The sequence below is a fragment of the Acipenser ruthenus genome, chromosome 4 (genome assembly GCF_902713425.1).
Source record: "Acipenser ruthenus chromosome 4, fAciRut3.2 maternal haplotype, whole genome shotgun sequence".
Lineage (NCBI taxonomy): Eukaryota > Metazoa > Chordata > Actinopteri > Acipenseriformes > Acipenseridae > Acipenser > Acipenser ruthenus.
Window position 1 is genome coordinate 35,839,782 of NC_081192.1, and position 144,179 is coordinate 35,983,960.

General features: G+C 39.4%; 1 protein-coding gene across 1 annotated transcript; it reads right to left on the minus strand.

Annotated features, from left to right (window-relative positions):
• Window positions 1-6,787: 6,787 nt before the first annotated feature.
• On the minus strand, window positions 6,788-63,467 carry LOC131736999 (uncharacterized; the record flags this gene model as incomplete). The annotated part of the gene is made up of 2 exons (XM_059023412.1): window positions 62,959-63,467; window positions 6,788-7,907 (listed from the first exon to the last, which is right to left on the minus strand). Coding segments are annotated over exons 1-2 (1,629 nt in total), but the record flags the coding sequence as incomplete, so codon positions are not given.
• Window positions 63,468-144,179: the final 80,712 nt, after the last annotated feature.

Genomic DNA, 144,179 nt, shown 5'->3' on the forward strand with positions numbered 1-144,179 from the left:
CATAAAGGAACCTCTTCAGCCAAGTAAATGCAGTCACTATGGGAAGTTGTTGAGTACAACAACAATGCTGTAGACTGTTTATTAAATTCTTCTAAACCTTATGATTCTGTACACCCTAATTAATTAGAAAGAAGACCCTCCCAACCATAATTTCGGGAAGGTATGTTTCTTCCAACCCAGTATCAATAGCACCTCAATAAACACCTTTTTAATGCTAGCTGCTACCACTGAAGAACACAGGTTATGTCAGGTACAAAAGAGCATAAGAAATGCATGAATTAGAAGAGGCCATTCGGTCCATCAGTGCTTGTCTGGTTCCTAGTAGCTGGGTAATCTCAAAACTGAGTCAGGCTTTACAGGATCCCAGTGATTTAGTATTAACATTATTATTATTATTATTATTTATTTCTTAGCAGACGCCCTTATCCAGGGCGACTTACACTTGTTACAAGATAGCACATTATACATGATATCACATTATACAGATATCACATTATTTTACATACAATTCCCCATTTATACAGTTGGGCTTTTACTGGAGCAATCTAGGTAAAGTCCCTTGCTCAAGGGTACAACAGCAGTGTCCCCCACTGGGGATTGAACCCACAACCCTCCGGTCAAGAGTCCAGAGCCCTAACCACTACACCACTGGCTACATGGCTACAGTAGATCACCAATTCCTTACCCTCAGTCCTTTTTGTGTAAAGAACTGTCTCCTACACTCTATCTAAAGTTTCCACTTAATTTCCAACTATGTCCTCTGGTTGTGTTTTTTGTGCTCCACTGTTTAGGGTTAATTGCTAACATTTGTACATTTTTGAATGACAAACACTTGTGCTTTCCAGTTGTAGCCACCACTTTGACAATGAGCTGTCTCTCAATGGGATTATTCGACTTGACAAATACGATTAAATGCAATAAGATACATACATACATACATTTTTTTATGATGTCCAACTTCAGTTTTGTTCAGCCAAATCTCACTGCACATTCTAAACTAATAAATGTGGCAAGAATTCATTAAGATTTGCAAATACTTTCTTACTTTAGTAAAATTACATCAGAATCAACCAGGGTTGAGCCTGCTTTGATTATACTCGGTGTAGGCCTGAATTCATTTGAAAAGAAATCTGAGGGTAAATTAATACCATCATTGACATTTATAGCTAAATGACTCGTTTGGAGGCATTGGAAGGAGAAAACAATTCCTATAGTTGGAGAACGGTTACAAATGACAATGACTACTGCCAAATGTGAAAAAGTCTAGCAAATGCAAAAGGCTCTTTTTAAGTTTTTTTTTAAATACCTGGGGCCTCTTTGAAAAAATTATACTAGGAAGTTAGCAACTTATAATACTGAACCCATTTCTCAAACATCTACCTTTTTATGCATACATGTGCATGTATAATAATATTTCTATATGTATGTGTGTGTGCCCATTTAATTACTCTGTAATCTATATTTCTCTGTTTTTAATTAGTATTTATTTTCACTTAGGATGCAGTTTTTTTTCTTTTTTTTGTAAAAAATGTGAATCATAATGCCTTTTTTTAAATGTATTTTTTATATGTGGACTGCTGTAATGACCAAGCTGTTTTTGTTGTTGTTAAATAAAAAAAATAATTTTGTTTTTGCTTTTAAAATAGAGCAATATATAAATGACACAATATATAACACAATTTTTACAAACAAAATGGCTGTACCAGCTTCTGACTGATATTGTTAGCATTCTGTGCTATATTAAGAGTTGGATTATGATTGATGTTATGGATTTTTTTGTATAAATGAAGCAGACTTACTTTACTCAGTTGACTTCATTCTTGCACCACTGACAATCAGCTTTTACCTGCATACCAAGTGATGCAGCCGACTATGAAGTGCATAGACCAGCATTTTAGCTAGAATGACAAATTCCACAACCACCCCTCCACAATGTGCAATGGAGTAATATAAATACACGGGTGAAATTCTGCGGGTACCGAGACTTATTGTCTCTGCTTTTCATCCAACGCACATGCATTCCATCTAATCTTACAGTTGTTTATGTTACACAGTCCACTAGTGTTGTGTTAGAAACTAAACAATCATTAAAGTATTCTTGAAATGAACCAATGGCAATGGATGATCTAATTACCTTAGTTCATCAATGATTGGCAGCCAATAATTATTAAACCAATCGATCAGTCTCATCCGCCTATGGATTTATATGATTGGACAATAACGTTGTCGGTAGCCTACCCTGATCGACTACTGATTCTTTTAGAAATGGAAAGTAAACTGTGGTTGTTCATTGAATGAATGGCATCTGAAGTAAGTTTGCTGTTATGAAATGTTACATTTAGTCTCCTGATTATTTTTTTTTTTAAAAAAACCTTCAAAACAATGAATATGACGGAATTTGTAAAATATTTTCTGAGGAATGTGAAATTAAAATCCATTTAAAATTAAAATATGAATTCTGAGAAACGCTCTACAGAGAAATAATACATAAGTATTTTCTTAATGTACACGATGAAAATAGTATGTTACTGAGTTTTTAAATTAAAGTCATGCTTGTGTTAAATTAAACTCTTCATAAATCTAGTTGGATTCAGAAGTTGATTGACCATTCTGCAAGAGAAAAAATGGCACTTATAGTAATTAATCATACGATGAAAGTCTAGCTGGAACTTTCCCACCTCAGCCACTGACTCATTGTGTGACCCTGAGCAAGTCACTTAACCTCCTTGTGCTCCGTCTTACGGGTGAGACGTAATTGTAAGTGACTCTGCAGCTGATGCATAGTTCACACACCCTAGTCTCTGTAAGTCGCCTTGGATAAAGGCGTCTGCTAAATAAACAAATAATAATAATAATAATAATAATAATAATAATGTGAATTCTTTTTTAATTTCGAGCAGCTGTTAATCAACAGCAGTAATCACTATTGTTGATCTTAATGTACTTTTTTGTATATTTTCGTTTGAGTATCTAAAAGCATTCGATTACAGTAAATCTTTATTTCACTTCTCCAATGCTGATGAAGGCTGTAGCAGCTAAACACACCCACTGCTCTCCCTTTCTTTTCTTAATAAACTATGATGCATTTTTAAACAGGTTTATGCTGATTCATAACGTAGAGCAGTAGATTGTTAATGCAAGTATTTGTCCTGCTGGCTAGCAAATCTGTTTAAAAAAAAATATTCTGAAAGTATGCAGCGATGATGATCACACCAAAATGAAAAATCAATTGAAGGAAATGTACGTATGTATAAAACTGACATAATTCCATCAGATTTTGTTGATGGTAATTAATATAGACAAAAACGCAGCAAAGAAGCACACATAATATATCATTGTAGAATTAGTAATAAGTAATACAAATAAAAAATAAAACAGATATATGTTCTAATCCAAGCCTATCAATGTAGCATGGCCGGGTCCTGTTGGTGAGTACACAGGGTCTGAAGAGTATGGGGATGATTTCAGAGAATACTATGGAGATTAAAATGGCCAAGTCAAGTACATCATTTGGAATTATATAGCAACAACATTTATAAATACTTTACAATTTAACCAAATTACCTTTACTGTAAGGTCTTTGGACTTTGCAGCCTGGCTAGCACATCTGCTAAAGTGAAATGAGGGTCTCTAAACCCTAAGAAAACTTTGCTTAAGGCACCATTTGGGTGTGTGTGTGTTTGTTTTTAACATCTGCATCTCAAAGTGAAATCAAAGTTTAATGACTTTGTATCATAACAGGCTGATGGTAAAAATGATGGTAAAAATAATAATTGCACAGTCCTCCTTCGCAAATTCTGTTTTTCACACTAGCACAAGGCTTTCACTGTAACTAAACACATTTTAAAGTGTTGCATTGAGTGTAATCTTTTCCAGGTGGCCTCGATCTCAACATTTTCAACACAATCTTTTCTTTGACTTAGAAAGTAATTATTTTCTGCCACGACGTGTAAAAAAAAAAAAAAAAAAAAAAAAAGATTTATTTATCTGAGATGGATAATAATAACAAAATGTACATGTACAAGAATCTAATATAATAGAGGCATTTCTTTAAAATAACAACAGATGGCGTTCAATAGCAACCTGAGTATTGTTCCCTTTCAAGTACGGAATAACTGTATGGGTGTAAGATATATCAAAGCTGCTCTGCGAGCCTGTGACGCAGTCGTGGCCACATTTAGCCAGTAGACCTCTTTTCTTGTCTCTACACCTTTCCTGACATGACTTTATTCTAGTTTTTAGTAACTTTTTCTTTACAAACAGCTGTCTATCAGTAAAGGGAAAGCAGTGTGGAGTAGTGGTTAGGGATCTGGACTCTTGACCGGAGGGTCGTGGGTTCAATCCCCAGTGAGGGACACTGCTGCTGTACCCTTGAGCAAGGTACTTTACCTAGATTGCTCCAGTAAAAACCCAACTGTATAAATGGGTAATTGTATGTAAAAATAATGTGATATCTTGTAACAATTGTAAGTCACCCTGGATAAGGGCGTCTGCTAAGAAATAAATAATAATAATTTCAAACAGGTATGCTGTTGAGTACCCCACTTTTTGAGGACATGAGCTGTCTTCCAGACTAGCCAGGGAATGATATGTCAGTGGCAGTGAGCTGTCTGGTGATGGCAGAGAGTCCTTCTGAGGAGTCAATAGTGGCCCCATCTTTTGTGTGGAGTCCCTAGGTGTCAGCAGGGAGGGTTCCAGGGTCACTTTGTTAGGCTGCCCCTGGTTCACCAGTAGATGACACCCTGGTTCTTCGGGCAGGTGCAGGGAACTTTCATGACTATCTGAGGACCCTTGAGGACCCTTCAGGATGTCCTCCAGGCTCAGCAAGGCAAGTCTGGCAACACTGGCAAGTCAACCCTAAACCCTTTCTGGTTTCGGACCCATGATCCCTTAACAGGGTATTCGTACTGTGCAACAACCCTGGGAAATCTCATCCAAGCTTGACTGGATGTGGCAGATTAGTTACTGCTAGTCTTTTGTCAATTTACAGTTACCCCCATCAGATAGGCATTACTACAAATGGTTCCCCCGGAGACACTTATGACACCACCATGATAATTTCCCATATTGCATTGCATTGGTTCGTCAGTCTGTGTACAGTCATGTGCTATGTGTCCTTGCTTATGGCACTGGTAACACTTAAGTTTGTCTAGAAAGGCTTAGTTAATGGGGTTCCTTCACTGGGTTTCCCATTTTCGTCAGCTTTGTTTTGCTGATTACCACTGCATTGTTTTCTTATGGGATTTTGCCAACGGTGTTTCTGGAACTGAATGGGTAGTTCCTTGGCTAGCTCAATTGCGGCCAACCGTCTCTCCACGAGGGCCATGAACTCATCCAGAGTTTGTGGATTACCTTGCCCCACCCATTTTCTCAGTTGGGAAGGAAGTGAGCATAGGAACCGATCCATAACTAGAATTTCTAAAATCTTTATTGAACTGTTGATCTCTGGTTGTAGCCATCTCTTGGCCAATTGCAGCAAATCAAACACCTGGGCACCCTATCCTTTCAGTAAATCCAGGCATGAAACTTTTGCACCTCTGCAGCGGCTGTAACTCAGGCTCTAGCAAGGATTTCGGCTTTTAACTGATCAAAGTTATTTGTAGCCGTGATGTCCAGGTCAAAATAAGCATTTTTGGGTGTCTCCGCTCAAGAAAGGAGTGAGCAGGCCTGCCCACTGGTCTCAGGGCCAGGCTTCTCTTAAAGCTATCCTTTCAAAGGACACAAGGAAAGCCTCTACTTCATCTTTGTGTGTCTGTTTTTGAAGCAGATGAGTTGGTCGGATGACGTGGGTGGGTGGTCGCACCTATTCTCTTAACACTAGAACCGCCACGGCAGTCATTTTGATGGTTTTCACTTTTAAAATTTGAATTACTCTGCATGTGTGAAAGCTACACTTTGTCCTTTCTTTTACTTTTCCTAAATACATGTATTAAATACCCTGATGGTGTTTGAAAGGCAGGATCGCAAAAAGAAAAACAACTTATAATCCCCTCTACCTAGAACCGCCAAAGCTGTCATTTTGACTGCCTTTTACAATACATGTTTCTATTTTGAATATAACCTACAATATTCTATTTTATTTTTATGTACAAGCATGTTGTTATCTCTACTGGACATGGCAGCCATCAATTCCTTCATTTTGTACAAGAAATGCACCGTGGAAAACATCAGTAGGAGAGATTTCATCTTGAAGCTAGCCACAGTGCTTCGGCAGAAACATTTCGATCAGAAAACGATAGGTTGCGGATGCAACCCCGGTTCCCTGAAAGAGAAAATAACCATCAAGGTATGGGATATTGCCGTCAGGCAGTAGCGATTGGCTGAGCTTTTATAGCAAAGCTGCCGATAGGCCTCTGCGCGAGCTGCCACGTAAGCCCGCCCCCTTGGGAGCTTACTATACGCAGCGCGCAGAGACTCACTTCCTCTTTTGCTCTTCAGGCCGTGAAGGCTTCTGAAGCGACCACGCGGCTTGATGGTTATTTTCTCTTTCAGGGAACCGGGGTTGCATCCGCAACCTATCGTTCCCTTTCAAGTCGAAAATAACCATCAAGGTATGGGAACAGTGTACCCAAGCCGTCGCGAGGGAGGATTCTCGGCAGTAGGACAGACTTACGTCATAACGCAACTGCGTAGGCAGAACATCTAGGCATATGCGGAGCTGCGCCTCAGCGTCTATGCTCGTAATGACACCTGTCTTAAAGGTGGAACAGTCAACACCATGCTATCAACCACTCTATACGTCCGCATCCTGAGGCGTCGTAGAGTGTAAAACAGATGCTCCAAACAGTGGAGCAGAGGAATCCAGTACATTTAACCTGTAAAACCTCATGAAAGTATGCGGCGTAGCCCAACTGGCTGCCGCGCAAATATCAGACACCGGCACCCCTCGAAAGAGGGCCCAGGATGTCGCCATACCCCTGGTAGAATGCGCCTTCAACTGCCCTGGTGGTGGAAGGCCTGCAGATTCATACGCTAATTTAATAGCATCCACTATCCAGTGGGAAAGGCGCTGTTTAGACAGCGGCTGACCCAAAGATCTAGAACCATGGCATATGAACAACTGTTCTGTCTGCCTCACAGTCTTTGTACGGTCCATATAACACCTCAATGCCCTCACGGGGCAGAGCATGTGTAACCGCTCTTCCTCTGGGGAAGAAAAAGGAGGAGGATGGAACGCCATCAACTCGACTGACTGGTTCATGTGGAACGGGGATATAACCTTTGGTAAAAAGGCCGGATTAGGGCGCATGGAGACCTTAGAACCGTCTCCTGCAAAACGAGTACAAGAAGGATGCACTGAAAGTGCATGTAACTCGCTCACGCGTTTTGCTGATACCACAGCCAGCAAAAAAGCTGTCTTAATAGATATGAGCTTCATATCCACGCTGTGGAGAGGCTCAAACGGTGCCTTGGTAAGGGCTTCTAGCACCACATCAAGGCTCCACGACGGTAAACTGGTCGTTCTTGGAGGCCGCAAGCGTCTTGCACCTTTCAGAAACTGAGATGCCAAAAAATGGCAACCAGGTGATAACCCGTCAATGCGTACATGACAAACCGAAATGGCGGCTAAATACACTTTAAGTGTAGAAGGAGATTTCCCTTCATCCAGCAGTTTCTGTAGAAACTGCAATATTACTGCCATAGGACAGGAGACTGGGTCGTGGCTCTCAGCCAGACACCAACTCTGAAACAGCTGCCACTTATACGCATACTGCGACCTAGTAGAGGGCGCTCTCGCACTCTGGATGGTCGATATAACTGCAGTCGAAAGCCCTAAGGCTGACAGGCGCTCCCGCTCAGGGGCCAAGCCCACAACTGCATGAGTTTGGGATTCGGATGCCAAAGCTGTCCTTGAGCTTGGGACAACAAGTCCGCTCGCAAAGGGAGTTCCCTCGGGCGACCGTGCAGTAACTGCACTAGACTCGGGAACCATATTCTCCGAGGCCACCGAGGAGCGATCAGAATCACTGTCGCTCGCTCTACCCTGACCTTCTCCAAGAAGGCGGGGAGCATCGGAATCGGTGGAAAGGCATACAGGAGCCCTGGCGGCCATTCGTGAGCCAGTGCATCCACCCCCAGGGGGCTGTCGAGGTCCTTCACCGAGAACCATAGAGGACAGTGCGTGGTCTCTCGCGAAGCGAAGAGATCGACCTGCGCTGTGCCGAACCATTCCCAGATGCGCTCCACCACTTGAGGGTGGAGACGCCATTCGCCCGCAAGAGGACCTCCTCTGGACAGGAGATCCGCTGCGTAATTGACTCTGCCCGGCAGATGAACTGCACGCAGAGAGGCTAAACGCGGTTGAGCCCAGAGCAACAGCCGCGTTACCATCTGGTGAAGACTGGGGGACCGCAATCCGCCCTGGCGATTGATATACGCCACTACTGTGGTGTTGTCTGACCGCACTAACACGTGCTTGTCTAGAAGCACTGGCAAGAAGTGCCGGAGGGCGAGGTCCACCGCTCTGAGCTCCAGAGCGTTGATGTGGGCTGACCTCCAGGGTCCTGACCACACTCCACGGGTCCCTGTCCCGTTCCAGACTGCTCCCCAACCGTGGTTGGAAGCGTCGGTCGTGATGACCTGCCTTCTGAAAATGGGACCCAAGCGTACGCCTTGGCGGAGGTTTGACGGAACTCTCCACCAGCGTAGCGCTTCCCAGCAGGCTCGGGATACCCTTAGCCTGCGGTGTTTGTCTCTCCGCGGATGCAACGCGAAGGCATTGAACCAGGCCTGCAGAGGTCTCTGGTGTAGTAAGCCCAAAGGAAGGGCTTGTGAGGCGGCAGCCATCAACCCCAGCATGCGCTGACACAGCTCCATGCTGACTGTTTGTCTCAACCTGAATAGGGAAAGACACCGCTCTATTGAGGCAACTCTTTGTGTCGACAGGGTCGCTTCCATGGACACTGAGTCCAGATGCAGACCCAAGAACTCGGTCTGTTGGCTCGGCACTAGGCGGCTCTTTTCTGAATTGATCTTCAGACCTAGCCGCCGAAGATGGTCTGTAACCATCACTGTGTGCTGTGCCACCTGCTCCTTTGACTGCGCGCAGACGAGCCAGTCGTCCAGATAATTCAGCAGTCGGACACCTTGAGCCCGCAAGGGAGCTAGAATGGCATCCATACATTTCGAAAAGGTTCGAGGAGCTAGTGACAGGCCGAACGGAAGGACACAAAACTCGTATACCCTGCTCTGGAATGCGAAACGCAGATACTTCCTGTGACCCGGGCAGATGGGAACGTGAAAGTACGCATCTGTCAGGTCCACGGTGGTGAACCAGTCGCCGTGTCGGACTGACTGGATGATGTGCCTGTGCGTAAGCATCCTGAACGATAACACCCGCAGGTATTTGTTCAGTACTCGCAGATCTAAAATAGGACGGAGCCCGCCGTCCTTCTTGGGCACCAGGAAGTATTTGGAATAGAACCCCTGGTCGATCAGAGCAGGGTCTACTTGTTGAATGGCACGCTTGCTGAGCAATGCTTGTATTTCCACATTCAGAGCTGAGGACTGAACCAAGTCCTTCACTGCAGTTACGACCACCCCCCGAAAGGGGGGAGGTTTTAACTGGAACTGAAGGGTGTACCCGGTGGATATAGTTTTGTGCACCCAGATGTCGTTGGTGCATTGTTGCCAGAACTGGAGCTGGGAGACAGTGTAGGGGAGGGTTAACAGCTGCCTGGTGTTCTCAGGGCTGTTTGGGCTGGGCTCGTTCGCGAGGGGCCTGGCCAGAGCCCCGAGGGCGTGGCTTGGCACCACCTCTAGGGCGCCACCCTCCGCGCTGCGGTCTTGAAAAAGGAGGTTGACCGCGCGCTGCTGTGCTTGAGGGAGAGGTCTTAGTCCCCCCTGGCCGTGGCTGGTGCTGTGGTGGTGCCCTGCGCCACTGATGTTCCTGAGGCCGCTTCGGCTGGAACGACGGTTTTGGCCACATTTTCGCCATCTGCTGTGACGCCTCCCGCGCCTTGGCGGAGCGTTGCAGCATCTCCTCCACCGCTGGACCAAATGTGTGTCCCGGTGTAATTGGGGCATCCAGCAACGGGGCCTTATCAGGTTCCTGCACTCTCGCCTGCGAGAGCCAGAGCTGCCTTCTGGCCACCACCAGAGACGCGATGCTCCTGCCCTGAGCCCGCGCGTTGAGCTGGGCCAGCTTCACCAGCAGTTGACTGACGGTCCCCAACTCGCTTCTGAGGGCCGCCGAAGGGCACTCAGGCAGGTCTTTAATTAATGCCGCTTGGTAGACCGTCAGCAAGCTGGCCACATTAGAGAGCTTGACCGCCTCTGTGGCCGCAGCGTACCCCTTCTTGAGGTGTACCTCAGTGGTCCTGCACTGCTTATTGGGGCATGCAGGATCTTTCGTCAGCCCCGATAGTGTTGGCGTCTTCACCAACGCGGCGAACGCAGCGTCCACAGGTGGGAAGGACGCCAACCCAGCCTCACTTGCCCCTTGCATGTTAAAGGCCGAGGCCTTGCGAGAAGTCGCCGGGGCAGAGGCCGGAGCCCCCCAGGTGGACTGTACCTCCTTAATAAAGTCCGGGAATGCCGGAAGCATCCTGGACTGACTGGACTGGGCTGAAGGCGACTCAAACAAGGAGCGCCGAGGCGGCTCCGCCATCGGCCACTCGACGCCCAAGTGGCGGGTTGCTCTGTCCACCACAGACCACGTAGGGTCATTGGTGTCCAGCACGTGGAGCTCGTCCTCAGAGTGCTGGGAGGCTACCTCAGCCTCTGTACTGTCCCCCTCTAGGATGTCAGATGCGTCTCTAGACAGCGCATCGATATCCCACTCCCCTTGAGACTGCACTGGAGGAGCGACGACCGGTGCAGGTTGTGGAGGGGCCACTGGCTGACTAGCAATGGGCCCAGTCGGTTGTCCTGGGACTGGAGGCACCACATTTGCTAAGGACATGAGGATGGACTGCTGCCCCATCATAACCTCCATGAATTGGGACATTTTGGAGGTTAGCTCTGCCACCCCCGACCTGTCTCTGTATCGCCTGTCCCGACGAGGGGAACGAGAGCGTGCTCTCCGTCGAGGCGATCTGGAGTGCGACCTAGACTCCCGACGGGGGCGTACCCTACGAGGGGAGGGGCTGCGCTCCCGAGCGCGTCTGGTGGGGGACCTCTGACCAGCCGTTAGCTGGGAGGACGGGCTCCTGGAGAGCTGCAGCCGCCCTGGCGGCGTCGCCGTAGATGACGGCGGGGCAGAAATGGTGTGGGACGATCCAGTGGAAGGAGAGCGCCCACCCACTGCTTTCTTCGCCCTTTGGCGGAGGGTGCGTGTCTGGAAACCAGCACAAAGATGGCAAAAAGCCCTATCCGCCAACGCGGATGCGGCGTGCTCTGGCCCCAGACACGCCACACAGTCCTCATGGGGATCGCTCGCTGGCAATTTTGCCTGGCAGGTGACGCAACGGTGGAACCCGGACATGGTTGCCGAAGCGTGGACGTGCCCTGGTCGTAAAGGCCATCGATGCGCCAAGCGTCGAGCGCCGAAGCGTCGAGCGTTGAGGTGCGTGCACCGAGCGTCAAGGCGTCGAAGCGCCGAGCGTCGAGGTGCGTGCACCGAGCGAGCGCCGAAGTGCGTGCACCGAGCGTCGAAGTGCGTGCACCGAGCGTCAAGGCGTCGAAGCGTCGAGGTGCGTGCACCGAGCGTCGAGCGTCGAGGTGCGTGCACCGAGCGTCGAGCGTCGAGGTGCGTGCACCGAGCGTCAAGGCGTCGATGCGCCGAAGCGTCGAGCGTCGAGGTGCGTGCACCGAGCGTCGAGCGTCGAGGTGCGTGCACCGAGCGTCGAGCGTCGAGGTGCGTGCACCGAGCGTCGAGGTGCGTGCACCGAGCGTCGAGGTGCGTGCACCGAGCGTCGAGGCGCCGACGCGCCGAGCGTCGAGGCGCCGACGCGGCGAGCGTCGAGCGCCGAAGCGTCGAGCGTCGAGGTGCGTGCACCGAGCGTCGAGCGCCGAAGCGTCGAGCGTCGAGGTGCGTGCACCGAGCGTCGAGGCGTCGACGCGCCGAGCGTCGAAGCGTCGAGCGTCGAGGTGCGTGCACCGAGCGTCGAGGCGTCGACGCGCCGAGCGTCGAGCGCCGAAGCGTCGAGCGTCGAGGTGCGTGCACCGAGCGTCGAGCGCCGAAGCGTCGAGCGTCGAGGTGCGTGCACCGAGCGTCGATGCGCCGAAGTCCCCAAGCGCAGACGCGCTAGCACCAAGCGCTGATGCGCTGCACAAAGCGCCGAAGCGCTGCACCAAGTGGCAAAGTGCCGACACCAAGCGCCTAAGCGCAGCACGCCGGAGCGTGAGTACCGAGCGTAGAACGCTAGCACAGACGCCTAAGCGTCAGCTGACCCGCAGAGCGGAGACGCTATGTGCTGGTACAGTGTCTTATGCTGTGCACTACTTACCTGCTGGTGCTGGGGATAGAGGCTTAGTGGTCGTCTTCCTCTGTGTAGTGAATGGGATTTTTTTTTTTTTTTTTTTTCGCTGCAGCAGTACTGCTGGTGGTGATTATGTGACTGGGACACAGTATATGTGGGCACAGTACAACTACCACGCGGTTTTTTTTTTTTTTTTTTACCGCAGGCAGTACGTGGGAGACAGCAGAGCAGGCTCCACACACACGCGGTCTAGCCAAGGCAAGACCGGGGCTGCAGACACGCGCGCGGCCAAGGCCAACGCAACGTGCGTCACAAATATATACAATACACACAGAAAAATATATATTTTAATACAACCCAAAACACAACACAATAATCAAAATTAATTAATAAAGGAAAGACGGGAGACCACGAGAAACGCGATGCAAGCAAAGCGTGAAGGAAATATATAAAATATATAAAAATATACACAATATATAAAATCCTTAAATAATAATAATAACGACTCCGAAGAGTGTAACTGAAATAAACTCGGAGAAGGGGCAAAAACCAGCTTCTCAAGCTTTAAGCTTTTTGAGTACAGTCAGCTACAGGCTCTAATACCTACCGCTACCAATGCTGAAGACAAAAGAGGAAGTGAGTCTCTGCGCGCTGCGTATAGTAAGCTCCCAAGGGGGCGGGCTTACGTGGCAGCTCGCGCAGAGGCCTATCGGCAGCTTTGCTATAAAAGCTCAGCCAATCGCTACTGCCTGACGGCAATATCCCATACCTTGATGGTTATTTTCGACTTGAAAGGGAACTGCAAAGCAGCAGGCAGCAGCAACTCAACCTGGATTCTGTGCAGCACTAACACACACGCAACAGAAAACATATGTTACTTTCGTTTTAAATTAAAAACAACTTTTTACAGTTTGAGATGTACATATACCTGTTTACATACTAGTTTCTTTTGAAATGTTTATTTTATTATAGTTTTTCATTTTTTGAAGTAGTGCTTTATATGTGGGAAGTTAGCGTTCTGGCTGTGCAGATGTTTGATATGATGTGCTTGAATAAAATTTCTGAGTTGATAATTTGTCTTTCATTTTAATACTGAAGTTGTTTAAAATGTAACCGTCATAATGACTGCCGGCGGTCGTTTTAGGTATGAGTATAACCGTGACGGTTCTAGTGTTAATCTCTTTACTTCCTCTAAGATCTATTGGATAACTTATCTTTGTTGTATACTGTCTTCTCTTTGTTGTATACTGTATTCCCTTTGTTGTATAGTGACTTTCCTGGGAGACAGTTGGTTTCCTGCTGAATAGCGGTGGCTGTTCCTTGATTCCAGTCCACTCCAGCTTGACTCATTCGCTGGAGTCCTTGTTTGCTTTCTTGCAGTCTGCTATTTTGGTTTCCCTTTTTGGTTTTATTAGTTAGCTCGACACACTCGCTAACTGCAAATGTGAAATATAAACAACTCGACAAACTTGTTCTTTTATCTTTGTTCTTGTGCAGTTACTATACAACCTTGTGCACAACAGGGTTCTGGGCAGCACCATGCCAGTTGAGTATGAGGATGCTGGCATTGCATGGTGCTGACACAAGCCAGGGCACGGTATGGATTTTTACAAAAATCATGAAAACAATGTGGCACGCTTTCATAACAGTGACAGAACAATGCAGCACGATGCTGCAGACGTCGAAGAAACGAGGTAATTGCCAGTTTGTTTAGTAAAAAATATTAATAGCCTAATAAATATATAAACATATAGATATGTTTACATATTTATTAGAAACTACAAAACACCAAGAAACTACAAAATTATATCGCAAAAGTCTACCATAAGCCATAATAGTAGTACAGTATCTCATGTTAGATTTAAAAATGTCACATTTGACTATTTGTTATAGTTTTTTCGTTAAGTATATGGAAAACTACAAAGTGGTATGTAATGCAATATGTTAACGTAACTTTATTCATCAGGTTTCATTTGACTTTAGGAAGCAAAACTGGTTAATTCTGTAGGGTGCTGCAAAACCTTTTCCATAGCTAGAACTGCCCTCCACCACTGCACCATCAGATTTAAACCCCACACATTTCTGTACTGGATAATTATTTTGTTCAACTGAATATGACTGCACTGTATTACAACATCCAGATACTTCTGTTAGTTTAGCGAACCTGCTTCAACATTTACAAAACGATGGTAAATAATAAGTTGACTCATGTCACTTTGGTCTGTGCTTTCATCTAATGTCACTCTGTGATTTGTAAAGAACTTATTGCCGGATAACCTTGATAAGTTGTCAAAAATAGTTTCACTAGTGGTAAACGTGGTAAACATTGGCAACTCTATTGGCAGGATTACAACACTACCCCATCCTGGCTCCCATCTGACCACCAGCTTGGCATTGAAATTTGGAGTATATTTAATTGATCCAAATGGCAACACATCTTAAAACTGCCACTGTTGAAATAATTAATATAAAGGGTCCAAGGTTATGAAAATCAAACACCTATCAGTTCACGTTAGTCACTTAAATTTATTTCTATATGAAAAAGATCAGGAAGATTAATACATTAATAATTGAAATGACAGTCGTATTTAGATCCAATGCTTTTTAGATCAGTTGAATAGACCCCAGGACCTCTTTTAGTCATATAACTAAACTATGTATATTCCCCACAGCCACCAATTGAGCATGTAATACATAGCAGAATGTGTGTGCCAGTTGTTGCAAACCAAGTTCCCCAGTCTTAGTTACTATCACTAGGGCACACGAAAAAACACAATAAAAAAATAGTGTGCTTTACAGTATATGTTCCAGGGAACCACGGTTTATGGGTAGGCTGGGATGCTGGTTCAATATGTTTAATGAAACAATTTAAAACATAATTGGAGAATACACCTGAACTGGAAGGAACAACTTCTGTCAGTAGCTGGGCAAGCCAGTTTAGTCAAATGTTCAATGTGAAAAAAAATAAGACTAAAATCACACACAGTACACACACAGATTCAAATCCAGGATCTGCCAGCTATCAGGACTTAACTTTAGCCACAAAATCACAATTCACATCACGACAGCAAAAATCGAACGCATGCAGGATACACCGTGACAGCAAAATTAGGAATACACCAAATTTTAGTATAATTTCACATATTGTTCATGAGTTCTATGTTTGTTTTGGTTCTGCACATAAAGATCAAAGGGACAGAATAATACTTATCTACCATCTATTAATACATATTACTAATGTATAAGAATGCAAGTAGCAGAGGGAGGTTCTAGGAAGTTCTCCATCAAATGATTTAGTGACTTTATTGAAAGCCATTGCTTTCCGATGCTTTGCAATGTACTGTTATTGCATTGCAAAGGTGGATATTTCTAAAGGAGGTCAATGGTACTTGTAATGAAGCTCGAGTTCATTTAGACAATAGATTTTTCCCCCTGATGATACTTTGGTCCATATACAAGTCAAATCTGTTTTTATTTCCAGGGGCAATGATTTATTTCCCTCCTAAACTAGCCAGATCAGTTAGTTGTTTTTTTTTTTTTTTTATTAAGTTGCTCTATTCTTAAATGAAACTATTGATTTAAAGTCAGATTAGTGAGGATTTCATTTGTTTTCAGGGAATTAAAGGAGGTAACATGTTATAATTTTACAATAAAGTGGAATAGGGACATCCTTTCAAATTATTCTCACCTCTTTTCGTTCAGGCTGCTAAGACATTAACACATTTAGAGCAGCACACTGGAAATATGTACATAAATCAGCTTGATTAGTTCGCCCCTGTGTGTGTGTGTGTGTGTGTGTGTGTGTGTGTGTATTGAAGGATTTTGCCAAGGTACTACTTTGACCTTGTAGTTGATGGCTGTTTTACCAGAATCCATGTGTTTCACTTGGTCAAACGGACAGGTCCTATATAAGGTCATTTCACCTCTGAACATCTTGATATTATCATAGGTTGTACATTAAGCTGTTCATTAACTTCATTCATTTTTTATGGTAATTTCTTTAACAGTGCTATCATTACAGATGCTTCAAAGGGGTGAGGATGGTGGGACTTTACTCCCAGTATGGCATTTCATTATATATTTAGTAATAATAGCATTAGGTTACTTACCGTAACCCTGGTTCCCTGAAAAATAAGATGACCACCAACCAATACTTTTGAGATATGCCTGCCGTGAGTAGGTATTCACTGAGCATTTTATGTCAGAGCTGCCGATAGGCCCCTCCATGGAGTGACATGCTCAGTCCTGCCTGCCGAGGGAATAAGTAGTCGCTCCATGGAGCTCACTTCCTCTTTTGCATCGAACCTGTGAACGCGAGGGATGCGATCTTGCAAGGTTTGGTGGTCGTCTTCTCTTTCAGGGAAGCAGGGTTACGGTAAGTAACCTAACGTCCCCTTTCATTTCAAAGATGACCACCAACCAATACTTTTGGGAAAAGTATACCAAAGCTGTTGCGAAGGAGCATGGGCGGACAGCATACGATGGACACCTCGCTACCGCCAACTAGTGTTGGTGGTGTGCACATACAACCTCAAGGACCCTTGTGCCTAATGAAGGCATAGAGGGATCTACCACATTAAGTCGGTAAAACCTAGTGAATGTATGCAGAGTAGCCCAGGTAGCCCAGTCAATGAGGCACCTCTGAAGAGGGCCCATGACGTAGCCACACCTCTGGTAGAGTGCGCGGCCACTCTCCCAGGTGGAGGTAGGCCGGCATTATTATACACAGTCAATACTGTGTCCACAGACCAGTGGGACAGTCACTGCTTCAAGAGGGCTTGACCCAGGTCCTTTCACCATGACAGACGAACAGCTGGTCAGACTGACGCAGCACTCTCGTCCTATCCAGATAACCTCTCAATGCCCTCACTGGGCAGAGGGAATTCAGTTTCCTATCCTCCTCTGAATCAACGGGAGGGGGATGGAAGGCCTCTAGTGCCACTGATTGGTTCCAGTGGAAAGCCATAATCACCTTAGGTAGGAATGCAAGGTTTGTGCGCAACAATAGCCTGTTTCCATTATCCCAAACACACATACAGGAACTGTACACAGACAGAGCCTGTAGCTCACTAACCTGCTTAGCGGAGGTGATGGCCAATAAAAAGGCTGTCTTCATAGAGAGATATATCAGCTCTATGGAATGTATAGGCTCAAACAGTGCCCTAGTGAGAGCCTCCAATACCACATCTAGACTCCACTCGGGGACACATCCTTTAGAAAACGGGTCACCAGAATATGGGTGCCTGGGGATACTGAGTCTATAGGGACATGGCATGCAGATGTAAGAACATAAGAACATAAGAAAGTTTACAAATGAGAGGAGGCCATTCAGCCCATCTTGCTCCTTTGGTTGTTAGTAGCTTATTGATCCCAGAATCTCATCAAGCAGCTTCTTGAAGGATCCCAGGGTGTCAGCTTCAATAACATTACTGGTTAGTTGGTTCCAGACCCTCACAATTCTCTGTGTAAAAAAGTGCCTCCTATTTTCTGTTCTGAATGCCGGTTTATCTAATCCCCATTTGTGACCCCTGGTCCTTGTTTCTTTTTTCAGGTCAAAAAAGTCCCCAGGGTCGACATTGTCAATACCTTTTAGAATTTTGAATGCTTGAATCAGATCGCCGCATAGTCTTCTTTGTTCAATTCTTTTAGCCTGTCTGCATACGACATGCCTTTTAAACCCGGGATAATTCTGGTTGCTCTTCTTTGCACTCTTTCTAGAGCAGCAATATCCTTTTTGTAACGAGGTGACCAGAACTGAACACAATATTCTAGGTGAGGTCTTACTAATGCATTGTAAAGTTTTAACATTACTTCCCTTGATTTAAATTCAACACTTCTCACAATATATCCGAGCATCTTGTTGGCCTTTTTGTATAGCTTCCCCACATTGTCTAGATGAAGACATTTCTGAGTCAACATAAACTCCTAGGTCTTTTTCATAGTTTCCCTCTTCAATTTCAGTATCTCCCATATGATATTTATAATGCACATTTGTATTGCCTGCATGCAATACTTTACACTTTTCTCTATTAAATTTCATTTGCCATGTGTCTGCCCAGTTACAATTGTAAATGAATCCCATTCTGTTCAAATGTTTATTTATTCATGTAATTTAAATTATAGTATGTCTGTATATAAACACATAGCGTCAGTTCTGTATATGTGCGTTGTTATGGAGGCAATATAAACCCATTTATTTTAAAAAAACTGATACTTATTTACATCGTTTCAGTTGTACAGTTTTGTATGTATAGGATATACCTGTATATAAACAAATTTATTTTCAAATATTTGATTTTTTTTACCATTGTTTGAGGATTCGTGTTATGTAATATGTCTATATATAAGCACATTTTTGTTCAAATGTCTGTTTATTTACAATGTTTCGGTTGTGCAGATGCTTTATATGACGTTTCTGAATAAAACTATGACTTACATTCAATTGTTTGTCCTTTCATTATAATATTTATGTTGTTTTTAATACGCCGGTCAAATTGACCGGTCATGGTTGTTCTAGGTATTCCTATAAACGCGGCCATTCTAGTGTTAAAAGCTATTTTCAAAACAGTATAAAACATTGAACCGTTATATTGTGTACACAATAATCTGTGACTCTTATGAATATAGATCTGTTGAACGGAGCAATAAAGGTAGAAAAAAATGTAATACAGTAAATCCTTATCTTTAATTGAAAAAAAAGAAACAAAAAAGGATCAGCCCCTGAAATAGATGGAAAGGTACTAAAGTAGAGATGAGCAGGTGGTTACAGCAGGCGTCAGATTCTGAATGCATGCCACATTCCAAAGGGAGCCCCACTGGGCCCCGTTTTGGGACAGAATTATTTTTTCATTGTACATAATGGCATTGGTAATGGTTTAAACCTGCCAAATGACATTTGTGTGCCGATGATTTCATAATGTATTACCATTATAATTCTACTGACAGGATTTTAATGTTAAATGTACCGGAGAGGCTTATGAACAAAAACAAAAACTCAGAAGAGAAGACAAACCAGATAATGCTGTTGTTATCGCAAAAAAAGGAAAAGCGGGTGATCAGATGAAAAACTAATTTTCAGGCTTCTTACATCCATTTCCACAGATACAGACTTAAATATTACAATACCATTTGCATTGAAAGCTCAATTAACCAGTCACTAATGGGCTGAACATTAGTGGATGCTTACTCAAGGTACATAAGGTACCTCTCTGCTTCACTTGCACTGAAAAAAGAAAAACTGTTTGGTGGTTTACAGGACAGTTTAGTTTAATGACTTTAAATTCAAGTTTAACTGTAATATTTTAAAAGCTTAACCGAACAGCTGTGCCAAAAAAACTATTTAAGCAATAGAACCTTGATTAAAGGGTGTTACCATCTGGTAGTGACCGTATGGGGAAGGTAAGCGCTACTGTACAGACAAGATCAACTACAAAAGATAATGCAAGATAATCAAGGTTATATTGTGATTAGAAACTGGCAAACAGTTCTTTTATCGGTGTTGTAAACATTTAAAATCTTTAATTTACAGACTTATTTTACTGTTTCAATGTTTTGTTTTTCTTCTGTTTTTTTTTTAAGCAAGATATTCTGAAAGTAGTGCGGTCATCTACCAAGCAATGGAGCTTCTATATTGGTTGATAAAAGTTTTTTTAAGTCTTCTAAATATAGCCTTTTCTTTGTGTATTATTTGTACCAAAAATGGTATCTATTTATAACAGATCCTGGTATGATCTGAGTACTCAGTACTCACATAAATTAAAAATAAAAAAGAATAATAAATCTTTTGCACAATACAAAGACCACCAGTGATAATGATGCTAATGCTAACATAAAACAGAAAATATATTTTAAAGCCTTGGTTATCTCTCCATCCTCATACATGCAAGTAGTGAGACCCAGGACAATTGCAACTTAAGTACAGTATAATATGGATTTATATGTTTCAATAAATGAGAAATAAAATATATATATTTCCGTATGGAAGTTTAATCATTCCAAATGTTGTTTAGAGTTTCAGTTTTCACTGCTTCCCATAAGGAAATTCCTAAATCTATATGTCTTTGCCAGCATTAAAATAAATTGTCAAAGAGAAAATATCGTAGCAGGGAATTCTGCAGATTGAGGAATTGATTGTGTTTAGCCCAAGAGAGCACTTTATTTATAGCCCCATTGACGGCCTTCTGTAATGCTGAGTAGAAAATCTGGAATAGCTGCCAGACTTGTGAAAGATTATCAAAAGTTTTACTTTGGCATCGTATAAACCATCATTTGGAATTAAGTGTTGGGGACACTTTTGATGAAGTGACAGGAATTAATCACTTTCAGATATTTTTGACAAGTTATATTCACTCTATCATTCTTCTGTAAAAAAGAAATGTGAGTTAGCATTATGTTGTGAAGCTTTATCAATCCATCTCCAGTAAAAGTTGTATTCAATCAATCAATCTTTATTTTTATACAGAACCTTTCACGGTAGATCGCTGCAAAGCGCTTTTCAAAGATAAAAACATTAATAAATATTACAAATAGTAACAAGAAGCAGTAAAAATGAACAGAATAAAAACTACATGATAAAACAGTAAAACAATAAAACAAGCAAGAAAGGGTAAGAAAACATTTTAAACAAGAACAAAACTGTGCTCTGCTGAAAAGAAATGGAAGAGAACCAAACTCCCTGCTGCCCTAGACCTCTACCGCTCCCTCCTCACCTCCTCCTCTACTCTCTCCTCTGCTAAATGCTCCTATTTCCAATTTATTATCCAATCCTCCACTAACAACCCCCGGAAACTATTCTCTACTTTCTCCTCTCTCCTCAACTCTCCCCCTCCACCTCCCTCCTCTATCTCTTCTGATGACTTTGCCTCTTTCTTCTCCTCTAAAATCTCTGATATCCACAAACTAACACCTCTCCTTCCCCCAACCCCCTCCCACTCCAACCCCAACACCCTCTGTCTCCCCTACTAACTCACGCAAGGGAGAGGCTGGCGAGCGGTGGAGTCACCACCCGTTGGTTTAACAAAGACCTAACAATTCAATCAATCTAAATGGAAGGACATCTATCATTACAATAAGCTCTACCTGCAATTTAATTGTTGGAATTATCTTTATTAACAAATCACATTAAAAGGGAAACATTTTACAATGACACCTCCCTTAACCAATTACAGTCAGTGACTCGTGCGTTTCAGTGCTCTTTCATGTGACCTCTTGAAGTAGAATGCAGGGACATGTTAGGAGTGTGGCATTTAAATGCCTGGAAGGAGTGATATATGAATTTAGTTCATTAGTAAAAACAACAATGTGCAAGCTACAAAATTAAAAATTAAATAAAGGTCAAATATATTAGGTAAAATATACTGGAATTATTTTTGTTACATCTGTACTTTAAATGTGTTCCAGAATTGGATCCATCTGATTGTTCAGGAGATATTTATGAATTTCCTTAGCATGTCTATTTGCTTCTTATCTATCTGCACACCATTAATCCTGATGCCAATTTAAGGTTAGGATGGCATCTTTGAATAAGTAGCTGTGTTTATTGTTTTCATAACTTTTTTTAATGAAAGTACTGGCATCATATTTTATAGAGGAAGTTCTTTCATCACAATAGCAATACACAGCACTCTTGTTTTTATTGTTTACTTGGAAAGAGATCAATGAACTGATTAAACATGACAGGTTTGTATTTTTTCAAGTTTAGGGGTATAGCATGAAGCAAACTGTTAAAAAGGTCATAATATATTATCGACATCTGATTTGGAAGCACTCAGCATTGTTTACATCCATTCAGACATTCTGTGGCAATGCTTTTTCATGATCTTTTCAAAGAACCAAATCGGCTCAAAACAAATGTTCCTCTAAAGAAGTTAGTGATTTATTGCAGTTATTTTCTCACTGGTCATAAAATGCACATTGCTATGTCAAAGGTTTGAACATAACTGTACTACAGAACAGTTTGGGCCTGATTTATTAAAGTTTACACCAAAATGAAACTTGGATAATTTCTGGTGATAGTAAAAACAAAGAAGTTACAGTAATTTAAGGACTCAAAAGTATGTTTCTAGCATTATTGTTGCATTAACAGTTTCCTTCCACAAAAAAATAAAATGAATAAATAAATATAAATATATACTGTAACAAGCACAGCTGACTGCTGGAGACTGTGTGAGGTGACGTCTCAGGACTGGCAGTGGTATGGAAATTAGTTGCACAAAGGACGCTGGGATTGGGGTACTTTTTTGGGGAAAATGTTATTTCTGTAAATATCTGATCATTAGTAATTGTTGTTTTATTGCCCTTTTATTGTGGTCATGTTCCATTTTAATTGAGAAGGTTGTTTTGCTTAATTGTTGTTATTACCTTGGCTTGTGAGAATGACTGCATCTGTGGAGTAGTGAGTTGTAAGCATGTATGAGTGAGTGGGAGTGGTTTTGTACCATTTGTGGCGGGCAATTTTTGCATCATTACAAAGCCTTTAAAAGAGTAAAAGAGCTTCTGTGTCTGCTTCTATCCCTTCGGGTAAAGAACCTATAATGGTGCTTAAAAGCGCCAGCACTGTTACAATATATATATATATATATATATATATATATATATATATATATATATGAACAATGAAAACTGCTGTGTACCAAAATGAGCATAATCAAAAAGAAAAAGGCAATAATTGATTAAAAAAATAAGTTATATCAGGACATTTTGGACTACAAGTCCTTCTTCAGCTGGGTGGGAAAAGCAGCGCTGTAAACAAATTGCATTTGGTGTAAAGATCTTGATAAATATTGCCTTTCATACATTACACAACATGACAATACAATTGTCCTATTTACATCCCCCCTAAAACTTTGCAGGACTCCCCTAACAACAATCCAATGACCCTACAACAACAACGCTTCAGACTAAAGGCTTCTGAAATGTTGTTTTCCTTGGGTATAACAATAGGCTGTCATTGTGATGAATATTTGTGTCTGTCTGAGTGCTAACTTTTCTTTAATAGGTTCAAACTCGTATCCCAGAAGAGAACAACATGGATTCACACCATTGTCCAATTCACACTGCCTGAGAAAGGGAGACTTAAAATAGAAAGAGCTAGAAGGGAAGAAATTACTCCCCAATTTTGTAGCATAAAACAAAGTGAATTAGAACAAACTGGAGAATAAAAGGCTCTGAGTGCTGAGTGCCTAATTGTGAGCTATTCCGCTCCTTATGGTGACTGCCAGATGCTGCTGGTATTACTGCCTGTCTGTTTTCACTGAAAGCGGTGATGGATAGACATATGTAGGCACACAAAAGAACCTATTTGGACTGGTGTGTCAGCTCATCTTTATCAAATGTTGCACAGGTATATTCTGTTTCCATGCTTCATTACCCTGCAATGGCGTGCCAGAAATGTTTGACTGTTCTGTCGTCTCTACTCCTCTTTTAGTTGTTGTGTGCTCTGCCAGGGAACTTTGCTATATGAGCTATGAAGACAATCGACCAACTGCTATTACATTCAGCAGCAGAGTGAAGCAACACCTTGGGGGTGAATGATAGATATTATTATGGTGCTTTAGCTGAAGGCAGGTGAGCTGTGCTAATGAGGAACCACCTAGTGCTGCCTGACAGATGACTGTCATTGCACTGATATTGGCAGCCAATTGATGGATGCACACGTTAACCCATCCTGAGAGCGCTGTCTCTTCTCCTTTTGCCTTAGCTGACCTCTGGATGACACTGCAATACAGATTTAGGTAGCTGCTGTCACTTTCTGAAACATGGCTGAAACCAGGTAAACTATCTGATTTAACCCATGCCAAGAAAACAAGGTGTAAACATGATTAAATATAATTGTTTTTGTTTTTAAATTAGACCCCAGAGCAGCCGCCGAACACAGCTGTCATCAGACGTCTTTGGTAAATGCCAAGCTAGTTTATAAAATATTGGAACCGCCACGATACTTTAAAATGGTCAACTCTGCGAATATTTTAACTGACCCTGACTGAGTGCTGCTACTGGTTGCTAGGGCGACCGCCTCTTCCCAGCTTCTACTAACATTCTATTGGTTGGCCTTTTGTTGTGTATAACTGTCCCTTCACCTTGTGCCAAATGTGCATTTAGCATTTCCACTTACTTAGGGAGCCCGTGCACAGATAGCAAGACTATTTAGTTAAAACTCAGATTTTAAAGTTGTAATTTGTTTATGTTATTTTCGTTATACCATGTAGCTACGATGTTTCTTAAAATATAGTGGCAATATAGCTTCATGTTTAGTGCGGTTTCCAAAATTATAGTTTTAGAAAATCCTGATCAGACTTTTATTTGTGTATGTGGATAATGATGTACATATGATATTTTTTTGTGGCTGAAGATCTATACATAATAAACAATACAGCTTGATATGTTGCTTGTCATTTTCAGATTAATTTTAAAACATTTAATAACCAATTTAGACAGTACATATAATTTAAGTTTCCACATTGCTCTAAAAGTTTCTCTCCAAGAAGTCAAAGCCCCCAAATACCATGACTACATTATAGCATATAAATTAAAAATAAATTTAAAAATGTGTTTTTGTACTGCCAATACAATAATAGAGAAAATAACTGTAAAACGCATATGGGATAATGTTACAACCATCTTCAACATGAAAAAAACAATGTATGGGGAACTATATTTCAAAAGGACAGGCCAATCCCTGCTATATAGCTGTCTGCACATTGGACTTTCAGCATCACTGATAATGTAACCTTTCTCTTCAGCTCTCTTAATACTACAAATTGCCAGACGGGAACACTTTTATTGATTAGCAGCATATATAAGTAAAAGGAATTTGCTCTGACAATATAGCAAGAGTTTTTTTTTTTTTTTTTTTGGCACAATGCTATTCCAAAATAATGAAAATAAACAGGTGAAAAATGTTTTGATTAGCTATGTCACTACCACAAAACTTAGTATAGAGAAATGCAATATTTGCAAAGGTAAGCAGAAGGTTATTTACAATGTGTACAAAGCTAATCGTGGCTTAAAAGAAGGAGGGGTTTGGCCACTAAAATGAACTAGAATCAGCGCGGTCTCTTTGTGATCAGTTGTGCAACTGATGGAGTATAGAACAGCTGTACTTACCAGCCACTGACTCAAGCAACTTCATTGTGCTCTGTTCATTATTGACTGACTAAGCATGTGTGGTTACTTGATAACTGATTGCACACTATTTTACGTAGTCAGACACAGCTAACCAAAGATCTGGGTTCCCGAACCCAGTCTAACATCAAAATGTTTCTTCTATAATGCATGAAAACTAAAACTGAACAGTTTCCATACAGATATGTATACATTCGTTTTTCCTACCCTCAATTAAATCAATTTTATCAAAACATTTTTGACAATTGTTAGATTAAACAATTCATTTAGTCTGAATGCAGCCACATTTCAACACAAAACTCCACCGTGATCTTAAAACACTTTTTCTTGAATTGTTTTTCATACCCTCCAACATTTGAGAGTTGAAAATATGTGCACTTGTGTGGCATTAAGAGAGCAAGTGGCTCATAGTGTGGTAGTGAGTGACCTGCTTCCACGGCGGTCTGGCGACATGCCCCTCTCAGAGAATTTTTTTAATGTTAACTTTAAAATATGCAATTTCCTGCAACCTAGAATGTACATTTTTACATTTAGATACAGCAAAAATCTGTATATGTTTCATTATGTCTCACAAAATCTCACTAACAAATCCCATCATGCTGAAGAGCCATCCCTGTCTTCTTAACCCTGTGCTCAGTTGCCCTGTCCTGGTCCACACTTGATTTGTTTTTAAAGCAGGTGGTATTTGACTTACTCCAAAAGTATCCTTTTTTTAATTTTAAGAACTTATATCTCTTACCCAAGTCCACAAATGCTACAGAAGGAATATACATTTCTGTGCCTGCATGATATACTGTATAAACATTTGTATATTCTTATCAAAATACATATTGAACAGAGAGAAGAAATTACAGATACCATTAGTATTTTTGTTGTTGGGATACATAGTATGAGAAGCAAATTGTGGTAGGACTACAGCAGTACTGAAAATTGGTAGCCTACTGAGTAGGTTACCAATTTGTACTATAGCTTCTTAATCTGTAGCGTTGGCATATGATTTGAATTTCACTTAGTATAACCAGAGAATAGGTACACGATTTTAAATGTTGGTTTATTGCATTCCTTTTTATTAGCAATAGTGATTTGCCAGCTGTCATTACATTTTCCAATAAGCATAATACAGTAGCAGGTGGCAAATAAGTATTCTTTTCTGGTGTTCACCTTTTTTTTTTCTTCGAGGGAAAAGTCAGGTGGACAAACTTTGCAGAACTTATAAAGGGTTACAAAAACACATTAATATACCTTTGCTGTATCCTGTGTTGTCTGCATCACTGCAATATCAGCTGGGGAATAAAACCAATACGATTCTCTGCTTGAAATGAATGACTATAGTGGGAGCAGAATTGTTGACGGAGAGAGTATGAACAGGATACACTATGACACTCATAAGACAAATTATATTTCTCATGGTGAATGCCAGAAAGTTTAGAAATGTTCTTGGTATTATGCTGAAAAAAATATATTGCCATGATATGGATAATGCGGGACAAAGCAATGTAACATTACTGTGATTTTTGCAAACAGTGCATTGTTCTGTATTCCTTTAACACTGATGTATGAGCCAAAAGTGTGAGCCAAAATATAATTTAAAAGATCACAGGAAGAAACAGACATGGATGAAAGCATTTGCCTAAAACCTTCTTATTATTTAACTTCAGTGCTGAGGATTGAATGTTTGAAGTTAAGGATGAGATCCCTTCTATTGTCTCACACTTTCTCAAAGGGCACAAGGTTAAAAACTGCAGCTGCATTGTAGTGCAACTTTGAATTCTGGCTCCTATGCTAATGCAGGGAGAACTGCAACTCACGTGCTTGCGACCTCAGCCACTTAGCATTTAAAGGTTAGCAGAGAGTTAGGCGCAGTTGGCAAATGGCTCTCTTGTTATTGAGCGGCTGTCGTGTTTTGTGTCCGTCCTAGCTGCTGCTGACCAAAGTTCTATAGATTCCTTTTTCTGGGAGGTAAATCACAATGATGATTCGTCATTCTGCACATTTAGTCTCCTAAAGAGGCAGATAATTTCATCGAGTCCAATCACTCAAACCTAAAGGACAGTTTCAAATGCTTTACAGATGTGAGGTGGTCTCTGAAAATGTCAATGCAGTGGCAGTTTGGGTGGAGATAAATCCCAGAAACTTTTCTGAGGCTACACTTCCATTGCACGCATTCCAAGTTTGAAGTAGGACATGCATTATCCATTGTAATCAGCGAAATGTATCCTAATTCTGAAAAAGAAAACATAGATTATGGTCTATAGATGTCACAGAAAAGCAGCATAAACAAAAATTCCAGAAAGAAATTGCATTTAAACTAAATGTCATATTATGATACAGATGTCTGGGAAACATCATGTCCTTCTCAATTATACAAAATAGTCCACATCTTCTTCTTTTTGTATTGAAATATTATCAAAACAATTTTTTGATTAATAGAGCAGGGGTGTCAAACACAATTTTACCCATTTGATATTTGATTTGTTGATTCGTAAAAAAAACCCAAAAAAACAATAATGTCTTCCTGACTTTTTTGGGGGCGGGTTGAGGTAAAGTTCAGCTTTAAACTGCAGCTTGCTGGTAAAAGAAACAAACATACAATAGACAACATGTACTATAATAAACTGATTTCCAACTGCTTCACAGTGATGATGTTCTTTTAATTAAAATGATCAGGAGAGTGCAAGTGGGTACTGTTAATTTGTCTGGAAACTGCTTGTTCCCCCTATCTGAAAATGCTAAAACCACCACCACTCAATGGCTAATTGTGACAGTCTGGCTGAGTGGTGGCGTCAGACCCAGGAAAGGAAACACACAGTACTGCAAGGTGATGTGGTGAATTGAATGCGCTGCTGCATTCACCTTTGCAGTAGGATCAAAATGATCCTGATATTTTGGAAAAAAGTAACCCTGATCTCCTCATTAAATTTTGAAAAACATTTAAAAGTGTGATCGGATTATCAAAGAGAAATCTGGATCACCATCACCATCTCTAGATCTCAATCCAATGGAGCATGTTTGTTCATGTAATTTCATACTACCAACTTGACACTCACACATTTCCTTTTCGGTACTTATTTTCTGGCAGGCATACAATAAGTAAGAACTTGCTGGAGGCTGTTGAGGTGTTATAATTAAGCAATAGTGCCCGTCAATAAAGGCTCTACTGTGCGGTAGTTGACTGTGACTGGAGTTATGCGTCCAGAGCCAAAGGCTAAGCGGCTAAAGAAAGTCAAGGTGAACTTCCACATGGTAGAGCTTTCATTGAGAGGGCACTACTGCTTTTATAAAATCATTTTCTTATTATTGTTTTAAAACAACCTTAAAATCTAGATTTAGCTTGAGCTTGTAAGGATTTATCGGGTACCCTCCCGTTGAAAAAGGTTTTAGGAACATAGTCTTAAAAATGTTCATAAAGGATCACATACATAATGACAGAGAAAAAAAAAAAAATTATTAAACTAATAATGTTTAACTTTTCAGTTGCTTGAAGTTTATCTGGACAGTGCCAGATATCTGAATGGAGCAATAGTACTGAATTGTCTGTGTCTTGATTTGGTGTTGTACATTTGGACCAACTCCGTCTTTGTTTAGTATTTGCTGTCCAATAGGTGTGAACTAAGCTTTCAATACAGCGGCCCTGAGAATTGAAAGTGTATTTCAACAGTCGTGAACGACTCCGACTGTTTTATCCCGACCCTTTTTCCACCAGAGAATCAAAGACCATTCTGCTGTTTTCCGACAGGTGGAAAGGGTGAAATTAACATAAAAGTGGTGGAGAAACTAACCTGTATGTAAATGGAAACCCATATGGTAATGATGCAAATGACAGTTTTTACACCATTCCAGGATGTCAAACAATGCACAGGTGGGAATGAAAGGTAGAATAGGCGGAGTAAACTGAACAGACGTGGTGGGTAAGGAGAAAGATAGATAGAAGAGCAGTGTGCATAATGGAAGAAATAAATGAAGCCGGTGCATCAGAACAACAAAGACAGTTAAATACACTGTCACTTTCGGAACACTTTATTTTTCAGATGTTATATGTGAATGATAACAATGTGTATATGTATGCAATAAGGCCCGGCTGGGCATCCGTATACGTCGAAGTCCGTAACATATACAGACGCCCTAAAGGGCATTATTGCATTTATAATCCAGGTAAAACAGTGGATTTGAAGATAAAAAGCATAAATCATGTTTAAGGCAAAAAATGATTAGTGTTTTTTATTAAATATTCTTACGCCAAACAAAGTAGTCCCATGTATAACTTTGAAATGCAAACTAAGTTACGATTAGTAAATTAATTCAATTAAAACATGTAAAAGAAAGTAAATCATTTTTTTTTTATAGTGTGCACATTGCCATTGAAAAAAGACACCAGGGGGCAGAGTTGAGATGTCACAGAGTTTCAGTAATTTGTTCAAGATCTGTGTCACAGAGGGGTGGATACCGTGCATAAGTGTCTTTTTGTGTTTTTCTTTAGCGTTTATAAAAAACGCTAAAAATACATTATTTGAAGTGACAAAGTCGGGGTGAGTGAGCATAAAAACAGTAATTTTTTATGTATTTTTGGTCACTTGCTTTCATGGTTAGAGCTGTACATCTCTAAGTGAGTGTAAGCAAGATGGCTACCGATACTTAGTTTAAATTCTGTGAGACAGTGCAGTGACTTAGAATATGTGACAAGTTAAAAAAGCTAGCACTTGCGCAGATTCATTTTGAGTTTGATTCACAAGTGATGCTGTGACATAGCAGCAGGCATCTACTGTCTGATAGAAGCCCACTAGAGCTGAAAGCTGATTATACTGTTAATCATTTTCTAATAAAAAAGAGCACATATATGATAATGTTTTGCCATTGGTTACCATTGTGATGTCAAATTAAAACAATTGCCTTTGTTGTCTGTGCTGTTTATTCTTTGTAATATTTATGTTTCTTTGTCAGATGTTGTATGAAAAAAATACTGCTGGTTAATGCTTCAGTATGTGATAATAACTTTAACCATAAGTATAAGGACAATCTGTGTCTCCCTTGCTTGTTTGTTAACATAAGAAAAAGGTATCAATATATTAAGTCAGTGTCCTTTATCAATTGTGGTTGGCTTGCACAGCACTTTCCAGTAAGCACAGTACCACATGCAAGTAGTTTATGTAGGCTTGGCTGACAAGACATGTTTCAAGGTGCAAAGAGCTCCTTAGGTAAGAAAATACTGTAGAACTTTTGATTCTTCTAGGGGGCTTTTTGCTGATGTTATGTTTTTAAAAAACACTGTAGCTTTAAATATAGAATGGTTTTGTTTAATTAGGTTAGACTAATGTTGGAATTGGATGCACAACTGGGACCTGCAGCACAGACTCTAAATGGTTTAATTAGGATTGAACTTCCCAGATACTCACACAATACAGGGAGTCTATAATATTGTTTATGATGAGGAAAAACATGCTGCACTATGCAGGCCTCTGTTAGAGGGAGTTTTGCAGTAGGCATTTAAAAATAAATGGGTTCCTATAAAAACTGTGTTAGTCCTATGTAAAAAGTTTGAAATTGGTCTTTAGAAAAACACCACTCTCCAGAAGAGAAAAGAAAGAAATATATATCAGATTGTAATCTCTAGGGCTCAGTGTAGTTCCTTCTCGTCTCATGGACAGGAGGCCGGCATGATTTATCAATGCAAACCTAATAGCATCAATATGAATCTAACTAAAAATCAATATTTAATTACCAAATTGTTAGTGAGAATGAAGAAAAATTGCAGGAGTCAGAGCATTCTCCAGGGTAGGAGCATCTGGAGTTCAATGTGACAAGATGAGTGATGTGTGACTAGAAGCCAGGGGAAGGACACAGGGAGGACAGGTCACAGTGTGGGCTGAGCCGTCGCAAGAACTCTCCCTTATTGCGAATAAAGTTTCTAGCTGTCGCATATTAGTAGTAAGGAGGAGACACTCTTTTAAGGCGTGTCAGCATTCATAACTAGGTTATCTTTGAGGTAGGTAAATGCAGCATTTCAAACCTCCACTGCAGTGGTGTCTATTATTAAGCAAACCAGTGAAAAAAAAAGGAAAGCTTTTCTGAGACATCTGCTTGGTTTGCCTCAGATGTGATCTAGCTGTGACCTTGAGGTATAATGTCCCTTTTTTCTGGTACCATAAAGGACTATGTTACTGAAGCACAGGTTATGCCTTTAATTAATAATGCTATACTCTACAAGCTTTTGCACAGAAAATGTAGATGGTGACTAGAGGGACTACATACAAGAATGAATGTTTTCCTCTTTCTCTCTCTTTTTTGTGTTTTGGATCCACTCCATTTGGCCTCTCGAAGCTATGTATAATCTCACAGTAGATATGATTTAGCTTGTGATGGAACACAAAGGTAGACTTTATTTGTCTATACTTTCTTTGTCAGAGAAGAAGACACACACATATACTTACAGGAAGTTTAAAAGTTTTTTTTTTTTTATTGTCCAGCCAAACAGGCTTTTTGTTATGCTAGCATTTTGCATAATTTACCAATGAGGAATATTGTATTATTTTGAAGACTTTAAAGAATCGCATATTAAGGAACAACTGGATAGATAATTTTACACTTTTTGCCAATTAAGTTGATCTGTGGTGCACCCACTGTAGTAAACTTTATTTTAGGGATTTGCACTCCACTATCAGTCAATGAATGAACATCTTGAAATTATATTTCCTAACCCAGTTAAATAGGATGCAATCTCTTTCTAAATTATATTTTAAAAAATCTGCTGATATGAATAAATACCAACATTGTCTGGTCATTAAAATGGAGTAAAATGTCATATTAAGGTGGCAAATACTGTGCCATTTGTGAACAGACCTGCATTGTCCTAAAGTTCCAAAAATAGGTAGCTGTACAAAATACAGTGTTTAGCTTGCTAGTCAAGCTTAACTTTCCACTGAGAGACAGTTCAGTAACACAAATGAATAGGGGTAATGGTCTTCAGATTAATGATGTGCAGAGTGTTGGGTTACTCAAGCAGATTAAACAAAACTTAAGTAAAAGCAAGATAACAAATTTACATCCCAATTTTTCTGGAATAAAAGTGAGCAGAAATTCATCCTTGCCTGGGTTTTCTTTTTTTTTTTTGCTCACTGGAGAGCACTTTATTTTTCAATAAGGCCTTATTTTTCAGTGGTTGTGGGGCTGTCAGAGATATAAACATGTATTTGGCATTTTAACAGTTGTTTCTCTGTGTAACTGGTAAACAGCAAAACCAGTAATTTTGATATGGATGGTATTAAACTACTTAACCTTTTCTGTACTGCATATTTAATACATTAATATGGTAGATATGTTACTGTGATTTACCCTGCACACTTTGGGTGGGAATGGGGACTGCAAAGCAGCAACTGAGCTTATGGTATTACAATGTATACTAATGTTTCAAGTGTTACTTGATTTGTAAAATTCCCTTATAGTATAATGTTCGAAATCTCCCTTAGAAAAGTTTACCAAGGTTTTTTTTTTGTATTGTATTTTAGCAGTTTTACCATGCTTCTCCCATGGTTATACTATGCATTATGGTGAAGCATAGGTAAGCATATTGGAATTTATCGCAATAAACATGACTGACGAGATTTATGTCAATGTTGACCTTTTGGGAAACCCTGGTTTGCCATGTTTATTATTATGCTTTGCCATACCTTGCTATTTTTTTTTTTTTTACAATGCTTCACTATGCTTAATTACACTTTGCTATGCCTTTACTATGGTCAACTTTTATAAGGGTGTGGCAAAGTGCCCCACCCCTGTGCGTATTTTTGTGTTATGTTGCATGTGGTGTGTTAATGTTGGTGTATAGGTATTGGTGCACGGGATGTACATGGGTCTGTGCAGCACAAATTAGTTCACGTGCTGGGGTTCACGTGAATAATTACTTAGTAATTGAATCCCAGCACAATTGTATAAGTAGTTGCACAATTCACATTCGGTGTTGTGTGTTCAGGGAGAAAGAACAGGAGTGAGAAGGAGTGGTGTCAGTTTTGTGTTCAACCTTTTATTTTGCTCTGTGAGCATTGTTTTGTCTCAAACCTTTTTATTTCATTTGCAATAAACTGGGACAAGCAAACGCCTTCACCATTTCACCTCGCAGTACTGCGTGTTTCTTCCGGGTCTGACGTCACCGCTACAAGCCATCTGTGACAAAGGGCTATAATGTTAATTCCAAATATATATAATGTTACTATTCTAGAGAACTTGTATGGCCTAACAAATAAATCATCACCTCACCTTTTAGTCCTCTCAACCCTTTTACAGTGTTTACAGTAATTACTTGTGTGTTATCTATGGTGCACAAAAGATGACAAAAAGTTAATAACATAGATATGTTTTTGCCCTTGAATACACCCGTGAAGTTCCAAACACAAAGGAAACTTCCCACAAAGGAAACAACCATAACACCAGTGTATTAACCTGAAGTTACCTGAAGTTACCCTCACAGAACCACTAGAAAACCACAGCATTACCAACCAACATTTGAAACAAATATTCCCCTGTATTTAATAACATTGTGATACTATAGATGTTTTATTCCAAGCACAACAGTGCCTAAAATATGAAGCCAATACTGTTGTAGCTGCCCTTGTGCTACCATTGTTCCTTAGACATAATCAGGGAGGCAATTACCATTCAAGAGGATTTACATAGGAAAAATAAACAAAAGCTTCTTATTGGCACAGACAGGATAATCATGCCCCATTCTCAGTAACTGCCCACAGCACACAATAGGCATTATTTTTACTGTCCTCAAAAGGGGGGGTGAAATTTTGGTTATGGTAGTTGAACATGAACATTTTAATGCCATGACTCATTGGCATTAAAACAACCTTACTGCTCAAATACTCAGGGCAAAAAGAGGAATGTGCTGGGACTGTAATACTGGGAAAAGAGGGTTAAGTATTATTGTTGAAATACATTAGACACTTGTGCATTTAGGAGTTCCTTTACTCACGAAAGGTTGTGGTGATTTAACAGTAAAAGTATATTACTTATTATTTTCTCCTTTTCTGTACAAAGGATGTTTCAAAACACCAGCATGAGAGACTCATATTTTGTTCTAATAAGTAAATGACATGGGCAATGCATTATATATTTTAGATTCCGTGTGGGTCGGGGTGATTTGTAACATTTGAAATACTCCTGATTGGTCAAAATAGGTCACATGGGGGTGCTGATATTACAGCATATCACCATGGTTTGGCACTTCTTTTCAAAAAGGGGCAAATCACTGGTGGATATCCGTACAGCACTAGAATTTTGAAAAAAAAAAAAAAAACGGCAGACATATTGGAATTTATCACAATAAACATGAATGACGAGATTTATGTAAATTTCAGAAACCAAAGTGTACATGACATATAGAATGAGTCTTAATTGAATTAATTCAAGTAGTGAAAAAAAGCAAAAGTATTCAAATCAGTTTCAAAACTCAACATTCTGATCGCTCTCTGCTCCTTCTCCATGAACTACAATGTTTCCCTATCTCATTCTGAAAATAAACAGTTTAAAAAAAAAAACTTAAACTTTCAGCTTTTTAAAAAAGATTTGGGTCACTCTTAAAAGAGACTTTGGTGGTTAAATGGATGTTTTGTTGCCGCCGTTCTTCTTCTCTGGTTGGTCTGCCTGCCTTGCCACTGGCCCCACCTCCTGCGCATCTATCTGTGTGATCTGACGCAGAATATTTATAAATGCATCTCGACAATTCCTGCCATACCTTCCTCTCCACATACATTCATCCAGGTATGATGGTATAATCTCTTCTGCTGTGCCCTGCATTGTTTTAAATCGTTTCTTAACATGAGCCCAGTAATTCTCCGCATTGACCAGCCATAAACTGCAAAGTCAGTTTGATAAGTAACCAGGTATTCCATAATGCAAATAATGTCTTTGTCACCACTGTGAAGTGGTAGCACAAATCTGGTATGGATACAACTCACTACCCTGGCTAACAGGAAGGGTCTGCGTGGTTTAAAGGCAGACTCATTTGTGTCATGATGAAAATGGGCAGTACTATTTCACTTTATAATGTAATGAACAAACCAAGAATTAAAAGAATTATAACGAATCAAATAAAGAAAAAAAACTGCACTTTCAATGGCACTTTTTTAATGAATGCATTTTTTTTAAAGTTATATGGAAGGATATTTAATAAAAAATACTTTTATGTTAATTAAAAAATGTTTTTTTTTTTTTTTTCAATTTAGTTAACTTATTTTATAAGAGCAGTAAGACACTTCAGGGCGTGTGATATACTCTAATATCACAACGCCCGGGCAGCTGAAGCAACACGGCTTCACCTCGTGACTTGCAACGCACCCAGGGTATTAGAGTATATCACACACCCTGCCGTGCCTTATTGTTTACATATACATGCCCTGCATCATTTAGTTTTTCTCCTAACAGTAGAACCTACTGTACAGAACAGTACTGTATTTGGAATGGTACCAGATGATAAAAGCACAACTCTTTCTTTTTGCCTGACATAGTTTTAACACTGTAATCTATGGAGTTTGAAAGACAATAAGCATATTCATTGTTGGGTCTATGTTAATGTTTGCCATTTAGTTTTTGCTTAAATGTTACCTTTATTAGTTAGATGTGTCAGCACCTTTAAATAAAACAGGATTAAAATCATCTAATTGATCTGGGGTTTACCAGTGAAAGCCAGTGTTGTATGTCTTCAGATAAAAAATTAATAGAAACATACCACAACTGTGAACTTTTACAGTATTGTACTTTAATACTGTGTCTGTAAATACTATATGTTACGAGAATATTGTTTTCTTTCAAATGCGTTCATTATAATTATCTAGCTTTCTGATAACATGTTTTCCATATCATATTGAAATGCTTTGTGGATTAAGAAAACTAACTAAGGCGATGACTATATTGCTTAAAAGCTACGGTGTTGTACAACCATGTTCAATTTTATAATACAGTATCATTTATTTGTATCCGGTTATCTTCTGTGCATGGTAATTTATAAGAAAGCAGACTGTTTGCACTCTAAACAACTGGACCCCAAAGGTACTTTGCTGTAGGGACATAAGATAATCTCTTAGATGGCACCATGTGAGCTAAACAGAAATGCTGCTGCTACTAACTGCAGTTTATAAATGACAATAAACTTTCCCTCTAGTATTTTTATTATACTGATAACATTTTTTTTTGTAGGAAACACTTGCTGTTTTGAAAAGGTGTTTATAAAGTAACAACCTCCTCCTCCTTTTTTTTATGTATAGGAATTTTTGGTAACAATTTTAGGTTATGCTTCCTAAACAGTATCAAGTATCATTTATATCCATCATGGATGATGATACTCTCCCAAAGCAGTAAAAGGTAAAAGTGCTGTCGTTCCTCACTGAGTTCATTTTAGTTATTTATGTTGGATACATTGACAAATGTATCATGAACACCAATAGCTCAGGCACAAATAACAAAGGGAGGCACAACTTGATTGCGATTTGGACGTGAATCTGTTACTGTTGCACAGTTTGATTCAGATCGAAAGTGGAACAATTAATTGATTTTTTAGGGTGATTACAGGTTCCAATAAAGCTTACGGTAGGAAAGCAATTAATTCTGGGAAGAAATTCATCCTAGTGTTTCAATTACTGTATAAACATATAGACCCACAGAGATAAAGGGAGGTGTTGAAGATAAGCAGTAGATGGACAAAATGTGCAATTACTGTGATAGAAGTTTAAAATGGATTTAAGTGGTCATTCCTACCCAGGCTCTCAGGTTTTGTTGTCATGGTTACATTTTAAAGACATTATTAGGTTATCTTCATACAACTATTCTTAGAAGTTGAAGTCAACCTGTTTTCTACTTTATCTGTTTAGTGCCATCTTCCATTGGGGTTGGGCATTCACAGTGTACCAGAAGCAATGAGCATGCTACACGGTACAGTATGACATGCACACTGTTAATTGTGTGTCACTGGTATTTACTAAGTCAACCCTTCAACATTTGTATCTAGCTGACACACCGAGTACAGTGTGCTGATTCTACCCCAGTAGAAAAAGGTTTTATTCAAGGGTTTATTTTGTTAAGAGAAAGAAAGAGAAGTGGTCTGTCTACTTTTTATTGTTTATTTCTTAGCAGACGCCCTTATCCAGGGTGACTTAGAATTGTTACAAGATATCACATTATTTTTAAATACAATTACATTATTTTTTACACATTATTTTTACATACAATTACCCATTTATACAGTTGGGTTTTTTACTGGAGCAATCTAGGTAAAGTACCTTGCTCAAAGGTACAGCAACAGTGTCCCCCCACCAGGGATTGAACCCACGACCCTCCAGTCGAGAGTCCAGAGCCCTAACCACTACTCCACACTGCTGTCTTTGATGTGAATGAGAACAAAATACATTTACTACTTTTAATTAAATGTAATAGCAAATCTAAATTTTAATTCTTTGTAAGCCAGCCTCTACTCACAGCAATATATACTGGATGCCATGGGTGGAATACAAACTGACTAATTCCCCAGTGTTGAATACACCCTTTATTTTGCACAAAAAAAGCCTCAGATCTATTTGTCTACAAACTACATACTACAAAGCTTTTTACTCTCTAAGCCGTTATTATGACAATTTGTTGGCTGAGGTCATGAACGCCCTAACTAACTAAAAATCATAGTTTTGAGGTATGAGCACATAAGGTTTTAAAAACACATAGTGTTATTTAAAAACGAATCAGAAACAACTTTATGCAGGAACAATATTGTTGCAAGAATAAGTATACTGTACAGGAGTTCTGGAGTCGTTTTTCGGGAAAGCTTTATACAGTATATGCATTACATTTGGTTACATCCTATTCCCAAAACCTTTTAACTGTATTTATATGATTATATTTTTTAAAAAGTGTATTTTTTATGAATAGGCATTTTATCACATTTCCTTGTACAACATCATCAGCTTTACCGTTTATGTATCCTCATTTATACAATGTTGATACTGACTGCATCGTTTTTTTTTATATACATTCTGTAGTACAAGAATTCCCAGTGGTGGGATTGTTGTTGTGATCTGTTAGTGCTTAGTTTCTTTAGGGGTTATCGCTGGGTAACCTCAGTTTCACACTGACCTTATCTTAATACTCTGCTTTTGATTATGTCTGCTCTAATCTTAAAAATCCATTTAACTTCAAGAGCTAATGAAGCACAGGGCCTGTTTGGCTACTTACTTTGCAAAATTGTTGGAGCCTTTTTAACAACAGTTTCCACTGATCTACCCTGATTTACAAAACAGTAACGAGATTCTCCACTCGGCTACAATATACTGTATCAATGGAGTTTCTTTTTTTGTAGTTGCGAAACACAGATTCTCAGTGGCTTGTCAATGTTGGATAGCCAATATTTGCTTTATTAAAATTCTCTTGGTTATTCCCTTTTGAGATATAACTGATCCTGTTATTGACGAGACCCTTGGGACAGCAGGTCATTCATTTATTCAGTAATTTATACACAGCTTCATTAACATCAATAAATAATCACATTATATAATTACATATTTTTCATATACTACTAAATCTAGATGTATTAATAATGTAAATATGTTTATTAAAAGAAACCTTACCAGTAAACTAATCTTTTTGTATGCCCATATAATGAGCAGTGGCCACAGTGTACTTGTACTTGGGCACACACCTAACATAAATGTATTATTATTATTATTTATTTCTTAGCAGACGCCCTTATCCAGGGCGACTTACAACTGTTACAAGATATCACATTATTATTACATACAATTACCATTTTTAGAGTTGGGTTTTTATTGGAGCAATCTAGGTAAAGTACCTTGCTCAAGGGTACAGCAGCAGTGTCTCCCACCTGGGATTGAACCCACGACCCTCAGGTCAAGAGTCCAGAGCCCTAACCACTACTCCACACTGCTGCCCTGATTGTAATACCCTCTATCCTGTTTCTATAAGACTTCAAGCAGAATGTTAGGTGTGTGCCCAAGTACAAGTACAAACGAGTGTTAGTAATGAGTATGGCCATTTTTTTTCAGACTACGAGTATTAGACAAGTAATTTTGTTATTGTTTTTTGGAGAAAATATATGTAAAAAAATCAACCACTGGCTCCAATAGGGTAGTGGTGAATGTCAATCTCACCACTAGAGGGCCAATCCAGGGAGAAAGGAGGCGCGGCCAGTGTGACAGTGACTGTGACAGTGACAGTCTCTAACACCGTGGACTAAGAATCCATGGAATATAGTTGATACATTATGATTTGAAATTTGAGTTAAAGAAAAACTCGTCAGATTAAAAAAATCTGTCTCAGAGCAGATCTCTTTAGCAGAGAAAGGGTGTCCCAAACAATGAGAGGTTGTGGAAGGTATTAGAGTCCATGACATTATAGGAAACACTCTGGGTCAGCTGAACCATCAGTGCCACCAACATCTGTTTACTGTACCAGTATCTGAAACTGCGATACTAAACGTACCGCGGGCATCAGTATCCTCTGTTAGCACTGTTGGAGCTGCATACATCTTTGAGGGAATGTGTCCTGACTCATGTATTTATTTTTTATACACATTTAGTAATGAAAAATATATTTTTGTATATTTAACAACAGTATCTATTTGTGTTTTTTTTCAGACCTCACACCGCTCTAAACTACAAATTTATAATTTTTTTTGTTTAAACATTTTTCATTACATTCCAGCACAGTATTTTCTCTTTCTTATTTCTTGTTGCTGTTGTTCAGTCAACATTTGCAAATGACCTTGCAAAACTCGCATCTCTTTTGAATATCTGGTACAAAGACTTAAACATTTTAAGGAATAATAGAAAGGAATTATATATTCTCTAGCTAGCAGCAAAGCCATTGGTCCGTAGTTTAGTCTATTCCCATAGCAATTTATTTTGTAGACATGTATACAGACACATATGCAGACTTCAGACAGAAGGAAACTTTGTAAAATTAGGTGATTAAGTTGAACTGGGTCACTTGTCAAATCTTCTATGCTCCCTGAGAAAATGAAGACTGCATGTAAACCTGGTTTCCTGTCAACAGTCTGTTATGACCTTGAAAAAGTTTGTAACAATGTATGTTTGTCACAGAAATGGGTAAGTTTGGTTATGTTGTTTGTTCTCCACCAGTAATTATCCTTTAAAGTTCCTCATTCTGAAATATCATTATGTGCGGTAGCTTAATAATGAGCAATTAAAATAGTACCAACACTCTTTAACAAAAAAATAAGGAAGAAAGATAAAAAAGAAAACATAACTTAAGAACTAAAATAAAGTGAAACAACCCTTTTGACATTTACTGCAGTCGAATGAATCATTGAGTTCTAACTGATTAGCTATTGAAGCACTGCCATAGGCGCTTGGACTATCTTCCTGAACCACCTCTTGCGTCTAAGTGGCACCCTTTATGAAATAGATAAACTGGGTGCTGGTCCTATCCAGTTAGTGTAGTAAAATGAAGGGAATAGGTATTTCACTGTAGAAAGTTTCTTGTGACTACTGTACCCCATGCTGATGTGTATAATTATTAGCAGCAATCTGGCACAGCTTGAACATTATTAGTGAACATTAAAGAGCATTTGAGTTCTAATTATCAGAGGGAAAGCAGGTGTTTCAAAAGTGCCTTAACAAAGGAGGTACATAAAGGCGTGCAAGTGACAAAAATCAGTAAGGAAAAAAAAATCTTCATTAAAAATCTGCACATTTGTAAGACTTTCTTTCCAATTTGCAGATTTTACTGACACTTTAGATTACCATCCCAACTTTTGCTTTTAATTAAAAAAAAATATGCAGATCTGTGAAAAAAAAAAAAACAGAAAAGAAAATTACAGAGGAAGGTCCCTTGTGTTTTGTGGCAGCAGCAGATGTTTGTTAACGGGCTGACTGTGGAGTGCAGTTTAAACCCCTAGAGGATCGCGGGGAGTGTTGAAAAAGGATACTTTCTCGGCATTAAAACTGCTGAAATAGAAGTGAGTAATCAGAAGGTCTTAATGGTCTTATAATACAGAGAGCCCAGTCTTTTGTGCATTCATTTGTCTCCCTCATTCCAGAAGTTGCCACTACTTGCTTTAGCACATCCGAAGAAGGTTTGTTTCAATGGGGGAGGATTAAAGAAGTCAAAGGAGTCTGTGAACTTCTCCAATGCAAAGACGTGTTGCAAGGCATTTTATTAGAAACAGCAGGTGCAGTACCATGCACTGGCACCATAAGAATGCCCTCAGAACACTGAAGGGGGGTTAAGTTGAGAGAGCCATGCAAGGTTTCCAAATGTCAATTACTTTGGCACCTTCACCTCTGTCAATTCTGAGTGAAGGTGTATGCAAAATCTGTTAGGCCATAAAATTTATTACATATATGCCCTTATTCACCTACTGTTGGCGGCTCAATTGGCAGTACACTCACCCCTGGGCTAAAAGGTTGCAAGTTTACATTCCTATTACGGGATAACCCCGACATGCTCGTATGTCCCTCACCGCACCTGGCTTTATGTGTACATCTGTTGAAGAGCTCTGCTAGCAATGGGGGGTATCACACATTTCTTTTGATAAGGTGTAAAACAATTGTCCTTTCTTCTTTGTTGATTTTGAAGATCATAAAGGCAACTACCATGGAAAAGCATTATGGACTGACCCCCAATGTTGGCTGAATTTCCCTCTCTAAAATCTTCCGTCTGCTAATAATGAAATTGTCATTTTTTTTTACAATGCAGCTGGCTTAGAGGACTTTAGGGACAAATGAGCAGGTTATGCCACCCTGCCCAATGAATATGCAGTCGTGGGCTGCAATGAATAGTTACACCACTGCCACAAATAGGCTGCAATCGAGCCTGAAAAATGAAACACAATAGTAACAAGATGGTTGGGTTAATTTGAAGATATTTTCTCCCCATTGTTTTTTTTAAAGCATGATCTTCCATGTTTAAAGTACTGTATGTCCTTTTCCCATTTACATAAGTAGCTAGTGGGTCTAAAAAATATGAACTAGGCTAGTTAAATTGCAATATATATCTTCAAAAGACTGTCCTGAGATCTTAATGTCCACAAAGTTTACAAGACCTCAAGAATTACCTTGGCAATGCTTGAGTCGGAGCAATTGTGTTTTTTCCATTGTTAAAGGTTTATGTGTTTGACCACTGTCTGTTCATAATACGTTGCACACAACTGTGGGCTCAATCTGTCATGACCCACTTGCAAATGTAATTGTGCCTTCCAGCAAAACCCTGGGGACTATTTTGATGGACATGTCAGTTCAACTAAGTTAAGGGATGAGCCAATTACATGGGCACTCACTATAATGCCCATTTTGAAGTCACCAAGATCCATCTGCTCTCTCTCCTTTGATTGTTGCTGAATAGTTGCACACAGCTTATATATTGTAGGCAGTGGCGGCTCGTGTATAAAGGACGAGCATTATTTACACAGTACCAATTTCTGCACTACTTCCTTACATAAACTTCGACTTAGACCCCATTCACTTGAGTAATTTGTTTTTATGAATTATCTTATACTACACAGAAAATAAACTCCAACTGTATCCAAATTAATATTTTTATAACAGGCAGCACAATAGCATCTCACTATATTTTACCCCGCCACCAGGGACAGTGTTGGCATGACTTTCTACATAGCTTTTTTATTTGCTTTTATTTGTTAAAGTGACCTTAATTATCCCTGGTTAGCCTGAGCAAGAATTTATTTATTTATTTATTTATTTATTTATTTATTTATTTAGCAATATTTGACATGGATTTATAGTGACCTGTAGAAACTAATAGCTCTCTAATAGGACTGGGGATTCAACAATTCAGTACAGTGAAAAACTGGCATACTGTTGTGTCAGTCAAACACAATAAGTAAAATAAAAATAATGACATCAGGCAGGGATACATTTTTCTGATTTTCTGTGGAACAACATACCACTTTAGAAAAGCAGATACATATTTGATCATATCATCTAGGAAGGCATTTTGTAGTGCATAGTATACTGCAGATTTAGGCAGCTTTGGTCCTTGCAGTTGTATAAGGGCTGCTACGCATTAGTGTTACTGAACAGGCTGTGGAGTTTTTAAACACAACGCATTGCTTTCACCAATTTCCTGCTATGTTGTACATTTTCTTGCAATATCTTTTTCAACATAATCGTGATTGTTTTGATATTTGTATTAACATATCGCTGGTCATAGATCAGTCTTGACTAGCTATTTTCATTTCACATTGGTTGGTAAAATCCAACCTGTTCAATCAGAAACATTTAATTGGTTCTTGACTCCTCTCCCAAAATTCAGCCTTTTGACTGGTTTATCTGTCCTATCTGCACACAGGTTCAGAGGGATGGGAACAGGTTTATGAATATGCATGACAAGCCCTGTATAGTCACAGAATCCACTTTATAGACCCCGCCAGGTTAGAGTGAAGATGCAACTATATGAATATTTGTTGTTTGTACTCAAAATGTAAGTAAGATGTTGTCACACAGAACACTTTATAACCTAGGCAGTGAAATCTGCTGTCCATCTAAACGCTGTTGTGTTGCTTAAAACATTAAGCGAGAACATGTTTTACTAGTTCTTATTCCACCAAAATTATTCATGTATTTATTTATTGCCATTATATGAGGCTTGTTGTGTATATTTATAAACCTGTTCCCATTCCTCTGAACCTGTGCCAGTGCGAACAGGTAGGACAGATGAACCAATCAAAATGCTGATTGGTTCCTTTGGGAGAAGAGTCAGAAACCAATGAATGCTTCTGATTAAACAGGTTGGATTTTAACAGTCGATGTTTTGAATTCAGAAGACATTTTGACAGGAAGACGCAAAGCATAACCGGTGTGAAATAAAAATAGCTAGTCAAAAGTGATTTATGACCAGAGATATGTTCATAAAAATATTGAAACTACGGAAAGTAATGTGTTGCATTTTAAACCCTACAGCCTGTTCAGTAACACTTTAAGGTCTTTAATCCCAAATTCAGATTTTGGAAATATTTCAAACTTGTGCAATTTATCTACGTTTTAATAAACAAACTGCAACAACATTGTGAATACGTTCTTTTTTCCTATCAAGGCATTTATTAATATGTAGACATATTCAGTTCTAAAATTAGAGCTAAATAACATTCAGTTATTGAACAACCGTTTGGCAATGTAAAAAGCTACCAGAGACATGCTGATCGGTAATATCTCAAACACGACATCTCTGCTATCACAAAAAATGGACTAATGATCAAGTTAATGGCAGTCACACTATGATACTTGGTAAACTGCTGTTTTTTTTTTCTTTCTGAATATTTCGTCCACAGAACTGTGTTATGGATTAATGTCCTGCTGATGAATGATCCCATGTCAAACAGATGTAAAAAAAGATGCTCTGATACGGTTTGAATCTAAAATTTGTAAAAGACGATTACTTTGCTTGTCACATTATCCCAATGCAGTGAATGCACTGTGGTAGCAGGCAAACATTCTGCTAATGTGTTTTTATTATTATTATTATTATTTATTTCTTAGCAGACGCCCTTATCCAGGGCGATTTACAATCGCAAGCAAATACAAATACATTCAAGTGTTACAATATAAGTCATACAATAAGAACAAGAAATACAATAATTCTCAAGTGTGACAAACCACAATTCAATAATACAGCAGATAATAGTGAAAGTTACATCAGGATATGATTAAATAGTGATAGTTACATCAGGATATGATTAAGTACAAAATACTACAGATTAAACACTTGGCAGATTACAATATTCTTAGGTACAGGATTAAATGCAGTAAAATAGGGGGCAGATAAGAGCAAAATAAAGCATATTTAAATGAAGGGTGATAGTGTCCCAGGATACAACAGGGGAGTTCTACAGGTGCTGTTTGAAGAGGTGAGTCTTAAGGAGGCGCCGGAATGTGGTCAGGGACTGGGCAGTCCTGACATCTGTAGGAAGGTCGTTCCACCACTGCGGAGCAAGGGTGGAGAAGGAGCGGGCTCGGGAGGCAGGGGAGCGTAGCGGAGGTAGAGCCAGTCTTCTAGTGCAGGCGGAGCGGAGAGGTCGAGTGGGGGTGTAGGGAGAGATGAGGGTCTGGAGGTAGCTGGGTGCAGTCTGATCAAGGCATCTGTAGGCTAGTACAAGAGTCTTGAACTGGATGCGAGCGGTGATCGGGAGCCAGTGGAGCGAGCGGAGTAGTGGAGTAGCGTGGGCGAAGCGAGGTAGAGAGAACACCAGGCGAGCAGCAGAGTTCTGGATGAGCTGGAGCGGACGGGTGGCAGACGCAGGGAGGCCAGCCAGGAGGGAGTTGCAGTAGTCTAGGCGGGAGAGTACCAGGGCCTGGACCAGGAGCTGGGTAGCATAGTTGGTGAGGAAGGGTCGGATTCTTCGGATGTTGCTCAGGAAGAATCTGCAAGTGCGTGCCAGAGTGGAGATGTGCTGGGAATAAGAGAGGCAGGGGTCCAGGGTGACTCCAAGGTTCTTAGCTGAGGAAGAGGGAGAGAGTGTGGTAGATTCCAGAGGAACAGAGATAGAGAGATCAGAGGAGGGGGAGGAGGAGGGAAAGAAAAGGAGGTCAGATTTAGAGAGGTTGAGTTTGAGGTGATGCGAGTGCATCCAGGAGGAAATAGCAGACAGACAGGTAGAGATACGGGAGGAGATGGTGGAGTCAGAGGTGGGGAAGGAGAGGAAAATCTGAGCATCATCAGCATAGAAATGGTATGAGAAACCATAGGATGCGATGAGGGGGCCCAGGGAGCGGGTGTAGAGAGAGAACAGGAGAGGACCCAAGACTGACCCTTGGGGGACTCCAGTTAAGAGAGGGTGAGGTGTGGAGGTTGCTCCACGCCAGGTTACCTGGTAAGTGCGGTTGGAGAGGTAGGAGGAGAACCAGGCCAGAGCAGTGCCAGAGATCCCCAGGTCAGCAAGAGATGATAGTAGAATAGAGTGATCAACAGTGTCAAAGGCAGCAGAGAGGTCGAGGAGAATTAGGACAGAGGAGAGAGAGGCAGCTCGGGCAGACTTATGTGAGTTGGTGACAGACAGAAGGGCGGTTTCAGTGGAGTGAGCAGAGCGGAAGCCAGATTGGAGAGGGTCAAGCAGAGAGTGGTTGGACAGGAAAGCAGAGAGCTGGCGGTGTACAGTCCGCTCGAGGGTTTTGGAGAGGAAGGGTAGGAGGGAGACAGGACGGTAGCTCTGGAGGGAGGTGGGGTCGAGGGTAGGTTTTTTGAGGAGGGGAGTGATAGAGGCTTTTTTGAAGGCAGAGGGGAAGATGCCAGAAAGTAGAGAGGTGTTGAGGAGGAAGGAGATGAAGGGGAGTAGAGCAGGAGCAGCAGCTTGAAAGAGGTGAGTGGGGAGGTTTTACAGGTTATATGTATATATCTACTGTATATGCATATATACAAACAGTACATACACTACAAAGCTGCCTATATATATTGTAGCGTGCATGGGGGAAGGCAGTAGTAGGGCTGGTAGGTGACGTAATCACACACAGAAGACATAAGCCCGATATACGCTCCTTGCAAAGGAGCCGGCTGTTTTGTACATCGGTATCGGCGCTATGCTTTAGTGCGAGAGGTCCCAGCTTCGCGCCCGCCCTCTGCCTGTGTGTGGATTGCCTGTGTGATGCGCCTGCCGGCAGGAAACAAGATTGCTACAATATATATAGTAGACGCTGTTTATTAACAACCTCTAGGTTCCCAACAAAAAGTTGTCATTAACCGAAAATTGTCAATACGCGAGAAGCCCCCGTTTTCAAGTGTATTTATATGGAACAACGATATATACTGTAGTTGTACAAATATGGCACTGAAATACATGTGTTTTAAATGTTACAGTGTTAAAGAATTAACATGAGAAACACAAAATACCCAAACATAGAACTGTTTACTTCACGCATGTGTAAAACCAAAAAAAAACGGAGTAGGCTTAAATAGTACTACACAACAATGTACTACAATTGTCCTTACAATGAGTAATGCAAACATAAAAAATATGTGTTGTACTTACAATCAATTCTAAAGAAACTGTCCAACGTTTTCTGCTTTTTACAATGTACCACCTTCCGCTGTAAATCCATCTAAATTTTGCATGCAGCTTTGTATCCAGTTTTAAAACCATTGTTCTGCCTCAGTCCGCCAGAAATACGCAGTTGTGAAGTCAGTGTGTTATAAAAGCTGCATGAAGTACGCACATAAATCATGCAAGTGCGCTCTGTAGCACTGGCAACTAGTAATAAAGTTGTCAATAAGCGGTGTGCAGTTGGTAATATCAGAATTCCACTAACATTAAAGTCTATGGGACATGACTGGGTCCTGGGAAAATGCTGTTAATAACAGAAAGTTGTCTTTATCAGGGTTGTTAATAACCGGCATCTACTCTCTATATATATATATGTATGCAATAAGGCCCGGCAGGGTGTTCATATATGTCAAATATAGGCACCTCAGGGCATTGTCTGATTAGTCTGTATATTCAACATATACGGACACCCTGAAGGGCTTTACTGCATTTATAATCCAGGTAAAACTGTGGATTTGCATAAATCATGTTTAGGGCAAAAAATGATTTGTTTTTTTTTATTAAATATCTTTACGCCAATAAAGGATTTGAGTAATTTGTTATTAAGAAATTGCACTGCAAAGGAACTACAGAGTGAGTAAACAGAATTATATATAATTCTGAGTGATCGGTACGGTTTATCCGATATTGAGAGAGGGCGTTATAGAAAGTTCAGTTAGTACTGTTGTTATATTTATGTTTTTATAAATAATAAACATACAGGTACTGCCCTGTTTATACCTGATATATTGTTGTGTGGAGTGCTATTTTCTACCAAGAAAACTGTGAAGAATATCCTGTAAAAGGACAAATCATTACCTATGTGTCACAAAACTTTGAAATTTGAATTTGTCATGTTTGAACTATGCATTTCCATTGTTTTTTCATCATGCTGTAGCATACTGGATATTATTGTTTTATACTGGATGCCTGTATAAAAAAAATGTTCTATGTTCTATGATGTTAAATACCCACTTTCTCACAGATGTTTTCTCACTAACAAACCACTTTTTACACTGAAAGAAACACAATACAAGAGTAGATTAATTTACAAGGGGAAATTAAGGTGGCTAAAATGTTTTGAATTGGTCTGAATTTTTACAAAATGCCAGATGGGGACAGTCACCTTCCAAATTCCATATTTATATATAGTCTTTCAATAAAGACATAAATGGTTTGAAACGTGTGTGTGTGTGTGGTAAACATACATTTTTCATCTCACCTCGTCTCATCATGTCTACAAGTGGGGAAAGCCGTATTTAACATCACAGCCCACAAAGCAATTACTTGCCTACGTGTTCACACTGCAATTACAACTGGGGACAAATAATTAGTCTCACTAATGACTGTGAGGAGTATAGCCGATGTTGTTGTGATGTATAATTGGGAGCAGGAACAGGAGATGTTTCTTTGTAATTAGCACATAATGCTGTAACTTTAAACCAGTGGCGTCTGGGTACTGGCACTCTTTCATGTCCCTCTGTGTCCTGAGGCTTTACTGAGTGGAGTGTGTGATTTTCATTGGCTCCAATCCTCTAGGGTAAAAGATATGCTGCCATGCAGACATGTTATACTATTGATGTTCAATGGGGTAGCAGTTTCAGTCTGTGACCATAGCATGACATTAGATTGTAATACAGTGCCATTTTCCAAGAACTTCAACTCATGACATATTTAAAAAAATGCAATTTTTTAACAGCAAGGAGATGATTTGTGAAAACCAAATTTTTCAATTACCAGATTCTTCTGAGTCAATACCCCGGTTTGAATGACCACCCCCCCCCCCCCCCTCCTTATATAAAGCCATTTATTTTAGTGGAGCGAAAATTTCACGTGTTTATATATTTTTTAAATGTAGCTACTTTTATTGTAGCATTTTTCATGATGTGCTTTTGCACTGCACACTGTGGCTTTAAAGTTTAATGTTTTTTTTGTGAAAATATTTGAAATGACAAAACAGAGGACATATTGCAGCAGCTTTGAATTGTATTTCAACATTCATTAAATATGTTAACTGCACTTCTTGATTCTTTGGCGTGACCGTGCACTGTGCTCTACCTTTTAATTTAAAGCACACTTTTGCCGGCACACTCATTTTGGATCCAGAGATGGTGGAATCTCTTAAGTCTAAGTGGTAACGGTGCTCCACAGTATTTAACAAATTACATGTTGCAGAGGTAAGTTACATATTTTCTATACTGTACAATGCATGTTTTTAGAAAAAATAAAAAAATTAACAGGCATAGCTTTTTCAAACAGTCTTTCTGCTACAGCAAGAAATGGTTTCATCAATTGTGAATACTTTAAATAGGACATTAGTACACCATGTGGTTTTCGTAGATTGTAATGCTGGTTTTAAATAATAATAATGATAATGATGATAATATGAGGCTGTGGTCCAGTGGTTAAAGAAATGGGCTTGTAACCAGGAGGTCCCTGGCTCAAATCCTGGCTCACTCATTGTGTGACCCTGAGCAAGTCACTTAACCTCCTTGTGCTCCGTCTTTCGGGTGAGACGTAATTGTAAGTGCTCTGCAGCTGATGCATAGTTCACACACCCTAGTCTCTGTAAATCGCTTTGGATAAATAAACTAATAATAATAATAATAATAATAATAATAATAATAATAATAATAATAATAATAATAATAATAATAATAATAATTTGAACAAAAGGCAAATAAGTGTTTTCTCAATCTACCTATATCTATACCTTGGGCCATATTCACAAAGCTGACTTAAGTCTAAGACCAAAAAAAGGGCTTAAGTCAGTTTTGCAGACTATGTTATGACCAAGTCTTAACTCCGATTCACAAAGCGATTTTCTGGGGGTCTTAACTTAGACCATGTTTCTGTCCTCACATGACGTAACTTCACTATCTCCCACTCATGAGAAAGCTACTTTCTACCTGAGGGAAAATGGTCAGTTTGGCTCCATCACACAGGGATTATAAGATAAGAAATATAATTGTATCGGAAAATGTACTGTAAATATATACAATAATGTCAAACAAATATATAGTAAAATAGGATATTTTCTATTATTAACACATCATTATAATTATATTTTAAGATTATAAATAGTGATATGCTGCATAGAAGTGCATTTATGTACAGTTGTACTGTGTGTCCTTTCATTTACGGTACTGTTTATTTTTATTGAATGTTTTCGTGCTGTGCTAGCTTGCGGCATAAAACAATTTGGTAGCTTTTCTTTTTAATTGTACAGTATTGTACTGCGAACATTTTCATTTATTTAAATAAGTTTGAGTGATTTTGAAGATAGTAATGTACCATTTTCTTTCACCTGCGACAAAGGTGGAATTGCATTGTTTCTGTTGATTGAGGGAGAGGCCTGTATTTAAAATATTTATTAACGTTACAATTGACTGTCTCCCATAACGTGATCAACTTCTCAGTTCAGTCTCGGTAAAAACTTCTAAAGGGTTTTCCCTGTCTACAAAAACATGCATAGCAAAATTTTCCATATCTGGGTGATCTTCAAATACATCGCACAGTATTATCTGTCGAGCCATGTTAGTTAAAAATAGCGGTGGTAAATAGCAAATTAGGACTTAAGCCTCATCCAGGGTAGTCTTAAAGTTAAGACCATACTTAAGACCAAAATTCCACTTAGACTCATTCGTGAATAAGACTTGTCAAAATCAACGACTTATGACCAGTCTTAGACTTAAGTTAGCTTTGTGAAGCCTGTGACCTTTTTGGGTCTACTTAGAAGATGTAATTCATAATCCACTGTAAACAAAGTTCAATGTGTGTGCTCACAAGGGTGTGGCTCTAGGATATATAATACCAAGGCAGGATAATGTATTCATCTCAGCCTCAGGTGGCACTCATCATTTCAATGAAAGAGAGAAGGCTTGCATTGTTCTGTCACAATTGAGTTAGCTGAAAAGTGACAGTGCTCTGCTGGTTTCACCACATGGAACCCAAGAGTAACATTACTGTGGCTCAGCCTGAAAGGAAAGGGGAGACAGGAGCTTGTTGTAACACTTTCAAATTCTCTTCACTATTTCTTCACCTAGCAAAGCTATATTGTGTTTGACATGAATAGCGATGTATGTAATGGTAACCTGTTGTCACATTTTTACATGCTGCTTTAAAAAGTAACAAGAACAAGAATATAATGATAGAAAAAGAAACACAAGCTTGAAAAGATGCTAGTTAGCCTAGGGTTGGACATATCCCAGAGTTTACTCCCTGTCTAGTCTGTGACACAGTTCTTGCAGATGTAAAATGTGTTCACAATGCAGTCTACACATTGGAGCCACTATGCCCCATGTTAACACTGATGAACAGCTTAAAAGAAATAAGAACATAAAAGGCCATTCGGCCCACCTATGCTCGCTCGCTTAATGCAATCGTGGTCTGTTAACACTCAGGAGAGGAAAAACAAAAAAACCCTAACCATTTAGTTAGTAGGGGAAATGAAACCTTTGGTCCTAAAGGTCTTATTATCATGTGAACGTGTGGATTGCAGTGATGCAGGTGCTTTAACAATGACAAACACAAAGTTCACGGCTCAAAACAGTTATTTTATTTCTCCTTTTTGTCTGCTTAGACTGTTAAATAATAAACGCTGGCTCTACACACCAATGTGTATTGCTAGCTTTAAACCACGGGGTTCAGTTCAGACCGTGCAGGTGCTGGTGAAAGGTATTCACTGACAAGTGGTGTAAGTGCAGTCCGGGCTTGATGCTGGCCTGTAGCGACAGCTTCCCAGCTCGATTTCACAAACAAACAAAACACTTAACACGCATGATACATTTACACAGTCCAATTCCTGTATCGGTCAGTTTCGTAATTATACCCTTAGTCACGCCCCCTGCGATAGCTAGTTCAGTCACATCTCCTCCAATCCATGACTGACACATCGCATACTGCTTTAGGGCGAGGACTTTGGGCATTGTGACTCCACCCTCTTCCTGGCTGGCTCCCGACTGACTCTGGAATGAACTGCTAGACCAACCGGTACGAGGCACTCTGTTCCTGTTAAACAGCGCCCTCACAGATCAGGAGGGAGATTGCTGACTAGGATTTATTTGCTCTCTGTCACATATGGTCACAGAGAGGGTTATACAGTATTGTTCATGACAGCATCCAGTTTATTCTTGAAGAATCCGATAGTCTCTGCTTCAAGAACTCTGTCCGGCAGCCTGTTTCAATGGTTCACCACCCTTTCTGTGAAAAAACTCCATCTCCCCTCGGTTCTGAATATGCCCTTCTTCAGTTTCCACCTGTGGCTCCTACAATATTCTAGGTGTGGTCGTACTAGTGCTTTGTATCAATTTAATATAACTTATCTTGATTTGAATTCAACTGTCTTGGCTATATAACCTAACATTCTATTTTCCTTTTTTATAGCTTCTCTGCACTGTCTAGTTGGCTTAAGAGATTTATCCACTACTACCCCCAAGTCCTTTTCATACATATTCTCCTCTATTTCATTACTATACATGCTGTACTTACCTCTAATGTTTTTGCACCCTTTGTGCAAGACTTTGCATTTATTCACATTAAATGTAATCTGCCACGAGTCAGCCCAAGCTTGAATCTTGTCTAAATCTCTTTGTATTATTATTGGGGGTTGGCTGCCCCTCCCAGTTTTGTGTCGTCTGCAAATAATAATAAAAAATAATACTAATAAAATCTATTCCTCATCATCAGATATTTCATCTTCCAGAGAAGGCTTTTTTTCTTTTCTTCAGACTTTGTAATATTTTATGGTATTCTGTGGTATGAGGTAGATTATAACACAGTTACAAAATAGACTTATTTAACCTTATTTAGCTTTTGTGTGTACAATTTAGAAAACCAGAGTCTAAAAAATGGGTTTAGTGCAACCAATTATGAAGCTAAAATAACTATCATAAAAACGTGCATCCAGAGAACTAAAATCACACAAGCACAGTCATCAGCATTGACTATAAGAAGTCAATTTCTTATAATTTTAACTTAGAATTCTGACTGAGTGTTTTGAAGTTATTAATAAGTCAACATGGGCTGTAAACACCTGTGCACATTTTGATTTGTCACAACTTCCCCTTGTCACAACTATCAGTGTACCCTACTTCCATTTCTAGCAAAACAAACTATTTGTTCATGTTTACTGTTTCCCATTAAGAGTTTCTGGATATGTATGGAATGTATAATGAATGGATGCTTATTCATATGAATCCAAAAGGAAATGTCATGTAATTGCACTTGACATACCAACACCTTTAACTTGTTACCAAAAGTACTGGCTAGTAAGATGTACTTAATTAATTTATGAGCATTTAGTCCTTGAAGTATAAAAAAGGAAGGACCCCCAATGTAAAGGCAAATATACAACAAAGGACAATGTAAAAACATACTTGAAAAATATGAAAGACAGGGTCTGATAAGCAACAAAATATGTATCAACATTTACAGAGTGTTTTGACCTTGCCTCAAAAACGGCATGTCAACTTTCATATTTATGTATGCATCAACGAGCTGCTGGAAATATGGGCTGTTGTCTAACTTACGTTTTTTAAATCTAAGTTCAGAGCAGCAAATGATGCCAGTGGAAGTCAGTTATTAACGTTCTGGAATTGTTTTGGTTAATACGATATTATTGCGATCTTTTTCCATCACAATCTATGTTTTTTACTTTCCTGTGCCAGTGCAGACCTAAAGAAAAGAATGGGGAAAAAAATCAATTATCTAGTTCTGTACTGTCACCTCTTCCATTAAGCTGGGTGCTTTCAGTAAGAAATACAGCAGTTAATGGATCAATACCAAATGGTAAAATGCTAATATTGCAATGGCACCATGAGGTATAGATTAAGTATAGAATTATCTACACCATCAGAAATTGCATGTGAGAAATAAATACTAAACATAATATTGGGCCTATCATTAAAGTTTTTCGTTTTGTTTTTTGTGTGATTTTATGCAGCACTAGCTTTTGTTACTAATGAATCCAAATGTTTTCCTCAAATTCCACGAGTAATGCAGTTGCTCAGAATTCCATGTGTGGTCTGGTAGCCTTCAGGCTTCAGTATCCCAGCGGTGGACAATGTCGCTTCGTGGGTATTTCCAATAGCCTAAATAATAACTCAGTACTAAAAATAATCTACTACTTTCATGGAGCTGTTCTTCAGTCCAGGTACCTTGTACACAAAAGAAAACATGGTTTGTGAACTGTTTGTTTTTATCTAATAAAAGTAGCGGTCACTTTTTATTTTTTAATTAGGATTTGAGTGCATGTTCATGTATTTCTATTTATGAACAGGTATGGGAGACAACAAATCAGTCATATTACACTGGCCATCCGCAGTGGAATGGAAAAATTATTTAAAATGTTCAATACAATCAACGCTTGCCATCAGCTATTAACTGTCCACAGCTGGACCTCTTCACAAATCTTGTCCATCGTATTCCTGCAAATTCCCTATCTCATCTCTCCACCTGCCTCTATTTCTCTGTCCAGCTTGTGGTTGCCATTCCGTGATTAGATCTAAAGTGTTATAGCCAACAGACATGACTGAAAGCAAACTAAAATAAGCCAGTAACATCTTTATTTATTAATCTTTAAAACAGGGTGGACAAACAGCAGGACTATAACTGGGAGATTGACCACAAAATCGATGACCTACCGGAAATTTGCAGGTGAGTCGGAAGTGCTTTGGCTAAGGCAGTGGTGATGTAAATGGACACGTTAATGAGAAACAAGTGCACCATTGTTTCAGCATTGGTCATAAGCACCAGACTTTGCAGACAGCCAACGTAAAAAACCCTGAAAGCAAGGCTTTTGAAAAACCTCTCTCATAATTTCACTTTAAGTATTCAGCATTCTCCGAGTCCAACACAATTCTAACCTAGCAAAACACTGAATGCTTGTTATACAGTAAACTGCTGATTATTTTTCTGTGTCTTATACATAAAATAAAGTGTTTTAGCAACTAGCTATTTTTAGTGATTAAGAATATAACAATTTTAAAAACATGATGTTGGTCTCTAAAATGCACGCTACCAATAATGCTTGACAATTGTGTTTGAATACAGGCATGTATCAGAAATCAGTGTAGATAGTGTATAAACTATTCAGGTTTGCCTCATTAGCTTGAAATTATTGCTGTTACTGTTGGTATTACCTTAATATGACTGAAACACTGTATGTAAGTAGAAAATGAAGTAGTACATAGTAGTGCCCAGTAGTATTACTGTACATTGATATTATTGAATAGCCCTGAATCAATAATTTGCCCCTTCTCTCTAGAACTCTGCCCAGCTGCATCCAAGACTCCACATCAGTGTTGAATTTTAAATCCACTCTTAAGACACATTTGTTCTCGGCAGCTTTTTTACAGTGATCCTGTGGACTTGTTCTTAAAACTTTTAATGTTTTTGTAATTATTGTTTTTATGATCTTAGGAATTGGTTTTTATGTCCAGCAGTGTGGAGTGGTGGTTAGGGCTCTGGACTCTTGACCGGAGGGTTGTGGGTTCAATCCCCAGTGGGGGACACTGCTGTTGTACCCTTGAGCAAGGTACTTTACCTAGATTGCTCCAGTAAAAACCCAACTGTTTAAATGGATAATTGTATGTAAAAATAATGTGATATGTGATATCTTGTAACAATTGTAAGTCGCCCTGGATAAGGGTGTCTGCTAAGAAATAAATAATAATAATATGTATATTTTACCTGTTTTGAATGTATTTTTGAATTGCCTGTTTATTGTTTGTTTTGTTTTATTATTATTGTTATTACTATGTTCCTGATTTTGTTTTTTCACATTGTGCAGCACCCTGAGACACCTTGGTGTGAAGGGTGCTATGTCAAATTAAAGTTATTATTATTATTATTATTATTATTATAATATCTCAAATCTATGTCATATTTCATTTCTGACAAATGAAAAATGTTGTATCAACCGGGTCAAAGTGAACTAGTATTCATATACAGTAAAACATCACAAATCTGAACATCAATGCTCCCCGTGATTTCACAGCACAGTACTGGGCGCTGCAGAAAACTAACTTTGTTGCTGGTATTCAATAAATTGTTCCTGTTTTCAAAAACGCTGCTCCCCTAGGCGTTTGTATTGCGATGTTTTACCGTGTTCTATGTTTAATATGTATCTTTGTAAATAGCCCCAACTTTTAATCTTAACCTTGTTGGGTAAGCCATTACAAAGAAACATTTTCAAGAATGTCTACATATAGGCGTGTTAGTGATATGAGCATGTTTCTGAAAATTTGCTCACAGTGATTTAATTTCTTGCAAAGGGTGAAAGTGCTATTGTAATGATATTTCTGTGTCAGTAGTTGGACGTGTACAAAAGTAGCTGACAGCAGTTACATGGATGTTAAAATGATGATATAATAATTGGATTGTTAGGGAACTTGCAAATAAATTACCTACCTGCTTGAAAAATCATATTGTTAGTTGGATGGGAAAATGTTTATTTGCATGTAAATTATTGTATTATGTGAAGATTGAAATTAAGTTTTAGGTTACCAATAATCAGTATAATAATTAGAATTAACAGTAGAAGGTGCTGAACTGGAAAATGCTGCCAATCTCTCTGTTGATTAAATTTTCCTTTAAAGAAAAGGAGACTCTCACTCTCAAGACTAGGATGGCTATCCTTGCAATATTCGGTGCAATACTGGATTTTCAAAAATGTTAATGCCAGATGTACCCACATGAAACCATTTGGAAAACAATCTGACTACTCACTCCTAATTGGTTGGTAAGCATTTCAAATGAAAAAAACGGCTATTTTAAATACACTAAATGTTTGGTGTAATGTTTACAAATGTTTAGGATTAGACAATGATTATTTAAAGTTGGAGGATATTCCATCCACAAAATAGAAAAATCACCATGAAATGTCAGGGCGCAAATAAAAACGAAAGCATAAAAAAATGGACAATATTAGCCTTGTTCCCTTTTTACATACGATATAGTATCCCAAAGTTCTTTTAATTAAAAGATATAAAGACCATACAGACATTTATTGGTGAGAAATAAAATAGGCTGCTATTGAAGATAAATAACAATGAAGATGGAGTGTGAAAAATGGTGTTTCACCCTCGAGTCTAACACTGGTTACAATTTTGTTTTCTGGTATGGGTTCGCATTTTATAAACAATAGTGCAAAACAACTACTTGGTGATACTCTGCAGCCGTGCTGCCCAGACCCCAACATTTTATATGAACTGAAGATCTTGTTTGATACACGGCTTCAGGATAATCACATGAGCGAAAACATGGCCGCGCACAGTGGTCAGTTTTTCAGATTGATAGCGAAAAGTTTAACCCGTTATCAGCAAAAAATAGTTTGGGTCGAACCACACCTATTTTTTTATTTGGCTTTATATCCTTTTTTTATTTTAAATGTTTAGTAGAATAATGTTTATTTGCAAGCATTAAATGCATGCTTAGTTTGTCCAGAAAATCACATGCTTTTTTTGGTATTCTTTTTCTTTATAAATAAACAGAACCTTTGTTTGCAAATGTAATTCTGGGGTTTCTTAAAAAATGTCATGTTGCTCCGACTTGCTTATCTTAAAAGGGTAAATACTGTATTTTTTTTCTTTCTTTTTACATGCAACCAGTATTTTAAAGACAAGAGATTTCTCTTTTATATTACTTTGCTTAATGTAACTGATACAAGTTTACACCTCAGGGGAACTGGGCAATAAAGTCAATGAGAGCTGTGATACTGCGACCACTGTGGCACCAGTTTAACAGCCTCTCACATGCTATTGTTATTGACTGTGTAAATTAGACTTGTTTACAAGACAGCCTTCTTTACCCAGAAGAATCTATCTGTACAGAATGAGGTCATGCCTGGATTATAAACGTACAAGCAAAGATTTGTTAGATTACATTATTTTAAGCAGTTTGTGGAGCTACCATTTTGACAAAAAATATCCCCAAGCCAGAAACTGATGGCCACTCTCTAGCTGCTCCTGACATTATAAAAACAACGTGTTGATTTAGATTTCATGTTCAGCTGCTCTTATTGTCTATATTGTATATGTAAATAAACATGTCATTCTGGGGTTAAGCTCATTTCAGCTGGGAAATGCACATGGTATAAAAAAGATTTTTTAAAAAAAAAAAGATTGATCTCATATATATATATAGATATATATATCTATATATATATATATATATATATATATATATATATATATATATATGTATATATATATATGAGAGAGAGAGAGAGAAAGATTTGATTTTTGAAGGAGAATTTCTCTTTCTAAAAGAAAACTTCAACCAAAGTGCCCGAAAGGTACTACCAAAATAGTGTAATAAAAAGGTACCACTTTTTTTTTTGCATGTAAACCAAGCCATAGTTAACTGACTATCAATGTGATATGCACATACTGTATGGGCTTCAACAGTGCCCACTGTACCGGTACCTAAAGTCAGCTTTCTACATACGGCTAGATAAACCAGAGCAGGTGTAGCAATTCCTTGAGCCAAGACATTGTTTTGATTGTTTTGATTGATTGTTAAACTTGCTCAGTTTTGAAAGAGTTAATGTGTGTTTTTCAGGCAGACAGCTGACACCCACAGAAACTTTGTCTCGTGCTAACATTACATCCACTTTCTATAAACCAGTACTACCTACTCTTTAAAAGCACTGTAACTGTTAATCTAGGCAATATGTGGTAGTGCGGTAGATACTGTACACGAGACTTTGGAGAGTGATTACATTTTATTTTGGCAGGAGGTGTTATGTTTCTCATTTTGGCTATTTCTCTGTTGCCTTGGTATTGAAGAACACATTCCTGCTTTACCTGCCACACACTGTCAACAATGTGGGCAGCTACCTGTACAGGGGTGTCTCATTTTGTTTAGAAGTGAGGGGGAGGGGAGGAGGGGAGTGGAGGGACGGGAGGGGGGGGGGCACAGGTAAAGAAGAACCTCATTTTTACTGTTCAATCTTTTTCAAGTTACTGTTTTTGTAATAGTAAACCCACAAAATTAGACAGGTGTTTCAGCATAAAATACAGAATATTTACAAACTGAGCATTTCTTAAGTACAAACACAACGGCATAACCAGTTCCAGTGGCATATCTGCACCATGCTGTACAGTACCTATAATTCTAACTTATTAAAGGGAAGTGCTAAAAAACATACAGAATATCATGAACAAAATGTTATAATATGGCTTGTTTATTGATAGATATATTTACATATGTATGTTAACAATTAAAATATTCCTTGCTTGGCTTTGTTTTAAATGTAGTGCTGGATGCTAGAGAATGTTTTTCACGTTTTGTCATCAGACATTGTTGAGCTTAGTTAACACAGTGAAACCAGCTGCTTCGAGACTTTCGGAATGTAAATGATCTCTATAGCAGGTCAATACTTGGTGCTGATACGTTGAAACAATAAGCACACACTCTCACATGGCCATTCTCATTGGTTGAAACAGCTGATTCATGCTCATATGTTAACAAGAGAACAGTTGAAAGTTTGGCCGCACCGACAGAACTCCCACTTCCCGCATCCTTAAGCACCAACATAAATAAATTAATTAATTAATTAATTTAAAAAAATTGACACGCTAAGTGTGTGAAATGCACCTGTCCCAGACCAATGAAGTTGATCATATACTGAAATCTAAGAGATTTCAGTATATGATGATGAGCTGCATTGGTAAATATTGTGCCGCCCTTTTTATCAATCAGCATTTATTTCTACATTTTTTACAGTCATTCAGGGACATAATATACCTAAATGTTTATTATTAAACAAATGTGAGTTTAAATTATTAGTAAGTACACACATTTTGATATGAAAGCTGAACATTAATATCAGAAAAGAACAATTAAGTTCCAAGTTTTTTACGAAAAAAATAATTGTAGCCAACTTTTTCACTAAATTAAAATCAGTGAAAACCACCTGCCGAGATCACATTCACTTAACAACATTTTTTCTTACTGTTAGCTAACGTTAGCCACACTAGCCATGGGGCACACCTTGGGTCAAACTAATATGTTCGTGTAGGGAAAATTTATTGTGATTGTTTATAAATGTGGCCCATCCTATGAATACTTTATTTTAAACCTTTTAAAGACAAATCAATGCCAAACACAACAAGGTATAATACATACATATATTTATATGTTAGTGGAGGGGCAAAATATATCATTTGACCCCCTCATATTCAAAGCCCCTTCTGCCCCATAGCTTAGGCGCCTATGTACCTGTACATACTGTATTACTTTGCAGTCAGGCTTTCACAGAGTCACATTACAATATAAGGATGAGGAAACAATCATGTCTGTATTAACATATTGTCTTTTCCATTCTGTTCAACTCATGCCTCTAACACTGTTAAAGAACATGAGATGCAGTTTCTCACAGATTGATTTATTGACACATTACATTTTGATAACTCTTAAACAATGTTTGTAGGTACCTGTGTCTTGTAAAGCAGATGTTGTAATGGTGGACAATCATTAAAAACATGTATGTTAACAGTTAAATTATACAGCTCCAGGAAAAAATTGCAATATGTTTATTGGAAGCTAAAAATCTTTAAAAGAATATTATATTACAGTATGGCTATGAAAAAAATAGGTTTGTGCTGGAATCAGAAAACTAATACTGGTGTCGCCAGTAGCTATGGCCTATATTGTGAATGCGTGAATTAAAGGGACGGTTTGTTAAAAATGCAATGAAAATTACAGGACTGAAACTCCAATAGTTATTTTTCAGATAGAAAAACTAAGTTTTTTGTTTGTTTGTTAAAAAATATGACTCAAATATGTATGATCTTATCTATCTAGGTGTAAAGTTTAGATTAATTTTATCTTCAGGAGGTCGATCGCACCGTTCAATTTTTTTTTTTCATTCTTTAACAAATGGCTGTATTTGAATATTTATAAAATGTGTTTTATAAATAGTAAATAGTATATATATATATATATATATATATATATATATATATATATATTACTAAAATTACTATATATAATTTAAAAAACTACATTTTTGGTTATAATATTGATGCAAATTGCAGGCTGCTTGGACAACAACATATTCTGACATAATCCAAAGCATCGCTGGAAAAACGCATATTTTCTGTAAACTATGCAGGACTGATTTTAACGGTTGGACCAAGAATGGTGTTTGTGGTAAGCACGAGAGATCACAAAACCACCAAAAAGCCAGTGACCTCAGAAAACCAGTGCTTCAATTAATAACATCTTTCGTTGCCAAAGGAACAACGGAGATCAAGAAAGTTACATATGCAGAGAGCTTTAGATGTTGAGACTAGTTCAGCAAATCTGTAGTAGACATGTTCCCAGACTCACACATTGCAAAATATTCTGCAGGAAAGTCTAAAAGTCACACAAATGGTGAAAGACATTTCTATTACATATTCAGCATCAACATTGCTTTAGAAATTCAGATTGATTGACAATATGCGTTTATATACAGTACTAGTGTGTTCATTTAAAATACAGTTGACTGACAGTGGTTTTATTGATCTGCCACATATGTGCTGCGTAATGAATAACGTTGCAATACCACGTTGTTGTGTATTTTTTTTAATGATGTTACCACGTTGTTACCACGTTGTTGTGTACTTTTTTTAATGATGACAATGAATTTAGAGGTTTCATAATGTAGGTGCCGTAACTTGTCTTTTAGGTTTGCTGTGTGATGAAAGTAACAATGCCAACTGTGGATGTATGCTTTGCTGTCGTGCAAAATCAACTACAGTGGACCCGTTTATAAAGTATTGTAGCTGTTGCCAAATCAGCCACCTACAACCACAGTACAATAAGAACCACAGGGGCCAAGAGAGAATTTGATTGTGAAGCATGTCATGGTTGTTTTTCTGTTTTGAATTTTTTTTCTTTTTAAAAGCAATTAGAAGGAGACCATATCACAGTCTGTCATTCTACCAAGTAATAAAGTGGAATAGTATACCTTTGTCTTATATGGGTATTCACTTCAATTCAGGCCATTAAGAGTTTAGTTTACAAAAGCTCCCTTATTTTGAAAACTCAGTGTTCATAGGTATGGTACTGTGAACAGGATGTGAGTGGTGTAAATACAAGTGAAGGTCCAGACCAGAGTTCTCTCCCAAAAGTCCTTGTTTATTTTGCAAAAAACCACAAATAATAATAATTAACCACCCCTCTACCAGCAATGGTATCGGGGGGGGGGGGGACGGGGACACGGCAGGTTTACAGTCCTGACAAAAATAATAACACTCCTGTAACCACAATCCTCCATGCACGAAACTGTGCTCTTTCTCCGGGGTCGTGGTGAGTGCTGGTGCTGTGCTGTATTGTGCTGTGAGGGACGTGCTTCGGGTCTTAGTGCTGGCTCCGCGGCTGCAGCTCCCAACTCTCACTCCTCCTCTGCTGAAGACAAAACACAAACAAATAGCAAACACAAGCTCCGGCTGGATACCGAGCTTGTTTTTGACCGCCCTCCGATGCCGCAGCTCTCCATCCTGGACCGGAGTACGCCCCAACACTTTTAGGTATGGATCGATGCTGCTCACTGGTTCGCCCGGGATTGTCTGCTGGCTGCTGGCATCCGGCAGAAGAGAAATTATGAGGTTCGGGAGAATGGTCAACATTTCCAAATGGGGGAGCTTGTCTGGGTTTACGAACCCAAATGGAAGAAGGGCTGCTGCCCCAAATTGGACAGCCGCTGGGTGGGGCCCTGCCTGATCCTGGATCATCTGGACGAGGTGGTGTACCGGCTTCAAATGCCCCTCAGGGGACAACACCTGGTCCTGCACCGGGACAGCCTCGCCCCCTATCGGTGAGACCAAGTACCCAGCGCACCCCAGGAAGCCGCTCCACCTGGGTTTGCTCCTTGGCGTGCTCCACTGAGGGCCCACAGAGGGAGGCTCTGTCGTACCACACCAGAGCCCCCAGCAACAGTGGGCCATTTTATTTTAAAACGCTTTGTTTTATTTAGGTATTTTCAAGTTATGAAAAAAAAAGTGTAATACCCTTTTAACTCTATAGGGTCCGCATAATGTTAAATATCCCACCGGCGACCTGACCCTTTAAATCTTTTTACTCAGGCACTGTGAGAGACAGCCCTGCTTGCGACACACCATTGGAAGCTTTAAAATGAGGTCCTACTTGTATTTCCAGTATTGGATCTTGTCAGTAAATAGCCTTGAATGCAATGTTTGTGCTGCGGTGTAGTGAATCAGACGAGACAAGAGCTGTTAGAGTTATGTTGCCCTGGTCGCCACCTTGCAGGCCATTCAAGCCACAGTGAGTAGCTCCAACTTGCGCACATGATCAGGGTCCCTGGGACGAATAATTTGAATGCATTTTTTTTTTTCTATTGCACATTTTTTAATTATTCAGTTTTTTTTGGTTGCTTTTGGTCCCTTTTGTATATATGGCCATAATTCCTTTATTTATTATCCAGTTTGTTCACATTTGTTTCAATGTTCCCTACATGTTGGAGTTTCATTGTACACTGTGAGATTTGAGCTGGCCATGGTAAAATAAATTTTACAAACAATAAAAAATGTTTTTTCTTCTAAAAAGCATCTGTCTTTTTTCTGTGGTTTTTGTTATCTGTATTGAACAAGGTGAGTTTGAGACTATTTAACTTTTTTTTTATGGAAGCCTAGACATGTACCTGTAACCTATAGAGTTATACCAATAAAATCTAACAGTAAAAAACAGGCAAAAATAGCTCAGACCCTAAATTAAAGGAAACTGGTAAGAAAATATACAGTTTAAATTGAAATGCAGTAAGGTGAGTAATAAACTGATTCCATTGTGATTAAGCAGTTGGTTCAACCAATTTAACAGCAAATGCTGGAGTTTTTCTATACAATTCATATACAATACAATAAATATAAAACCATAAAGAGGGGTCAACAGAATGAATCCAGAAATAAGAAAACAGGGTTTTTATGATGCATTGTTTTTTGGATGATGTTAATAATAATAGTAATAATAATATCAGTAATAAAACAAATTTGAATGAGATGGATGCAGTAATTTTATCAATGAAATATGTGATTAAAACCAAGATTAACTGAGATAAAAATGTTAATCATGAGATTAATCGATTATATATATATATATATATATACAGTACTGTGCAAAAGTTTTAGGCAGGTGTGAAAAAATGCTGTAAAGTAAGAATGCTTTCAAAAATAGACATGTTAATAGTTTATATTTATCAATTAACAAAATGCAAAGTGAGTGAACAGAAGAAAAATCTACATCAAATCAATATTTGGTGTGACCACCCTTTGCCTTCAAAACAGCATCAATTCTTCTAGGTACACTTGCACACAGTTTTTGAAGGAACTCGGCAGGTAGGTTGGCCCAAACATCTTGGAGAACTAACCACAGTTCTTCTGTGGATTTAGGCAGCCTCAGTTGCTTCTCTCTCTTCATGTAATCCCAGACAGACTCGATGATGTTGAGATCAGGGCTCTGTGGGGGCCATACCATCACTTCCAGGACTCCTTGTTCTTCTACGCTGAAGATAGTTCTTAATGACTTTCGCTGTATGTTTGGGGTCGTTGTCATGCTGCAGAATAAATTTGGGGCCAATCAGATGCCTCCCTGATGGTATTGCATGATGGATAAGTATCTGCCTGTACTTCTCAGCATTGAGGAGACCATTAATTCTGACCAAATCCCCAACTCCATTTGCAGAAATGCAGCCCCAATCTTGCAAGGAACCTCCTTGCTTCACTGTTGCCTGCAGACACTCATTCGTGTACCGCTCTCCAGCCCTTCGGCGAACAAACTGCCTTCTGCTACAGCCAAATATTTCAAATTTTGACTCATCAGTCCAGAGCACCTGCTGCCATTTTTCTGCACCCCAGTTCCTGTGTTTTCGTGCATAGTTGAGTCGCTTGGCCTTGTTTCCATGTCGGAGGTATGGCTTTTTGGCCGCAAGTCTTCCATGAAGGCCACTTCTGACCAGACTTCTCCGGACAGTAGATGGGTGTACCAGGGTCCCACTGTTTTCTGCCAATTCTGAGCTGATGGCACTGCTGGACATCTTCCGATTGCGAAGGGAAGTAAGCATGATGTGTCTTTCATCTGCTGCAGTAAGTTTCCTTGGCCGACCACTGCGTCTACGGTCCTCAACGTTGCCCGTTTCTTTGTGCTTCTTCAAAAGAGCTTGGACAGCACATCTGGAAACCCCTGTCTGCCTTGAAATTTCTGACTGGGAGAGACCTTGCTGATGCAGTATAAATACCTTGTGTCTTGTTGCTGTGCTCAGTCTTGCCATGGTGTATGACTTTTGACAGTAAACTGTCTTCAGCAACCTCACCTTGTTAGCTGAGTTTGGCTGTTCCTCACCCAGTTTTATTCCTCCTACACAGCTGTTTCTGTTTCAGTTAATGATTGTGTTTCAACCTACATATTGAATTGATGATCATTAGCACCTGTTTGGTATAATTGTTTAATCATACACCTGACTATATGCCTACAAAATCCCTGCCTTTGTGCAAGTGTACCTAGAAGAATTGATGCTGTTTTGAAGGCAAAGGGTGGTCACACCAAATATGGATTTGATTTAGAGTCTGTTCACTCACTTTGCATTTAGTTAAGTGATAAATATAATCTATTAACATGTCTATTTTTGAAAGCATTCTTACTTTACAGCATTTTTTCACACCTGCCTAAAACTTTTGCACAGTATTGTGTATATATATATATATATATAAAAGGATCAAGCTGGAAAAGGATTTTAAATCACGGTGGTTCAATCGAATCAGCTACCTTAACCTATGTACTAGGCCATCGTTGGATGTTCTGCGGTGAAGATTTCAGGAAAAACATTAACGATCAAACTGGACACCCCAATTTCTTACTTACAGAGAAATTATTGTAGTAATCTGTTTTTTCACGACAATAGAGAGAGAGAATGTAGGGTGTCTAAATTGCATGTAAACCAAGCCTATGAGTAGCTGTTGGGACTTAGATTCATTTAGCATAATAGTCAAGTGATACGAGCTTCAATATCACTGTGTTCCCCATGGCTTGTTATGTGTCAAAAATCAAGTGTGCCAACCATATGAGATGAAGAGAACAACATACACATAGACAAAATTTAGCCAATCCAATATTACCATTAAATATTAATATTAAGATATAATATTGTCTTTTTTGATTATTATGACCTTTGCATGACAATCTTTTTTTTTTTTTTTTTTTCCGGACAACCAGTGACCTGCACTTGTCCAGGGACAATCAGAAAAATATCCTTTAAAATCTAACCCTGATCCACTTTAGGTTTCCTATTTCTGTTTTCTAAGATCAACTTTCTACAGTTTTGTCTCATGAATTTCTATAGAAAGAATGGGAATTTTCTTGACACACTTCTGTGCTGTCTTCCGAAGAACAGAAAAAAAAAACATATATCAGCATAAAACACATTTTGTAGATAGCAAAACTGACCAGATCTAACATTTGATCTTAACAGATAAAAAAGAAAACTGTTGTGCCTCGTAATTTTAAACCTCCCCCTCAAATAGCATACCCTATGTCATTGTATTTACCTAAAACAATTTTAAAGAAGTAGTAGCGAGCAATAACTTTGATGATGATGATGATAAGAAGACGAAACACCATAGTCAATATTTTTGTTTCCATTAGAGGTTGCATGGATTGGAATAAGGCAGCAACAAAAGAGAAACATTGGATCTTGGAAAATGCACACATATAAAGCAGTTAAAAACATTTAAAAATAGAATCCTTTAACTAGCATAACAATTACCTGTTACGATTACAATAGGTCCCCTGTTGAGTCCCTATTCTGTTGGCCTAAGTGGTAAGTTCTTGAAAAAAACAAACACTAATGCTGGTCTGAAGCCCTTCTACATACAATATACCGGTAATAAGGCAGGTATACCTTGTCTGTGTGGGTGTATGTGTGTGTCTCTGTGTGTCTAATTGTGGGGACAGTTCCCATGGGTTGACTCACAGTGCTTGTAACAGCTAATTGGGCCTGTTAGGGTCAGCAATTAGCTGAGAGCTATTGAAAACTGTTGACAGATCTGCCTTTCAGTACAAAGCAGCTCTTCCAAGAAAAACAAAGCAGGAGACAATCAAAACACGGAAACAATGAGGACAGGGAATGTACAATGAAGTCTCCCTGAGTGTGCAGTGAGATAGTTGGGGGAAGGTGCTGCACTCAGAGGAAAAGCTCTGACAAACTTTGCATTGGTATACTTAACAATTGAACTGGAATTTGTTTTAAAATATAGTTTAGCAATTATTATAGTTATTGTAATTCTTAGGCTTATGCTGTATGGAATCTCTTTAACTGGCTCTCTTACTTACATTTTTATCAGCTTTTCAAAACTGACAGTTTGAAGTACCTGACAGTGAACAACTGTCAGGTGACACAGCTTAGCAGTGTGGCACATGCTTCAGCTTTCTGTCACAACTGCATGTAAAACTGACATTGATGGAGGTCTAATTAACATAGTTGCAGGTCGTCAGGAAATGTATAATATTAACTGCAGCTGTTTTTGCTGGACTCTTCCTGCTGTTTGGGATTTGTCAAGTTTGGATCCAAGTCTTTGTTTTACAAAGCTGACATATACAAAATGCTTTGCATCATAATACAGTACAAATTGTAATACATAAAGTATTGTATACTAATTCATATTTTTTTTGCTAGAACATTATGCTTTCCAGCGCAGCAGTAGTTTTCAAGCCTGTATTTTTTATTACAGTATGTCACAGAAACATGCATTGGCTCAAAATCTCCCAAAGCTCTTTAGAAGGAGTCGTGAAATGATTAATACAAAACCTTTATTTACAGATTTTTTCATCGAACCAGCCTCTGAATAAAGATTTTGTAAATAGGCCCAACAAAGCCCAAATAGAAAGGTTGAAGTAGCTGTCACATACTGTAGTACTTCTGATGGTGTAATAATGAAAGCCACAGCATTGCACAGCTACAGTGGTATAATTCTAGATTAGAGGCATGAATACTAGAACATAATACAGAGCAAGATTATGCACCATATATTTATCTTCAGGAACACAATAACTGATGATTCTCAACCCCGCCTAATATCCTGATGAATGTGATGCTTTGAGGTTCACATTTCAAAGGAAGATGTAAAAGCTAACACGCCATAATCCTTTAAACCACTGCTTCTTACCTCCATTCATAAAACATCTCTCTTGAATCTGAGATCCCACGATAGCCACCAATACTGACAGAATGAGACAAATGGTTTACATACTGTATACTCTCTATGCTTTATTGTCATTCAGTTTTCCTGTGACACACTGATATAGTGTATCCCACTCGGCTCACAAATGCACTCAGCTATCTGAAGATATCTTCATAGAAATAATGAATCCAATTTATACCTGACTACACATTGCCATAGTCCTCCCTCCAATGCCTTTCCCAATAGTGTGGCAATGAGAACCACTGTCAAAGAATATTCTTGCTGATTCTTTGTCCCAAAAATGTGTATCACCTCTCTCTCGCTCTCTCTGTCTCTCTCAAGGATTTTCTCTTTTTATCTGAGTCCATGCCTTCACAATTTGGACTTTTAGAGGCTATTTGTGAGCAGTTGCTTTCTGCTTGGTCATTTCACCTGGAGGACGAAGTCGTCCCCACCCCTTCAATGGCTTTTTTCCTGTTGTACCCAACCAGCTGCTTCCCCTATTGACTAACACACTTTCAACCAGTAACATGCTCTGACCCAGAAGACACTGCTATGGTAAAATGACCCAGGATATCCTGAGAATGAGACAATGATACTAAGAACATGATACTAAGAATGTTCTAGCCTAAATTAGTAACAGATATGTATATATATATATATATATATATTTTAATGAAAATATAACACGTGTTTCTTTGAAAACTGAACATATGAGGTCTATGTAGCTAATATAAGTTCAAAACAGGTAACATGTATGAAATACTCGGTTGTTGATATGGCCCAAACAGGGTATTTGGGGAAATTGCAGCAGCACATAAACCTACATTTTTAATTGACATTTTTAATTGGAATTCTGTTGTGTAACTTTGGTAACTTTGTTGTGTGGCTGTGAAAGTAAAAGCAATCAGTAACACTTTCTGAGAGCTACTGCAATAGCTGCAGTTGTGCATCCTTCTCAAGATAACTTATTTTACAGTTTAAGTAAGTGCCTGATTTGGGCACTGTATTTGATCCCTGCCATGCTAATCTGTCAAGCAGATTGCAAATAGCAACACAATTACATGGCCAGAAAACCATGGTGATCCATGGTTGTGATGGGACTGACTAGTTGATGTAGTTCCAAGCTGTTTGTGAACAGAGGTTGTTTAGATTTTTTTTTTAAGAATATTTGGCTAGAGAATGAAAAGTCCATCAGAATGAATGACAGAAATGTTTATAATTTATTAGAAATGGGAAAACACTAATCTTTTGGTTCTTGACATGTAAAACAGAAGCATGATGTCAGGGCAGTTCAATTATTAATTTTCATACTTTTCGATGGGAGATACAGTTATGAAAACCCAATATGGTACCAGTGTGGTATTTTCAGTAAATACTTGAGGTTTTATTATCCAGTACTGCTATTATTTTTATACTACATTTTTATATATGTATTATTAGTAGTTGTAGTCGTATAAGTAATAGTATTAGTAATAGTCGTAGTAGTATTATTACATTCCATATAAATAATGTTGTTTTTGGTACAATGCAACAGAAAATAGACCCATTTTGTGTCTTCTCAGATTCCTTAAAAAGAGAATTTCACTTTTTGTGTAAACTATCGAGTTTGATACAATAATTCTCAGCCTCTTATCTAATGAGGTCTTTTAACGAATTACGTTTAACCTTTTTTCCTTTAATTGATGACTTTTGACTTCAACAGGAAGCAACACAATTATGTGACTTCTGTCAACCAAATGAGTCAACCTGCAATCATGATGTCTCATGGCCCCACAAAGAAGCCCACAAGCACAGCATCTTGTAACTGTAAATAGCTGTTATTTCTTATTCAGAGACTCTTTTTGATTCATAACTTTAAGGGGGAAGTTCTGTGGTGAGGCAGTTGCCAGGCCACTGCTGTTTTCTTAGGAAGGGCTGTATAAAATCATTGGTGGGTACTTTCCATCACTAATATCTGTGTTATAAGCTGTTTCTGGTTAATAATAATAATGGTTGCCTTCTAGCTCATTCTGCCCCTGCTGAGAAATGTGATTAAAGAATCAGCTCTTTAAGGGTTAATTTAAACTCTGTAAATGTTATTCAGATTTCTTTGCTTACCCGTTGTCATCTTGTGAAGGGGTAAAACCTGGACAGATCTTGATCTTATGAAAATTAGAAGCATTTTTTCCCCTCAGATTTGATCCCATTTTTCATTTACTAAATTTGAAGAAAAAATAAAAATGCTCAAACTGAAAACCTGTAATTACCGTCTTATGCACATGCTGATGAAAGTGAATAAAAAAAATCAACACAAGCTGAGCGCACTCTGCTGTCCAGGGTTCTATAATGTACTTCCAGTTTCATACCAGAGGGCCCTAACAATGCTGCCGTTGCATCATATCCAACCAACAGAATTAAATGTGTGCCAAGAAAATAATAGGTGAATTAGATGTGACCTTGTTGTTATTATTATGGTGCCTCCTTCAAGGTAGTTTCCATTAAATGTCTTTTGTGAGCCAGTGCAAATTACACACATGCTGTAATTGAGTTGTTTCACATTATCAAAATAGCAGTGGAGGGATGTAATTGTTGAATAATGGGAAAGTCCACGTGTCTCCTGAGACTATTAGTGTCACTGCAAGGGCTACACATTTCATGAAATTTGTCTTCAGCACAATAAAACTGAACAGACCTACCCAATTTTTGCTAATGTTTTCCACATTTGTCTCGCTCCAGAAAGTTGGTGGTAAAGATTGCAATTGTATGAGGTTACTTCCGTAGAACGTTATTTTTATTGAAGTAATGACACTAGTCGTTTTATAAGAGAGTGAAGTAATAATTAGCAGGTTTCCAATCAAAAGATCAAAAGATTAATCCTTGTTTGAAAAGTCTACAAAATAAATAACAAAAATAATTATTTATATATCCTCTACTGTTGGTTTTGTATTAGGGACCAATTACAGTCTGTCTTGTGTGCATATGTATTGACTGAATGTGATATGTTGAGTACTCACTAAAATGTTTGCCTTCCTAGTGTGAGGAAGAAGCTTTGTGAACCACCCTGCCATGGATTAACAAAATCACTATATTACATTTTCAGCATCTTGTATATTGTAGACATTGCCTTTGTTTTTTTTCTGTTTGTCCTCCATGTTTCCTTTCCACCTCGCCTCTATACCGAAGACTTTGTTTACACAGCCAGTGGATCAGCTGTGTGCAGCAAGCGCATCCGAATTTTCAGCAGCTATAATATTTATTACATTTGGATCTTCCCCATCTGGTATCCTAGTTTAAACATAAATGGAGATTTCAGAAATGATTCAATTAATCAGTATACACCTCCATCATATTAAAAGTGTTTATGGGAGCTGAACGTTTTCTAATTTATAAAGTACTATAGTTGATTTGAATACCATAGTTTACAATCCTTGGAGTCTGAGGTTTATTCAGCTTTAAATCGGAGGCAGTGGTAAGACCAAGAGCCACACAATGGTATTGGCAACCAGGTGTAGTAGCGTCATATCAGAGAAGTAATGTTACAACAGTGAATCCTTTCATGAGATTTGAGAGTATTGGTCATCTTCACACTGTTGCCATGGCAACCGGGAATTGTCTGATTACTGTATTTTGCAAAAAAAAAAAAAAATCTTCAGGTTTAAACTTCAAGCCTAGATAGATGGAGATTTGAGGAATTAGGAAAAATATGATTGGCAACCAGATACTACAAAATGGCCAGATTACAAATTAACATCTGTTATTAAAATATGCTTAGACAGCAAAACTGTAACATATATCGCATAAATATCGCACTAAATGACCAATAATTAACATTAAAATATGAGAGAATGATCTGTTTCACAATAACATGATCCTGTAGGGGAGAGGAGCCCTATAAGATCTGCCTGTTGATCATGACGATGACACAGAGAGGTTGGGTGAGGGTGTGTTCTCTCCCTCTCTCTGAGTGGTCGGGAGGCGGGCCTTGGGGGGGGGGTGCTTGACCTATAAAAACGGTGCTTTGTCATTCGTCAACCCCGCCCATCTAGGAAGAACAACTGTGACTGCCCTGGTCGTGACGGACTGGAGAAACAAAGAGGGACAGGCAAACAAGGCTGAGGAAGACAGCCGAAACGAAGAAAAGGAACTGTAATTACGTACCCGAATCGGGACGTGTGTAGTTAGCGAGGAAACCCGAGGCAACCCCACAGAGTATAGTAGGGGAATAGCAAAGCGCAGGCTGAAGACCCGAGTCGTGCAGGTAGCGACGGTGGGGGAGCGCTGCAAGAGCAGTAACTTTTATTTGTAGTTTTGTTATTGTGTTTTATTTTCCTTTTTACTTTTGCCCTTTTGTTTGTAGTATTATTTGACGCACCTGTGTGTGCAAGAAGTCTACTGCTCCTCCTTTACCATCGATGGTATTGGAGGAAATCAGCAGCACACTACAATCTTGTGGCGGAAATAATAAAGTGCACCCCAGCGGGGGGTCTTCAACTACACTTTTTGTCCTGTGTCCAGTGAATCCCCACACCCTCCCACACTTTGATTTCCAATACCACTTCTTACCAATAACAGCTGCTAAACCCCTATTTAAACCCCAAGCTATGCGCTTGCTTTCCTTCCCTTTGTCTAAGTCAATCTCCACTTAATTTCCAACTCCTCTGATCCTGGTTTCTGAACTGCTCTTAAGGGTTAACTATGTCAACTCCTTTTACTTAAATCATTTTTCAGCCTATCTTCATAGTTGATTCATTTAAACCTGAATGTAACACTTTACATTTGTTGACATTAAATTGAATTTGCCACATTTCTGCCTAGTTTTGTATGTGATCTTTGTGTCGTCTGCAAATTTGACAAGCTTGCTGGTTATCCCCCAATCTAAGTAGATATAAATAAGAAACAAGCACGGAGGACTGTGGCATCCCACTGCCCCAGCTACAGGACTCCCTCTCTTCTTCCTATGTTTAACCAGCTATGTATCCACTTGCATGTACTTCATCGTATTTCCAATGGATTGCAACTTTAAGATTAGTCATTCCAGCGGCACTTTATCAAAGGCCTTTTGAAATTCCAAGTACATGATGTTATAGGTTCTTAAGAAGGCCTTGGGAAGGTCTTCTGTACCATGTTGCATTTCAAAGTTCAGAGCATTGCTTGGGTGATTTACAATTCAAGAGGCTTTAATCTCAATGTGATTTCCTAGTAAAATAAAGGTTTAATTAATAATTAAAAATACTTGTTGTCCCAGCCCAAATAAAAAGTTAATGGAATTGTAGCTTACCCTTTCCAGTTTTGTTGCTAAACTACAATGACTGCTATTTAAGTAAATACTGCAGGCCTGTGCTCTTTAGTACATTTCATTTATGGAGTGCACAACACAAAATCACCACAAAATAAATGTGTTGGACATATAGTGAAAAGTGTTGATTTAAATCAAGGGAAGTATTGTTAAAACTTTACAATGCATTAGTAAGACCTCATCTAGAATATTGTGTTCAGTTCTGGTCACGTCGCTATAAGAGAAAGAGTGCCAGAATTATTCCGGGTTTAAAAGGCATGTCATATGCAGATAGGCTAAAAGAATTTAATCTATTCAGTCTCGAACAAAGAAGACTACGCGGCGATCTGACTCAAGCATTCAAAATTCTAAAAGGTATTGACAATGTTGACCCAGGAGAATTTTTCGACTTAAAAAAAGAAACAGGGACCAGTGGTCACAAATGGAGATTAGATGCATTCAGAACAGAAAATAGGAGGCGCTTTTTTTACACAGAGAATTGTGGGTCTGGAACCAATTCCCCAGTAATGTTGTTGAAGCTGACACCTTGGGATCCTTCAAGAAGCTACTTGATGAGATTCTGGGATCAATAAGCTACGAACAACCAAACCAGCAAGATGGGCTAAATGGCCTCCTCTCATTTGTAACCCTTCTTATGTTCTTAAAATGTGCCATCATTTGGAAGGTGTGGTGTTCAGGTCTAAATTTTTGTGCATATGTGAAGTGTTGTTGGAAAGCTTCTCCATGCCTGGCTGTTGACATAATTTAAATGAAATCCTGTTTTGAAATTCGGCCGCAGGCAGTCCCCAATGTGAATAGTAATGCTAATGGAAAAGGCACAATTACTTTCCCTCCTCCCTGCCACGAATCCTGACTTGTGCTGGCAGTAAACCCGAGTGAACCGTGGATCAAAGGAGCGTGTGCACGAGACACATGATAAGCCAGAAGCAGGAAGTAGACACAGGTGCTGCAGTATTCTTTTTATGAAAAAGGTACCAGTATAGTTCATAATAATTATATAAATAATAAAAGCTAAATCATAGTTTTCGAGGAAGATAGAATGGAAGGGAGCACAGGCTTGGAAAAGAGGGTAACATTCAAGCAAAAACAAATAAATAAATATGAATATAAAGGGAGACATCTCATTAACTGGTGGGCATTCGCCCCAGCACCCAGCAGATGAGAGGCCTGAGAAAATACCTGTTTGTTGTTTTTTATCTGTAACTGGGGAAAGCAGCTGTAACTATTAAGACTTAAGCCTTAACTATTATCGTCTGGATAATCTCCATATTCCAATCCACTGTTTCATTATTTTGTTTACAGAATTGTACATTTCATTCTTGATATCTTAGAGAAAAATCACACATTCCCATTTGAACTGTAATGTAATTTATGCATCTAAATATGAAGTTACTGCAATGACTAATTGAATATGTTTGAATATATTCCATACTGGAACACGTTGGCTGTTATTACAGATTTTAATATTTTACCGTATTTATTTAATTGCACAGCTTTGTTTTTGATTATTTCAGCAGTTTAGTAGTAATTCAGATTTGTGTTGGTACAACACCCCATTGGCATTGTTAAAAAAAAAAAAAGCTTACTGTGTTCTAACAAATGTGCAAATTTGAAAGGTTCAATCAATCAATCAGTCAAGCTTTATTTTATATAGCGCCTTTCATAGTGGACCACCATCACAAAGTGCTTTACAAGATGCAGTAACAAGAAAATCCATAATACTTTAAATACAGAAACATGCATAATACAAGATATACAGTAAAAAAAAAAAAAAAAAAGCATAATACATTAATTACAGTGGGAGTGCATAATACATGATAGTAACATAATACATGAAATAGTACATTAAATACAGTGGAAAGTGTATAATATATGATAGCAGCAACACAGCAGCTAATAGATATCAGGCTTAAAGAGCATGGAAAGTAAGAGAGAACAAGTGGGTCTTGAGAGCTGATTTAAAGCGAGCGACGGTGGGAACATCACGCACCAAACCTGGGAGAGAGTTCCAAAGAGTTGGAGCCATGAAGCTAAACCCACTTTTGCTTGGGGATAACAAGCAGGCCAGAGTCGGAGGACCTCAGCTTGCGGGCAGGGACTTAGTGGGTCAGCAGGTTGAGGAGATACTCGGGACCTGTGTGATGAAGGGCATTGTAGGTGAGCAGGAGAGTTTTGAAAATAATCCTGAATTTACAGGTAGCCAGTGTAGCTGAGCAAGACGGGGGGTGATGTGATCACGTTTTTTGCATCTGGTAAGGATCCTGGCAGCGGCATTCTGAACTTCATTCTGAAAGGTTGCATTTACCATGTTTAAAAAAAAACTGTAATTAACTTTTGCTAATGTGACAATAATTCTAGGTTTTGTAAAGTTGTTTAGAAATTCTGTATTTTTGGGCATAGCCTCACATTACAGGCTACTGTTTGCATGCAAGGTTGTCTTGTTTCTTTGACAAATGTTAGCAGGCTCAGCTGCAAAGTGAGTTGAAACACACCCATTATGGGGAAATACTATAGAATGTGGTAAAATCATCAGATACTAGATTTAACAACAAGTGTCCAGTTGGTTCATCACTTCAGCTGTATATACCCTTCCTCTTTTCCACTTTCACCAAGTTGCTGACTACTTTTAACATCCAATGTTGCTCTGTGCTTTTGTTATCTTTGTTTTATTTGACTTAATAAATAATCAATTAAACATATAAAAGAAACTTTACTTTTTTTGTTTGTCTGGTTATTAATTTTATTACATTGTAAATTGATTAGTTATGTATACTAGTTGAATCCAAGTCTGCTATGAGTGTAACTTTATCAAATTATGAGTGTAGTTCTTAGGAATTCACTTTCAGGCTCCTAATAAGTCAAATTTGATTTTTTGCACACTTCAAATCTCTGTAGCTTTAACCCTCACCACCCCAACCAGGGTCCCCATACCTCCAGGCCCTGACCATATACTATTTTGCCTTACACTTCAGCCCTGCCAAATGTAAAAGTAAAACTATGCCTATGGTCCATTAGCATATTTCTTGGGTATGTTCTTTACAGTGTTAGTATTTGAGACACCTATGGAAATCATTAAAACTGAACTTTGATTTGACAACATCTGTATGTGTATAAAAATATTTATTCAAAATACATCATTAACTCGCTACACTACACTACGACACACCAGAATGTTAGTCAAACCCCCATTTAGATTTGTAGACTTTAGTCATTTAATAAAGTTCTTGAAGGATGAGATTTAACCAGATCTATAAAGTTTTACCACTTGACCAAGATCAGTGAAAGATGTTTTTGTTTAGCTAAATAAATCATTTTTTTAAGAACAGTTTTACAAACGAGAGGAGGCCATTTGGCCCATCTTGCTCATTTGGTTGTTAGTAGCTTAATGATCCCAGAATCTCATCAAGCAGCTTCTTGAAGGATCCCAGAGTGTCAGCTTTAACAACATTACTGGGGAGTTGGTTCCAGACACTCTCAATTCTCTGTGTAAAAAAGTCTCTCCTATTTTCTGTTCTGAATGCCCCTTTATCTAATCTCTATTTGTGACCCCTGGTCCTTGTTTCTTTTTTCAGGTCGAAAAAGTCTCTTGGGTGGACATTGTCAATACCTTGGGTGGACATTTGTCAAAAGCGTTCTGGAAATCTAAATAAATCATGTCATTTGCTTTGCAATTATCCATTGTCGATGTTGCATCCTCAAAAAAATCAAGCAGGTTAGTTAGATACGATCTCCCTTTCCATGCTGACTGTCTCCCAGGATACTGTTACCATATAGGTAATTTTCCATTTTGGATTTTATTATAGTTTCCATAAGTTTACATATAATAGAAGTTATTGGTCTGTAATTACCTGGTTCAGTTTTGTCTCCCTTTTTGTAGATCGGTATTACGTTTGCAATTCTCCAGTCTGTCGGTACAACCCCTGTGTCAAGAGACTGTTGCATGATCTTGGTTAGCGGTTTGTAAATAACTTCTTTAATTTCTTTGAGTACTATTGGGAGGATCTCATCCGGCCCAGGGGATTTGTTTATTTTAAGAGCTCCTAGTCCCTTTAACACTTCTGCCTCTGTTATGCTAAAGTTATTTAAAATTGGATAGGAACAGGTCGACATGTCGGGCATGTTGTCCGTGTCCTCCTTTGTAAAAACCTGTGAAAAGTAATCATTTCATATATTTGCTTTTTTTTTTCTTCGTCTCTGATTTTGCCATTTGTATCTCTTAAACATCTGACCTCCTTGAATGTTCTCTTGCTGTTATAATGGAAAACCTTTTGGAATTGGTTTTAGCCCCCCTTAGCAATGCTCATTTCTATCTCTCTCTTGGCCTTTCTAACTTCCTTTTTGACTTGCGTTTGCAGTTCTAAGTACTCTTTCTGTGTACTTGGTTCTTAGTCCCTTTTAAACACTGTAATATTTTAGTTTATACCTGGAAGAACAAAAATATGCACTAAAAGGTGTTCATATAAGTTTAAAAGTTTATATTGTAGTGTGTTGGTTGTGAAACAGCACTCTAAGAGGCGTAAGTCCCTGTAACAGCGCAAGGCAAGCCTAACTGCTCAATCGGTTGCCCAGCAATGCATCTCCTGTTCCCCGTCCCAGCTGCCACATTTGTGCAGGAACAGGGCTCTCCCTGTCACAGTCCCATATAAAGTATTTACTGTGCTGTATTCTCAATATCTGTCACTTTTAAAAAAATCATACCTAAGGCACCTTTTGGAACTCCATTTAACTGCAATTCAATCCAGTGACATCACAATCATCTGCCACGTATCTGTATTCTCTTCATCATCCTGGCTCCCGATCACCGCTCGCATCCTGTTCAAGACTCTTGTACTAGCCTACAGATGCCTTGACCAGACTGCACCCAGCTACCTCCAGACCCTCATCTCTCCCTACACCCCCACTCGACCTCTCCGCTCCGCCTGCACTAGAAGACTGGCTCTACCTCCTCTACGCTCCCCTGCCTCCAGAGCCCGCTCCTTCTCCACCCTCGCTCCGCAGTGGTGGAATGACCTTCCTACAGATGTCAGGACTGCCCAATCCCTGACAACATTCCGGCGCCTCCTTAAGACTCACCTCTTCAAACAGTACCTGTAAACTCCTGTTTTTCCCCTGGGACACTTATCACCCTTCCTTAAATGCGCTTTACTTGCTCTTATCTGCCCCCTATTTTACTGCATTTAATCCTGTACTTCAGAGTACTGTAATCTGCCAAGTGTTTAATCTGTAGTATTTTGTATTTAATCATATCCTGATGTATCACTGACACTGTTATCTGCTGTATTATTGAATTGTATTTTGTCACACTTGTACTTGCGTGAACCAAAGTCATTGTATTTATCTTGCTCTTAATTGTATTATTACTTGTACTGTGATACTTGAAATGTATTTGCTTACGATTGTAAATCGCCCTGGATAAGGGCGTCTGCTAAGAAATAAATAATAATAATAATCCTTTCTCTTCCTTTCATTGACAGGCCCGATGTTAGGTGTAAACAACAAAGGTGGCTGCCTAGGACAGCAAAAAATGGGGATTACATTCAATTTATTTTAAGTTTAAAGCTATTCACTGGTAACTAATGGAGTTTAACCATAAAATACAGAATACGGTAATTATTTTTAACTCGAAGGGGGTGCCATCTCAAATGCTAATCGAGCACTGGCCCAGTTCAATGAAAATAACAATGGACTAAATAACGGCAGTACATGACTGCAAGTGTCTGTGCATGGTTTATATCGGTCCTCACAGCACATAAACAGATCTCAGCTTTCAACCTTTTGGCCTGTTCACTTCTACTTGTGCCAGTATATTTGGACCTCCAGATCTAGTATCCATTTCTTTGGAATGAGAAAACACGTTTCTCCATTTTATAATACATAGGTGTTCCTGGATTTGGATTTGAAACTGGGATTATACTTGGACAACTGCTTTTCTGTGCCAACAGTGAAGGGTGCAGTAGATTTTGTGATGAATGACCCTTATGTTTCTGCTGGTAATGACTTTGACTAATCATCAGTATACATGAATGCTGCAGTGTTGTATTTATTCATGACACATGTGCTCTACTGGTGCTGGCCCAGGCCTTTTCAAACAGGATGAACACCCTATATATACCATACAGCACATACTGTCATTGAGTGGTTTTGCCTCTGAACCTGGTTAGATTTGTGAGGCATAATCCCATTTAATGGTAGACCCAGGCCATATCGACTGGCATAAATATCGACATTCTGTACATGTATGTGTCCAAATAATTTCTTAATTTAAGTTAAAATGGGTAGCAGTATTAAATGCCTGATCAACTCCATGTATTGCTGGTGTCCCTGGCATAGACAATAAAAGACATGCTCTTGTTCAGCTAATTTGCATTTGTTTTGTAGCAAATTAATTTAAATTCATAAAATGTTGCTACAGGGTCCTGAAAATGAAAGGGTTTTGATAGTAGGCTGATTTTTTTCCGTTGAACTAAAGACCACTTTATGTACAGGAAGCAGAATGGCCTGCACTGTATAATTAACTGCCTTCTCAATTTTGTTTACATAATCTAAATAGTTATAAATAATTATTTTGTAGACACAGGCTATACCTCTGAGATTTGATGCTGACTACTTTAGTGTCATGAGAGCCAAAGCATATTTATGACTGTAGCCATTACCTTTAAAACAACACGTCTATTGTCAATTAAAGTATTTATTTTCCAAGGCTAGTGGAGGCCAATAATACAATTTTTCTGAACAATCATCCAATGGTAACGTCTTCTCTTTTAAAGAAAACAAAATCAATGAACGTAGCTGTTAAATGTCTGACTGAATACACATAATGCAGTTTGTTTACAGTATAGTATATATATATATATATATATATATATATATATATATATATATATATATATATATATATATTTTTACATTGTATAAAAAATAGCAGATCATGCTTGACAGTGAAAAAAAAAATCCTAAAATGCTGTACATAGAAGGACATCCAATTGAGCAAGAACATAATATTTGTATTATTTGTCAGTACATAATGCCCCATAATGTATTTCTTAAACTGAACTGGCCCCTACACAGGTAACAATGAGTACATAAATACTGTTATGGATTGGACATTGGGCCAAACGGGGCTTTGAATATGAATCCCCAAAAAACATCCCTTTACCCCACACCAAACTGTAGCAAAGTACTATGGTATTTCCAGGAACTTGTATCTGAAATGTAGCAGACAGGTAATTTGCTTCTGTTTATTGACACCTGAAAACATTATATATATTTCAATGAATTGTAGCTGCTTGACACTTAATTAATCTTGATACGTCCACAGTTACACATATGGTACACCTATGGGATGCCTGCCATTGAAAACAGTTGGGTAGAACATAAGACATGTTTCACTGACAAACTCCATCATGACTGGCATTTCTACTTGAGGCTGCTTTCGTCAAAACAATTGTAACATGATCTTTGTACAGTGGTCATGCACATGTTCTGTAAACCCACAGTTACATGCATATTATTTTGATAAATGTATTTGTTTAGCAAAATAAGTTTTGATTGAAAGTGGATAATAAACATTTATTCCAGCAATTTGGGCCTTGCTGATACCACTAGAAGGCAATGTGCTCAATCACATGGCTGAACTTTACAGGGTAGTAACAACTGTGGTGTCATGATACTGTGACATCACTGATGTAATAATAGGAGTAACAAAAAAGAAAGGCATGTGCTAATCAATTAATTAGAGGTCACATGTATTTCAATTAAAGATTCAAAAACATAACAGAAACACCTAAGGAAGAAATCCAATAATTTGAAATTGGTCTAGGTGGTATCACATACTACTACTTCCCAGATGTATATCAGTAACTTGAACCAGCAGTGCTGCCTTAAAAAATTAACAGGCATTGCACCTTGTGCGCAAGTTTTTATTTGATTTATTCTTAAATGGGAGTAGGTCAAGGCACTTGAAAATAGTGAATAGGACATAGATGTAAACAAGAACAATAAATATGAAAAATTAAACTACTGGAACAGACTAGTACCTTAAAATGTGGTCTACAAGTTGACTGTAGGGTCCTGGAAAATGGGAGAGGGTCCTACAAAACCTCAACACCTATATAATGGGCATTCATAAGTGGACAAAGTAACAAACAGTCACGCCTGCGTGAAGGTTTCACTTCCGCAAGGAACGTTTTTCTTTATTCTGTTTAGCCATATTTATGTTGATTGAGACACATCATGAGCCAGATTGCAGCAGGGATGAAGAAACATTTGGGCTGATGATTCAATCCAGAGAAGCTTGGATGCTAGCGTCTGTAAGAAGCTGCTTCCGGGGCATTGAATACGCACATGATACCAGGTCTGACCTGGGTACAGCATGCCAGTGTGAAAGGGCATTTATAGTGATGCAGCGTAAAGTTCAAGGCATGATGCAGTAATTGGCAACAAGTGTAGGGGAAACATTGCAAACAAATTTAAGATTTGTGGTTTCTAGGTAAAGTACTTGAATCCAAAGTTATATGGGTACTGTGGTAGCCCACTACTCAAGTGCCTTCAATGTATGCATTACCTAGGTAGTCTATACAGACAGGGAATTAAAATATTAAAACACATAGGCGTTGCTTTTTGGCAAAGCCTGAACTTAAATAAGAAGGAGAAAATAAGCTCTTCAAATTGCCAGTAAGTAGATAGATTATCAAAATCTATCAGTATGGTTCTGGTAAGTGGAATGTGTTAATATTGGTGGAAGAAGGAGTCTAAGACTTAAAGAAATTAAGCTGCACAGCCTCTCCCCACACAATCCCTGATACCACTGAATGATCACGCACTAACTACACATCACGGTGACAAAGATGCACATCTTCCCTGCCTGTCTGTATTGATCTCCCATCTTCTCTAAATGACCCTGTTATCCATGGCCCTCAGGCACTTTACTGCACTGAAGCCCACTTAGCAATAAAACTACAGCCTCCCTTTTAAAAGCTGCCGTGTTCTGGGGGTATCAAATAATTCACATCCACCGAGAATGATTTGATCATTAGGGCTGATGACGTGTTATCTAAACAATGTGCATCATCCAAAAATCTATTTTGATGTGATTTTAACTCTTTATTTATTTATTTATTTATTTACTTATTTTGAGGCCGATCCGATAGCTGAAGAGGGTCAGGTCATACTAAATCCCCTGAGCACTACTGTCATACGCATTATTAGCACCCCATAATGCACTGCAATGATTATGTCTGTGGCGTCCTTTAGCTAGAGCCCTTAAATGTTCAGAACCACCTGGGATACAAGGAAGACAGTGAGCAATGATATGAACAGACATGCTTTCTACAATGTATTTTTCTATGAATGCATTTTAGTTTCAAGAAAGACATGAGAAGGAAGTTGTCTTAACCCCTCGAGCTCTTTGAAATCACATTTGTTATTGCTAAGGTAACAACCTGCTTTGACCACTGTTGATAGTCTATGAATCATCCTGCAATTAACACTGCGTCATGTGCTCTACAATCCATTGCAAGAGCATTATGGCATTTTGATCAGATGTGGACTGCTGTTTACAAGCTTATATTGGAATTGTTGTTTAAGTGATTATTCAGTAAAGGAAACTTTCCAAAGTGTGAGATCATGAGGATTTCTTCTGTTAAGACACTGTCTTTCACTCTTTCAAAAAGTTGTTTGCAATGAAAGTAATGTACAGCACTATATATCAATGGACTTTTCTCACTGCATATAAATGTCTCTGTATTAGCTATGCACCGGCTTTGAACCACCTCCAGAGTCGGGCATGAAATATGGCATAGGCCAGAGGTTCCCAAACTTTCTCGGGTCAAGGACCCCCATGACATTAGGCATCCTGTCTGAGGACCTCCATGAACATTGGCTGGTCTTGCCTAGGTTACATATACTGTATCTATGGCAGGCAGCTAGAATTAAACAGCAGCACAGAATCTGAGTAATTGCAATCATAACCAAGCACAATTATTGCAAACTCCATACAAAGGTAACATTTCTTAGTTTTTCCAGAATTTTTTTTCCATCAGTGTTTGAAGTTATGGGTTTTATAATTTTTATCAAGGTAAAGTGAATGTGATGTTAGCCACTTGTGTTTTTGACAATGCTGATTTTTGTTTTTACTATGTCCCCACTTGCAAACCTGGATGTGATTTTAAATTAAAACATGCAAAAAATGGTATATCTTCTAGAAACATCCAGGAAAGTTCTTTCTTTCATTCATTTTTTAATTGGCAGTCATTTTCATTATTCTTACACAGTGGAGCATCCTTGATTTTATGTGGTTATGTGTCCCTTTTCCTTAAAATAGGGTGTGAAAAAGGCAATTAATAAATATTTAGCCAACAGAAAAAAGAAACACTGTTATCCCTTACATGGTAATATTTAAATACATGTGAATGTAACATATGTGCCAGCATTTCAGTCATTTAAAAACTGTTTATATATATATATAACACAGATGGTACTGTAATGAGCTGTCAAAATACAATCACAAATACGTGTCCACTAACAGAATAGTATATTAAGAGGTACAAAAGTTAGAAAAAAATAAATATAAACCTAATGGTGCTTGTAATTATAAGCATTTGCAAAAAAAAAAAACGTGTTATAACCACTTACTTATTTGGCTGTAATGACAGCAATCAGATTTCCTAAACGTTAAAAACTAATATAGCATTACCAATGCACAGTCCCTCTCTTTCTAATAACATTTCTTATTTTTAATGACTTTGTAACAGCTCCCAAATTAAATTCTTTCCATTCAATTCATAAATCTGCCCCTCAACAATAATTAAGGATTGTAATCTTTATGATGTACAGCAACTTTTATTAACAATTTACTACACAGCAGTGTAAATGCAAAGCAATAACCTGAAACTCAACTGCAGTTTGTGGGGAAGGGAGTTCTTTTTAGAAAAAGTAGTCATACTTAAGTTAATTATATTTCTTATTCTTTTGTGACTGCAGCCAATACAGCCATCCCTAAATATTACAGGCCGCAGAGCCTCGGTGCTTCATTGCCCTCTGTGCCCCAGAGCCTCGGTGCTTCGGCAGCCTCGGTGCTTGGACGCTCCGTACTTTGGTGCCTCAGAGCTTTGGTGCCCATGGTGCTTAGATGCTCTGTGCCTCGGTGCTTTGCCCCAGCACGTCAATAATATGTCCAAATTTCACCCTTGCATGTCCTGCAGAGGGATGCTCCCCCCACGGGCCAAGCACCTCCTGTGCCTTAGGGGACAAGACATTCTGCACAATCTGTGCAGCGTCACAGCCACAGACCCTGCACAGGAGGCTCACGGAGTTCACAGGTGCAGCTTCCTCAGCCATCTCACCTGAGCCCTGAGGTTCTACTTGAGGTATTTTCTAGTGCCAAAAAAGGATGGTGGCCTTCTCCTCATCCTAGACCTGAGACACCTCAATGGGTTCCTGAGGGAGAGGAGGTTCCAGATGGTCACACACCGTCACATTCGGCAGTCTGTCCGGCCGGGCGACTGGTTTACCACTGTGTACTTAAAGGACGCGTATTTTCACGTCCCTATTTGTCCCGCACACAGGAAATGTCTCAGCTTCACCTTTCAGGGAAGCGTCTTCGAGTTTTCCGTGCTGCCATTCGGCCCCTCCTTAACCCCCTGCACGTTCTCAAAGTGCATGGATGCCATCCTAGCTCCCTTGCAGCTGCAGGGGATCAAGGTGTTGAACTACCTGGATGTGGTTGATCTGTTCCCAGTCGCAGAAAGGAGCAGTGGCCCACATGGCGAACATGACGGAGCAACTGTCGAGGCTGGGTCTCACCCTCAACGATGCCAAAAGCAATTAATACTGGTTCAAAGTACTGTTTACTTGGGTCTCCGGCTGGACTCCCTTACAATGTGAGCCTACCTGTCAGACGACAGAGTGGCCGCCATTCACAGCTGTCTAGCCCTGTTTCAACAGGGATCGACAGTACAACTGGTGTTGTGTTAGAAGTTACTGGGTCTGATGGCTGCAGCTTCATCAGCCCTCCAGCTGGCGTTACTCCATATAATTTTTTATTAAAACGCTATTAAATAAATGAATCATGGCAAAAGCAGCAGTTTTTAAGTATTCTGTAAATATTTAATCTAATGATAGTTAAAAAGTACAATGCTTATGGGTCTGTTTTCAAAAGATCGGCACGGACAGTTTATACAAATTTTAATTTATTTATTTATTTTAATAGAGAGAGAGAATATATACATGTCTCCAGTCATATGTGGTTTTTACGATCAAACACCTTCAAGCCAAAATTGCAGATTACTGTCATAGCCTTATGTTTTCGCCTACTGTCATTGATTTGCCCCATTACCGCTGTACTTTATGCATCCAGGGCTGGTCAAACATCAGAATAAAATCACAAATTGTGCGTCCCTTGCTGCGATTTCAATCGGGCAGTGTGTTATGCCCGCCCTATCCCAAAGATTTTTTTTTGCGACATGACCTCCTCCATTGAGATGCGACGTTCACATCGGGCAGTGTGTTCCGGGCTTTAGTGATTTCACTCATCGCAAATCGCTAAAGGGCTTAATGAAACATACGGAGCACCGACCTCTGTGTCCTCACAACCTCATCGCAATCACAGGACTTTTGTGAAATGGGCCCCTGGACAGTGGGAGAAACTGAAGCTCTGACAAAATTTGGTCACACACCAAAATCCACGCCGAACTGGACAAAACTCACAAAAATAGTAAAATATATTATAGGAGAACCATGCAGAATTGCATAAACTGCATTATTTTCCTACTGTAGGCATTAAATACATGTATTAATTAAATTAGCGAAGTGCTCCCCCAGTGCCTTCCTCCACAGCAATGTTTAAGAATCTAAAACATGCTATATTAAAAACCGGAGCACACCAAATAAACAAACCGAGTGCACTTGAAAACTGCATTGTGAACACAAACGGACTCGCTCATGAAAACAAATGGAAAACGAATTTTAGTTAAATGAACTTGGGGGCAAATATTCAAAGGTCTTGCGAATGTTCTCATCTTTCTCGCAACTCTGCTTGCGTTGCGAATGTTTTGCATAAAATCGCGAGTGAAATCTAAAAGAGTTGCGGAGAAACTGCAATTATCGCAGCGCTGCGGAAATGAATAAATTAACATGAATTAACACAGGAGATCAACCGCAACCATCACAACTTTTTGCAAAATGAAGACGCATTATTTGGGCTTGACGAGGCATAGCCCCAGCACCTCTTCAGCTATGAAAGTTACAAATGTAATTAAATGTTTTGCTCTCAAATGCGTTTTCTTACAATTCTCAACACAGTTTTATCCATTCTGCAAGTTCTTGCGTGCGCTAAACAGAGACAGTCCACTGCCAGGGACTGACAACATAGTGATTTGCGAGCAAATTAACTTTTCAATTTAGCTTGTGGTGGTGAACCTGCGGGATTATTCGTGACACCTCCCCCAAATTAGAGGGAAAAGCACTTATGAGAGAACAACTCGCAAACATATTTTTTTCAACTATTTTAAATCTCACTCAGAAGCGCAACTTTTTTTGTAAAAAGGACTAAATCTCTAAAACTCTCCTTGGTCCTTTTGCTTGCAAATAAGTGTAACAAGACAAACTTACCTTGATATGTGGCTTTATTCGAAATATGCTCCCCCCCTGAAGTACCCTAAAAGTGAAACAAATTACCAGTGGTGATGTGTAAATAATATACTTAAATAGCAAGCTTGTGAAAAGATCAAGAATCATTCCTCTATCTGTGTTACACCAGTGGTTGCAGCTTGGGACTATTCTTTCTTAAATACATACTTTTTTCACAAATGTAACATAAACACATTTAACATGTTAACTATACTGTCTAGATCAATATGTATATATATATATATATATATATATATATATATATATATATATATATATATATATATATATATATATATTAAAATTTAGTCGTTGCCAATTAGTTTTTATTATTTTCTCCCCAATTTGAAATGCCCAATTATTTTTAGGCTCCGCTCACAGCTACCACCCCTGCGCTGACTCAGGAGGAGCGAAGATGAACACACGCTGTCCTCCGAAGCGTGCCATCAGCCGCCCGCTTCTTTACACTCTGCAGACTCACCATGCAGCCGCCTCAGAGCTACAGCGTCGGAGGACAACGCAGCTCTCGGGCAGCTTACAGGCAAGCCTGCAGGCGCCCGGCAAGACTACAGGGTCGCTGGTGCGCGGTGAGCCGAGGACACCCTGGCCGACCTAACCCAACCCTCCCTCCCCCCGGACGATGCTCGGCCAATTGTTCGCCGCCCCCTGGGAGCGCCCGTCCACGGTCGGCTGTGGAATAGCCTGGACTCGAACCGGCGACGTCCAGGCTATAGAGCGCATCCTGCACTCTAGCGAGTGCTTTTACTGGATGCGCCACTCGGGAGCCCGCCTCAATATGTATATTTTAATCCACTCATGGTTGAGACATCTTGGCTTGCCTTTAACACATTATTTCAGTTTGTATTTGCATTTTGCAATGGGTGATTATGAAATAGAACCCTGTGAGATGTTTCTTTTGGTTTTCATGAAATACCTAAATGGCATTTGTCAAATGTTAGTTAATTAATAATATTATTGCTATTATTATGGCAAAGCAATCTCAGAATTTAAATGAATGTCATGTAATTCTGTGTGGTGTGTATGTGTCCTGTAAGATATTCTGAGCTCTCTCTGAGACGGCTCAGTACCAGAAGATATTGTGTGAATAATGATTCATTCTTATGTGAGTTTTGGAGGTCATTGTCACTCAGGTAAACTAAGTGACATACAAGGATTGTGGGAAACCTTTGTCCTCCAGGAATACCAGGCAAATCATCTGTTTTCAATGTTCTCATGACTGGAGTAGAATTAATGATGGATATATGGATAAAAAGTAATCAAACTGTAAGGAATTTGTCTCCTATTCATTTTCAAGTAAACATGTAATTTATTAAATAGTATAGTAAAAGCATAAGAAACCATGGTAAAGCACAGGGAGCCATCGTGAAAGCATGTTAAACTGCTGACTATGCAAATGTATCATGGGCTTCTTTTATACTTGTTGTCCTTGTATGCATTTTTTAGACCCCAGTGGAAATCTCTGAAAGTCTCACCCATCCCTTCAGAGACATTTGGTTTACAATCACATTCACTCAGCAGAGGATAATTGACTGGTAAAAGTAAGCGTGAATCTCTCTGTATCACCTCCATTCAAAACACAGAAAAACCTGCCATTATTATCCACTTAAGACTTTCACCCCAAGGAGTCAAAAAAGCCTCTTATTTCTGGATCACGTACGGTACAGAGAGGGCAAATGATCCTAAATTGCCACCCTGCTCTGACTACAGTCTGAAAAGGTTTTTTTTTTTGGAACACATGTTGCAGTTTAACACTAATAGGTCACTTTGGGGCAGGTCTGTTTCATGCTGGAGGCAGCTAAGGTTTTAACATGACCATTGTAGATGGAGCACATGCTGATAAGATGCTGTGTGACTGAGTTTTTTGAGATGTATAAACACTATATATGAATGTATGAATCTACTTCTTCATGTGTCATATGCCATACATGTCACATACCATGTGAGTGTCCCAAAATCAAGACATCTGTTAATACGATATATATTATTACATTTAAAAGCACATGCCCAAAAGGAAATTTATATATATATATATATATATATATATATATATAGATATATATATATATATATCTATATATATTTATATATATATATATATATATATATATATATATATATATATATATACTGTATATACATACAGTATATATATACACACACACACACATATATATATATATATATATATATATATATATATATATATAATTTCCTAAAATTATATATACGTGACGGTTTGTCTTAACTTTGTAGCCGCTACGCCACTGGAGGAATTTCACCTCCAGAATTAGTTAGTCTTCAGGCTCAGGTTCTTTTTATTTGGGGGAGCAGCACCAGAGTACAAGCACAGAGGCCGATATAATTGAAACTATTTTATTCAATAACTAATTAAAAGACCATAAATAAATAAAACAAACAATAAATAAAACAAACAATAAAGTCAAAACCCTAAAATAACAATAAGCAACCAACTAAAACCTATTAAAACATATGATGGAGTCCCAGTCCAGTCTCTGTTGTCAGTATTCGTCTTCCCAGTAATCCACCTCAGACACTTCCGTCTCAGCAGGTGGGCAGGGAATGGTGCATCACGTATAAAAATAAGCAACAATAGAATGCAGCGTTGCGGTCTCAGAGTTAAAAACACAAACAGCCGTTTAAAAGCTACTATCTATTTTCAACGACGATCATTAAAAAGGGAACACTTAACTTCTGCGAGGGAGTAGTATATACAACTCCCTCGGACAGCTTCATATAGCCTTGCTGCAGTATCCGGGCCACCACTGTCTTCTATCCGTCCACCGTCCTCCTTGCCATACTTTGCTGGCAAAAAGAGCTTCTAGCTAGTGGCTTTGGCCAGGTGGCCATTTGCTAAATTTGAAGGAAATCCAACAGGGAATTAAGGGGAAAAAGGAGTACAATAGAAAAGTATTATACATGCTGCTGAGGCCTTTACTTGCAGAAGAGAAGGGGGTGACATAGACCTCCAATCTACATTGTCATTGCTAAATTGGATATGCTCTGACAGCTATGGATTTAATCCAGGGTGAAGTGTAGTGCACATAAATAACATTTTCTGTGGTACATATATATATTAAAAAAAACTATATATAATAATGCCACCCTTGTAAAGCACCCAGTGATTAACGGTTATCACAGCATCTAAATTTGGTAGTTCGCAATTTATCACTGGCCAATTTTTTTTGTTTGTTTGTTTGTTCGGATAAACCACTTTTTTAAAACACCAAAAGGGAAATGTAATCCAGCCTTTAGTTGCAGAAAGTAGCTGAAAAAAAGTGTGTGTTGTTTCTTTCTTTTTTACAGTATTAAAAAAAGGGGGGTGCACTTTAAGACTACACACAGATTTATTTGAATGATACATGCCAAAACAGATACTGAGATTCGTCACTGGCATTTTATTTAGGCCTATGCTTTTATACTTTTACATTCAACTTATGTGTTGGTTGTGATCACTGGGGGTAGGGGGCACTGCTGTCTAGAGAAGGGAGGGTTTTACTAGCATAACCTTTAACTGTTCATGTGTCATCAGAGATATTGCCACATAGCATCTTATACACTGCATAGATATGTGGAAAAATGATTTCTAGTAAAGAGGTTAAGATTGTTGGTAGCTTTATTTACTTTAATTTCAAAGAAATATCCAGTTTGGTGAAAGGGCATTTGCATAGACTTGAAAAAATGTTCATAAGGACATAAGAACATAAGAAAGTTTACAAACGAGAGGAGGCCATTCGGCCCATCTTGCTTGTTTGGTTGTTAGTAGCTTATTGATCCCAGAATCTCATCAAGCAGCTTCTTGAAGGATCCCAGGGTGTCAGCTTCAACAACATTACTGGGAAGTTGGTTCCAGACTCCCACAATTCTCTGTGTAAACAAAGTGCCCCCTATTTTCTGTTCTGAATGATTCCACCATCTAATCTCCATTTGTGACCCCTGGTCCTTGTGTCTTTTTTCAGGTCGAAAAAGTCCCCTGGGTCGACATTGTCAATACCTTTTAGAATTTTGAATGCTTGAATCAGATCACCGCGTAGTCTTCTTTGTTCAAGACTGAATAGATTCAATTATTTTAGCCTGTCTGCATATGACATGCCTTTTAAACCTGGGATAATTCTGGTCGCTCTTCTTTGCACTCTTTCTAGAGCAGCAATATCTTTTTGTAACGAGGTGACCAGAACTGAACACAATATTCTAGATGAGGTCTTACTAATGCATTGTACAGTTTTAACATTACTTCCCTTGATTTAAATCCAGCACTTTTCACAATATATCCAAGCATCTTGTTGGCCTTTTTTATAGCTTCCCCAGATTGTCTAGATGAAGACATTTCTGAGTCAACATAAACTCCTAGGTCTTTTTCATAGATTCCTAATTCAATTTCAGTATCTCCCATATGATATTTATAATGCACATTTTTATTGCCTGTGTGCAGTACCTTACACTTTTCTCTATTAAATGTCATTTGCCATGTGTCTGCCCAGTTCTGAATGCTGACTAGATCATTTTGAATGTCCATTGCTGCTGCAACAGTGTTTGCCACTCCTCCTATTTTTGTGTCGACTGCAAATTTAACAAGTTTGCTTACTATACCAGACTCCAAATCATTAATGTAGATTAAGTATAGCAGAGGACCTAATACTGATCCCATGTGGTACATCACTGGTTACCTCTCTCCATTTTGAGGTTTCTCCTCTAATCAGTACTTTCTGTTTTCTACATGTTAACCACTCCCTAATCCATGTGCATGCATTTCCTTGAATCCCTACTGCGTTCAGTTTGAGAATTAATCTTTTATGCAGGACTTTGTCAAAAGCTTTCTGGAAATCTAAATAAACTATGTTGTATGCTTTGCAATTATCCATTGTCGATGTTGCATCCTCAAAAAAATCAAGCAGGTTAGTTAGATACGATCTCCCTTTCCTAAAACCATGTTGGCTGTCTCCCAGGATACTGTTACCATATAGGTAATTTTCCATTTTGGATTTTATTATAGTTTCCATAAGTTTACATATAATAGAAGTCAGGCTTATTGGTCTGTAGTTACCTGGTTCGATTTTGTCTCCCTTTTTGTGGATTGGTATTACGTTTGCAATTCTCCAGTCTGTCGGTACAACCCCTGTGTCAAGCGACTGTTGCATGATCTTGGTTAGTGGTTTGTAAATAACTTCTTTCATTTCTTTGAGTATTATTGGGAGGATCTCATATGGCCCTGGGGATTTGTTTATTTTAAGAGCTCCTAGTCCCTTTAACACTTCTACCTCTGTTATGCTAAAGTTATTTAAAACTGGATAGGAACAGGTTGACATGTGGGGCATATTGTCTGTATCCTCCTTCTTACCTATTTAATAGTTTTCTTCCATAATTCTTCCAATATAATAGTTATGGCAGAGTAAATGTAATAGATGTAGCTTTCTCAGGCCCCACTTAATGTACAGCAGATTCCAGTGGTTTAAAAAAAAAAAAAAATCTGCCAAGGGCACAACATATTTTTTCTTAAATGTGGATCTGTGCGGAACTATTCCAGACTATCCGGAATTATAGTGCTCATTTGAATTTCTAGATTTCTGAACTTTGGAACACTGGCTGCAGAACCGCTGGGATGGGCGCTCACCCCCGCAATGAAAATATTGTCGTGAGGATGTTTTTGCTCCCCAACTCTGAATCTCTTTAAGGCATGTAGGAGGCATATCTGTATATTAAAAAAAAATCCAGAGCCAAGAGGAATTTCCTCACAAAGCACATCTCTCCGATTATCAATCCCAAGGTTTCTTCCTCCTCGCAGCCCTCGCTCCTGTCCAGTGAATGCATTTGACCTTCTGCTTGCTGAAAGAAAATCTCCATTCTAGTACACACCATCTGCACCTGGCCCTCAAAGCCCATCGATCCAGCCCGTGAGGGGTATAACCGTCAAAACAGGTGCTTATAAATGCAGCAGACCGATTATAGCTGTAGATACATAGTTCCTAATTGCGTCATTACCACAGTGTTGTACAATTTGTTGATTCATAGATCAGGGTTGGCCAACCAGCATCTCTCCAGCTACATTATGCATAGCTTCCATTGTGTTTCGTGAAACCAGAAAAATGCTCTCGTGCAGTGGTTGTTAATGCTGCACACCTGATGGCGTTTCAAATCCTGGGTTTTGGCTCAGCAACACATACAATTTACCATAGCTCACAAGTCCAATATGTTAGTAAAAGTATCCAGCCTGTTGGCCGTTACAAGGGAGTGAAATCGCTGTAAAAAGCAACTACAGCTCGCACCGTGCAACATATACATACAATTACCACAATGTAACTTTTTGAGCAAATGTCTGTGCAACAGAAGAGATCTACCTACTGCATTAAAGACTTTGTTTTAACACTAGAACGATCGCGTTTATCGGCATACCTAAAACAACCATGAATGGGCAATTTGACCGGCGTATTAAAAAAAATATTATAATAAAAGGACAAACAATTAACTATAAGTCGTAGTTTTATTCAGGAACGTCATATAAAGCATCTACACAACCGAAACATTGTAAATAAATGGACATTTGAACAAAAATGTGTTTATAGACAGACATATTACATAACGTATAACCTCAAAAAAAAAAGGTAAAAAATGAAATAAACAAATATTTGAAAATAAATATATCATATTGTCACAAAGACGGCCAGAGTGGGTGGCGTCAGACCAGACAGGAATACACAGACACAGAGACGGTGGTTGTGATGAGCTGAGTGCAATGGCTGCACTCAGCGTTTAATAACAAAATAAAAGGTTTAAACAACGGAATACAAAACAGGACACGGCACTTGACGCCAAAATAAACAGACAGACAAAACGACTGACACTTAACAAACGGTGCACGGAGACAAACAAACACGGTGAGAACAAACACTTATATTTACGATCTTTCACTTTATTTCTCCTCCTCTCTCACCCGTTCTCCACTCCCCGAACACCTAACCACGAGTGACTAACCGTGCATTTATTTATACTGTTTGTGCTGGGATTCAATTACTAATTAATTACTCACTTGAATCCCAGCACGTGAATTAATTCTGTGCAACCCCGTGCTCACATATTATATTTTAAATGCACGTGCGTGATGTGCAATCCCGTGCCTAAATACAAATCTACACTTTTTAAATATACGTGAAACACAGACCCGTTTATATCCCGTGTACCAATCTATACACCAACATTAACATACGCACGCATACATACACATAACACACAAATGCACACAGGGGCGGGGCACTTTGCCACATATACCCCCCCTTGTGCGCAGCACACATGGCCTCAACGGCCACCTCCCCCCTTAAAAATCCAGCAGTCCAGGACAAAGTCTCGGGCTGGGAAGGGAGGCTTCAGTAGGCCCATGGCTGGCAATGCTGTCAGCTCCCCTGCCGGTAGTGGCACGGCTGACAGCATGCTGGTCCCGTCCTGCAGCGAAAAAGCTGCGGGGGCAGGTGGTCCCCCAACCTCCCCCTTCTTCATAGCCGGCAGCTTCCTCCTGTGGGGCTCCGGCCACAAGAACTCCTGCAGCGAAACTGCTGCTGGGGAAAGTGGTCTCCAGACCTCCTCCCCCATCTTCGTGGCCGGCAGCTCCCCTTTCTGGGGCTCCGGCCACCGTACTCCCTGCGGAGGTACGGGCAGCAGAGGCAGCTCCTGCTCCTCTGCTCCGGGCGGTGGCGGAGGCAGAGGCAGCTCCAGCTCCTCTGCTCCTGGCGGTGGTGGAGGCAGAGGCAGCTCCTGCTCCTCTGCTCCTGGAGGTGGTGGAGGCAGAGGCAGCTCCAGCTCCTCTGCTCCTGGCGGTGCTGGCTCCCTCTGCTGTGGCGGCTGGGCATGTGCGCGCCGTGCTGCCTTCAGCAGCATAGCGAGAGGCTGCTGGGGGACACCAGCATCCTGCCCTTCTCCCCCCAAAAAATTTTCAGGGGGTTGAGCCTGTAACCCCTCCCCTTCCGGCTCTTGGGGCTGAACCAGCAGGCATTTTCCCTCTGCTGGTGGCTTGGGTCCCAGGGCTGTGGAAGCCCCGACTTGCCTCCCTTTGGGCTGTGGACGCACCGACTCCTCCCTTTTGGGCTGTGGACGCCCCGACTCCTCCCTGTTGGGCTGTGGACGCCCCGACTCCTCCCTGTTGGGCTGTGGACGCCCCGACTCCTCCCTGTTGGGCTGTGGACGCCCCGACTCCTCCCTGTTGGGCTGTGGACGCCCCGACTCCTCCCTGTTGGGCTGTGGACGCCCCGACTCCCCCCACTCAGGCGTAGGACGTTCGGGCTCCTCCCACTCAGGCGTAGGACGTTCGGGCTCCTCCCACTCAGGCGTAGGACGTTCGGGCTCCTCCCACTCAGGCGTAGGACGTTCGGGCTCCTCCCACTCAGGCGTAGGACGTTCGGGCTCCTCCCACTCAGGCGTAGGACGTTCGGGCTCCTCCCACTCAGGCGTAGGACGTTCGGGCTCCTCCCACTCAGGCGTAGGACATTCGGGCTCCTTCCGCTTGGGCTCCTCCCATTTGGGCTGTGGATGCTCAGGCTCCTCCCATTTGGGCTGTGGAGGCAAAACCAGCAGGCATTCACCCTCTGCTGGTGCAGATGGGGACAGCAGGTACTCACCCTCTGCTGGTGGAGATGGGGACAGCAGGTACTCACCCTCTGCTGGTGGAGATGGGGACAGCAGGTACTCCTCTGCTGGTGGTCCTGCTACCTGGGCTGCTGTTCCATTTATGGTTGCCTCCAGGTAGTTGAGGACAAACTCCACACCCTCCTCCAAGGTGTTTGGGGTGTGTTCCTGCTGATATGCCTCCCATCTCTCACTGTCCATCATCCACAGGACCCGGACAACTATGGGCAGAGACTGGGCCTCCAGCCCAGCATTCTCCAGGAACCAGTCCCGCAGTTTGATGGCGTCTTCTGCCATTGATTTTTTTTTTTTGTTTTGTTTTTTTCCCCCAAAACAATATTTGTAATTTTATTTTTATTTTTTTTTAATCCAGACCCCTCCTGGTCTGACGCTTGGAGGCGCGGCTATCCCACGAAGACACCACGTGTCACAAAGACGGCCAGAGTGGGTGGCGTCAGACCAGACAGGAATACACAGACACAGAGACGGTGGTTGTGATGAGCTGAGTGCAATGGCTGCACTCAGCGTTTAATAACAAAATAAAAGGTTTAAACAACGGAATACAAAACAGGACACGGCACTTGACGCCAAAATAAACAGACAGACAAAACGACTGACACTTAACAAACGGTGCACGGAGACAAACAAACACGGTGAGAACAAACACTTATATTTACGATCTTTCACTTTATTTCTCCTCCTCTCTCACCCGTTCTCCACTCCCCGAACACCTAACCACGAGTGACTAACCGTGCATTTATTTATACTGTTTGTGCTGGGATTCAATTACTAATTAATTACTCACTTGAATCCCAGCACGTGAATTAATTCTGTGCAACCCCGTGCTCACATATTATATTTTAAATGCACGTGCGTGATGTGCAATCCCGTGCCTAAATACAAATCTACACTTTTTAAATATACGTGAAACACAGACCCGTTTATATCCCGTGTACCAATCTATACACCAACATTAACATACGCACGCATACATACACATAACACACAAATGCACACAGGGGCGGGGCACTTTGCCACACATATATATACAAAACTGTACAATTGAAACAATGTAAATAAGTATCTTCTTTTTTTTAATAAATTGATTTATATTGCCTACATAACAAAGTGTAATCAAAATTACATGAATGAATAAACATAAAAAATCAATTTAAAAACAACATAAACTTTCATAATGAAAAAATACAAAGCGTAATTTGGCAAAAAAATAAATATTCAGAGTATTTTTTTTCTTCTTTTTTTTTCTTTAAATTTAGTCGTTGCCAATTAGTTTTTTTATTATTTTCTCCCCAATATGAAATGCCCAATTATTTAATTTATTTATTTATTTATTTTTTAGGCTCAGCTCACCTCTACCACCCCTGCGCTGACTCGGGAGGGGTGAAGATGAACACACGCTGTCCTCCGAAGCGTGTGCCGTCAGCCGACCGCTTCTTTACACTCTGCAGACTCACCGTGCAGCCGCCTCAGAGCTACAGCATCGGAGGACAACGCAGCTCTGGGCAGCTTACAGGCAAGCCCGCAGGCGCCCGGCCAGACTACAGGGGTCGCTGGTGCGTGGTGAGCCGAGGACACCCTGGCCGACCTAACCCTCCCTCCCTCCGGACGACGCTCGACCAATTGAGCGCCGCCCCCTGGGAGCTCCCGTCCACGGTCGGCTGTGGAATAGCCTGGACTCGAACCGGCAACGTCCAGGCTATAGAGCTCATCCTGTACTCTAGCGAGTGCTTTTACTGGATGCGCCACTTGGGAGCCCCCTTTCAGAGTATGCATTTTAAAGTATTGCATTTTAAAGTATTGCAATTCATTCTGTCTAATCCCATCTTTTCTGCAGTACTGAACTTAACAACTGTAAGTTCACATTATTTATTTATTTATTTATTTATTTATTTATTTACTTTTTATTATTATTCCACCACAATTTTCAAATGTTTGTAAAATCAACACGGTTGCACGAAACTTGGTACGGTGGTAGAGGCCTATGGGAAGTTGTCTCAGAGCGAAAACAAAGGTCATAGGTCACATGGTGTGGCAGCCATATTGGATTTTTCACAAAAATTTGCCAATTTTCAAAAATCTTCTCCGAAATCGCAATCAGCCAAGATCTGAAACCTGGTGCACCTACTCCCCTCATGGCCTGCATTCAGAACAGAAAATAGGAGGCACTTTTTTACACAGAGAATTGTGAGGGTATGGAACCAACTCCCCAGTAATGTTGTTGAAGCTGATACCCTGGGATCCTTCAAGAAGCTGCTTGATGAGATTCTGGGATCAATAAGCTACTAACAACCAAACGAGCAAGAATGGCCTCCTCTCGTTTGTAAACTTTCTTATGTTCTTATGTTCTTATTTGTCACGAGAAGAAAATTTGTAGCGTAGTTTGGTGGCCATATTGAATTTGTCAAAAATATTCAAACATCTTCTTCTCTGGAACGGTTATGCCAATTGAAGCGAAACTTTGCATACATAGCCTTGGCAAGGTTGTCTATCAAGTTTATTCAAAGCAACTCGCTATATAAAAAAAACATGGCTGTCGCAAGCCAATCAATTTTGAGCTATGGTCAATTTTCACATATTACCTTACTAATATAACATTATATATATATATAATGGACCTCCAGGACCATAACACCATCTGCCACTGCTAGTACTCTGAGTGCATCTCTCATCAGCCAGAACTGCTGTTCATTTAGGAATGTTGAATCTAAGGTTTGGGTTAAAATGTATTTTTTTAAAAAATTTTAGCCAATGATTGTATTTTATTTTATTGAACATTACTATATTATAATATTTTTGTATTTTCTTTTTTTCTTTGAAAAGTTGAGGAGGCTCTGCCTCCCTTGCCTCCTCTAAGGAGCCTCCACTGCCGTAGACATATATTAGGGCTGGATCATCCACAATATCTTTTTATTCGTCAGCATCAGCGCCATCCAATGAGCACCTACTTTTGTAGTTCCAGCAATACAAAAGGAAACTTGATCCAAAGTAGGTGATCACTAGATGGCGCTAATGGGACTTTTGCTGATCTAGCCTATGGCCTCACAATTATTTTAAAATTCAGCAGCTAGTTTTTACCCCTTACTGCCCTGGGTATGTCCCCATAACTATTTAATGTCTATTTTCTCAATGCCAAATATATTGGACACTGGGCAGCAAAGGGTTTCTGCATTCTATATGTTAACAAAATCCATTTGAAAGTGTTCCTTTGCTTGTCTTTCTCCATCAATCCAGAAAACCTACCTGCTGAAATAAAAAAACATCTGTTAGTTTTTCTGTATTATTTATTTTATGAATGACTAAATATTAATTTGAACTTGTCTGTATCCCTAACAGTCTAAAATAAGTTGAACCATGTCTATTGTGGATTGAAAAAAAATATTTGACATACATAAGTACAATTAAATAAAGAAAGAAATGTTTCCATTTGTAAGGATTTTAATGAGCCAAAGTCCAAATTCAAATGTTGCCTTTTTGAAATTATTCGGTGTTGTCTTTTTTTTTTTTTTTTTTTTTTTTTTTGTCTTGTATGATGAATAACTTACATGCACTATGTATCTGTGGAAGGAAAATAAGGTGTATGGGTTAACTAGATATAGATTGTTTTTAGAAATACCCAGACACTTCACATGTATTGGGCAACCATAAATTCCTTCCCCATTGGTACAGGGCATACCTTTGTATTGTAGGAACCAATTAAAGGGAGCTAAGGTCAGTGCAGCAGCGAGGAAGCAATTTATAGCTGCCCTGTACCTGTAAACCATACTGGCAGGCTTAGAGAAACATAATATAACATATCGATAGTATAATAACAAATATCAATATTATAGACTTTATGAATTATAAATTATCTAAAATAACCAAGTGGAGAGAATGAAAACTTATTGGAACAAAATACTGTCAGCCACGTTTAATATCACTTTTAAGGAAATTAACATAAAGGGTGACAAAAATTACAGCTTAAAACACAGAAGTGCTGATAAAACTGTTTTTTTTTTCTGTGAAACTAAAAACAATATTAGGTATTGCATTGATTAGTGTTCTTTCATCAAATCTATTTTTAATATACAATATTAATTTAAAAAAGGTGGAGCAACTTAGGGGAATCTTCTAATCTTATGCTTTTATTTCTAGAAGTGATAATAAGTGGGTGGAAATCAGTTGTATGAATCTTACTTGTGAGTGACATTGTGATATGATAGTGTGATAATAACAAAGTTACATTATCAGGAACTTGTCCCCATTGACTTTCATTGTATTCTGGTCGGTTGGATAGTAAATTGAAAGTGACATTAACAGGAAGCAGGTTTGACTGTACATTTTTTAACCTTGCTGATGCTTCCTGATGTCACCAATTAGTAACTGGAAATTATGTAAGCAATATAGAAGTTCAAACATTAGAGGTGTAGATGATTACTGAAGCCGCTTTGAGACATTATAAATGTAAAACAAAACCTTTTGGTTTCCATTTCTTTCAAACAGCATACTGAAAACCTTTTGTTTCCATTTTTTTGGAAAGCATTCTGAATCAAATGATATCAGCCTTGTGTCCACATTGTGGAGTTGCTCTAAAATTGTGATTGAATCATTTTTCCTGCTTTATCTAACAGGCTAACTTGCTTCCTGGACTTGAAAAATCGCGTGGTAGTAAACTTTGAACTCGCTTGAATCAACATAGTTCCATTTGAAAACTTGCTGAGGCTTAGAAAATGGGAAAATGGTCAGCAGCTTGAATACATTTGTAGTAGTTAAAGCCACGGAACTGTAACTATGCAACAATTTCAGTTTAATACAAAACTAATAAGATAATCCATTGCACAATGTAAGAGAGGTAATGCTTTTGTTCTGTCTGAGTTGAAAGAAGTCTTTGGCTTCAACCCTAGTAACATAGAAGAGCAGCCATCCAGAATCAGAATGCACACTCTGCCAAGAAGTGATGTGTCTGACAGCTCAGAGCCAGCGGTGGAAGAGTTAATGAAGCCAGTAGTAAAGTGTTTGCTTTCTTCTGTTTGAAATCAAACATCTGATCTTTATCTGAGGTGACAGGTTTAATGCTTTTCTTCTCTGACAAATTTTTTGCCAAAGAGGAATGCAAACACATATCAGTGTGGTTTCATAAGTGCTCATCTCGTCAGCCAATATTGGCAGCTTGCTTCTATAAAAGACAGCATAGCTGTGAGCTGATTCTGTCTACTCTAAAGAAACAAAATATCTCTTGCCACAGACTTGAGTTTCAGTTTATACAGTATGTGCTAGAATTGAGCTTGGATAACGTTCTTATTAAAGCACATATTATTGATCTCCTTTGTGTTTTAAATTATTTTTAAAGGCAAATATAATGGAGGTTGATAAAATAGTATGATAATTAACTCTGATGTGTTTGTATACATTTCCTAGAATCTGTTAAAGTAGGAATGGTTTTATAAGGTAAATATTTCCTTTTCACAGACATATGCTGGGATACAACAGTTTTTCTGTGAGTGGCTGTATAGCAATTCTGAAGAAGTAAATAGGGTTAAATGTTTTGTTTAACCTCTTCCTTAACTATTCAGAGTCATTCTGACTGAGTTCTGTTCCTCCAATATTGAGATAATTCCACTATAACTAGTTCTTAAACAGCTTTTGAGCCAAATTTACTGTTTTCCTCATTCTAAAATGGCATGTGATTTACTTTTGCTACCTTTGAATGTTTAGCACAGAATTGTTTTTTGGGCAGGAAACTCCTCAACCTTCAGAGAATATAAAAGTCAGTTAATCAGCAAGCTGTTAAAACTGTTGGGAAAATACCCGTGACCAAGTGGAGAAATGACAGAGTCTAAACAGGTGTTCATTTGTAAGTAACCCTGGATAGGGTGGCAGTTTATTTACAAAATAAATCAAAAAGTGTCAACAAAACGTGTAGGATTATGGCGTGAAGATTAATCAAAATCAAAACACAAGCTGGTTATATATATAAACAACAATGGTTCATTTTTTAAATCCTCGCCTTCCACGGCTCGCTCTCTTTCTATACCGTTCATAAATCCGAACACCAGCCCTGAAGTACAACAATGCAGTTCCCTTTTAACTCAAAATCCTGCCCCTGAGATCAGTGAAACACTTATCCGCAAACGGCAGGTGTTTTTAATAAACACTTGACCTGAGTGACCAGATTTAGCGTACAGTGGGGGGCAGATTGTGGTCACCCGATATCACGATACAGGGGCAGAGTGCACCAAGCAACCATAAATTACGCCGTCGTTACTACTTCCAACTTAAGCCCGATTTAAAAGAAAATTCCACGGCAAGTGCACCAAAGCAAAATCATCCCTGGTGTAGTAAGGACTGCGTTGCGACCGGAGCGCAGCAGAGAAGGGAAATTATCATAGTTTCACATGCTGGTCTTTGCAGTCTTAAAGCAAAAATGTCAAGCAAAAAAAAAAAAAAAAAAAAAACTTTACTGATCACGAAATACGCACACTGCTGTAACAAGGACATTCTTAATCTATAACAAAAACATTGTCAATGTAAAAAAACAAGTTAGAAAAACGCAACAGCAGTTTAAAGGGGTGATATCAAACACAAAAGCCCAAGTTAGGAGAAGCAATTAGGCCAATCTTGTCAAGCATTAAGCAAATAGGCACAATTGGAAAGGTGCTGGGGCCCAAGATTCACACAATTCTAGCTTCTAACTTACCGCCTTTTTTTGATGGCTTCGCTCCACTTGAAATGCACAGTGGCGCAGCGGGCTAAAGTCGTGTGCTCTTCAAGAACGTCATGTTGCAAGTTCAAACCACTTGAAATGCTTTGTATGACTTGAGGTGATTGAGACACACTCACACACTGAGACTGTGTGTTTTGTAGTGTGTGTGTTTCTCAGTGTATGTGTGTCTCGGTGTGTGTGTGTGTATATCTCGGTGTGTGTGTGTGTATATCTCAGTGTGTGTGTCTCAGTGTGTGGGTGTTTCTCAGTGTGTGTGTCTCAGTGTGTGTGTGTCAGTTTATGTGTGTGTGCCTCAGTGTGTGTGTGTGTATGTATCTCAGTGTGTGTGTGTCTCTGTGTGTGTGTGTCTCAGTGTGTGTGCGTGCGTGCGTGTGTGTCTGGCTGTCTGTGTGTGCGCTCGCGTGTGTGTGCGCGTATGTATGTGTGTGTGTGTGTGTGTGTGTGAGCATGATTGCGTGCGCGTCCTATATAATTTAATGTGTGTAAAGAAAAATGGTTTTGTCACTTGCACTAAACCCTGTTTTTAACATTTTGTTTTTCAAAGTCAGCATAACGCTATACAACACAGTCCGTTTAATTACTGTATACAAGTTTTAAATGTTTACAAAACTCGACAATGTTGCTGAATTTGTCATTCAAACTTGTTTAGTTTTAATCAGTTTTGTCTGCTTGTTACTTTTTTCAGCCAACACATTTAAATGACCCTTGTTTGTTACATTTTAAAAGATTGTTTTAAACGTTATAATGTAAATGTTGACTCTGTAGCTACCATTAAATGTTTCAACCTCGGTGACTTTCTTTGATGCGCTATTCATTTTAGGCAACTTGCAATTTTTTTTTTTTTTTTTTTTACATGAAACTTGTACTTTTTATATAGGTATATAAATGTTAGTTGCTGTGCATAAACGCATCAGCCAAACCAATTAATATCTTTTTAGCTTGCTATTTATTAATTTATTTATACATTTATAATATAAACATGTATTAATTTCTACATTTATTTATTTAAAACTATTTATTTCTAAATGTATTTATTCCTATATGTGTTTATTTAAATCATTTATTTATTTCTACCAAATAATTAATTCCTTTATTTATTTTTAATTAAACGAGGAACTACAATTTATCAGAGATCACAGATTTAGACAAGGAAGCTACATGCCACTCTTGTGTGCAATTCCATTCTAGTCTATGGTATCTACCCTAACAAACAGGAAACTAGAAATTTTCAGACAGAAAATCGAAGCTGGTCAGGCTATTGCAGCTGCACTAGTGGACCTCAATGGAATTGCCTCTGGGTATTGCATTGCATAATCTACCACCACTAATATATGCATATACCCGGAGTCAGAAGGTAGCAAAGGGCCCACTCAAAGGGAGTAGAAATAATGGGTAGTGGGACCAAAGGGGCAGGGCGCACTCAACCCAGCGCTACCCGCTGGCAGTCTGTGGCTACATATTTCGACACTTCATTATGAAGCCCTACCCAATAAAATCAAGCCAATATGTGTTCCCTTGTCTTATCAGCTCCCAAGTGTCCTGCAAAGGGGATGTCATGCGCCAGTCTCATGACCTCGGACCAACAAGATGGGGGAACCATCAATTGCGTTACAGGCTGTCCTGTGCCCGGGGCAGGGTTTACCCTATACAGTAATTTCCCCTTGATAATGACATGCGTAAATACTAGCGCCCCAGCGCCTTCAACATCCTTACCTTCCATAGACCGGACTTGTCCCCAAGCGTGCACCAGTGTGGGATTGTTTTTCTGGTCCTACACTAGGTCCGCGCTTGAGTCCCACATGTCCAGTATATTGAGAGGGGCCGGAGTAACATCTTCCCTGGATGGCCCAGTAACCTTGCCCTCTTGGTCACACTGTGTACCGACTCATTTGAGTGCTCCGGGTGCAAGTGGTGTTTTGAACAGTGAACAGTGAGTAAAAGTGCAGTCCGGGTTTGATGCTGGCTGAATAGCGACAGCTCCCAGATATTTAGCCATCTAGAAAGACAAACACAGACAGTTACAAACAAACAAAACACGTAACACTCACTCTATTCATTAATTACGTCCGTTCTCTCAATGGGTCCTTTCTGTAACCATAGCAAAGGAACAGACCACTGGGCCACTTAATACCCTCCGTCATGCCCACTTTTGGTGTTGCGGTCAATCATGTCTCCTCCAGTCCGTGACTGACACATCGCCTACCGCATTAAGGCACTGACTTCTGGTATCGTGGCCCCGTCCCCTTCCTGGATGGCCGGCCTCCGACTGACCCTGGAATGAACTGCCAAACCATCCATTCCGGGGAACTCTGCTCCAGTTATACAGTGTCCTCACAGGTCGGGAGGAAGATTGTTGACGAGGATTCATTCGCTCTGTCACATGACGTCACCTGGGTTTTTGTAGATGGTACCTCGGCTTCCAATAAAACCTGGACTTTAGAAACCATCGGCCTCACTCTACCATTTCCCATTATAAACATTTTGTCCCTTCTTTCCCAGTTGCGCACTTAGCCCTGTTTGTGGTGAGCCCCGCCTCTCTCAGAGACGGCCAATAACCTAACAAGATGTTCTTTCCAGGAAGAACTGTAAATAACCACATCATCAATATACGCAGCTGCATACTCATGATGTGTTTATAATACCTTATCCATCAATCTCTAAAAAGTGTCAGGGGCCCTGTGAAGACTAAACGGCATAGTGAGGAAGTGGAAAAGACTTTCTGTTGTGGAGAATGCTGTTTTCTCGCAAGAGGATGCTGTTAATGGAATCTGCCAGTATCCTTTCGTCAGATCCAAAGTTGAGATGTACCTGGTCGGTCTAAAAGTTAATCTACTCGGGGCATGGGATATGCATCAAATTTGGAAATAGCTTTCACCCTCCTAAAGTCTGCTCTGCTGGGGATATAAAATGGACTTCCCTTTCTACCCACGATTTGAGGAGATTTATATGATCAGTTTGTGTTTCTTTGTGGTGCCCCGGCTGTCGTATCTCACAGTTGACTTTAACAATTTGTCTAATTACCTCAAAGGGACCTTGCCATTTTGCAAATAATTTTGATTCTGATGTGGGAAGCAATAATAACACTTCTCCAGGTCGAAAGGCTCGAATCCTTGCATTTTTATTATAGCATTGCTGCTGTCTCTGCTGCGCTGCTTTCAAGTTTTCTGTAGCCAATCAACCGACCAATTTCAGGCAGTCTTGGAGTTGCAAAACATTGACAACATTCTTTGAATCTGTGGATTGCTCCTCCCAACCCTCTCTGACTAGATCAACGATACCACATGGTTGCCGACCATACAATTCTCCGATTCTTGAAATGTATTTTTGTTTACGACTGTAAGTCGCCCTGGATAAGGGCGTCTGCTAAGAAATAAATAATAATAATAATAATAATAATAATAATAATAATAATAATAATAATAATAATAATAATAATACAACAGCTCAAATGGGGAGAACCCTACTGAAGCCTATGGCACCTGGATATCATGTAGCACAGTCTACTACTATGAGAATGTACCAATAACCATAAGTAGCTCCTTCCAGAGAGCCCACAATGTCTACACCTATTCTTTCAAATGGAACCCCTATAATCGGAAGGGAGCAGGGTGAAACAATCTTGGAGAAACTATCTGACAATTTGGACATTCCCGTACATATACTCTTCAAAAAAAGAAACGCACAGTCCGCTTTTTCTCGTGCATTGCCAGTTGTGCTCTATGCATTTTTGAGGCCAACACCCAAATACCTATTTTTCCCTAAAAGCAGGGTGTACATGCAATCCTTGAAAACAAATTTCTGTGACTTTTCTGGTTTCAGCAACATGATGGGAGCAATAGACTGCACACATGTGCTGCTAACCCCTCCATCTCATTCTGAACATCTGTATAGGAATAGGAAACACACCTATACTATTAAAGTGCAGGTGGTTTGTTATTATGCACAATTTAGCACTGCACCACTGACTAAAATAAAAACTGACAGTATACATTTGGCTTATTGGCTACTCATGATAATAAGAATTATTGGTACAGTATAATGCAAAATGTGTTAGTGGTCCTTTGAAATTCGTAAGTATCATAACTATTGCATAATTATGAAAAGCTTTTTGATAGAAACACATTTTTTATTTGGGGGTGAAGGTGCCAGTTTGTCCCACTATAGAACCACTATAGAATCTGATGGGATTAAACTGCCTTTCGCTATTTTATTCGAAAAAATGTCGCATGATACAATGCTAGAAATCTTGCTAAGATGACGCAACAAATAAAAGTATATTGTGGCTCTCTTCATTAACATATTTGCTCTTAGTACATGCAACAATTCGCAAAGTATACATTTTGTTGTAACTGAAATGCAATGGCCCATCTTAGTACATCCCTTGAGTGTTCAGCTTGAAAATCACATTTGCATAGGTTAATGGTGGTGTATGCATTTTTAAAGCGTCCATTTACTGGTGCAGGGGGACACAATGGATGTATCAGAAATATTTAAAACCACAGGTAAAGTTTATTTCTATATGAATGTCTAATAGGGATATTCCTTTTTATTAAAGTCTGAAGAAGAAGATTATTATACATTTCTTTTTTACTGTATTTTCTTTTGGTAAATTGTTTACTGTCTTAAATAATGTTTCTGACAAATAATGTTTGTCAGAAACAAAGGATGGGGGTGGGGCAGTGTTAGTTGTTGGGGAAGTGACTCCCTGTGTGCTCCAAACAGTTACTTTCCTCAGTGGGTTGGTTTTCATCTGTGATCTATAGGGTGATGCTGACAGTAGATTTTCTGGCAGCAATAAAGGTGGCCTGATTCAGAGAATAATTACTGTATGCAAATGAATGTGATTTTTTCGCTGCCCTTTTATAGATGACTCTGCTGTGCCATCTATCAGGGCCACACATTTGTCTCAGCAGGAGGATGATTTAAAGAAACAGTAGACAGAAGAAAGCCTCAAACACACCCTATTGAGAATTCCTGAAAAGAGAACCCCTTGAAGGGGGTGGAGTTGTCTTGACTTGGTCTTTGAAAAGGGGGTGCTAGTTAGAATAGAAGGAAGTTGTAGGTCCAAGAGCCATTGGCCAATCAATCCAGCTCAAAAATAAGCTAACGTAAACAGATGTGTTTTTAAATGTGATTTAAATGATTCGGCTGCCAGCATTCCTGATATAGCTGAGGATGGAGTTCCAGAGGCAGGGAGCAGAACAACGAAAGGCCCTGGCCCCTCCTGATTTTAAATGACTTCTAGGAACTACCAAAAGTTCAGCATTCACTGATCTCAATGTACAACTAGCATAAGGTATCAATAGTTCCTGTAAATATAAAGGCCCAAAACCATGAAGGGCCTTAGAAGTAGGAAGAAGAATTTTAAAATCAATCCTGAATTTAACAGGAAGCCAGTGCAGCGATTGAACAACGTGTGAGAGTAAGCACTCTGGCTGCAGCATTTTGAAGCAGTCGGAGCCGACGTAATTTTTGAATCGGGAAAGCCAGTAAACAAAGCATACAATAATCTAACCGAGAAAGAACAAAATAATGAACCAACATCTCAGCATTTTTATCAGATTGAATTGGTCTCAATTTGACAAATGATAAAATGAGGCTTTTAGAACAGAGCTAATGTGGGTATCCAAACACAGTTCTGAATCCACAGTAATTACTAAGTTTTTCACAGTATTAGATGGTGTCAAAAGATTACCATCAAAGGAGATTTCAATACGGAGTGGTTCAGCTAAACTGTGTCTGGAGCCCACCAATAGCACCTCTGATTATTGGGATTTATTTTTAGACAATTTACAGCAATCCATGAGGCACTGAGATAGCACAGAAACTGCCGTTTGCGGTTTATTTGAGTATCATCTGCATAACGGTGCAATCCAAGGTTTTATATGTGTAAGAAAGTATCCAAGGGGGAGCATATAGACACTGAAGAGCAGGGGACCAAGTATTGAGCTCCATACTTCACATCACCTGTGTTGGAAGAATACTGACCAAAAGAGACACATTGGCATCGATGTAATAAATAGAAAATGAACCATTACAAAGCAATGCTTGTAATGTCAATATAATTCTGTAATCTCTCCAATAAGAACCCATGGTCCACAGTGTCAAAAGCAGCAGAAAGATCAAGTAACACTAAAATAGACAATTATCCATTATCAGCAAACCGGAGGAGGTCATTACAGACCCTCAATAAGGCAATACATTTAGCAAGAAAAGGGATATTAGAAATCAGCCTATTATTTCCAAGATCGTGTGGGGACAAGTTATGTTTCTTCAGACGTGCTTTCACTTCAGCCAATTTAAAATGAAGGGGAACCCTTCCAGAGTCAGAGAGGAGTTACGAGTTAAAATAGGACTGTGACAGGCTGACCGGGGTAAGGTGACTCAGAGTCAGGATGTGCAGGGAAAAGCGCTACGGCACGTATTTATTAAATAAAACAAACAAAATAAACAGTTTAAACAAAAACAGATCTCACACACACAGCATCAGAGATCTACCCTCTCCAGAATCCTAACACCAACTAAACCTGTGCTCTCAGTGCTCCCTTATATACACACACCTGTGCAGCAATTTACATCCACTTAATCAATTAAACCGTCCACCACATTCTCACATGTTTTTAAAGTGCTGGTGAATTAACCCTTTAATTACCCACCACCACTACAAAACACACATATACACAGGCCAGTACCCTCATTCTGCCACAAGGACCCAAAACAGAAAGACTCTCTAATAAGCCAGGATCTCAACTACAGGTTTTAAGATTATGTTTCATTATCACAGCCTTACGTTTCAGTGTAGCAATCTGGAGAGGAATAACAGCAGCAGTAGTACCAGAGACAACTGGGCCCTACACTTGAATTTTAACATTTTAGACATTTCTCATGAATATCAGTTTGATCCCCACACACTAGTGTAGTTGTTTTAGGGTTTAATAGTTTATGAACAATATTAAACAGTGCAGCTAGATGACTTTTACTGGTGGAAATAATATTAGAAAAATGAGATGATTAACCAGCAGTCAAGGCCAATTGATACGGATTTGTATATGACTTCCAGATATCAAAGTCAACACAGAGCACAGATGCACTCCATTTCTGTTCCAGACTGCGACATTAAGATCCTTGGTATACCAAGGGAAAAGCATTTCAAATGGATGGTATGGGTGTGGAGTGGTGCTACCTTATCACTAATACTGGAAAGGGTAGAGTTATAAAAAGCAACTGTTTAATTAGGTAATTGCCACAGTCCACCCGTGGTTGTTGGCAGGGATGGATTTAACCCCATCCCTGTCAAACTTACATTCGCAAATAACACTCTGTACAATCACAGAAAAAAAAAAACTATTTGCACATGCAGGGCTTCCGCCCTCCCACAGTTCTTTAAACCAGCGTAGGCTTTTACAAGGAAGTAAAGAACACAGTGTACACGGTGTGTATACATGTACCAAGATGGGAAAAAATAGGAGTCTGTCAATCACACTGAATAAATGCAAAACTGTCTGATGATTATTTGTTTCACTGTATAAGGGACTGAACAAGCAATTAGCAACTGTAATATTTAACACACACTCATTGTGTAAATGGGCTGTCGCCCACATGACTGATACATTTTGCATGCAAATGCATCTGTGTCATGTATTCTATTGTATATGCAAGCTGCATCTCCCTGTTGCAAGTCCGCGGAATGGCATTATATGGTAGCCACTATATTATACATTTGTTCTAGAACCCCAATATATGTGCATCTCAATGACTTCTTGATAACATTCTGCCTTCATTTTATTTCTTGTCTACTGTTGAATTACATCCTTGCTAAATATCTTCTAGAGACCTGAAAGACCACAGTTATAAGTCTTCTTCCTGTAGAGCTTTTCCTTCCTTGTTTTCACATGCTATTTCCTCCACCTCCCTCCCACTGCTGCAGTAATCAGTTCTACTTCTAGTTCTGTTTCTTAATTTGACTGACTTTGTATAGCAGCCTGCTTTATTAAATCCCTGTGTTTATGGCATTATGAGGGCAGAGGGTTAAAAGATTCGATGTGCACTGGAGTATATAGCTGAGATTAGATTTAAAGTTCCTAAACTGAAGTTAATAAAGGCTGAGAGATTAAAGTTGCATTGCCTGTTATCATACATTCTGCTGCATAAAGGCAGAGTGATGTCCCAAATGTTTAAAATGGTATATTCTGTATCTTACTTCAGCTCCCCCCTCTGTTCTGTCAGATTTTGGTAGCGGCTGGCCCAGAAGGAATGCTAGCCCACAGACCTGGTGCCTGTCACTGCTCCTCATCACATGCCTGGTAATTAAACTCTGACTGATTTATTGACTGACACCAACAAATCCCAACCCAGTTTTTATGACATTCATGCTTCCCTAGGCTAAATTTACTCAAACAACAGCCTTGAAAAAAAGAAGATGAAAAAAAAAACACACAAAGAAGTCTTTCACCAGCAGCCGGCATAGGTATTTTTTTTTTATTTTCTTTTTTTTAACAAAAGCTCAAAACATAAATAAATAAAAAAACAATGAGACCTCCAAAACACACAGCAAAATTTGACTTCAAGAAAATAGAATAGTAAACATCATTACTCTAGCTTTAAAGATTCATTTGAACTGCCTCAGGTACAAAGAGGAGCTCTGAAGGGGAAAACAAAATAGGCTTGCAGCAAATATTACAGTGAAGTTTCAATTTTACCTAAGGGAAGGCTGTGTTATTAAAAGTCATGACTGAAATTGCATGACAGGTGCCAATATTCTCCTCCCTGACAGATGTGTCAGTTTGTGAATGCCATTTTCTTGTCAGCAGTCCCTAGATGGAGTTGCTCCGATCACCATTTGTCTCTCTTCCAGCTAGATCACACATGCCCGCCATTTGCCTCCAAGCTGCGCTGCATGTTTGATGTTTGGAATCTGCACAATGAGACTTATTAAAAGACAGTCCATTATTTTTGTTTAGAGCATTTCTAAAACAAGCAGAGCGTGCCAAGGTAATTTAAAAAAAAAAAGAAAAAAAAGTACTGCGGGTCATCTGTAGGCCATACACAACTCTATTTGAAATGCATAACAAAGAAGTTTTCAAGGTTCATAATGAGGGTGATTGGAGTGACACAACCCTCGAAGACAGCTCTCACATGGAGATGACAGTGATGGCATATCAGCATAAGATGGAGTTTTTCATGTGTGTGTTTTTTTATTGCTGTTGTTTTTTGTTTTTGTTTTTTCAAACAGAGACATTTTGCGTCACTTTCCACAAGTGAATGTGACTGAGAAGTAAATATCAAAATGGCACCTGCTTGTTATTCAGGGAAGAGGAGTTTATTTCGTTAGTGTAACTTAGTTCAGTGTTTCACATCAAAACTTACAAATGCACTGCAGTCCTAGGCCTTCAGGTGTGGTCAAATCTGGCACCAAAATCCCATTCCAGTCATGATCTTTGTTCTAGCTTGTCTCTAATTTCAGTTTGCATTGCATTTTAGTGTCTGTGGTAATAGGTAATAATGTACATCAGGTGTAACTTTTTAGGGAATGAATGGAAAACCTATACTGCAACAGGATTTTATACAAAATTTAAAAATATATATACAGTAGATATCATCCTATCAGTACCACTACGCAATATGTTGCCAGTCTTGTCACTGAGATTGAAGAATACCCCCATTGCTAGTGGAGCACAAGGGAATCAAACTAAATCCATTCCATTTAAGACCATCCTGATTATTCACATGCCCTGGCCACAGCTCCAGTCCCCATATTATTTTTAGTCTATGGAAAAGATATGCCTCTGTTCACCATTTGGAGAGATACTTTTGACCGTCATAGTCAGCATAAATACTGACTGTTAACTGACATGGTGGCTATCAGTACAGAAGGATTAAAGGATATACAAGGTACAATTAAATCCCCACAACAGCAGGGTAATAGATGGATATTTAGGAGGGCAATTAAAAAAATTCAGACAGCTTTTTCATTCCAGTTAACTGAGAACAGTGGATATTCCATGCTATTCCATAAAAGGTAAACACACAAAGCGGTCTCACAATTTGAATAAATGCAGTAGACAAGAGATGAAAAGTGTGAGGTCTTGTTACATCTGCGTAAACAGATAAACCCACTTTGTTGGCCAATGCCAGTGCCATGCATTTCTCTTGTGTAATTTCTTCAGTTGTTGTGGTTGCTGGTACCATGAGAACAGCCATGCGTGGAAAGCAGGAACGTCTACATTGTGTTGTAGTGAAAGGTTTATTGTGGTGCTGGGCATGCACAGAAGCAATTGTGTGCTGTGTGAATGTGTCCTGTAAGAAATTCTGAGCCCACTCATAAGCAACTTAGAAACCAGCATTTTCTCTTTGAATACAGCTGTATTGATGTTACGACCTCTGCATATACACTTTATAAGAAACTGTTCAAAAGGCATTTGAGCTGACAACAATTGTCTACACACGATAGTCCCAAATTTCTCCGAAGGGAAGGTTCCTGCATTGCACTAGAACATTTGACAGAAGTGATAATGATGTGCTAATGAGTTTGGCAGTAAAAGGAAACCTGACTGTCAGCATTTAATTTAAATTGCAATTGTAAAATCTTGACATTATGGAACACTTTCAAACATTGCAAACTGTAAGTTCTCAAAAGTAGTGGACAGATCTGTAAAATTATTTTTAAAAAGTTGGGGAAATCATTCTCAAATACTCAATCAAGGTGACAGAAGCATTGTACACCTCTTTCTACCAACACCATAGCAGGCGTGTCTAATAATAAGCTAACCAGAATCACTATTGTGAATGAGCACACCTTCAATAACTCCCAATAACTACACCTGTTTAGTACATGGAGTCTATAAAGAACCCTGTTCCTTATTCTACAATATCATTTTTTGTGTATTATGTAATCCATATTGAGGTATGGATATCATCATAATCTATGAACACTCAATTAGACAAATGTTTTAACTTATGCCTTCTTCAGTGTAATGGTGGCTTTTGCAATCAGTGTGTTTACATGCACACACAAGTTCTGGTAGATTTTCTGAAATCGTTGTTTTCTAAAAATTCCAGCTAGAATATCCCAAATTGATGAAATACTGTTGTGCAGTGTTAGTGTTTGTAAACAGGCAGGATCAAACCAAAAGTGGGCAGTGTCAATCAGAATTGTATGTGCTCACAAACAAAGTGAGCAGAGACAAGAAACAAAAGTTGTGTAAAAATGTTTTCTTTGATCAATATTTGGTACTATTTTGGTGTCCTGCATACCCCTTGCAATTACTCTTCAAACTGACTTTTTTGGAAAACCTGAACTCATGTATCCGCACCGTATACTACCCAGCCATGGAGTGTTGGGAGAATAGTGGAAACATATGCCTGCTTTACTTATGTGGTTTAAGCATTCCAAATTAGAAATTCCAGATCTAAGAATATAGAAAAGGAAACAGCAGTAATATAATTCTTTAAGGTGTAAAAGTAAGGTTTTAAAGTCCACCCTTGTTTAATTTCGCATATCATTTCTAATACTGACTCTATGAAATGTGCCTTAAAATCAGGACTACCTATAGCAGATTTCAATAAAGCACCACTGTAAGAAATGGTAAAATGGTAAAATCTGCCTGGTGTGCTCCATAAAGGTTCCATGTTGAGCAGTACACAGGTGTGGCGCATTAAGGCCGAAACACACCATTTCTTATTTGGGTGCTGCTCAGAAGGCATATATAATTTTAAACATTCAATCATAATTTCTGAAGACAAACATTTTGGATATTGCCTTTTGAATTAGCCTCAAGACCCACTGAAGCTATATATATATTAAGACCACCTTAAATGTATTTGTTGCAGGTTAAAAATTACAATTTTTACAGAACAACAGGTGATTTACTTTCTATTTATGGGGTATTAATAGTACTATGAAAAATCTGCTTAGTTAAGAAAGAAAGTCCCCCCCCCCCCCCATTTAGATATTTGCAATTGATAAACAATATAATTTTTCGGTTTACACAAAATGTATTCAGTAATAAAATAGTTCCTGTGCTGGCTTTAATGCACACAGACATTGATTGCAAGTTTCTACTCTCTGAAAACGAAACCAATCCTGCGGTACATAGGTCTAAGAATGTAGCTTATATTGCAAGGAATCCTAGTAAAAAGATTTGTTAGCAGAGTGCAGGGAGGGATACATTGGTGCTGGATTAATGAGCTGTTTCTAATGCACTGGAGCGTGACCTCTGGGATATGGGTTCCATTCTTAGCCTTGACCAAGAAGATGTTGTCCTGTAACATTAGACTCAATTAATTGCATGCTCGAGTAAGCTGCAGAGTAGAAGGTTATTGTATTTCTTGGTAATGAAGTGGAGATTTCAGGCGTTGCAATTATAAACCAAATTAAATACTTCCAACTGCCCAGAAAATGCATGGACTGAGTTTTCTCTTTACCAAAAATTGTTTGAATGCACATTATTGAAAATAACTACAGTATTTCTTCAGTACCAGTACTAATACAAGTATTCTGCACCATTATTAATAGTAGTATATGTATATGTTTATAAAAGTTTACAATCTTAAAATAAGAAATATTAAAACAAAATGCATAGAAAAATAATGCATACTGCTGCATCATACAACATTCTGTTCATTACTGTACTTTTTAACTTTGCTTGTGACAGGGGGTGTGGGTTATCCGCTGACAGCCAGGAGAGATGCAGGCAGTGACATTGACAACACCACTCAGGCATTCAGGATTTGTTTAAACACAAACAAAACCATGTGACAGTACCAGCAATGGTAGAGCATTGGTGGACATGCAGCAAATGTAAACAGAAACCACAAAAAGGGAAAACAAAGCACTGTGAAAAGCAAAGCTATAAACACATGGTGCCGTGAAGGAGGTCCCTGTTACAAATTTTTTTAAAAACAGGATTTCATAGTTGTTTGTTGCCAGAAAAATGCATTTTGATCAACTAGATTCAAGACAACCCACCTACCGTCGATCAGGGATATGGGGAGATATGTAGTCCTCCCCTTGGAAAGATTGAGTGCTGTATTGAGGGAGGATGATGAGTCATTTCTGAACATATGGTGCCCATTTTTAGGGATGGAATAGATCATTGATGCTTTATTGGATACACAAAACAAAAGTCCAGATATGTAGGTGTATGACATTTTGCACTGTCTTGAAATTAATGAATGCCTATCTGTCTTTTATGTGTAATGATTTTCTGAAAATGTAATATCTGTCATAGAATATAATATGGACTGTTATTTCAAATACAAAACTAATAAAGTTTTCATTAAAAAAAACAACAACAACAACAACAGGATTTCATCATGGATCCAATATATTTCCAACCCAATCCATAGGATGTGCATTGTTAGATTATCACAGATACTGAGAAGACAGTATAGAAATACCAGGAACCCTTTCACAACGTACACTGACAACAAATTCCAAATGATGCACTGTTTTTCAAAGGTTAGCACTACACCAGAAAAAAATGTTGTTCGATACTGTAGTTCCCCGCTTGTTTTCCAGACATTGCTGTTTAAAAATATACAATATAGTCATTTAAACGTTATATTAAAATGTTGATTTTAAGTTTCATATAGCCATATTCAATATTACAAAGATACAACGTACTTACTGTGCAGATTAAATCACAAGGAAAGGTTAATTTGCTGCATTAGTCTTAAATAGAGCTGGTTTATAAATGGGTCTAAAATAAATCACTAACCAATTAAGTGTTTGGTACTTTGGAATAGGGTTTAATTTAGACTGATTAAATGGTTAAACTGGGGTTGAACCTGACCTGAATTTAGCACCAAGACAATGGTCTAACTATGTGGTACACTGAAATGCACCCCACAGTGATCAGAGGATTTCAGCTTTTACGATTCGTTGTATGGGTAGCAGTCCTGAGGTGTGTAGCTGACACCTTTTTATTGTAAAACACTCTGCCAGGATAGGTCCAGCAGCCGGTCAAGGAAGCACAGCCGTCCAATCATTGACTGCAAGTCCCTGTAAACAAACTCGGCTCGCAGCCTGTCAGAGGTGGAGCATCTGGCCATCTAATAACTACAGTGCTCACCCTTTATAATGCTATAGTGGGGTGCCATAGTTAAAAGACCGTGCTATTTGAAAAATGAAACTAAGTCAAAAACACACTTTCTCTCATGTCAACTTTATATGCGCCTTTCTCCATCGAAAGCAAGTCCAGTGTATTATAATTTTATAGTGTACAATACAGTTTTTTTTTTTTTTTTTTTTTTAATTGTAATTTGGCCTTAGCAACTGTTTGGGCTTGTGTTTTATAACAGCAGTCTTGTGTAATCTATATGAACAGCACTTTGAGGTGTCTCTATTCTTGAGTTGTTTGTTTCTGGTTTTGCTACAGAGTGAAAGGATTTGTGAATTTCTCCCTAACATCCAAAAGCATAGTTTAGTAAATCTTACCTTGTAATGTGTGGCTACCCTATATTTGATTTATCCTAGAAGTGATGTTTGTGTATGAGAAATGGTTGTAGCATGGAACTGATTCCTGGTTCCTGTAATCATGGAAGAGTCTTGTATAATCATTCAGAGAAGACACAGAGCTTGTGCTTAAGAGCCAAGAACTCCCATCTAATCATTATGTCTCCTATTTGTCACGGATTATGTGATTCTTGATCAATTGCAGCAACCAGCACAACTAGCTAAAAAGTTTTCCAAAAATATGATGCAATGATATAGTACTGCAAAAGATATTAATTCACTAGCTTTTATAGTTTTTCAAAAGTCTGGGATTGTCTTGTCAAGGTAGTGGTGACATGACACATTCTTTAACTATTTTAGAAGCTGTTTATCGCTACATTTGTGTTTATTTATTTTTGTGCATTGTTTCCATTTTATGTGCGCTTCTACACTGAAGTGTGTATCGTTTTCAAAAGGTTCCTTTTAATAAAGGCCACGAACCACCATTACTGAAAGAGACACTCCCAATGTTTAACACAGTAAGGCTTCAATCCAGAACCCCAATTAGCTTGTGATTAGTTGACTTGGACCCCCTGCTCTCTTTTCCTTAGCCTTTGGCACCACCATTTTTTGTTTTTCTGCCCTATTTTTATCACCAATTCAGCACCCTCTTCGATTCACTTTGAAGGGACGCCAGAATGCTCCCAGAGTTCTCTGACTCGCCTACCCTCACAACAACCCTCCCAGCTCTGTATTGTTTTTTTATTTCCTTTTTATCTGCACAGTGCTGTTTTTCCCGGGCTCCGTGCTGGCCTTCAATGAGGACAGTATGTGTTGCATAGCAGCTGCAAAAGCCCTCACAAACGCTGGCTGATGAGAAGTGACAGTTCTGTATATCTCTCACTGGCACTGACAGCTGACAGATGGATACCACTCACACACAGAAAAAAAGCCCCCAGGATGATTCGCCAACATTACTCTGTGTTCACGGGGGCCACATCTGATTGAGCGCTGCTCAGAATAATAAACCCTCCTTGATCCAATGCAGTGCCAGCAAGCTCATAATGTCCTTTTTTTGTTGTTTTGTTTCTACGCTTCTTCATATAGAACGACTAGAAAGACATTCAAACACACACCAAAGCCAGGATTTACTGGCTTTTACATGCTTGAAAGAAGCCTTTTATCAGCTTTTTTTTCAGTCTAACATGTAGGTTTGAATAAATGTATGTATATTTATATAATATCTAAGTAAAACTAAAGAACCCTCTTTGTCTAGTAGACAGAAAAGTTTCTATGTTCTATTCTATTTCTGTTTTGAAAAAAACAGACACAGTACTCCCCCTTTATAAGGCGGCCCTTTATACTGTGGAACAGGTTATAAGGTGGCACGGTCATGGTGCCATTTGCCCCATAATGCCATTACAGTAATACTAATAGTCTCGTTATAAGGCAGAACACAAATAGTATGGTCTCTTAACTATGGCTGCTGAATACAGCGTTATAAGGGGGAGCACTGTAATAATTATATACTTTGGTAGTGGTGGTTATATAATACTATTTTATGTTTGAATTAACATATTGTTAAAAGGATGTTTTTATTTGATCTACATTGTCTCTATTGTTATTTCTACATATATTATTACTATTTCAAGGCTGGGAAGCATATTAACATTGCACTGTCCTTTTAGCTTACTATAATCGTGCATATCTGTGCAATATTGAATATTTTCCTTGTTATAAGAATTAGAAGCTACATAAACATGCCATTTACAGCATGTGGATATTTCCTTGCTTGAATGGCTGTGTAACACTTTACACCATTAGTTACATTAATAAGGATGAAGTGTATCATTTCAAAGCTGCCTTTGAAAACTTAATACAAGGTTCCAACACTATTCACTTCAAGGTCTATTGTAAGCATTAGTTGAGCATCATTTTGTGAGCATGGACAGTGATGTGATTCAAACATGACATACAAAATGAAAGGAATATGGTACCTTGTCATGCTGTTTTGATTTTTATGAGAACGAAACCCATAGAAAAAGAAAACATAATTTTTGTTATGTCAGTTCCTTATTAATTTGCATAAAATATAAAATAGCATTGTACAATAATGTGTTACAAATGTATCATTACCTCCATTGTTGTTAAAGTATTTAAATTCTAGGGGGGTTATTAAGGGGGTTTCAAGGGCAGAGGAACCTTGTATCACTACAGCTAAACTTTGAGAAAACTAACCAGAGAAAGTACTGTAAAGAACACAAGGCTAAGTATGGATTCATATAGACAGCATTATATTTTTCAATGTTAAAATTATACTACCATTGCCAGGCTGATTCATGCGTTGTCAGAAGTTATCTGTCAGTTGCTACATGGCAACAGCAGAAGTTGTTTACAAAAAGGAAGAGCCAATTTAAGTCATCCAACATCCGTCTACTGATTTTTGTTAACAACAAAAAGCATTATTTTCAGATCAGTCAAATTTAAAGTAAGGGTTGTTCTGTTTTTTGTTTAAAGCAGAACCAGAGTCAGGCTTTCTTCAGGAACCTATAGGGATTTGTTTTGGTTGGGAATGCTGTTGTACTGTACAGGAGGAGTTGAAGCTAAAGTGCCGCCGGAGAAGAGATGATTTTCAAACTGCTCCATTTTCTGTCCTCTAGGAGGTCTAATCTGTGGATGAATGCCAATGCATTTCCCCCTGGGCCAGTCAGTCTGTTTAGTTGTTTCTTTTTAAACAGATACAGCTTTGCTGGATTAACAGACAGGAGATAAAGAAGGACAATATCCTCTGCTTTGAGGCTGGATTTTTGGAGAACTAGCAAAATTTCTTCATTGTCCGTAATTTACTGTTGGGTTGCGTAGCAGGGCAGCAGGAGAAAGCCCTGCACACAAATAGAAGGGGCAGGGCAAAGCCCTGCTATAAAATGTATTATTTTGTATTTGTATTGTTTTGTATTATGATTTATTTATTATATGTATGACGGCGAAAAGCTGTGCATTTTGTTAATTGTTTATTTTAAAAACCTTGTGCAGAAGGTGGCCGTTTCCTGATTTAATTAATTGATTAATTGTTGCTAAATGGGAGATGGTCACCAGTATAAAAGCCTGCAGTTTTCTGCGCTCTGGGTGTGTGTTTTGGAGAAAAGAACGAGAGCAAGCAAGCAAGAGAAAGAAAAGAAGAAACTAAAAAGCAAAACAATCGGACACCCTGGGATCCTTCAAGAAGCTGCTTGATGAGATTCTGGGATCAATAAGCTACTAACAACCAAACAAGCAAGCAAGATGGGCCGAATGGCGTCCTCTCATTTGTAAACTTTCTTATGTTCTTATGTTCTTAATTGGATCAGTGAAGGCGACTGCCCAGTCAGACCTGGGTTTTGCTCTGTGAGAAGTGGTTTTGTGTTAAAATATTTATTTTACTTTAGTTTTTGAAAATAAAAAGCGCCCCTACTTACCTGAGTTTGCAGTTCCTGTTTCTGGCCTGACGTCACCACTACAGCCATCCCTGTCACAGGTTGGAACAAATTAAATTTTACTCCTATGCAAGTGAATACAAGCAGGGCAATACTAGCTCAGCTTATTCTACACGGTATGGACAGAACTATCTAATTACAGCTTACAAAATAAAAATGTCTCGTACAATAAACTAATTACTCACTGCACAAAACAATACTGTATGGAATTAATGTTTCTACTTTGAAGCTATACACATTTTACTGGAGTTTTTTTTTATTTTGTTGATGTACAGGTGTGACAGGGTGGTCGTGCGGCGACGTCAGGTCAGAAGCAGGAACCGAAAAACTGACACCAGTACTGCAGTTACTTGCGCCGTTTTATTTAAATAATACAAAAATAAAAATTGCTACTCATGCTGGAAGCACCAACACGATACTTGTTTTGGGGTTTGTGTTCACTGTTTTGTTTGTCTGTTTCTTTTGGCCATCGTGCCATTGTTAAATCTGTGCAGCAGCGCTTTACTCACAATACTGTGTTCTGGATTTCCTTCCAGGTCTGACGTCACCACACAAGCCATCCTGTTCACAGAACCACACAGGTCAAAGTTAATTGTCATTTGGGGGAAGAAAAATACAAAACACTTTTTACATTTAAAAAAACAAGAAACTGGTATTATGTACATCCGCTGTGTTATATAGTCCCAAAGGACATAAACTTTAATTGGTATTTAAGAATGAATTAAGTCACTTGTTAAAAATAAACTGCACATTTCCATTAACATTACATTAGCAGCCTATGTTTTAGGTTTTTTTTGTGGTCTTTTTTTAAACTTTTGCTTTCTTCTATTTCATTTAGCTGTGCCTCATTTACTCTTGCTGTAGCACTGGCTGTCTTCACTGGAAAAGTTAGTGCTGTACCAGTTCTCTGGAGTGTCACCAAATATATTAAATAAAATGGGTAGGATGTCGCTCATTTAATGGCAGCAGTTTTATAACGAATAAATAAAATGGAAGTTTGTCATGGAATTTTATGACAGAATTTAGAATGTCGTGGTACGTGTTGATTTAAACAGTGTGAAGCGGCTCATGTTTGAATTCTGATACAATAAATACGTGTTTAATCTGTTTTTTCCCCCATCTTACTTTACGTGACAGGGAACTGTTAATGTGCACATGTTCTCTTGCTCTTTTTACCTGGTCTTAATATAAACTGCTGCGTGCCCCAAGCTAGTAATTTAAATACAATTGTTTTATTGACAAGCTGATATATCATATTAGGGCATTTTTTCTTTCTTTCAGGTAATAAACATATGTTTTTATCTTTCTATGTGTTTTTTGAACTCCTGTTTTATAGAGTAAGCGAGAGTCAGACTTTTTTTTTAGGGAACAGCAGCAGATTTTATGTTTTACATAAGACCTTCAGAAAAAGACTAATGTGAGGCTTCTGGTAGTTCAAGGCTGTTTTTTAAGCAAGTGTTGCACTTCTAGAAGAATGAGACAGTGGTCCACTTCTGGTACAACATATTTATTAATGTTTCTGAAAATAAATAAAAGTTACACTTTTATTTTGCTGTATCATTTTGCTATGGCATCTTTCTTTTTTTCTGTTCACCATAGTACTGATCTTAGTAGGCTCTACTACTTGCAAGACAAAAATAATGTTCATATCAATTATAATTAATATTCATAACTTAGTCAGTTCTTATAATTAATATTCATATTACTCATGTTTACATTCAATACAAAACATTTCCCTTTGTATATCAATCTTTCACTGACTCCCTTTTCAGTTTAAACTAGTACAGCAGCTTATATCATTTTTACTTTCAGTTTACAGTTTTCATATTAATTCCTTAACTGTGGGTCAATGAAATATCAACACTATTAATCAGTTTCATAAGCAATACAATTATATGTATTCAGTATCAAACCCTTTTCCCGTTTTATAATGTTGTATATCTTCCCTTTGGAATTTAGCATTGTCTTGCCTAGGCCACGTTGCCTAACGAATACATACGCATTGCTTATTTCCCTAATAATTAGAAATATAAATGTAAACGTCAGAAACAGCATGTCTAATACTATACTAACAATGTATTTTGTAATATTTGTATAAGAATTATGATATAAGACAAAGGTAATATATAAAATTCAAACAGTTTTTGTCTCCTTTCCCTGTAGACTTCTATATATTACTGTTGTACCAGTTTAGAACACATTTTAATAATCAGTTTATATTCTCCAAAACAGAAATGTCTCAACAACCACATGTAATTGTTCCTACGTTATTTATACATCGCATATGTTCAAACGGGTTGGCCAGCTTACCTTAAAATAAATAAAAGTTAAACTTTTATTTTGAGTTGTTTCTGTTCACCATAGTACTAATGCAATTCCACGGCACTAGTACTAACACCTACTGGCCAAAGCTAAATACTGCAATTTGACATTGACCATTATTTTTACGGAGGAATTTTATTAGTGTTTTATATTATTATGTGTTTATTTAGCAGACACCTTTATCCAAGGTGACTTACAGAGACTAGGGTGTGTGAACTATGCATCAGCTGCAGAGTCACTTACAACTACGTCTCACCTGAAAGACGGAGCACAAGGAGGTTAAGTGACTTGCTCAGGGTCACACAATGAGTCAGTGGCTGAGGTGGGACCTCCTGGTTACAAGCCCTTTTCTTTAACCACTGGACCACACAGCCACACAGCCTTTATAGCATTTTCATAGCAACTGTTCCACACAAGCCGAAGATTAGTGCTACTCATGGTCTTTAAACCAGATCTAACTACTGAATACTGCACTTTAACATTAACTCCCACATAAATAACATATTTTTAAATCACCAGTGTCAATTTTTTTGTTTTTAATTCTAAACAGATCCTGGTTCTTTTACAACAACATGTTGGCATCCGTCACAAAGACCTCGGTTACATCCTTGGTCCCTACTATCTATATTATGGTAGGGTTACTGAAGCACTTTATTTAAATTTATGTTACCTTATCTCAATATCATATTAAGTTTTCAGTTGTGCATAATATGTAGAGTATGTATTGCATTTCAGTAAATAATTTTACATTCCAGTAAAACACTTACTAAAGTCCTAAATCTTACTTGAGGGTATTTTTATACATGAATAACATGAAGTACAGTAATTTGTCGCGTATCCGCCTGTCACATATCTGTCTTAACTGTTTATCCGCTATGATCAAGCTCTTCATCAACGTTAGTTTATTATTGAACAGAGAAGATTATTTCAGAGATTGTAGATCCTACCAAAGTTTGTGTACACTGTGTTGTATGTGCTCTGTGTGCTGCCATTGCTGGTAGTGTCACATGAGCTGTTCAGTGTGTGGATATGTAAATAAATCATGTTCGCCTGCAGGGCATATCAACTTCAACCTCCATCTCGATCTCCTGCCTGTCACTCAGCAGCGAATGCACGCACCCACACAGCAGATGACTACCCTGTCACAAGCAGTAATACCCTGTATCTTTCTAAACAAGGGATTTACAGGAGCTCCTTAATAAAAGCTGAATCTCAAAACAATAATTGTGTGAATATAGTCATTGTTACAGCTATGTATAATGGTATTTAAAACAGGATTCATTCATTCGTCTTTTTACATATCCGCCATTACTCTGGTCCCACCGCAGTCGAATATGTGATGGATTACTGTACCTCGAAACTGAACTTGACCATTTTGAACTTTCCTGTTGTATCTTGTTAATAGCAGTAATTAACTAACCCATGACAACGAAATTGTCAGCTGGAAAGCTTGCATACGTGTACAAAGTGAGAATAAGGGGGTAAGTCGATCAAACTAACTTCCCTGCAGGGTACAGTAGTACTGAAACGTCCCTCTCCTGACTTCCCAAAAACTTCCCTCAAGTCGATCACTGTTAACAATAGCAGAGAGCTGCAGGGAAGTTCAGTGAAGGTCCAAAGTTACTGTTATATTCTTATATGCTTGGTTTTATAATTACTCGCATGGACACAGACTCTTCATGCAATCACCATCTTTACTTCACTCCCAACCTGTATGCCTTGCTTCATACATAAGTACATAGTGCACCCACAAGGAGCGCTGTGTTACATGCATTGTGCTCTGTGCATAATGACTAATATGATTTAACTGCATTAACTATCAACACTACATCCCTGCTATTTTTTTCTAAATCCAATATGCATTACTGACAGTTTCTAACACACTGTGATAGCATAACATTTTTTTTGTTGTTGTGTATAACTAAGTATGACTCCTGTGGTGTAGTTCACAGAGCAACATAGTCCTCCAAGAATCTGGGGGGTTACCAGGTCCTCAGAACCCACTCAGTATTGGTGTGAGGCAACTGCCTCTGTCGCCCTATGGGCACACCATTGAAGTCGTCTTCTGTGGCTTCTGTGGAATTCTGCATCCATCGGAACGTATTTACTTGGGCTGAGCTTCTTTGTATGCAGTTCCCTTGCGTGTCCTGTAATGTGACTCGGGGGCCTGTCTTCTGGATGACTGTGTATGGCCATATTTGAAAAGGCGTTGTAAGCTTGTCCGCTTTCTGCTGGTAAAGCAATACTTGGGTCCTAACTTGGATTGTCGATCTGTGCCCTGCGTTTGGCATCTACATATTGCTTCCCCTTCAGTTTCTTCAGCGAGTCACAATTTTGGATTGGAGCTGGTGTTGTGACAGGTCCTGTGGGGAGTTTGGTCCTCACGGTCCAGTTGAATAGAAGCTGCACAGTGGTTTTCCCTGTCGTGGCATGCGGTATAGGAAGGCAAGCAAGAAGGTCAGCAGTTTACATCGCAAGTCATTAGCAGCTGCATTTGCTTTTCGGGGTTGTGCTTCTGTGCTCTATGCCTTTCTCTTTCAGGTATGCAGTGAAAACTTCTGACATGAATTGGAGTGCGTTGGAGTGCCAAACAGGAGACACTATAATGATATAAGCCTTTATAGGTGGTGAAGGTTTTTATAATCCTGGATTCAGTGTCCAGTTCAATCTGGTTGTATCCCCACTTTAAATCCAGTTTAGAAAAGAGCCCCAGTCATTTCCTGTAGTATTTCTTCCACCGTCGGAATGGGGTGGAACTCTTTTCGCTTGCCTCATGTTGATGCCTGCATGTGCTATTTCGCTTTAGAATAACAATCAATGGTGAAACCCATGTGGTTGGACCACTTCAATAACATCAATCCCTCTAATTCAGCCAATTTTTTTATCAATTTCTTTCCAGATATGGAAAGGAATTTGTCTGGCTGCTTGTGCCACTGGTCTCACATGAGGGTCAGTTTGTAGCTGAAAGTCTTTTAGTTTCCCTAAACCTTGTAAATATTCTGTGTTTTTCTGTAAAATTCATTCAAGTGTGTTGCTTAATGCAAAAATAGAAATCTATAGTACAAGTGCCTGGTACATTCATTGGTTAATCTACATGCCTGTTACCAGCAAGTTCAAATGAACCTATATGGTATAGCAGTGTGGCAGCAGTGTGGAGTAGTGGTTAGGGCTCTGGACTCTTGACCGGAGGGTTGTGGGTTCAATCCCTGGTGGGGGGACACTGCTGTTGTACCCTTGAGCAAGGTACTTTACCTAGATTGCTCCAGTAAAAACCCAACTCTATAAATGGGTAATTGTATGTGAAATAATGTATAATGTGATATCTTGTAACAATTGTAAGTCGCCCTGGATAAGGGCGTCTGCTAAGAAATAAATAATAATAATAATAATAATATAAACCTATTTCGCAAACTCAGCCTTGCCGTGCTTTCGAATTACCACCTCCTCCCCCAAACACCACTACCTCACTCCCAGCCTTGTCTGGAGGGAGGGGGAGTGGGTAGTATACAATGCTCCTCTCCCTAATCATTTTTGTTCACCGGGATGAACACGTCACAGAGATTTATTATTTTATTGTTTGTTTTTTAGCAGGCGGCACCGGGATGCTCCAAGGGATGAGGCTGTGCTCCAACTACTTTTAGTCTACTTATTTTTCTATACCCATTGTTGGTTTCAAAGTTTTGGGAAATCTATGAGATTTTGTATTATAATAAAGGTGGTTATTTAACGCAAGATTGTCTTGACTGAAAACTGTTTATGTGAACCCTATGGGGTACAAGAAGTTGCTTTGTCAAGACTTAAAAAAACATACATGTACTCTAAAGTATGGCACAGATTGGAAATTTAAGATGATACAATTATACATACAGTGATTGAAGGGGATATAACATCACAGGCTAATGTATTTTGCATGAAACTTGGCCTGTTCAGAAGTTTTGAGGGAAGCACCACAACCATTTTTCCCTTGACACTGTAATGAATTGGCCTTTCAGCCCATTAAGTTGAATGGAAAGATAAGTGCTGGACGTGAACCGCAAACCATACAGTTCAAAGACTTCCCATTCAACTAAAGAGCAAGCTCTGTAGTCGGGAGGTAAGTACGTTTCTCGTGCTGATGTCAGTATTATTAACTCATCAGCCGCTAGGAGAAGATTCATCACATTCTCCCCCTGCTTAATCAAAGCTCGTCCTTGAGCATGAACACAAGTGCATATCCACCTAGGATCAGGGAGGACATTTCAATGTCAGGCTTGTAACTGCGACCACTCATTGGGGCAGCAGTGTGGAGTAGTGGTTAGGGCTCTTGACCGGAGGGTCGTGGGTTCAATCCCAGGTGGGGGACACTGCTGCTATACCCTTGTGAAAGGTACTTTACCTAGATTGCTCCAGTAAAAACCCAACTGTATAAATGGGTAATTGTATGTAAACAATAATGTGATATCTTGTAACAATTGTAAGTTGCCCTGGATAAGAGCGTCTGCTAAGAAATAAATAATAATAATTGTCCCCAAGGATTTGGAGCAACTTTACAGAATCACACGTTTTGCAAGCCAACATACAAGCTCTAGCTATAATAATGCAAAGAGCACAGATAGTTAATTACCGGTTTCAACCACAGGGCCAGGATTCTTCCCATTGGGCACAAATGTAGAGTTGCCATCTCAGCCCATTGAATTGAATGGAAAGGCAAGGGCTGGACGCGAGGTAGGAAAGTTTGTGTCTAATGCTGATGTCAGTATTATTAACTGATCAGCCACTAGTCAGAGAGTATAATTTTTAAAATATTCTTAAAAGATAGAATTCAAACCAAAATATGTTTTTCCAGAACAACTGCACTCTGTTGTAAAATAAAAAGCTTTGTGGAACTAAGTTTATAGCAAATTTGTGAATTTTAAGAACTTACGTTTAGCATATTATATGCATCTCGATGATATTAATGATGCTCTGATCCACCTTCTTTGAATCAACAGAGAACCTAGCATGGGTATTGATTTTGGGCAAAATATTTATTTATTTATTTTTTTAAATACAAAAGAACACTTTGGTAATTGTGGTAAAGAAAAAAAATAAAATAAATAAATCATAGAAAAAAGCTAACTGTCCAGAAGAGACGTTATCAGTATTCTGTAGGTCTCAGATTACTGCATATAATCAAGGATTACAATCCATTTTTTTATCAAAGCTGTTGCCTCTGGCAAGCTGGAAAGCCATGGAACCTGAAATGTTTTCTTTTATAAGAGTTCCATTTCTGGCACCTGAAATTGTTCCTTTCATGTCTGATAGTAAAGAACGAGGCGGCTGGGTTCCCTGGAGATTGTTACTGCAGTCTCATAACATATTGGAAGTTGATGTGGCAGCCATGTACACCTGTCAGTCAAAATGAGCGGAATGCAGATGTGGCATATGAGTTCAGCTGCTCAGAAGCAGTTCTCCCCAGTATAATTGATTTGTGTGTGTGTGTGCGTGTGTGTGTGCGTGTGTGTGTGTGTGTGTGTGTCTGTGTGCATTCAAACATTATCGCTTTCCATTTGTAAATTAACTTAACATAAGCATTTCTGCAGGGCAAAAGAAAAAAAAAGAGTCATGGCAAACGTTTCACGTAAATCCCTTTTTTATATTCAGACACAAAGACAACAAGAACATGTTCTTTAATAAACATTAGGAGACAGATATTCCAGTTGCATAAATTCTTCTTTCATTGAAGCCCCATATAGGTGTCTATGTAAAATTACAATAAGAGTTTTTGAGGAAAAAATACAGGACTGGTAATGTACATAAATAAATACAGCCTATTTTATTGAATGTGGGGATAAAGCCATAAATAATAGAATTGATCATTCATTCATAAATAAGAGAATCTGGCTTATTTTGTACATGTATTCATCCATGTTACAATTGAAAGATGACAACCATTTATTTGTGACTGTTAATATTTGCTTGGAGACAATGGGCTAGCTATTTACTCCACATCATCATTAGCCCTAAAACAAATAATAAAAATGCTTACAAGCTCCTAAATGAAATGTTTGATTTGTTTATTTTACTAATGACAATATGGAGTAAAAAGCTTTGAGAATCTAGTCCAGTGAGTTTTCAAGACCACTTCTTGATAAACTTTAGTTAATGCTCATGTCCATTTAGTTTTTGCGGCTATTCATAGCATAACCATGGTTGGGCTCACAACCCTGGTAGGAAGTCATTTTTAGATGGGTTCATTTGGATTTTAATCTTGTGTCAAATCTAGTCCACAAATACAGAAACCAGAAAAAAAAATCATTACATTCTGTCAGACCCACTTGACTCTCTGTTAGCAGATTTAATTATCTCAATAAATCGCCAAAATATGTCTGAATATTCATTTAATGAAATTTGGAGGAAGGACCTGCCCCCTGCAAAACATATAATAATGTTCTAATGCCTCTGCCATTTCAATCTCAATCCTTGTTCTCTCATCTACTTAATAGCTATTTTAAATAAAATATTTAATGCTTGCTATAAACTCACTTCATTGACTTAAGCATTATAGTGGCATGATTTATGATTTCAACTTCGTTTTTATGTTTAACTCTGATTTTCAACCATTAATATTTCAGTCAAAGTGCATTTAAGAAAATTCTCCTACTCTCACCCAAAAGTCATCTAGGAAATTACATTATTTCATTTAACCTGAGTAGAAAAAAGTTCAGTCAAATATAAACAGACTTGAATTAATAAACAGACTTAAATTAAAAACTAGTTCCCACCACACAGCACCTTGTGTTAAGAGCCACCACACCTACATTTTGTTAATTGTAGTGTTTACATCTTTTTTTATAGCTTAGAAATACTTCAAATAAGTTACTTTCAATAATTATCACATTTCCAGTAAGTGCAAACTACCATCTAATGGGTTATTTAATGTAACATACTATATTCTCTGTTACTAACCTGAACTAAAGTTAACTGCAGTCTCCATTTTCACTCATTATCTGTATTAACAAATAGCCCATAATGTAAGTATCGAAGGGGATTACAATTTTAAGACTACTTTCAAAACTTTTTCAATATTTTTTAGAACTACATTCATAATTTTTAAGTAAAAAAAATACAGTTAGAATTATTAGAAATTAACTGAAATTCGGGGGAGGGATTATTGAATGATTGGTCTCTCATTAGGATTAATGAATAATTGCTCTCTCGTCAGATTCTATAGCCAGGTGTCGAGCGTGGTGGTGTTGGACCTCAAAGTTACTTAAAGTGACTTACCTTAGCTTTCTGCTTTGTTGTACGTATTGTTGCAATATCTTTCTCAACAGAATTCCGATTGTTTTGATATTTTATGAACATATCTCTGCTCATAAATCAGTTTTGACTAGTTATTTTCGTTTCACATCAGTTATGCTTTGGGTTCTCCCATTAAAATGTTTTTTTAATTTTCACAACTGAATTCATGGCTGGTAAAATCTAATCTGTTAAATCAGAAACATTTAGTTGGTTCCCAACCCCTCAGAATTTTGATTGGTTCATCTGTCCTTCCTTCTGACTCTGGCATCGGTTCAGAGGGGTGGGAACAGGGTTATGAATATGGATGACAAGCCCCATATAATCACAACATCCATTCACAGAACCTCCACCCGAAGATGCAAGGTGTACAGGGGGCGTACCTCCAACCATATGAATATTTATATTTGTACTCAAAATGTGGGCAAGACATTGTGTGGCAGTGCGCCGCCCCTGTGCGTACTTTATGTGTTATTTGTTGTATGTAGTATTGTTGGTGTAGGTATAAGTGCATGGGATATAAATGGGGGGGGGGGTGTAGCACGAGTGATTTAAAATATATAGTTGTATTTAGGCACAGGGATTGCACAATCACTTCACATGCAGATAAAGTATGTAATAGTATGTGAGCATGTGCAGTGCACAGATTAGTTCACATGCTGGGATTTAAGCGAATAATTAATTAGTAACTGAAGCTCTGCACAGCTGTATATATATATATATATAGAGGCATGAAGCACTCACTCGGGGTTGTGTGTTCGAAAGTGCAGAACAAGTGTAGAGCGGAGGTAAAAGAATAAGAAAAGAAATAACAATTGCTAAGCATGCTGGCTTTTAAACCAGCACATTACTTGTTTGTTCGTCCACTGTTGGTTAGTGTCTGTTTGTTTTGTCTGTTTCTGCCAACGCGCTGTTTTCTTTTACAAAGTGTTTTTGTCTGTTTAAACTTTTTATTTGCAATAAACTGGTGCAAGCAAGCACATTCACCATTTCACCTTGCAGTACTGTGTGTTTCTTCCGGGTCTGATGTCACCACTCAAACCATCCTGTGACACATTGTCACACAGAACACCTTACTGAGGCAGTGAAATCTGCTGTATTTCTTTATTTATTGTCATTATATGGGGCTTGTCAGGCATATTCATAAACATGTTCCCACTCATCCGAACATATATACATTTCAACCATAGGATGAATATTGCATGGTGAAGGTCTCAATGGTCGCAGGCCAAGGAAAAAGCCACTCTTAGGAAAATGTCACAAGGACAATAGCTTAAAGTTTGCAAAACAGCATTTGAATGATGGATATGAGTTCTGGTCAAAGGTTTTGTGGAGTGATGAACCAAAAATCGAGCTATTAGGTCACAGTGATTGTCGTTACGTTTGTAGGAAGTCTGGTGAGGCATACAAAGAAAAGAACACCATACCTACTGCATGCACCTAAGCATGGAGGTGGTAATATCCTTGTATGTGGCTGTTTTTTTTCTCTAACAGCACAGAAAATTTGGTTCCAATACATGGTAAAATGGATTCCATAGCATGCCAACAGATATTGGCCAATCATCTGAAACCCTACAAAACTTGGTTTAAAGCGCAACTGGACGTTCCAACACGACAATGATCAAAGCACACATCAAAATCTACTTCAGAATGGATGAAGAAGAATGCAATCAAGGTTCTGAAATGGCCTAGTCAAAGTCTCAATCTTAATCTGATTGAGAAACTTTGGTATGAGTTGAAGAATTTGAATGAACTGGAACTATTTTGTGTTGAAGAATGGTCAAAAAAAGAATCATGCCAAAAGCTCACTAATATCCTAATTGTTTAAAAGAGGTTATTATTGCTAAAGGTTCCTCAACTAGCTATTAATTTCATTTTCCTTTGTCAGGTTATAAATACTTTTGAATTAGCATTTTCTAGAGTTTTGCAAAAAAAAATCTGAAATAAATAATTGCCTTTTTTCCTCATCCACAAAAGCAAAACTTTTGCTACAAAAGATGTTTCATATAATTGTTTGTTTTTGAGAAATTTCTAGAAATTATAAATTTCCATTGGGGTATGTAAACTTTTGACTACAACTGTCTACAGGTAACCAGAGTCAGAGACAGATAGGTAAGTGATCCTGCTTCAAGTAACATTATCTGTATTTAAGTACAATTATAAAGGTGGTGTTGTTTTAATTAGGTGATTTACTGTTTGTGATTAGTACCAGGTGAGTGTGGTTAAATTGAATAGAGGTTGATTTGCAATTTGATTGGTTTCCACACAGCTTTTTGTAGTTGTGTGATCCCATTGAAGTGCATTTAAACTATTGTGTTGCTTAAGTAGTGTCTTTAGCGCAGTTTAGCAGCTGTTAGCCAGTTCCCTTGCAAAGTGAGGGTGGAGCCTACTTAAGCTGAGTGAATCTACTAATGGTCAGTCTACAGGTAACCAGAGGCAGAGGCAGATAGGTAAGTGATCCTGCTTCAAGTAATTAACCCTTTGCGGGTTCAAAAGGCACTGCATGTCAACAGGACACTCACTACTGCATCTCCAGCCCCGCCCCACTCCTTGTTCGCTGTATTTTTCACATATCTCTTGATAGTAATGCATACTGATAAATCATCTCCTGATCACTCGATTTATAACCAAACTCCTCAACAATGCTATCCAAGTCATTATTTCATTACTATAACATCTCAAAAAGCTTGGCAAATGTCTGGAAATTCTTTGAGCGTTGGATGCGGAAGCAGCTATCTTGTTTGTTTATGTCCATGTTATGTCTGTGGTGAAGGGACTATGTGTATTGCTCAGCTGTGGGAGATCTGTGAGGAGAGGCTGTTGGAGAAATTGGAAGACGCCAAAAACTAGATAGGTCTGTACCCTCCCCCCACCGCTCCTGCCCCCATTACTACTGTACCTATCTGTCCTGCTATGACTGTCTCTCACATCCCTGTTATTCTGTCCTCTCACTCCCATCCTCTGTCCTCTCTCCGCCGCTGCTCCCTTAACCCCTCTAACCTCATCCCTCTGCCTCTCCCCCCCTCCCACTCTCTCCCCTCCCACACTCTCTCTGGTGCCCTCTGGAACTGTGACTCCTCTGCTAACAAAGCTGATTTCATCTCTGCCTTTGTTTCCCAACTCTCTCTCGATTTCCTTGCTCTCACTAAAACCTGTCTCTCTCCTGATAACACTATAACTACTGCTGCCCTGTCCTCGCTCTACGTCCTGTCCCATACTCCACGTTTCACTGGATGGGGAGGTGGGACTGGTCTTCTCCTCTCTCCCTCCTTACTCTTTTCTGTCCCCTATGACCTCTCCTCACTCTGTTTTAACACCTTTGAATTTCAACTCCTGGCAACTCCTGCTAATTTTACTGTACAGTCCCCCTGGACCTCTCACTCACTTTCTCGATGAACTCGACTGTCTCCTCTCCTCCCTCACCTCTCTGGCTACCCCAACTGTCCTGTTAGGTGATTTCAATATCCATCTCTCCAACCGCACACACTCTGCGGGATTCCTTCCTCTCCTTCACTCCTTCAACTTCCCTCTCTCTCCATCCCCTCCTACCCACAAAGCTGGCTGTCAACTGGACCTCACCTTCTCCAGGGCCTGCTACCCCTCCACTCTCTCTGTCACCCGTCTGGACCCCTCATCACTATTTCATCTCTTTTTCTCTGTCCCTCCCCTCTCTCCCTACTCCACCTACCCCCACTGTCACCTCACATCGTAACCTCTGCTCTCTCTCCCCCTGTCCTTGCCTCCACCACTCTCTCTCACCTCCCTCCTATCGACTCCTTCTCCCAAATCTCTGTAGACTCTACTACCTCCACCCTCTTCTCCTCCCTCACCTCCTCCCTCGATTCCCTCTGTCACCCTCACCTCCCAACCCTGGCTCTCCTCTGTGCTCCGCTCAGCAAAAATCAAACTGCGCTCTGCTGAAAAGAAATGGAAGAGAACCAAACTCCCTGTTGCCTTAGACCTCTACCGCTCCCTCCTCTCCCCCTTCTCCTCTACTCTCTCCTCTGCTATACACTCCTATTTCCAATCTATTATCCAATCCTCCACTAACAACCCCCTGAAACTATTCTCTACCTTCTCCTCCCTCCTCAACCCTCCCCCCTCCTCCTCCATCCTCTATCTCATCTAACGACTTTGCCTCTTTTTTCTCCTCTAAAATCTCTGATATCCGTAAATCTCTGATATCCGCATCAGCACCTGCTGATTCCTCCTGAGCAACATACGAAGAATCTGACCCTTCCTCACCAACTACTCCACGCAACTCCTCGTCCAGGCCCTGGTACTCTCCCGCCTAGACTACTGCAACTCCCTCCTGGCCAGCCTCCCTGCATCCGCCACCCGTCCGCTCCAGCTCATCCAGAACTCCTCTGCTTGCCTGGTGTTCTCTCTGCCTCGCTTCTCCCACGCTACTCCACTGCTCTGTTCACTCCACTGGCTCCCATTCACCGCTCGCATCCAGTTCAAGACTCTTGTACTCGGCTACCGATGCCTTGACCAGACTGCACCCAGCTACCTCCAGACCCTCCTCTCTCCCTACACCCCCACTCAACCTCTCCACTCCTCCTGCAGTAGAAGACTGGCTGTACCTCTGCTATGCTCCCCTGCCTCCAGAGCCCGCTCCTTCTCCACCCTCACCCCGCAGTGGTGGAACGACCTTCCTATGGATGTCAGGACTGCCCAGTCCCTGACCACCTTCCCGTGCCTCCTCAAGACACCCTCTTCAGACAACACCTGTAAAACTCAACTCTGTTGTCCTTCTGGACAATATAGCACTCTGCCTTTAATGCACTTTAACTTGCACTTATCTGCTCCCTATTGTACTGTATTTAATCCTGCTGTAACTATCAACACTGTTATCTGCTCTTGAGCGGGTGGTGTGACATTTCCTGACTTTTGTGGCTTGAAGCTTAAAGAGTAAGTAGCAGGGTTCTGAAAAATATAACATTATACAACGTTGCTACAACTGTTTAAACAACATACCTGTAATTTATTTTCATGTTAACATGACAACTTTTTACACTTATAACTTTAAACTCTGTTTCAAAGCTCTTTTCAAAATGGCCACTCCAGTGCACTGTGACAAAGTGGCTGAGTGGATACAGGTGCAGGAGTGATTCAGTGCGTGAATGAAACAGACAGAAATGATTGTAATCCGAAAGGATTTTATTACTGGTTTCTAGATCTGGCGACCAAACAATAATCCCCTGGCAATACACACCAATGTGTACTGCATGGGGTAAATAACAATATGATTGCAGTCCCAAATAATAAACAATAATATCCGCCCCACAATAATACACACACGGTCACCAGTACTGGGTGCATGCAGTAGTGCTCATGGTGGGTGATACAAGTTTATTTCATGACAGTGGTGAAGTATTGTTCCAGCTTTGTGCTGGCCCAAGGCGACAGTTCCGGAAACCTGTTAGCCATCTGGTAATTCACAAACAAGACAATTACTAACAGACAAAAACAAACAAAACACTCACAAAACTGTTACGTTCTCTGGGGTCTCTCACAGTCCTTCTAGGTTAAAATACAAAACCAAAACGAAGGAACAGATTGCGATTCTCCATCCCCTTTTTTGTCGTCACACATGACCCCTTGGTAAACGAGTGCAACCACCTCTCCAATCAGCGGCTGCCACGTTGTTTCCCTTCCGGGTCAATGCGTTATTGCAACGGAGTCTTGCCCCCTTCCAGGCTGGCCGACTTCCCTTGAACCCTGGGAAAGAACTGTCAGACCAGCCCGTCCAGAGAACTCTGTTCTCACTGCTTAGCACCCTCACAGGTCGGGAGGGAGATTTACAACCAAGAATCATTGTATTTCTGTCACATACACTGATAGTGTAAGGATTATACATTGTCAAACAGGTAACACAGCAATAACGATCTGTGATGTGGTACGGTACAGCAAAGCCAGAGCACTTGTTGTTATGTTTTTTTTTGTTTGTTTTTTTTTTCTTCCTGAAGTGATTTAGAGGATATTTCTCAAACCCCAGTGCACTGGAGCAGCCATTTTGAAAAGAGCTTTGAAACAGAGTTTAAAGTTATAAGTGTAAAAAGTTGCCATGTTAACAATGAAAAGAAAAATAACAGGTTTGTTATTTAAAACAGTTGTAGCAACACTTGGGGATGTATAACGCTATATTTTTCAGAACCCCGCTACTTACTCTTTAAACCATATATATTTTTAACAACATGTTTTGTAAATAATTATTAAAATATTGAATATTTATAGAATGATAGAATTCAGCGAAACGTTAGATCATGTATTACATGAGCATATGGGGGAAAAAAAAAACAAATAATGTATTGGAAGAACCATACAAATGTGGTCTTACATCTTAATTTAAAGATGACTATTATATGAAGTACTCTTCTGTTTGTAAGGATGCCAAAGTTGTTCCATCCAGGCATAACTTTGGCCCAGAAAGGCTTATATAAACTTGAAATACCCATATGGTATGCCCTACTAATTCTCACATTCCTTGTCAATGTCAGTGACAGTTTGAATCCTTTGATTATGGTTTGCTAATATCTATCTGCAATGCAGGTATCTGTCAAAGCTGTATCCACTCATAGTCCCCAAGGTGCTTTAAGTTTAGGAGTTTGTTTGAATGAAAAGAAAAGAAACCTACTGGGGTCAATGTATTTAAGCAGGATATGTACAACAAGTTTTATATTCCAGTGTAAATATATAATATAATGGTATACCTTATTGATTTAAAAAAATACAACTAGGATGATTTCCCTTACCCCTGTATTGAAACAGGTGACGATTCTTAGGAATGTTTAAAATAGAAGTCTCTGACACACTTTTATGTGTCTCTCTCCCTTCTGGCCTGAGCTGTGTTGCAGCTGAGTATTATGGGGTGTATACTACTTACAGAGCCAACCTAACTCGTACCATATCCAAACTGGTATCCATGGCAATTTAGTTTATCTTACCAAAACAGAATGTCAAGCTAATCCCTTATTTGTTTTTCTGTCCAAAAACATAATTCTCATTTCTAAGCAAAAAAAAGTTTCCTCTTTTACATCCAGGAACTCGAGAGTGAATGTCAGTGAGCGACACGCCTCTGGAGGATAAAGGCCAGCCCTGCCCTGTACGATGAGGGCAAACAGTCCCTAACGGTTTTGCCTCCCTAACCCACTGGAGCACCAAAACCAACGTGACACACTCTCCAGAATCCCCAGTGAAGATCGGCGACTTCCCAAAGCAGTAAACTTTCTTTGTGCCACTACCAACACTATGCATCAAGAAAGAAAGAAAAGGAACAAGATCAAGGTAGACAAATTAAATGTGCCACAAATTGGCTTGTTGGCCTCAAATTGTATCACCCTGTGTGCTTGATCACTAAATATCACCACAAAGGCTGTCACAGAGGAAACCTGCTAATTTGATTGCCCTTTTAAAAACATAGATTCCCTACCACACTTATCAATAGCCTATAAATAACAACACATGCATCAGCTGATTCTAGTTATGTTATTCTGATTTACCAATACACATGTTCAGATATGGCCTCACAACTGCATTGGTTAAACTACAAGCCTTTTTACAATGTACTGTTTCACCTGTATCTTAGCCACACTTCATGGGCTTAGGTGATGCAGGCTGGTTGATGTGTGTAGGAAGCTTGCTTCGGTTCCACTTTAGTGTGCCCTGACTATACAAGCAGTGCAACTGAGAGATTGTAACTGTCTGTAATAGCGATGGGGAATTCGGTATTAGTTGCAAAAAGGTGTTGGATTTAGGTGAAACCAGAAGGCAAATGTTTTGGGTAATGCCAGTTTTCAAGGCTTATCAAAAGCTTGATGCACAGCTGCTTCTTTAAGAAGGAAATGAAACACTTATGCAAAGGAGGGGTTATCATTATACCACTAAGACAGATCTCATTTAAAGTTATAAAGAGTCTGTAATATATTAAGTGAGCTCCTCCTTCCTATTTTCTACCAATCAGCCACATGACATGTACCTGATTGCTCTGCGTGACCTGCGCCCTTGCAAGTGCGACAGGATGATGTCCTTTATCTGCATCTCACGTAATTAATTTTTTCTCATGCAATCTGCCATCAGAGAGAAAGTTTCAAAACTGCCATCCTGCAGACATGAACACCAAATATTAAGCTTTTGAATGAATGCTTTCATCTTGTCATTCATAAAAAGAAGGTTTGTATCACGCCCTTGTAGACTTTTGTTGTTCATTGAGCCGATCAAACACATCTGCGAGATAAGCAAGCATTGCAACCCACTGTGAATCTTGTAGAAATTCCAGCATAAGGAAATTGTGGTTTCTCCAGAAAAAAATTGCTTTTCGTCTCAGCTCAAACAAATGTGTCACAACCCACAGGAAACCCATCATACTTCAGTATGAAACAGCAGTTGCTGATGTTCAGAACCCATTTCTTCACAAAGCACAGAAAACAAACATACATTAGTTGGTCGACATTTGATGAAGTTCAAAACTTTTACATCCTCATCAAGCACCTTCTGAAGATCAGCAGGCATATTCTTAGCAGCTAAAGCTTCACGATGTATTCAACAAAGAGTCCAAGTAGCATTGTGTGTACATGCTGAATTCGAGTCACCAGTCACTGTTCTTTCCTGTCGTAGCTCTGGCACCATTAGTACATACCCCAATAAACCGTTGCCAGTCCAGCCCAGCATCTTTAACTGCCTCAGAAAAAGTGTCATGAATGCTTTCCACAGTAGTTTGACCTAAAAGTGGATGACAAAACAATACATCCTCATGCACAGATCCGTCACAAATATATCTTACAAAAGTTAAGAGCAGTGCAGCTCCTGACACATCAGTTGATTCATTGAGTTGCATAGCAAATAAGTCATTGTTTTTCACTTTCAAGTAAAGCTGTTCATGAACGTCAGCAGCCATTTCATGAATGCACTGTGCAACCGAATCGTTTGAAAGGGATATATAATCCCAGCATAACAGTTGCCATGTCAGCAGCACATGGTGCTATAGTGATTCAGCAATGGTGTGGGGCTTACTGGTTTTTGCTATCCTTAAGCCACCATGTAGGACACACTGAGAGCTTTTGTATTCACACTGCTTGCTTGAAAAATGTCATCCTGTTGTTTTTTTCAGATTTGCTAACTTCCTCTGGAGAAAAACAATTTGTTTGTCCTTCAGGGAAGGATGCTTGATTTCTAAATGATGTCGCATTTTTGAAGGCTTCATACTTTCATGAGCAAGTATTTCACCACAAAGAACACCCTGCGGTTGCGGGTTAGTCACGGATCCAACATATGTAAACCCCAGCTCAATATATGTTTCGTCATATTTCCGACTTTTCGCTTTTGAAACATGACTTCCATGCTCACATTCCTCACTGGCCATCATAAAAGCAGGCTTTTTCAAAAACGGATCCATATTATTACACAATATATTTCACTAATGTAATGTAGTGTATTACATTTTCATATGATATCAACTCTTCTTTGCTTCATTGATTGACTCCTCTCTTTAATGGTTACAGTCGGCACCACTTTATCGGGAAAAATATCCCGAATAAGCGGCTGTCCCAATTAAACGAGGCAGTTGAGATGACCTTAGTCAGAAAAAGAATGAAATCACATCATAGTATGAATAAATGTTAAACATATCATTTAAAATACGAGTCATTTATTCCTAAACAACATTAATCGCACCTGCGATGTTGACATGGCAACTTTCTTTGCAACAGCAGCCTGAGAAACTACAGGAGACTCCTCCTTCTTCATGAGTTCAGCGTGGTTTACGCAAGTTACGCAAGTCACAGCGTAATCATGTACTCGCTGTACTGTGCTTCACGAACCTGTCTTGCTCTGAAAAGCGATCTCCGTTCATCATTTGAAACTACTGTATCCCAATTAAATGAAGTTACCTCCCAATTAAACAGCCTAAATATCATTGGGAAGAACCGTCTCCCAGAGTTATATCCCATTTAAGCAGCAATCCTGATTACCAGGATCCTGATTAGGTGGCACCGACTGTACCAGAATAATCGGTGAGAAATGTCAAGGAAAGAACCACCTAATTATCAGACCCAATTCTAAAGAGACTCACCGTTCACCCTTCCGAGTTTAGCACGTAACCTCCAAATACGATGGTATATCTGTAACTAAGTAACTTCTGGTTGCGTAAAGATTTAGGCAGGACCCACAGATATGATTAGGAGAAAAAAGTAGAAAGTACTAATTAATAGTAATTTAGGGAGGGTGTGCTGTTTTTGTAAGTCGAAGTGCATAAGGGTAATAATTATTTTTTTAAATAAAAAATAAATAAATAAATAAATAAGTTGAATCTACCAAATCCTTTGCAACCTCCATCAGACAGCCCCACACCCCCCCCCCCCCAGTTTGAGAACCCCTGAATTTGAGAATCAGTTATACTCCACCCAGTTTAAGAAAACAAAAGAACGAGAGAGAGAGAGAGAGAGAGAGAGAGAGATAGAGAGAGTCAGGTTCTCATTAGCTCAGCCAGTATTAGACAGGAATGCCTGTGGATTAGACACAAAAATAGTGTCTCAATTGCAGCCCAGTGATATAGAAGGGATTAGGGAAATGAAGTGGTCAGATCATTTGGCTCCTGACCTGCTTGTCATGCCCTGCTACACCCTCATTCTCCAGTTTCTTGTATACGGTAAAGAAGGCTTATACTAATGTGTGGCAGTAAATAAATACACACATAACTCACTGGACGGGGAGGTGGGACTGGTCTTCTCCTCTCTCCCTCCTTACTCTTTTCTGTCACCTCCGATCTCTCCTCACTCTCTGTTAATACCTTTGAATTTCATGCAGTCCAACTAACCTCTCCCTGTCAACTCCTGCTCATTGTACTGTACCGCCCCCCTGGGCCTCTCGCTCACTTTCTGGATGAACTCGACAATCTACTCTCCTCCCTCCCCTCTCTGTCTACCTCAACTGTCCTGTTAGGTGACTTCAACATTCATCTCTCCAACCCCAGCCACTCTGCTGGATTCCTCCCTCTCCTTCACTCCTTCGACTTCTGTCTCTCTCCCTCCCCTCCTACCCACAAAGCTGGCCGTCAACTGGACCTCACCTTCTCCAGGGCCTGCTGCCCCTCCTCCCTCTCTGTCACCCCCCTGGACCTCTCTGATCACTATTTCATCTCTTTTTCTCTGTCCCTCCCCTCTCTCCCTGCTCCTCCTACCCCCACTGTCACCTCTCACCGTAACCTCCGCTCTCTCTCCCCCTCTGTCCTTGCCTCCACTGCTCTCTCTCACCTCCCTCCTATCGACTCCTTTTCACAACTCTCCGTAGACTCTGCTACCTCCACCCTCTTCTCCTTCCTCACCTCCTCCCTCGACTCCCTCTGTCCCCTCACCTCTCGACCTGCTCGCCCCTCCCCTCCCCAACCCTGGCTCTCCTCTGCGCTCCGCTCAGCAAGAATCACACTGCGATCTGCTGAAAAGAAATGGAAGAGAACCGAACTCCCTGCTGCCCTAGACCTTTACCGCACTCTCCTCTCCTCCTTCTCCTCTACTCTCTCCTCTGCTAAATTTACTTATTTCCAATCTGTAATCCAAGCCTCCACTAACAACCCACGTAAACTATTCTCTACCTTCTCCTCCCTCCTAAACCCTCCCCCCTCCTCCACTCCCCTGATGACTTTGCCTCCTTCTTCTCTTCTAAAATCTCAGATATCCGCAAACTCTTTAACACCTCTCCCTCCCCCACACCCCCTCCTGCTCCAACCCCTACACCCACTGCATCCCCTCCTTCTCCACCTTCTCGCCCCTCTCAGACTCTGACCTCTCCTCCCTGCTCCAGGGTCACAAACCCACCACATGTGCCCTGGACCCCCTCCCCACTCACCTCTTTCAAGCTGCTGCTCCTGCTCTACTCCCCTTCATCTCCTCCCTCCTCAACACCTCTCTACTTTCTGGTATCTTTCCCTCTGCCTTCAAAAAAGTCTCTATCACTCCCCTCCTCAAAAAACCTACCCTCGACCCCACCTCCCTCCAGAGCTACCATCCAGTCTCCCTCCTACCATTCCTCTCCAAAACCCTCAAGTGTCCAACCACTCTCTGCTCGACCCTCTCCAATCTGGCTTCCGCACTGCTCACTCCACTGAAACCGCCCTCCTGTCTGTCACCAACTCACTTAAGTCTGCCCGAGCTGCCTCTCTCTCCTCTGTCCTAATTCTCCTCGACCTCTCTGCTGCCTTTGACACTGTTGATCACTCTATTCTATTATCATCTCTCGCTGACCTGGGGATCTCTGGCACTGCTCTGGCCTGGTTCTCCTCCTACCTCTCCAACCGCACTTACCAGGTAACCTGGCGTGGAGCAACCTCCACACCTCACCCTCTCTTAACAGGAGTCCCCCAAGGGTCAGTCTTGGGTCCTCTCCTGTTCTCTCTCTACACCCGCTCCCTGGGCCCCCTCATCACATCCTATGGTTTCTCATACCATTTCTATGCTGATGATGCTCAGATTTTCCTCTCCTTCCCCACCTCTGACTCCACCATCTCCTCCCGTATCTCTACCTGTCTGTCTGCTATTTCCTCCTGGATGCACTCACATCACCTCAAACTCAACCTCTCTAAATCTGACCTCCTTTTCTTTCCCTCCTCCTCCTCCCCCTCCTCTGATCTCTCTATCTCTGTTCCTCTGGAATCTACCACACTCTCTCCCTCTTCCTCCGTTAAGAACCTCGGAGTCACCCTGGACCCCTGCCTCTCTTATTCCCAGCACATCTCCACTCTGGCACGCACTTGCCGATTCTTCCTGAGCAACATCCGAAGAATCCGACCCTTCCTCACCAACTACGCCGCCCAGCTCCTGGTCCAGGCCTTGGTACTCTCCCGCCTAGACTACTGCAACTCCCTCCTGGCTGGCCTCCCTGCGTCCGCCACCTGTCCGCTCCAGCTCATCCAGAACTCCACTGCCTGCCTGGTGTTCTCTCTGCCTCGCTTCTCCCACGCAACTCCACTACTCTGCTCACTCCACTGGCTCCCGATCACCGCTCGCATCCAGTTCAAGACTCTTGTACTAGCCTACAGATGCCTTGACCAGACTGCACCCAGCTACCTCCAGACCCTCATCTCTCCCTACACCCCCACTCGACCTCTCCGCTCCGCCTGCACTAGAAGACTGGCTCTACCTCCTCTACACTCCTCCGCCTCCAGAGCCCGCTCCTTCTCCACCCTCGCTCCGCAGTGGTGGAATGACCTTCCCACAGATGTCAGGACCGCCCAGTCCCTGACCACATTCCGGCGCCTCCTTAAGACTCACCTCTTCAGACAGCACCTGTAGAAATCCTCTGTTTTTCCCCTGGACACTATCACCCTTCCCTAAATGCACTTTATTTGCTCTTATCTGCCCCCTATTTTACTGCATTTAATCCTGTACTTCAGAGTACTGTAATTTGCCAAGTGTTTAATCTGTAGTATTTTATGGTTAATCATATCCTGATGTAACTATCACTGTCACTGTTATCTGCTGTATTATTGAATTGTACTGTCACACTTGTACTTGCTTGAACAAAAGTCATTGTATTTATCTTGCTCTTATTGTATTATTACTTGTACTGTAACACTTGAAATGTATTTGCTTACGATTGTAAGTCGCCCTGGATAAGGGCGTCTGCTAAGAAATAAATAATAATAATAATAATAACTGCAAAGTATACAGTAGAATAGTATACAATATTACATTATAGAAAACACAGCAAAGTG